Raw genomic sequence first — 121,668 nt, 5'->3', positions numbered from 1 at the left:
TTCATAAATTCTGTGGAATTGAAACTTAGTGTTTTTCCTACGTTCAGGCCCGCCTCCTCCCAGTGGTAGTCGTTGTACTGGTCTATCATACACTGGGTCTTCTCATTGAAGGCCGTTATGGACGAGTTGCTCCACCACTGGTCAAGGTTTCCATTTTTGTCATACTTACGTCCTGTCGAGAAAAGCATCACACAAACAAATTGAATAATCTAGCGGAGACTATATTGTAACTATCTGTACCACTGGGTACCATTTGGGTTGCCAAATTTTGGAATATAGTTATTGAATTGATGACGTCATTAAGTTGTCAGTTATGCATGTGGGTAAGTTATGAATAAAGGAGTCATTTGTTAATAAGCCACATCACTTAAATATAATTATAATTTCATAATTTGCTGAGTGAGTATCTTATATGGAATCAGCTGGAAGGAACGCCAGGCTGCAGCACATGAAAAATTGCCTCGGTTGACAATATTATGCATGAACTCAGATTTATTAAGGGCGATACTTATTAATCGAAGGTGCCTGAAAGCCTTTTGGGATCGTTTCAGGCCAAATTTTTATCCCTGATCACAGCTTATGAGTCCCTTATAAACTTTATCAGACAGTGACAAATGATCTCATATTATTAGGGGTGTTCTTCTGAGGTTGTGCGTGTTTACCGTTGTTGTCAAAGCCGTGTGTCAATTCGTGTCCGACTATCACCCCGATGGCGCCGTAACTTAAAGACCTGGAAACAGACGGGGATGAGGTTTAGTCAGGTGGCTCCTAGTCTGAGTGAAAATGAGTTTTAAAGATGCACAAAAAAGGTGTCACTTCCTGGTTGAGCGCAGCGATGAAGAGTTCATTCTCAATGACATCACAGCAGTAGCAACAACTTTGGTATTTGAACAGCGACATCATTATGAATTTCACAAATCGGAATACTCCAGATTCGAATCTGTCACGATAAAGTGAAATATTAAGGACAATATCATCTACAAACGTCAAATTTATACTAAACATTCCACAGAGCTCTGATCTAAAGTCCATGTCAAATGAAACTTATTGTGAAAGGAACCCATTCATAGTGTCCATATGTAATGTCACGACCTGTAAAATAACCCCCGCTCGTCCTCAGGCCTCGCACCACTTCAGTTCCTCTACGTAGCCCGGGCTCATGTCGGAGAAGGCCTGTAATTAATTCAGGGCTCCACACTGCTCCCGTGTAAAGCGTGAGGTGGCATTTCTTTGGTCGGTTAACGGCGCGTGTCACATTTCCTTAATCTCACCTCGGATACTCTCTCCCCCAGAAGAAGGGTTTCTGCAGCTCTCCGGCAGGGAATCCTAAATGAGAGGATCAGAATAGCTTTAGTTTGAGTGTGTGTCTACAGCTCTCTGTCCAGACGGGATTCATTCACTGCAGAAGGCCAGGTCACTTTACATAGGGGTTTTTTTTTTTCCCCCCTCCTTCCATTTCAGCCTGTGAGACGAAATAGTAGGTTATTAAAATGTGTCATTTTCCTGAGAGGGAGCAAAACTACTATAATGAATATATTCTGCCAGTTTTATTCTCAAAGTATATTCCCAGTTATTTGGGGAAGTGGAATATTTACTCATTGAAAGGACATTAAGGTGCAGCTTCCTTCTGTCTGGACTACGCTCCGGCATAATTAAATGGAAAACGATGCCAAGTGTTGGTGAGTCACTGATCAATCTTACTGATTTGATTGGTGGAGGAACTGTAGAAGGCGTTCACGGTTGTCGGGTTGGTAAACCACCTGAAACACAGAATAGGTACACACATTACGAGCACACGTTCAAATGGGTGAATGTGTATTTTGTCCTTCCGCGACTGTTGAGCGGAAAATACTGGAAGTTGGTTTCGCCGAGATCAAACAGCCGGCGGCAGGTCGCTGGAGACGAAGTCAAAAGCCTCGGATGGGGAAAAAACACATTTGGACATTTCTCTTTCTTTCATGTATTAATTAAGGGGGAGTTAATCTGTTTTCATCTATTTTTTTTGTCTCTGCAGCGGAAGCGTCAACATTCACATCACATAATTCATGTTTGTCACAGTCTGTTTCCATTGCAAGCTCTTTTTTTTTAGGTTTTTTTTGCCTTAATTGATAATTACTTTTTTTATTTCATTTTCTTATTGAACAGGAGGGTGAAGGGAAACCCCATGCACAGGCCAGTCCCGTACTCACTCCGTGCGCGGCACGCTCCTTCGAAGCCAGGCGACGTCCGACTGGGCAATGAACTTCAGCGTCTGCATCACATTGCCGTAGTAGTCCATCTTACTGAACTCGAGCTGGAACAAACACCACATGCGGCTGTAAACTGTTGGACCCCGCAATTGGCGGAGGAAAAAAAACCTAACCCCAGACATAAACTTGGCTGAGTAAATATTTAATCTGATGAAGACATTCTGATTCAGCAGCTTGCCCCTTCAGTTCCTCTTGACTGTCAAGATTTGAAAAAACCCCGCTTATTTTCTTCTCATAAACTGCTTCATCGCAGACAAAAAAATAAAGATTTGCGGGTGATAAGATGAGCTCAGGCTGCACGGTGGCGTAGCGGTCAGCGCTTTCGCCTCGCGGCAAGAAGGTTCTGGGTTCGAGTCCCGGTTCAAACCAACCGGGGCCTCTATGCGTGGAGTTTGCATGTTCTCCCCGTGTGTGCGTGGGTTCTCTCCGGGTTCTCCGGCTTCCTCCCACAGTCCAGAGACATGCAGAATGGGGTTAGGTTAATTGGAGACTCTAAATTGACCGTAGGTGATTGGTCCGTCTCTGTATGTGGCCCTGTGATTGGCTGGCGACCTCGCCCAATGTCAGCTGGGATTGGCTCTAGCCCCCCGCGACCCTCGAATGGATAAAGCGGTAGACGATGGATGGATGGATGATCACCGGATGCCATACTAACCTCCTTCAGATCTTCACTGAGGTAGGTGTCGTTCAGGATGAACTCGGGGTAGCCGACCTTCGCCAGGACGGCGTGAGCCTGGAGAGACGGCGACAGCAGACGGAGCGTTTACTGACACTTTACATAACGATAAATAAATCCGACAGTCGCTCATACAGAGCGACCGTCCGCGAGGCAAAAGACAGAGAGATTAAAATTCTATTGCGAGCCATAAAAAAATGGGGCTGTGAGGACAAAGGAGGGGAAAGAGTCCCACAGTCCTTGCAACGGCTTTTTATGGTATTAACCTGTTGAGCCAATCCTGACAATAAAACACACTGATGTAGGAGTTTTATATGGTCCTTGATGAGATGGGAGAGTCTAACACGCTTGTAATAGTCACAAGGAAATAACGACAAAGGGAGAAAGATGGCCTTGTTTTACTGTAACCTGAGACAAGAAGAAAGGGAAGGAACCAGAGAATCGTTTTGCTAAAAAAACACACTTAACTACAATTTATAGCCGGACAAAGTATTTGTATTCGTAATAAACCAAATGATTGATGTATCAACTGTCAGAGATGACGAGATGGGGCAGAATCCACAGACACGGGGACGATATTCAGGTTTAAAGCTGCATTAACCATAATTTCATATTAAAAAAAACTAAATAATGTGAAAAACGAGACCCGCGGAGATTCATTTGAACAAAACTCCGTGCAGCTCTTTGGCATCGTTCAGCTCACTGCTTTGGTTTTCATTTGTTTCCTCCAGCTTGATTTTCACCTCACAATCTCCCGCGAGGCACACGAGAGAAAAGTTGGTACAACTTCAATTACTACCGCTCCACAGATCGTTGTGCCCCCGCGCTTTGCCTCCCAGGCAACACACACGCAGCCTTCCCAGTCTTTTTTGCAGGGGTACACTTCCACCGTCTCGGCATTACTCTAGGAAAATTATGATTCAGTCTTATTTTTCATTTCCAGTTAATGTCGTTCTAAAAAAGATGCAAGGATTGAACATCAAACAGATATGCACAGCACAGTCTAATTGCTCTTTTTCCCTTTTTTTCTCATATGAAAAAGATCCAGGATATTTTCCTTGGTGGAAAACCAAAGCACAGCTGCCCCCAAGTGGTACAAAATACTTAATGCTCAGTTCACGGCTCTTTCTCTTGCCTTTTCCACTGCCCTCTTCTTCGTCGGCTGGTCCATCCAGTCGTTCTCCTTCTCCAGTATGTCGATGAACGCCCAGCGAACGGCCTCGATCAGCTCCTCCATCTGGGACGCGAGAAAACCAATCAATGCGCGGCACAAGAGACGAGAGAGGGTTCAAACAGAGAGGACGTCCGGGAAACGCACGTGAAAAGAAAACGGACACTCATGGGTCCACTTGTACTTGTACGCGTGTCTTTGTGAGGACGGATTTTGACTCGTCCACCTTGGGGGTGACGACCTTCTCGGACAGCGAGGACGTTTAGGTCGGAGCTCACTTTGGGGCAAGTCCTCACAAAGACGGAAGTACAAGTGTGTGTATTTATACACCATTGGACCGTTTACGAAACATAAAGTACTCCGTGTCATTGCCACACACACACACACACACACACACACACACACACACACACACACACACACACACACACACACACACACACACACACACACACACACACACACACACACACACACACACACACACACACTGACGCAGATGACACAACGTTAAGTAGCATCATCCACAACACACACATCTGTTAACACACTTAACATTTGAGACATGATGTCACGTCGGGAACACACACACACACACACACACACACACGCACGCGTAACAACATACACGCACCATGTGTTTCTTGTCTTCCTGGAAGTGTGTGTTGACGAAAAGGCGCCCGGTGGCATAAACAAGCGAGTTCTCCACGTAGTTCACACACTTATCCCAGCGCGGGCTGAGGGAGGTGGTTCCCGTGGTTACCTGGTGGGGGGTGGGGAGAGGGGGCGAGAGACGCGACGGTGAGGTGACATTACGACCACGTCGGACTTTTCGTTTTGTTCAAGCACAGCGTCTCAAAGGTCGTGTCGGCATCTGACGGTAGGTCACCTCAGGCGGGAGCAGATTCGTGTTTGACACATTTCAAACGAAAACCAAAGGTTGGGAACTGTAAAGTTCGTATTAAGGATTTATATAAAATTCACCCGGAGCTCCGTCTGTGGTCTCACAAAGAAACATAACTTTACCGGCTCTTTAATAACTGTCATGCCAATTTTGAGAGCTAAAAACAAGGTCTGATAAGAAATTTTGAGACTCAACACAAGATTCTCAGTTTTAAGGTTTTCCTCAATTAGAAATAGATTAGATTTAATTTGATATTGAATGCTCTTCCCAGTTAAACATATATGAACATAATTCCTACTGGCAAGGATCGCTGTTTAACTGAATTCTATTTCGAAGCAGGTTTCGTCCACTCTGGAAAACGTGACGGTATATGAATGAGGTCCCACTGAATATTTCATAGCCCATCTAAAAGCCTATTCATCATCTATACCTATTTAAGTCCCCTCTCCTATTCTTGAACAAAATAACTAATAACTAATTCAAAGGGTCCTTATCTTTCTTTTTTCCTTGAATCGTGGAGCCTTTTGTTTAACACTGTGAAATATGCTTCTGTAAATAAACATTGATTTATTAATTTGCGATAAGCACAAGGCAGCACAGAAGCAAAAAAGTGCTCCCTTCTCTGAAAGTATGTTTTTGACCGGACGCCAATAAAAACAGACATTATCTAAATTATTCTCATCATAATCTTCACTTCAGTGCTGTTTAAAAGCCCAGTAAGGAAAATCTGGTCGGAAAAATACTGAATCATTTAGCAATTTATGTATTTGTTTGCCAAAATATTATAAAACTGAAATATGTTAGGTCTTCTGAATATCATCCTGTACCAAACTCCCTCCGGTTGTTTAACACCAAATTCAATTGTGGCTACAGCTCTGAATACAAGTACATGGATTCCATATGTATACTATTAAGAAAAACAGCATGTGTATATGATTTTAAGTATGTCTGTGTACAGTAAGTGTATAATGTGGAATTGGAGCACAGCTTTAAAGTTACGCTCAGAATTACAGTTTGATCAAGCTCATAGGCAAGTCATACATTACAGTTACATTAAACAAGAAATGTACAGTCAGTATATCTTAACCCTGATCAGCCAGAGTTCTTTCTATTTGCAGTAACGCTGCATAGCATGAAAGTGTCTCACGGCCAAACATGTTCCAGACACGCAGCGTAAACAGCCGTAAACCGAGGATCCGCGAGATGTAAACTCGCCATGAAATAAGAAAAACAACACCGATACTGTGCTTGACGGGGTTTCCAACGCATAGCTGATCATATAATTCTGAGGCTTATGTAAAGGCTTTTCTTGTTATGTGCTCCGTGTACCCACCCGAGCGTAGTCGAGGTATCTGTAGAGGAAACGGCGGCTCAGGGTGGTGATCCTGGAGAAAACCGTCCTCCACTGTACATAGTTCGCCACGGTCCTGAGGCGAGAGAGGACAATTAATTAAAAGCCTACGCGAAAAAATCTCATTATGCGCCGTAATACACTTTTAATGAGAGGCGGGAGCCCCCCCCGAGCCCCAGAGTGTGTGTGTGTGTGTAAGTGTGTGTACCTGGGATCTGTGGCGTTAATGAGCTTGACTAGTTCCTTGAAGTACTGCGGCGCTCGGACGATGACGGTCTCCGACGGGGAGATGGACCGGGCCGGGTCGCTCTTGGACTCCACCACAGCTTTGACGAAACCCAGCCAGTTGAACTACGGACACGGGAAAAAACAAGGAGAGACAGGCGACGGGGGGTCAACGGCCGCTTACGCAACCCGATGGATTAAACGCTCAACAAAGGCAATTCAGCACAATTATTTTGCAATCTATCTGGACAGAACCTTCCTGTCTTTTGTTCATGGATATCACTCGATGAATATGATAGTCGAATCTTTTCATATCAGTTTATTATTCAAGGAGTGTCTTATTCTGTTTTGTTCCTCACGTTCAGACTTCACTTCTATAACAGTACAACTTTTTTTTTTTTTTATCCATGTTGGTTTTTTAGTCACCCGTTGTGAGCTGCCATTTTGAAACTAACTTCTTTTTGCAACCAGTGAGTCGCCCCCTGCTGGTGATTCCAGAGAACACAGTCTCCAGCTTTAGTTTATTCGGGCTCTGTGACTAGGTCAATTTTCAAATACAGTCCCCGGTCCAAGACCGAAGTAGACCAAAAGCTATCAGAGACATTCAAATTCCCCGGAAAATACTGTCTTCAGTTTAATTCTATTTTTGGTTTGTGTACTTCTGTTGTTGATGTTTTTTCCACCCACCTGTGGAATGGAGCGCTGCAGGCGAGACAGCGAGTATCGGTTGTACATGTTCTCACTGGTGCGGTTCTCGTAGGGAATCAGGATCTGTGGACGCGATAAGCAAAATGTTACCCTGACGTGACCGATGAGTCAACATTCACACATAATAATTCCCCTCCACTTCATCACGTTCGTGGCGCTGATGAATCACAACGGCACATTTCCGCGCTTGATACTATCGGGGCTTTCCTAATGAGCTCCAGGGCCTCGGAAGGGCCGACCGGACCATGCCCATGTACACTGAGTGAGACGTGTATTCATCTGACGTGGCGTCTTTACATGGGCCAGTTTGGTCTCGAAGGCGAGGGCCTCCTCCATCTGGGTCAGCGCCGCCGCCTCCGGAGCGCCCAGCATGACGGCGGTGTCCACCATCAAGCTGAGCAGGGCCGCGCGGTACTAAAGAGAGAGAGAGAGAGAGAAGAAGAAGAAAACGAGGCATTGAGATGTTTATTCTCTTATTCATTAATGTCATAAATTCATCACTGTCACTACCACGACTGAGCATCAGATGCCATCAGACGTCGAGGGCTCACATCTACACTCAGACTCTTCTGTACTCCTGTATCAGGAAGTGGAATTTTTTTATTAGTACTAATGTTTCTCATGAACACATTTTTAAGAGACAGGTACACAGCAGTAGAAAAGGACCAAAATCCACTAATGAATTGATCACAACTGCAGACTTGATGGACTGTGGAAACAACAACGTTTATGATCTATTAACAATTAACGTCGCTGGTAATCAACCTGTCTAATGGCAAATAGAAATTGGAAAAAAACTCAAGACCCTCTAAAAATGTCATACTCAGATTAATAAGTGTAAACCTGACAACTTATCAACATCGAAAAACTTGATGATGGTTTACCAACATTGGTAACTGATAAGTCTGTGGCAGAAACACGACCAAGGGAGAGTGATTATTCAAACAACGTATTAAAGAAAAGTATCACCTTCACGAATGATGCCTCGTCAGAAAGTCGTACCAATAAATCCCATTATGAAAACACATTCAAAATTTCCACAAAAAGAATGGAATGAAAAGGAAATAGAGATTACAAAGTATGATCCAAGCGTGATGAAAGTGTTTCTCCTTGAATTGTATTGTGTAATATTGATTAAATATTACTTTTCCCTCACATGATTATTACACTTCAGACACTGAAAACAATACAAAACATCACCATCGTAAAATGCGACAAAAAAAAAAAAAGTTGTATACAGATTTTTTTTTTTTAAAGCAAATTAAATAATAGAACTTGTTGATAGTCCTGTCTTCTGACGTTGTAGAACTTCTTCTCGTGACCTGATGTAGACTCTTGTTTACACAGTGTGGCACTGTATGTCCTGTACAGTAGAGACGGCAACACTGATAGGAACAGTGAACTAATGGCAAGATAGCGAGGGCCTTTTTTTCTTTCTTCTTCAGCTGGGTAAACTTAGTCAGGCCTGGTGAGACAGCCATTCAACACACTGCCTTTTATGAATGTCCAGCATTTGAAAATGTCGAGTCTGGAAAAAGAAGCTCTCGCTCTGGTAGAAGCGAAAGCCCATAATCAGCCACTCGTTATTTTCAATGGCTGAAATTCTCTTCTGCTGCAATTTCATCACAGCGAGGAATCAGCCGCCGCGGCCAGACGGACACGGGCGCCGGCGGTGAAGGGCGAAGCAGACAAACTCACCGTCTGCGCAGAGGAAGTGTTGGTGATGTAGTCCTCCCTGGAGGGCAGAGACAAGGACGCCTGGTCGAGCTGCGCGCAGACAGGGAGCACGGGGTTATTGTGACGTTACATTGATCCGGAACATGTTAGGGAGCAGGTGACGAAAGCTTAGAATCGAGTTTGCATCCAGTTGCAGCCCTAATCTTTGAAAAAAATAAAAAGAAATCTGAAATATAACGCATAAAGAATGATTAAAGAGTGAAGTGTGGCCATCCTCACCTTGAGGACGTACTGCGAGGAGTTCTTGTCGTCGGGGGAGACGTACAGGCGGATCAGGACGCTCTTGCTGTGCTGGTTCCTCATCTCCGCCACCGTCTTCAGGAGACTCCACTGAGCCGGCGACCACTCGTACTCGCCGCCGAGCCCGTCCCCGACCACGGGCCACCGGAACTCGGGCTGCCTCAGCGTCCTCAGCATCGGCTTGGTGTCGAGCTTCTCCAGCATGGCTTGGCAAAAAAAACAAAAAAAAAACAGAAGCAGGCATAAAGATTGGATCAGCATTTGTTTTTTTGAATTCTAAAGTACTTGACTGATTGATTACGGTACAGTCATCGGATGGAAATCAATGGAATGCCCCCCCCGGGTGTCAGACTCACTCTCATTCATACAGGAGCGGTAGAGGATCTTGGCTTTGGTCACGGCCTCCAGTTCATCAGGGCCTGACGGAGCTTCCAGCAACTCTGAGAGGAAACAACAGTTTGGGTCATAACGGACAGTTGCAGCCGTCGACGAAATCTGTAGGAGGAGTTCGTTAAGATCCAACGCGTGAAAATTGCACAAGAAACGTCACGTTCGATTCAAAATGCCCGAGATTCCGGTTGAAATTGGCTCATGACTCCGGTAGTCTTTTCTGTGCGTATGGACCTGATAAGGCCTTCCATCGAAGTTCATACTGAGCTCATCCATTGTCAGTTTCCCTTCGCGTGTATCCCGGTGGATCTCCTTTACGGCCCTGTGAGGGACTAGTGGGAGTCCATTGAGGCGAATCTACCGTAGGTGCTGAGACAACTCGGCGGTTGTTGGGGAGATTCACGGAAACGCATGTGCAGCAAACCTTTGAGCTGGACGTCGACATGCTGCCGGAGCCACGGGTAGATGCCGTACGAGGAGGAGTCCTCGGGGATGGGGTTCTCCTTCAGCCAACCTCCGCACGAGAAACTGTAGAAGTCCTCACAGGGGTTAACGGACCGATCCAGTTTACTTAAGATAGACCCGGCTACAGGAGGGGGAAGAGACGAATTACGAATAATGAAGGAAGCTCAGAGTTATATCTTTTTATTAAACGTACAGTAGGTTTACCTGCTTCAATACATTCTGGGGTCACACAGAACTCCTCCGGCCTGGACTTTTGAGAGACTGAGGGGGAGAAGTAAAAGAGTTTGAATTCAAATGTGAAGAGAGAGAAAGAGTTTCGCTTCGACTGTCACTCACGCACACTTCCACCAAAGCCAGACGGAATAAGCTTCCCATTGTTCATGCCGCATGTCGCATTAGTAATCACAGGTTCGCCCCCCCCCCCCACTCACTCCCGAAGGTGAACGAAGCCCTGCCGCTCGCTAACCTCTCGGCAGACACCAGCAGTTACTGTGAGTTGTGGCGAAGGGATTTAGGGGGAAAGAGGCAAATCCCCCAGCGTGAGCGAGTGAGTGGAGCGTTACGGAGCCCGACCTCCGAGGTCGACCGGTTTTAGGTTCTGTCTTGTTGGAGCTGCTTGCGGGCGGTTTTCTTCATGTTGTGCCCACTTGTAGTAAAAATGCACGCGCACACACACACACACTCACTCACGACTTCAACCCTGCACGACCAACTTGGCCTGGAACAATCTCAACGACCCCCCCCCCCTCCCCCTCTGACCTCTCCTTCAGATACACATGGCGAGCTGCGCCGCGACGTCTGACCTCCGAGGTCGACCGGTTTTAGGTTTTGTCTTGTTGGAGCTGCTTGCGGGCGGTTTGCCTCATGTCGTGCCCACTTGTAGTAAAAATGCACCTCCACACACACACACACACACACACACACACACACACACACACACACACACACACACACACACACACACACACACACACACACACACACACACACACACACACACACACACACACACACACACACACACACACACACACACACACACACACACGAGGCTCCAGTGTCACAGCTGATGCCTCGTGTTCATTACTGAGATACTGAGCAGGCCGCTGACACAAACACGTTCACAAACACACATCTGACAGAAATAAAATCAGAGCAAACCACTTGGCATTCCTGTGTGTGGTCATTCGCACGGTTGACTTGGAGGCTTTCCATTAAGGAGTGAGTGTGTGTGTGTGTGTGTGTGTGTGTGTGTGTGTGTGTGTGTGTGTGTGTGTGTGGTGCCACATTCATAGGGCACATAACATAATTACACTTCAATGCCGCCACAAGAATGTTAGTTTCCCTCAATAATGAAAAAACTCTCTCACACTCACACACACACACACACACACACACACACACACACACACACACACACACACACACACACACACACACACACACACACACACACACACACACACACACACACACACACACACACACACACACACACACACACAGTGTGTACGGTACCCCTCCCAGCCCACCACCATCCTCACAACCGCGCACGACGGAAGCGGCGGCACCGCTGAGCCTGTACGTTTAAATATGAAGCCGTGAGCCATAGAGATGGTTTTTCTCTGCCTCCCAGCGACTCCTCTACAGCTCATTAACAACACGTTATATTTATAGAACAGCTGGTTTGAACCACACACAGGCTTTTAAACTTTCGGACCGAGGCCGGCTGACGTTTTCCCCCCCAGTTTCCAGTCTTTGAGCGAAGAACTGTATATGTGACATATACAAACGGAGCCAGTTGACATTTTTAGCCACCTGCCCATTTGTTTTGGATCCAAATTTAACTTGAACTTTCAAAAGAAAGCTCAAAAAGTTACACTGACGTACCAGCCTCAGCTGTATCCCGCTCTTAAAAAACACCATCTTTGGTAAATGTGGTGTTTTAAGCGGTTGTGTTGTATATTTAAAATCCTGCTCTTCATTTCACGATCCAGTTCATTGACCTAAAAAGACCGAAAGGCAGAGAAGTTGTCAGAGCCAGCGTGGGCGGCAAAATCAAACCGCCGCAACTAAAAGAGCTTCTTCTCTTTTTTTTGACAGCACCAAATAATCCAGAAAGAAGAAAGTTTCATTAGAAGATCAATTCGATCGTATTCCTCCTCCGTTTCATATTGTGTGTCTTGTACAGCTTGTGTAAAGCCGTTGTTGACATGCGCTGCACAAATAACTTTCCGAAGTTCATCGGGTCAAAGTGTTGCAACACTTTATTTTAACAGAAACTCTTCTGTTTTAGTTTTTGTCACAGGACTACTGGTGCAAATTGCTGGCGATTCTCCCTGACAAATCTATATTCATATTCTCGAAAGTGCCAGTGTTCATTAAAGTGCACTGCCCCTTATAAGATGCGCGCACACACCCACCCACCCACCCACCCACCCACCCACCCACCCACACACACACCCACACACACACACACACACACACACACACACACACACACACACACACACACACACACACACACACACACACACACACACACACACACACACACACACACACACACACACACACACACACACACACACACACACACACACACACACACACACACACACCACGGCTCTGCCCCACAAAGTCCATGCTTATTAATTTCACATTCTGCAGGAAACAATGGCCACAAAGTGTCAACACACACATTCTTGTCCCTCGTTTCCCAGCGTCCACTCCAGACTCCCACGGTGCATTGTGGAGACTCTTGAGGTTCCGTGCATGTGCGCCGCGGGCGTACACGAAACCTTATATGAACCAAAAATAGTCTGACGCGAGTTGCCCGCGAAGCCCTCCACAGAGACCTTTGCTCCCGACCCAGCGTGCCCCCCGTTGTGTGTGACCTACAGCGAGCGCGCGTGTAGTGTACAATATACGTCTCCGCGGAATTCCTCGCAAATTATAATGCAGGGAGAAATGTTTGTGTGTGTGTGGGTGTGTGTGTGTGTGTGTGTGTGTGGACTTACCCAGTATGAGTGCAAGCAGCAGAATGGCACAGAGAAACACACACATGGCCAGTGCGATCTTGTACAGGCGAGTGTTGCCCCTCTCGGGTTTGACCCCACCGCCGCCTAAATGCTCCAGCTCCATGACTTACTATGTCAGACACACACACAAACACACAAACACACTGACACACACACACACACTTTAAAAAAAATGCTCTCTCAAGTGGAGAAGCAGTACAAAAAAAACAGAAAGCTACCAACGTAGAGAAATCTTAAATTAAAAAATAAATAGAACTACAGACAAAATTAAATCCAGAAAGTTTTCCACAACATATTCCTGAATTTAAAAAAGAAAATTCACTTTCCCAACATGTCTCTCTTTCTCTGTCTGCTGCTGTCCGTCTATATGCACTAGTGTAACTTCACCACAGCTTTTCAGACTGGTCCTCCCTCCCTCACCACTCCTCCTCGCCCCCAACACTCCTCCTCTCCTCCCTCCCTCCCTCCCTGTAGGGAACCGAGGCAGACCAGGCGTCCCAGTGGTGAACTGAAATCATTTATTAAAATCATTGGCTAAAACCAGAACATTATCTGTGTGTGTGTGTGTGTGTGTGTGTGTGTGGGGGGGGGGGGGGGGGGGGGGGGGGGGGGGGGGGGGGGGGGGGGGGGGCATTGGCGGCTGTCTGATCTGATAACCGTTTTGAGCAGAGCACCCTACTGCTTCAAACATGAGATTAGACACACACACACACACTTCACACCTACGTTCACGTCACTGACAAGGTTTCAGTGACGTGAACGTAGGTGTGAAGTGTGTGTGTGTCTAATCTCATGTATGAAGCAGTAGGGTGCTCTGCTCAAAACGGTTATCAGATCAGACAGTCAGTAGACCAGAAGGAAATTAGATTCTCTCACACACACACACACACACACACACACACACACACACACACACACACACACACACACACACACACACACACACACACACACACACACACACACACACACACACACACACACACACACACACACACACACACACACACACACACACACACTACAGTCGATTAATCCGATGAAGATGACGAAGTTGCCACCTGTAAAAACACATCAGTGTTTTAGTCACAGAGCGTCAATAGTTTCTCTGAGGAGACAGAGGTGCTGATGATGTTGACACCACAGCTCCTGATTGGTCCTCTGCCCCCCCCCCCCCCCATCCTCCAACTCCCTCTCTTCTCCACGTGCTCCCTGAGGGTTTTTGGGCGTCGGCGGCAAAAGTCCCTATATAGACTCGACTTCCTTAAACACACCCGTCCATCAAGCACAACACTTCGACCACGACGCTATTTGTTCCACCACTTTGGACTCACAGTCGTTTGTCTCCCGTTTTGTTTTGTCATTGTTTCAAATCTGGGGGGGAGCCTATGCTTGGGGATTTCATTGTCTCTGCTCCTCATTTAGCCTGTAACTTTTGAGTCCGATGGAGCGACACGGCAACAGCGAGCTGGATCGGGCCGCACCAGCTCATCATAAATTGATAATCAAAGTCTGAATGTACAGTTCTTAGTAACGACCGACTCATTTCATTTCACTTAATCGGGTTGGTAGGTACAACGACAAGACGAAGAAATGGTTTGGAGGCTCAAAATATGTAATTATAGTTATTTGTTTTGTTAAGGAGATTTAGTCTTATGAATACAGTTTAGAATTCGTAGAAATTATGCTGAAGTAATGTGTTCTTTATTGATGCTAGAGCCGATATGAGTCTTTCACAAACATATAGTATCAGTGTTTATGTCTGTTGTTATGAAGATATATTAAAACTTTTAATCCAGAGAAAATTTGTGAAACATTTTACCTTAAAATATTTTAATATGATAATTCAAGTTCTACATATTTGGTTGGTATTTGTGTTTTCTTTTCATAATAAAGTTTATGGTTAAACTGAAAAACCTAGCCTAAATTACAATTATAGGACTTAAGAGTTGAAAAAGAACTTGTATATATTTGCCGATATATTGATAGGTTTTAGTCCACAATATTGCCCCCTTAAAAATAAATGTTTCATAGTTTGAAGTACGTTGTCAAATTTAATTTGATATAAAATCCTAAAGATCCTTATTAAAAAACATCAATCCAATTTCACTTTTTGTATTTGTTGACTGGACTCCATATTATTCATGTCATCTTGAATTCGAACATTAGTTTATTTTTTTCTGGGGAGTTTAAACACAGGTCACATGGCTCAGTGTGAAGCAGATCATGCCTCCTGTCCTCCTCCTCCGCCTCACCACCATCATCATCATCATCATCATCATCATCATCCTCCCATGTCTGTTTACACAAACATCCCTCCAGGCCGTCATCATCAGCGCTAAGATAAGCAACAGAAGCGCACACGCGAGGCCACATTAGTAATCTTTTCACGCTGATTGGGGGGGTGGGGGGGTGGGGGGGACCAGCCTTATCTGAACACAGACATGTAAACACGAGACGGAGGCGAACTCCTGCGTGCAAAATGTTCCCCTCCTCCCACATAACTTCTCCAAACTATTCAACGATAACAGAAATAAAAAAGGAGGCTGCAATTCTGAACCTGCTGACAGAGGTGTCTCGCTAAACACACCTCTGTGGCTGGGCTGAAGGCCGGTTCAGTATTTATCTGTTTCTGGGGAAACACCCTTCCAAATTACAACGTGACGCCTCTGCCGCCAACACACTCGGGGGGGGGGGGGGGGGGGAGTCACTGCACGACTCCTCCGAAGGACTAAGGCAACACACGGCGGTCGGGAGCCGATGCTAAAAGTGTGGCCCTGTGGGCTTTCGTTACACGGTCTGAGGAAGGACAAAGAGCACAAGTGCTGGGAAATACAAAGAGTGGAAACTGGGCGGGACTCAGAATCAGCCCAAGACCCCAAACATAACCACACCGGAGATTTGAGGTCGACACAAATTGCCTTCACGTCCACTCCTGCATTCATGTGCGGTATAAAGAATTTTTTAAAAAGTGTAGAAACAACAGCTGGATTAGATTAGATACAAATTCAACACGGAAAAAACTAACAAAAGCTTTAAAAAGGACAAAAAAGAGAGCGCTTAAATAAAACCAGTCCTTTAATCCACATTTTAGACAATCAACGTTTACATCCAGATGAAAGACAGTGAAAGGCCAAGACAGGGTAAAAAATGTGAAACTTACACTTCGTCGGTCGTTGTCCCGCTGCAATGTCCGACGAGGAGAAAGACACTTTCATTTTCAAACCGCCGTTTCTGCCTTCAAACCTTTTTTGGATATTGAGAAAATGTTGCAGAAGTCGTCTTCGTCAACTCATGAACTAATCTCGTGAGAAGGCAGTTCATTTATTTTTTTCTCCAGCTGTGATATGTGGTAGTAAATACAAGGTATTGCAATGCATTCGCTGATAAACTTAAGGTCCGAAGGTTCAGCCTTAAACACTCAGCAGGGAAATATGGCATTTTGGAGTTAAAGCCCTTAAAAAAAACAAAAAAACAAAGATGTTTTTCTCTCTCAACCTTCAAACATGTATAGATAATTCAAATTTGGAAAGACTGTGCAGTATTCGTAAAGAGTCACACAGGACGGTGCTTTACTTATTCATCTGTTATATATGTGTGCTTTTGTGTATATGGCGGCAACATTGTGGAAGAGGAGAGAGAGTCGTTTATGGCCTGGTGGTCCAGAAAGAGCCCGGGGGCAGAGTAATGTAATGTTCTGCTCAGCAGTGCTGCTGGGTAATGCAGCCTGTTCCCTGCACGTCCACAGTTTAATGGTCTGCGCGTCCTGAGAGAGAGCATCTCTGCGTCCACACGGGGCCTTTCACCCATTACCCCGTCCTGCCACCGCTGTGGCTACCGCGCCGTGACCATCCACAGGCCCAGCGCCACGTTCGCCGCCAGCAGGGCGCTGCCCGCCAGCAGCAGGAAGAAACCGATGAGCTCGCGCTTCTGCCGGTCCGTCACCACGGCGGCCAGCGTGGCCTCCAGCAGCGCGTTCAGCATCCACTGGCCGTCGAGGGCGAAGCACGGCACGGAGTTGACGACGGCTAGCGCGCCAGAGAGGGACACCACGTATCTGAGGGGCAACAGCGCTAAGGACGACGAACGCAAACGACTCCCATTCACCCGCTCGTTGGTTTATCTGTTAACCAGTAAACATCCTCGTGCACACGTCACCAGTAAGTCTTTTAAAACACACGGAAGGATACTTGCAGAAAGTCTCCAGGAAGACGGGCAGATCCAGGTGGAGGAAACCAAAGCGGGGGACGAAGTTGGTCAGACTCACTAAAGGAAAGGACGAAAAAAGGCAGGAGGGTTTTTTATTTGCTACCTTTCGACATCAAACACGTTAAAATGCGTCTCTCGGCAGCAGGAGAGTGAGAAAACAAGCCTCTTCCTGCTACTGGAGAATCAGCTCGACACTGTAAACGGCAATTACAGGAATATTACAGACACGAGCTTCGGAGGTAAAACTTGAGAAGAAATGATCTTTTTCTATTGTTATTTACAAAAAGGAACAGGTGGTCACATTTGTCACACGTACCTGCGTACTGAAGGTGCGGCGGGTAGCCCACGAACAGCATGTGTGTGTTCGGGGGGTGCGTGACGCGGATGAAGCGGGTCTGGTTCTCCAGGGAGGGAGTGACGCAGACGCTGGCGACGTGCGCGGCGGCGCAGTCGCCGTCGGCGCGACACACTCGCGTGCCCGACACCATCTTGCGCACCGGCATGCAGGCGAACTGCAGCCACGGGATTCATTTCACAGGATATATGAGACAAATAATGAAAGAGGAGACGGAGGAAATAAACAGAGGAGTTTATGTTTTGATTTTTTATTGATCGTTAAAAAAACATAAAAGCTTTCCCTATTGTTGCCTTTTTTTGTCTTTCCATTTATCTTGTATGATCAGAGATAACATGTTTGACTTTTTCGTCGTTTTATGATTTTCTATTCTCATCTTTTAATATCACACTGCTGGGTTGTGCCTGAACTTCTTCCTCTGTGCAGCAAAGTCATGTAGTAGAAAATTACAAAAAACGGGAACAAAAGGAACAGAGTTGAATAAAGGAAGTTAAAGTGATGCAGGCTTGGCAGCAGAAAAAGGCTTTTGGAAACTTGTTCACAAGATGAACCAGTCATAAAAACTCCCCGCCTGTGTGAGTGTGTGAGTGTGTGAGTGTGTGTGTGTGTGTGCGTGCGTGCGTGTGTGCGTGTCACCTCCTTCTCCCTGCTGCGACCCTGGGGCTGAACGTAGGAGAAGCAGAGGTCTGTCAGGCTGTTGTTGCTGCAGCAGTCCATCGTTCCGTCCAAGCGCTTGAAAGCTTCAGAGACAGGAAAGCAACAACAACAACAACAACAACAAAAAAAAGATGGATGAATGGAGACTTGAGAGAGAAGCAGATTGATTCGACTTGTGATGAATGAACTGTCGTTAAATCTACTCAGATTACATGATGAGAAGACAAGAACAGAGAGTCACACACTGAACTCAGATCCTGATGGATCCTCAGAACCCGGCCGTGAACAAAGGACGGGACATGAGCCAAGGAAGAACCCATGACATGTTGGTGTGGATTCAGACAAAAGGGCCAGATCAAGGAATTATTATTATTTTAATCACTTTCTTTTAATATTATGAAATAGGTTGTTTTTTTTTACATTTTCACAAGGTACGCAGAGAAAAAAATCATTGGTCCTGATGAAAAAAAGAAAGAAATGAGGCATATTTAGCGGACTGATATCTATGAGTGTCCAAATAAAAATCTGGATCTAGTGGTTTCATAAAGGGACTGTTGGGCCTTGGCGGAGGTGTGCACTCTTCTGAGATAATATCATTTTTTATTTGAATTCAAGATTCTTTATTGTCACTGAACTGAACAACATGATGAAAGGAAAACATATAAAGAGAACTAGAAATATATAAATCTAAAAATTATGAACTGAATCAAACAGTGAAAATGCATCTAATTATTTCAGTAGAATTACAGTAGCTACTCAATTGCAAGTACAAAACAACTAATTTCACTATGACTTTGAATATGTTCCTTTCTTTTATTTTGCCGGTGCCCTCCCTGCACACCCACCTCGTCCGTGAGCCCAGCTGGGCTGCAGGCTGGTGACGGGGACACAGTATCCGGTCTGCGGGGAGTGAGAGAGGCGCGACAGGCAGCTGCTCCAGTCCTCCACCCCGCTGACGGGACAGTCCTCCAGCCCCGTCACGATGTCCCCGACCGACAGACCCCGAGGACCGTCGGCCGCTGAGCCCTGGTCTCCCCACACACACACACACACACACACACACACACACACACACACACACACACACACACACACACACACACACACACACACACACACACACACACACACACACACACACACACACACACACACACACACACACACACACACAAAGATGACTCTTTTTTTTATAATCACGAATTTATCTTAACTTTACAGGAGCATAAGTGTATTTAATTAATCCCCTTTAAAAATGGCTAACTGATAAAAGCTGTGGCGCTGACCTGTATGACCTCGATGACCAGTGCCCCGGCTCCGGTCGAGTACACGGGAAACAGAAAGATCGGCAGCAGGAAGAGGAAGGCCAACGCTGCCACACACAGAACAAAGTTGTGCCAGACTCCTGTAGAGGAAAAAAAACATAAAGGCAGAAAATATATTTAAAAAAATACATATTTTCTTTTTTAATTGGGGTTCCCCCCGTAGTAAATAGGAATCAAGAGGTAGGTGACGTGTTTAATCAGCCGATTGTTGCAGCTCTTTTCCGACGCCTTCAAAAATTTCCATTATAACTTAAAGGATAGTGAACGCGGTTTAATTACCGTTACAAGAGTCACACCAGGATTTGACTCTTTTGTTTTCTACCCTGTCTACACGTTCCAAGACTGTAAGATGTTGTTGTTGACAGCAACACTAAAAATAACCGTCCATATACCGTCCTAATTATGCAAGAAGACACAGAGGGTCGACCAAAAGAACCACATGGGGGGGGGGGGGGGGTGTCTCGCTGCCCGATGAGGTCAAGGCTCCGGTTTTTAGGGCAGAAACACACAAACAAGCAGGATGACGGCAGCGTCACGCAAACAGGCGGCGAGACAGAGTCTCAGGTCGAGGGGGGAAAATAAAAAGCTTAAGATAGTAAAGATATTTAGAGGAAATTCTTTCTTCCTGTTTTCTATGTCAGGCACTGATGATTGAGGATCTATTTCAGGCCTATAGGCTTAAAAAAAGAAGGTAGCACATGTACGTATATGTACAATTCTGATTACGTCTTTCCAGTGAAGAAGCGTTTAGAGTTGCGTCACATTTTTCTCTACGGGGGTAAATAATAAACATGTTATGTGAGTGAGTCCTCCTGCGAAACAGAGCAGATCTCCACTGGACAGAGAGCGAGACAGATAAATAAACCCAGCGTGTCATTATGCCACCGTCTCTGTTTGTCACCACCCAACTCCTTGTTCTTGTCACACTGAGCAAGGAAAAACGTCTGAAGGAAATTCTCTCCAATTAAAGACACAGGTGGGGTTTCTTTTTTACAGTAGCTCTCTGCTGCCCTCTAAAGGCTCCTAACTGCAAAAAAAGGAAATCCAATAAATTCATATTTTTAATTCTGACTTAAAGTCACTTTTTTGTTAGGGTTTTTATTAATACCTGCTGGTTTCTGTAATATATTGTATTTTGTATTATATAAGAACAGCAGCAACAGTTATTCGATTAATAATCGACTAGGAAATTAATCGCCAACTATTTGGATAATTGGTTAATCGGTTCAAGTATTTTTTATGGAAAAATCTCTGATTTCAGCTTATTAAATGTGAATATTTTCTGGTTTCTTTGCTCCTCTATGACAGTAAAACTAAATATCTTTGGGTAGAGGACAAGACAAAACACCATCTTGGAATTTGGGAAACACAATCAACATTTTTAACATTTTATGGACCAAACAACTAAACGATTAATCGAGAAAATAATCGACAGATTAATCGAGAATGAAACTAAGCGTTAGTTGCAGCCTTATTCATGTGCGTTATTTTTCCCCCCTGCTGCTTCCTGCCTTCCTGTCTGCTTTCTAACAAAAAAACAGACTGCACTGAAAATAATCCGTCATTAAACCGGCTCCCACCGACCCGATCACCTACGGTGGCCCGTTGGGGGCATTCACATGAGAATAACCAGCTCCGACAATCAGTTCATTAAAATATAATTTTCTTAATTGCAGAGTGACATTTTTTTTGACGTGGAGCTGCTGCGTCTGGTGCTCGGGGGGGGGGGGGGGGGGGGGGTACAAGACCTGAGGGGTGACCTTCAGTGGAACAAACTGACACCGAGTGTTTAACACGCAGCCTGTAATAATTGTGATTAACGGCTGCGAGACGGCAAAATTAATCTGGATCATCGTCTCTGCCTTGAAATAAATATCTATCTTACCAGCGCAGAAGATGCGGAGCTGCTGCGTGGGCGACACAAGGTTGAGGTGAGTGGTGAAGAGATCCACGAAGGCGCCGGGATACACCACGAACACGAACATGCCGAAGCCGTTCACTCGCACTTGCTCCCTGCAAAGAGACGGAAGTCAGAGAAGGACAGAACTCATCAGGTGATCAAAAGACGAAGGTTCAGTCAAATGCAGTCATATCTCTCTCTTTTATTTAAATAAACACTGATATCACTAATGTGGCGGACCACCAAACCCGATTGAAAAATATGTCAATTTAAATATAAAACACCTGGAGTGTGTGTGTGTCTATGTGTGTGTGTGCAGCCAATACGACTAAATTATGACAGAAGCGGTATTGCTACAGTGCCCACCGCACAGCACACGGTTGCCACGGTAACAGCTTGAAGCCACAGAAGAGGGGGCGTCCCATTACCTCAGCGCTGCCACGGCGTGACCCAGCTCGTGTATGACTCCGCTGAGCAGCAGGGCGGTGAAGAAGTAGGCCAGCTGATTCGTGGGCAGGTTTACACCAGGGACCTGGAAAAAGAGAAGATAGAGAGGAAACAATAAAACGTGAGCGACATTTATTCTTTTACTTTTGGCTTTTTTAACCTTTTTATTGTAGAAAATTTTATTGAAATTAGAATCATCCATCCACCCACATCCACACATAAACACTACACCTGCATCATTGAGATTTAACTCTCGCGTAAGATGCAGTTTAAATCATGTCACGTTTTTGCCGAAGCTGCGTTTTTCTGTGTGCTTTCTCTGCGTTTTTCCTCCTCCGCAGGCCGAATGCTACATCCCATAAATGGCCTGCTAATGGCTGCTCCCTGTGACTCACCTACAAAGGGTCCTCCGGGAACAGAGCTCACATTAATGCGCCGCTGTTCGACAGACTACAATGAATAAACAGTGAGCCGAGGAGGGAAAAATGCTAAATATTTTCCTGACCCTCGTCTGAATTAATTGAACCTTTGTAAAGGAACTTTCAAGGAGAATTTAGGCACCGAGCTCCAGTTAATCTCTGAAAAGTGGTACCAGTCAAATTTCAGCAAATATTTCATCCAAAATACATCTTTTCTGGATGTCACATGTCTTAAAGTTTCACAGCAGCTGTGTGAAACATACTTTAATGTTGTAAAGGAGACATGTTAATTAAACCTGCTGTGTGTGTGTGTGTGTGTGTGTGTGTGTGTGTGTGTGTACACGTACCACCACCTGCAGCGCCTGCTGACCTCCCATCCGAGGGTTGTCCGAGGTCATCTGAGCGAGCGTCTGCTGCAGCGTCTTTGTCAGCAGCACCACCGACCCCACCATGGCCACTACGCCAAACACCAGGCCGCTGTTGAACCTGGGAGAGATTTTTTTTTTAAATTGACACATAGAATAGTTCATGATCATGTTAATGTGCAGAATTTCTCAGGAACAATTAAAGCTTGCAGGGTCTTTGTGGGCCGAGTGATCAATTAGTCCTAACGCTGACCAAGTGGAGCATTTAAAGCGGCGATGAGGAAAGTGCACAAGTGACGAGGGGAAACAGCGGAGGATGGACACTCACCACACGTGGAGGGCTCGGGGGTTGATGCGGGCGCAGAAGGCGAACAGCCGGTTGAACATGGTGGTCTGCCAGCGCAGGTGGAAAGGGGACAACATCAGCCCCCGACTCGCCAGCCACGACTCATATCTGACTCGGTGCGATGCCGACGACTGCGGGACAAGAGTCAGAAGAGGAAATCATGATGTCACTGCTCTGTGATGGAGAAACTTTGCCCTGTGACCACTTTATTAGGTACACATGCACAATCTAGCGCCATTGTTAATATAGTTTAGTTTGACACTATCACAGATGTTTATTAAATCATATGCATGTTGCTGTTGGGAGGAGCTTGAGGTCATTGTTTTACAGGACTGAGTTATATTCACTGCAGCTGAAAACCCATTTATTCAAACGGGCCGTTTGTCTCATCTCACAGCATCAGTGTTTATTGTCTCTCTTTTGAAATCATTTATTGCTTATTACCACATTTATGGCGTGGTTTTGTTTATGTGAAGCATTTTGTACCAGTTAAACTTTACTCAGGGCAGACAGTGATTTGATTTTTATATATTTTTTTCCCTCCTCCGTTTCATGCACTGAAGTATTTGGAAATATTACTGGCATGAAAGAGTTGTGATAGATTTTGAGGAAAAGCAACAACAACCACATCAAAAATAATAATAATTAGCAGCAAGTTTTGGGGGCAACAGAAGGACACTTCCCAAACATCCCAAACTCAACATCCACCTTTCTTATCATATCTGACGCTTTATCTCCTTCCGGTTTGCCTATTTCCGGTTTGCTTCCATGGAGACTGCAGCTGAAATCATCACATCTATTTCTCATCATTATGTATTGCTAATTATAACACTAATAAAAAACAAGAACAGGAGCATATATATATATGTATGTATATTCACCCTCAGCAGTGTGTCGGCCAGGTACACGGCGCACCAGGCTGCCATCACACACACCAGCAGCGGCACGGGGATCATGGTGCGGCGGAGAGAGGATCAGCCGAGCGGCATCACTGCCTCTGCCCGCTGCTCGTCGCGCTGCTGCCCGCGGCCACACGCGTCCTCCTCCGCGTTGTGTACATGTCGGAGGTTTAATGTCGGAGAGTGAAGAAAGGGGGAAGGTTCTGTCTTCCAGAGAGAAGCAGTGCGGAGGAGAGAAGCCGTTAGCTCACAGGACCGTTCGACCGATAAAAAGTCTTCCGGGTTGGCTTCTTCTTCGTCTTCTCCTTAAAGGGGGGGAAACAGCAGCGAAGAAAAGGGGCATTACCGCCACCAAGTGTTCAACTGGAGGAATTACATATATTTCTTTCTTTGTATTTTTTTTCTTTTTTTCTTTGTTTGTTTGTTTCTTTCTCTTATACTATCTGTATATTTATTTTATGTTTTCTACCATATCTAAACTTCAGGTTGTGTCTGGAAGCAGAGATACCTTGAAATTTGCATTTATTTTAAAAAAAAACATTTTGATGTCAAATCAGTCTTGTTATAATCCCAGCAAGTTTGAACACACACGCCGCCTTGCAGGGTACTAAATGATTTAGACTCAGGTTGGCATTTTAATGTCTTTATTAGATGCAGTTTTGGACCATAAATTGAATGATATTAAACACAAATCAGATGAAGCTGGGACGGCGTAAGAGCCAAAGTGATTGGTTGTTTGATCACTCGGTAGATTGGCAGAAAATACTCTAACTAGAAAATACTCCAACTATTTGGATAAAAGATTAATCAGCACTCGTCCTCAAAATGGAGGCCAGGAGCGATCAATCAGAGTCTCTGCACATCTACTTTGCCCGAGCAGCAGCGATAAAAAAGAGCAACTGTGTGTCCACATATTGGATTTCGTCCGGCCACAAAGGTCAAGAGGGTAAAAGGACACCGATAAATGTGTATGGGCTGACGAGGCCACTCGCTCACAGTCTGACTCATTAAGCCACAAAGAGAACTGGGGAAACATAAACCCGCTCCGTGTGTTTTGACGAATGTCACATCAATACGGCCGCGGCTCGCAGTCCCACAGAGCCTCCGGCTTCTGAGTTTAATACCACGGACGTGATGTTCGTGAGGTCACTTTGTGCGAGATTAAAGGTTAATTCTGTTCAAAAACAGAGAGAGGGAGGACTCGAGGAATTCACTTGGCTGCATTCATTGACTATTCTCACTGCATGCCTCTCTTTTTTATGATCCAATTTAAATACTGATAGCAGTTAAATCTACTGCTCATCCACCACTTACTGAGCTGTCGCGCCCCCAAACCGCAGTTCTTGGAGAAGTTCAAGGAGACTCTCACTACTTCATAAGAAAAAAAATACACATACTGGAGGCAAACGCGAGAAATACAACAATGACTACAGGAAAATATGACCGATAGTTTGCATGATTCTGAATCTAATCATGAAAAGTGGAAAATGCTAAAATGGAGATGTTCAAAAATTCCCTCCAGCCATTTTAGTTTAAATATGAAAATTAAATTTCAAATTAAAAGCCAGCCAATCTGGTGAAGCTTTTGCAATTGGGGACAAAAGCTAATTTTGGGGTCAGTTTTTCAGTTTTGGCTTAATTTAAGTCTCCAGGAGATGAATGCAAGTCTATGTAAAGTCCCTGAGGTTGACCCATGACAAAATGTGTGTGTGCGTGAGGGTTGTATTTGCATAGCTTGAAATATATAACAAGCCTTCAGTTCCAGTCTCTTCATTTTACTAACCCGCCACACGACAGATTCATTTTCACGGGCCACGCTGAAGAGGATGACTTGTTGTCCGATGCAGTGAAAGTGGAGCGGTCCGCCTGAGGAACAGCCGAGGGGACACGTTGAGAGACGGGCAGGTGGAATCAGTGACTTTAGAATGTATTGGAGAAAAAAAACACACACACATGCGCAGACACGAGGCTGGAAACTCCTTCTGCTTTTCTGACGATGGGCCGGGTTCCAGTCGGGGAGGAGTTTCCTGTCTCTCCGAGCCAATCAGGCCGAGCGGAAACAGGTCAGGTAGCCGAAGAGGACCTCAGAGGGAGCGCAGGCAGGGGCAGAGCAACCACGCGCACCAGGAGGTAAGGGAGCACACACACACACACACACACACACACACACACACACACATACACACCTTTAACCCTGTGAGATCACAGCGTGGTTGTACATCAGTGTATAAGAGCAGATACACCAGCTGTTTCTGTGTGTGTGTGTGTGTGTGTGTGTGTGTGTGTGTGTGTGTGTGTGTGTGTGTGTGTGTTGAGTGAATGTCAGTGCAGAACAGAAATAGGGCAGAGCCATTTTAGTCACCAAGACGTAGGAGGAGTGTTTTCAGGACCCAAGTGTCAGGATTCGAAGAAGATGCTGTGAAAAACATCTTCCGAATATCGCACAAGCCGACGCGGTTGAGTGGGAACAGGGGTTGGGCTCAGGGAACAAACGGCTCATCTACCTTTGAGGAGACGCCAGAGTCATGGATCATATTCGATAAAAAAACATTCAGGAAAAAAAATTTAGGCGGACTGTGTCGTGTTCACGTGTGTCATGCTTGGAAGTTTTGAGTTTGGTCCTGCCATTAAATTATTCCCTCAAAAGATGTTCAAATCTTTTCATAACAGACATTTGTGAACATCACATAAGCAGACTGTTTTTTCAATGTTCCACCTTTTTTAATTAGGTTTGGTCCTGCAGTAATAAAACTTTTATCATTGTTCAAATACCTTAAAAAGACGCTTGATTCTGGGATCATAGTCGTGTCTCATGAAGTTCGTGAGGATCATGTAAGCAGGAAGTTTGTCTTTCAGCCTTAAATGGTCAAAGTTTTTCAATGAAGTTTGGTCCCGCGGTTAAATCAATTCCCACAATGGAACATTTTGTTGTAATGGTAGTTCAATAATCATAAATTCAAAATTCAAATCAGGGGGCCGAAATTGAAGATTTCCTGCTTCAATGCTCAAGTTTTGGGTAAAGTTATGACCTACAGTTAAATCTATTCCTTCACAGGGACATTTATTGCGTGCATATTCGAATAATGCTCAAATGTTCAATTTTTTGAATACCTCATTAGAAATATTAGAGGATTATTATTAAAGCTAAAAAACCTTAAAAAAGGTGTTTTACATAAATGAGATCCGGGTGCCCTGATCTACTGTTTGACTGTGTTTAGGTCTGTCTCTGTGTGTGTGTCCGTCTGTGCGTGTGTGTGTGTGTGTGTGTGTGTGTGCGTGTGTGTGTGTGTGTGTGTGGGGATAGAAAGCAGGTCCCTTCAGTGTATCACTCGTCTATTTATAGTGAGAACAAATCCCAGATATGAGAGGAATCCTTCTACCACTTACGAGGCAGCCGGAGAGAGAAAGAGAGAGAGAGAGAGAGCGATGGAGAGAGAGGGCGGAGAGAAGAAGAGAAGAGACAGACAAGAGAGAAATAGATGGAGGGCGGAGAGGAAACTATAAGGAAAGTATAAGTTAACCAGGGAGAGACGTCAAAGTTCGTAGAGGCGATTCAGTGTTGTGTCATCAACAGGTATGTTGCATCTGCTTCGTCGGTGTGTGTGTGTGTGTGTGTGTGTGTGGAGTTTATAACTGGCAAGTGGGACATACAGTAGTTTCATAGTTTTTAAAAGTAACAATGTTGAAGTCTCTGACAACCTGCAGGTCCTCTCAGGGTTTATTAATGAATACACAATTTGACAAAATCTTATTTGTGCAACAACATTTTTAAACTTATCAAAATGCTAATAATGAACGTTACTTTCCAACAATTTCGCTGCAGTCTGCTCCAACTTCCTGTTGAAGCGAAAAATACATATTCCCCGGTTGTAATCGTTAAATGTTCATTGAGCTCTTGTTATTCGCCTAATCACCAATATCATTGTAATTGCAGATCCGACTCCCATGCGTTTCCACTTCCTGTGAAACTTTGACAACTGCTCGATGACTCGCCATCATTATTATTGCTTCCAATAATAATCTAGATTTTTTTTCTTCTCCATTTCAGTCGAAACCGCCAGCCACTCACGAACTGGCAGCGTTCAAGCACTAATTGCGTTGTTAGCTTCTTAGCTAGCTGTATTAGCTTTTAGGCCGCGCAAGCGATTCACGTGGTTTATTGTTTGCGTGTGAAACCAAATACCGACAGACTGCGACACGTGAACTTATTGGTTTTAACAGTGTTACTGTTCCATTCTATTTTCACAATTTGCAACTATTTTGCCAAAGATTTGTTGACACTTCCGTAAGCTAAGCTAGGCTAATCCACGGCTGACTCTACCTTCGTATTCAGCCGCGAGGGCGGTATTAATCCTCTCATCTTAACAATAACAAAAAAAACTGGCTGTGATTGGCTCGACAAGAACACACAACCTGTTATATGGTTTATTCTTTTATTTTATTTTTTCAATTTCTGTCTTTGATACCATCAGATGTTATAAAAATAGCAGCGTTCAAGCTAGCTCCATAGCCTGAATTAGCTAAATTCACTTGTAGCTGTGTATTTAAATATACATATATGTATATATATGTATATATATATATATATATATATATATACATATATATGTGAACTAAGGTTATAAGATTTTATCTTTCACAAATTGTTTACATTCCACAAATAAAGTACCACTCACAACAACACAACATAAAATCACGCTCTCACACACACACACACACACACTTACATACACACACACACACACACACACACACACACACACACACACACACTCACACACTCACTCACACACACACACACACACACACACACACACACACACCTCAAAGAGTCTTTCTGTGAGGCGTTGAGACAGATGTAAAGGCTTTTAATGTTTGGAAGATTTGAATAATTTGAAGTATGAGGAGTAATCGCACCTGTGCTTATGTGTGTGTGTGTGTGTGTGTGTGTGTGTGTGTGTGAAAGTGAAAAGGGCTCGTCCGGCTTTGCAGAGCGGCGACAGAGGGCAGCTGCTGCTCAGGGCCAACATAAATATGACCCCGTTGTGTAAGCGTGAGTCCAGGCTTTTGCTCTCATGTCAAGGACAGCGAAGCTCTTTTTCCCCTGTGTGTTGCTGCACAAACATCACCCTGGCAACAGTGTCTGAGCGCCGCCATCGCTGACGCCGCCGCAGCAGCAGCCGGAGAGCCTTGGCCTTGCTCGGCTCCTCTCTTTCTCCTCTGAGCCACTTGGAGATAAGATAAATAGGCCATGGAAACTTTCTACGATTAGGGATCCACTTGGGGTCGGTGCTGATCCGTGAGGCAGCAAAAGGGGGAGGGAGGATGTGAGAAATAACCGAGGGGAGGCTGAGGCAATAACGCACAAGAGTCGTTTGAAAATGATATTATATATTCAAGTATTCATTTTTTTTTATAATTGCATCCTCAGTGACAAGTATGGACTTCCAAATGACAACATCAAGTTCCTTCCTTCCCAAACATGTTGTAAAAATGTAATAATTTCATGATGTGACAATGCTGTGTTTGAGATTTGGTCGGGTTTAGGAGAACGACCTGTAGGACAATTCTTTTTTCTTCCATAGGGGAACAGTCTTGAAAGTTACTGCAAATTATTAAAAATTCAATTTATTATATATATATATATATATATATATATGTGACCCATGTTAGGTATTTACGTTGTCATCGGGAAGGAAGGCCTTGAAGGCCACAGGAGGGAATATAAAATATGGAATGATGTGAACGTCATCCATCACCAACAATGCGAACACTTAATAATAACAGCAACTTGCATTAATAATAATCGCTACAACAATAATAGTACGTATGTCATTAGGTAAAACACGCTGCAAAACATTACCATCCCAGAGTAGGAGAGTTTATGTTTGGGTCTAAGCTGAGGTCATGAGTCTGTTTAGTATCTGACACTGCTGTTCCAAATGGCTGCATCCCACAGTACATCTCTGTACAGTATGCAAAGTTTCCCTGTCACAGCCGCGGTGCTCTCGCTGAACTTGAGGCCTCTTTCAATTCGACGTCCTGTCGCTGTCTCTCTCTGCCTCTCATGAATGATTCAGACAACAAGTCCTCTCTACCTGCTCCCGTCTGTAAGAGTCGCTAAGCAACTGAAATGCTATCCCGGGCCTTTGAAAAAACCCCACAGAAACAGAGTCCCAGTACCCCCAAGACACACACACACACACACACACACACACACACACACACACACACACACACACACGCATGCACAGCTGAATTTCTGTGATCTGTGCTTCCTCCAGGTCAGCGCACTCATCGGGGGGGATTATGTCCAAACCTTCGTCCAACGTCAAGGCCCTTCAGGTAAAAAAATATATATTTCCATCTATCTGCACAACATGTATGAGTCTGGATGTGTGTGTGTGTGTGTGTGTCTAAAAACCAAATACTTAAAAAATACTCCATTACAAGTAAAAGTACAAAAAAATCAAAGTCTTATTAGCCAAACTTAGTTAAAATAAAATGAGTGATGACACAGAAAAGGCCCTTTCTATTTGATCTCATATATGAAATATTGTTCACACTTTATATATTCTGTGTGCAACATGTAGGAAATTGTTATTTTCTATATTTCCTTGTGTTTGCATTTGTTTATTTACATATTACTTGATGTCAGATGACTGTTTGTACACACATGTTACTTTCATTCGCAACAGCGCTACCATATAAAAAAAAAACTGATTATGTGTCGTGAATGAAAACAGTAAAATATCGTATATTGTATAATATATTGTAATATAAATATATAGCACAAGTACACTTTCATTTACTTGAGTAAATGTACTCAGTTACTTCCTGATACTGATCCTGAATGTGTTCGTCCTCGACGGAACCATAACTTAAATCAGGTGAACACTTTGTTACCTCTGACAATAAACATAAAAAGTGCAGAAACAGCTCCAACCAATCGTCAGTGACTTCTCGCCCTGTGAGAAATGGAGGCTGCAGGCGACAGAAGTGTTTCCACATCAAAGTATTTATTGGTAAAGGCAAACACGGAGCTCTGACTGTGCACGTACAGGAGCCGGGCTCGGTTAGTGCAGAGTTGCGGCGAGGCGGAGCGATTGCAGAGTTCGTCTATGTTTCATCTTCTTCTTCTTCTCATTGTGCTCATTTTTCGTGTGTCTAACCATGGGATCAGGCGTCGGGACAGAGGGGGGTTTCAAATACCGGTAACAGTTCAAACATGAGGTTCTTAGTCCAGTCTCCGCCACCAGTTCAACAAAAGTCCCAAACAAGAACAGTAGAACAGCTTCACATTATGAATTATGAATTATTTTGCATGTTCTATATCATTAATTAAGAAATATTTTGTTCCCATTTTACCTTTCAAAACAATTTGCAAAAGCAATATATCGATCCGATATTACGTAATCAGTGCTTATGTTTGCCGATATGCAGCGAACAATGGGTGTTTTCTTATTTCAAGTTCTATATGTTTGCTTGCATTTGTGTTTTCCTTTCACTTAAAAGTTATGTATCGGAACGTTTATGGTTAAACTGTAAAATATCTTGTCTTTGACAAACGGGCTCTGCCGGATAATTGTCAGTGCCCTTGTAGATCAACTTCATACCAACTTCATACAATATAAAATCAAGAACAAACATCAAACAGTGTTGAGCCGCTGCCCTAATGTCTAATAGAATCTGCAAAAGTGCCGCACGTATATAAAATAAGTGATACAGTTCATTTGGCCAACGAATCTAAATCTCTCTCATCCGGTAGATTTTTTATTCAAGCTGGAAAAAACGAAAAGAACCAATAGCTTCTTTTTCTGGTCCAACTATGGCGATAAAGATTACGTGACTTCCTACAGCACACAACAGTCTGGGATTGACAGTGTGATTGACAGACTGGACACGTAGAAGCCAGAGCCCCAGACGAACGCAGCGGCCGCGAACAATGGAACCCTGCAGTTTGTGATGGTTTCTCCTTGTGTGCGTCTCTCTTCGTTGCCCTATTGCATCTCTTTGTGGGGACTTCCTCAGTCTCTGTGGTTGCTCTCTGTCTACTTTTTTGGGTGGTTTTTGAATCCCTGTATGGTTCTTTTGTGTCTCTTTGTAGTCGTGTGGAGTCTCCTTTAGTCCCTGTGAGGTCATTGAGTGTCTCTTTGAGGTCGTTGTGAGCATCTTTGAGGTCGTTTTGAGTCGTTTTGAGTCTCTTTTCAGTATCTTCAAGGTCGTTTTGAGTCGTTTTGAGTCTCTTTTCAGTATCTTCAAGGTCGTTTTGAGTCGTTTTGAGTCTCTTTTCAGTATCTTCAAGGTCGTTTTGCGTCCCCGTGAGGTTGTTTAGAGTCTCTTTGTGGTTGTATATTCACTTTGTAGTCGTCCTGGGTCTCGTTGTGGTTGTGTTGTCTTTTTGCAGTCGTTCTGAGTCTCTTTAAGCATCGTCGAGGTCGTTTTGAGTCCCCGCGAGGTCGTTGAGATTCTCTGTAAGGGCGTTTTCAATCTCTTTGAGGTCGTTTTGAGTCTCTTTCAGTCTCTTCAAGGTCGCCTTGTGTTTTATTTGTAGTCGTTTTGAGTCTCTTTGTGGTCGTTTGACCGACTTTCAAACTACGATATGTTAACAGTCACTTGACACAGACGCCCTGGCCCCGGGATCCCCTCGTGACCCCTTTGGGCCCAGTTGAGGCTGTTCAGAGATCCGCCCATGCTAAGCCGGAGCACGCTAAGCATAACAGACAGTGAACGATCCCAGCCCAAGCAACATTAACAGTGAACAGTACAGTATAAATCTTAGCAAACATGCTGTGGATGAGGCGACTTCCTTCGTACCTTCATACCATAGTCTCGGGGGGGGGGGACAAAAAATAAAACTCTTTCATAGAACAATATCCAGCATCCTCAGCGACACACAACACACACTCCCCCCCGTCTGTACAGCTGTACAATGTGAGCATATATACAATACATTACAGTACAGTACAATACAAAACACGTCAAATCCCAAAAAGTGACAGGATGTCGGGGCGCGCAGCAGCAGAACATCAAGTTAGCAGGCATGTCTCTGTGCTCTGTATGTGCGTGCGTGTGTGTGTGTGTGTGTGTGTGAATTTGAATAAAGACACAAGTCTATTTTAGGGACATGATGAAAACCAGGAAATATTGGTTATAATCGAAACCTGGGATTTTGAGGAAACAGCAGGTGAACACACACACACGAACACACACGCGAACACACACACACACACACACCCACACACCCACACACACACGTAGAGACGCAGAGACAGGAAACGCCATGTGTGTTTGTGTTGAAAGTGCCTCAACTGGCTCTTCTCCATGTCCGTCAGGCTAATTTGAACATCCCGATGGGAGCTCTGCGTCCAGGGGCGGGACATCCTGTCAAGAGGAGAGAGGAGACAGGAGACACAGAGGAGGTAAGACAGACACACACACACACACACACACACACAGGTACGCAGGTCAGTGAAAGACAACATGTACTTGCATGTAACTGTAGCTTGAAAAATAAACCAAACTTTCATATCTTTCATAACATTGTTTATATTTTGCATATATTTGGTTTGTTTGTGTTTTTGAAGTAACTGTCACAGTAATACATTTCTCAAGAAGTCAAAGAACTAAGTGGAACACTACAACACGGTAGTCAGCGTAAACAGAAAACATGGTGGTCGGAGGAACCATGCAGCTATTTTTCACAAAGTATTTTGTCGTGTCGTTGATTTCTCTTTCCCTCCTCAGGCTCCGTCTCCGGAGCAGCCCAGCGCCGCAGCCCAGACACCGGAGGAGAAGAAGGCGTTGCCGGGCGCGGTGAAACTGCCCGGGCCTGCTGTCAACCTGTCAGAGCTGCAGAACGTCAAGAGCGAACTGCGATGGGTCACCAAGGATTAACATGTACGTGTGTGGATCTGCTAATGTGCAATATTTTTAAAAAAATCCAGAGACCAGCCGCGTTTCCGTCTTGTCTGATCGCGGTAACAATCAGGGCTTATAGAATCAAAAGAAAAAGATGCAAATGGGAGCAACACCATCAAAGAGGCACAGAGATCATGACCTCACAAATGTGAACGATGCAAAGCCACTACAGCAAATAAACAGCTGATTGTGTTCGGACGAGTAAGGAATAGATATTCAAAAACACACCTGTCGCAATATATATATATATATATATATATATATATATATATATATATATATATATATATATATATATATGTATATACTAGAAGACAGACTGTTTACACATTTGTGCCACAAACCTTAATACATTTAAATTTCAAAAATTTTAAATTCATGATTTAATTGCCATTGCAATAGACGTTTTAGGAACCTGCCCCGATGAGTGCAACAGAAAAGACCAAAAAAAACATTTAACACAAATGAACTAGAAATAATAATATACACATATATTCATATTTATTTAAATACGAAAAGTACCATAAATATGGGGGGAAAAAGGTGTTTTAAAAAAAACTTTATTGGATTTATGTGTTTAAAAGTATGGTATGGTCCTAACACGCACACATATGCATATTAATTGACACGTGTCATTTGGTCTGGATTGTTGTTTTTAGAATGCGAAAAACAACTCTTTGACTTTTCATGGTAAAATAAATAAATGATGGTGAGACTTGTCTCCGCAGTATTTACATGCAGTGGTCGGAGTTCACCACAAGGTGGCGGCGTGGGCCTCTCTGCCCCTTCGTTTGGGTCAAGCAGTGTGCGCGTGTGTGTGTGTGTGCGTGCGTGCCTGTGTGTGTGCGTGCGTGTGTGTGTGTGTCGATGCCTGTTGTGTGTGGGCAGGAGGGTTTGAGTCAGGCTCTATATTTATACTTTATTGGAGTGTGTGTGTGTGTGTGTGTGTGTGTGTGTGACTGTGCTGTGACTTTCTCAGCGGGACACAGAAACCACAATATCCCAACACTGCGGCGGTCGGGCCCGGCCCAAACCACGTGGGTTGTGCTGCTGTGTAGGAGTCAAATGAGAGACAGAGACAGAGGGAGAGAGGGGAGAGGTGGAAACAAAGGAGCGGAGGCTGGTTCGAGTTTTTCTTGTCAACACATTTCTCTTTTTCGAAGACATATTACTACGGGGTCAGATTCTGCATTTCGGCGGAGAACGGGCCTCAGCTACTGCAGGAAACCCAGCGGTGGGACGTCAGCTCGTCCTGCAATGCAGCGCGCAGACAGAACCGGAGCGTCTCCAAGTGGCATAGGAAAAAATGTCTTATCCAAATATGAGAAAAAACCAATTTGCCTTCTTTTTGGAAGTCTAACGAACAGAGCTCGGCAAAAACAGACACGGAGAAAAAATAGTCCTCGACCAAGAGCGAAAACCACACAAGACCAAGAGAGTGTGGGTGTCCACATAGTTGTGGCCACGCAGTATAGGACTGTCCGTTTGTGTGGAATGAAAACAACCGTGTCGTAGGAGAATTTGCGGATTAACCTCCAAGATTACAAGTTTCGAAAGTCCTTCTCTGTATGAAGTCTGTGGCCTCGACCAGTTTCAAGTCGGAGTCCACCTTCGAGAAATATCTGCTGTTCCGTCACGGCGTCTCGCCGTCCCGGTTCACGGGGCCGCCGATCGGCCCCTACTCCCTCGCACACCACGTCTTAATCTGTCTTCTCTCTGGCAGGACCCCTGGAGCGAGCCCGGCGAAGGAGAGGACGGCGAATGGTCTTCAGACACACAGACTCGCCCCCCCCCCCCCCCCCCCTCGCTGCGGAAAGAGAAGGCGAACAAACTACGAGCTCATCCCCAAGGCACAAACGCCTTCCTGCGAAAAAGCCAATGTCCGCGGGAAGACCAACGTCCAGCGACTCACTTTCTGCTCCTGCGCGCACCGAGGGGCCGGCGTCCACGAACTCTCAGTCAACCCGCACGAGTGGCGGGTGGAAACGCTGCATCCTCAACAAGTCGGATGACGTTTTGTCACGAAATCCAAATTGAAATCGTATTTTATATATAAAAAAATAAAAAATAAAATATATATGTATATAAATATATATATTTATATATATATATATATATATATATTTATTGTAAAGCTTAAGACTCTTCTTTACTTTTAGAAGTTACTGACATGTTATTGCAATTCTACGCTGTTTTGCTTTTGTTTGTTTTTTCGTCCGGGGAATTTCGTGGCGATCGACCAGCGAGCGCGAAACAAGTGTCGCACCAAAAATTCCGGCATCTGCGCCTTTACGCCAACCGCTCGGCGGCTGGATTGCGAGAGCCAAAGAAGGAGGCGACCATGGCGACGGAGACGGTTGTGAGGGAAACGTTCCGACGGTCCAGATTAAAGCAGGAGGTTGGAGTTGAGAGGAAGGTTTACAGGCTATGACGGAAAATGATCTCCGGCGAGGACAAACAAGGATTACTGTACTAGTGGTGTGGCTTCTCCAGACTGTGTGGCTGCACTGTAGGTCTGAATTACTCTTTTCTGAATGTTGTTAAAATTTGTGCGATTTAAGATCTATTGTCGTACTTTTTGGTGAGATACTACAATGTTGTTCGTTGATAGATACGATGATGATGATGATGATGATGTCTTCAGGAAATAAACTGCAATAAATCAAGATGGTTCTAAAAAAAATAAAATCCAACGTTTGCAATTGATTACTGGCTCCCTCCATGAAATATCGAGTGTCTTTTATTGTTAAATACAATTTTCTTCTTGACTTATTAGAATTTTCCAATTCAATCCCAATCATTTTTTTTAAGACACTTGCTTTATGCTTTTAAGTAGAAAGCAGAATTTCACAAATTTCACTCGGGGGTATGGCAACGACGGTTGGTCGAGACTGAAATATCTTGAAGGAAACATATCGTCCTCAAATATCAGCTTCATGATTTAAATAGTTTTATTAGGTTTAATTTTGCTTTTAAAAGCACAACAATCATCTCTCCGGTGCAGTTGACAGCTGCAAAGTTTTCAAGGTGACGTGATTAAAAGGATTCTCATTTTCCTCGTAAGGACGATATGAATGCACTGATTAAAAAAGAACATATCAAATAACATGGAACAAAAAAAAAATTGAACTTCATGTTTACTGCGATGAAAAAGAACATTAGTACATTACATACAGAGCAAAAAAAACAAAGAGTGCTCATATCGCCAGCTGTTATATTCTTGTATTATGTGCACAAATAATGGGCATTACAGGGTATTAGGTCGGAGTCAGGCGCATTTATGTGCACGGAGTCGCCGTGATCCTGAACTAAACCTCCAAATCCATCTGTTTCAGAAGAGGAATGCGACATTAAAGCACACATGCCGTCACACACACACACACACACACACACATGCAGCCCAGATACGCCTCCACCACGTCTGTCCCCCTGTTACAGCGCATGCATATCCCATCGTCACGTCACATGTCCTTCACACACACGCACACACACACACACACACACACACGGAGCAGCTGTAGTAGCTATGTTTAGCCCCCCATCATCAGGTCACGGAGGAATACTCAGCCCAGAGAGAGAGAGAAACATTCGCCGGTGTTTCAACGAGCGCACGGGAGGATCTGACTCTGTGAGGGGAAAGATATTACAAAAACACAGTGCAGTTTCCAAAAAAAAAGGCGTGAGTCCGTTTCTCCTTGTGCTGGAATCTGATCTCGAGAGAGCCTTCAATAAAACAAACACCGACGTCCCCACACACACACACACACACACACACACACATAAAAGGCACACTCATCTGTGAGTGTGCGCCAGCGTCTATTCAGAGACGATGATCACCAACTCACCACAAACTGTACACGCGGAACAATCTGCGTCCCCCCCTCGCATAGAAATAATAGCATGATATCAATCTGGATAATTTCAAAGTCATAATTAAGGTCAAATGCCGTCTGAAAGGTCACGGGATTGCGCTACGTGCTACTTTCGACACTTCTAAAAATCTTTGTGCAGCATTGGCAAAACTTCCGCCGGGGGTTTTGATGCGTCCCTCTCGCCGCCAAATCCGCCCGGGCTGTGTCTGTGTTTTTCTATTTCTGTCTCCATGGCGACCGCGGGCGCAGATAGGTGCCGTGGCAACCGTGCCCCTGGAATCTTGGTCGCGGGCTCTAGCAGCTGTATTTACCGATGAGTTCACCCGCCGGGATAGACACTAAAACCCGCCAGGCTCCATCTTTCCTCGTTCCGTGTGTGTGTGTGTGTGTGTGTGTGTGTGTGTCAACCCGCTTGCTTGCTGGGTTGGCGTGTATGTTGGACGCATGTATTTGGGTGATACTCCCTCCCGGAGTCCGTGGAAAGGGCAGCGGACAAACACAATGCCAGCGGAACTGGCGCATCACACAGAAAGAGACGGAAGACTTTGGGACGGACCACGTCTGGAGGGGGCGTGTCACAGGACAACTGGCAGTTGTTCACCTTCCTATCGCCGTGTCACATGCTCGCCGCTGCAGACGGAGCAGGACAACAACACAGATGGAGCGAGCTCGACTACGGACGTGCACTTTTCTCTCTTCTCCACTTTTGTCTCCTTTCTTTACCCCTCATTACTTGCTTCTTGCTTTTAACATCTCATTACCCTGCTAATGATTCTCCTTTTTGTCAAGCAGCTTGGCGACTACGTCTTTTTCGACTACACTCATTTTCCAATGCTTTCTGCTTTTAATGTTTCACCCCGACATCCCCCTATTAAAGCTGCTTCCTTTCACCTTCCCGACTAAGATCCTTCCCTAACCCTTCCCCCTCCATCTAACCTATGCTCTTTCACCTCCTGTCTTCTGGATGGATAGCTACTCCGTCCTCTACAGTTCCTCCCACAGAACCGGACTTCTCTCCGGCTTCCAGCGGCTGCGCTCTGAGCGGAGGATGTGCGACGTCGTCCTGGAGGCCGGCGGCGTATCCTTCCCCTGTCACCGTGCCCTCTTGGCCAGCTCCAGCGAATATTTTTGGGCTCTGTTTGGAGAGACTACCGCAGAGAGATTAGCTGCTTCCATTAGCCTCCCGGCGCTAAAAGCACAGGGCTTAGACGCCATCCTGGACTTCCTGTACTCGGGCTGGCTCAGCATATCGCCCTCCACAATTTCTGCCGTCCTGGAGGCAGCCAGGTACCTGCAAGTGGAGACGGCTGTGGCGATATGCGAGCGCTTTATGATTGACAGTTTAAGCGGCGAAAACTGCTGTTGCTATGCCAACCTGGCCGAACGCCACGCACTGTCAAACGCACTTGAGGCTGCCAATCAAACTATTGCCATGGAGATGGGAGCATTGCTGCAGGCGAGGAAGAATGACCTCCTCGACCTGAACGTCCAGTCACTGATGGCGGTGCTCGACGCCGACGAGATACCTGGCGTCAAGGAGGTGCGGCTCATAGAGCTGGCTTTGGATTGGCTGGATGACAACGGACCCCTCCCACTGCTGAAATCAAATCTTCTGCTGAGTCGCCTGCGCTTCGGATTGGTCTGCGCTCCTGATCTCACCAAACTCGATCACAGGGCCATGTCCACACCTTTGATCAGGAGTCAGCTGACTCGAGCCGCCGAGTACCACAGGATGGGTTCGGCTCAGCCAATCAGACAGAACAGGCAGTCGACACTCAGAGCGTCGCCCAATCGGGTGCTGCTCGTGGGCGGAGGGTCCGGTGCCCATTGGCCAGAACAGCAGTTGTTGGCGTTTGATCCGGGCAGCAAGAAGTTTTCGTCGCTGAGCTCCTGCGTCCCGCTGCGACTGAGGAATCATTGCGTGTGCTCGGTCGGAGGTTTCCTCTTCGTGATCGGAGGAGAGGAAGTGAAAGAGGGAGATGCGGAGGGAAAAAAGTCCGTCACCACATCAACGTCCAACCAAGTGTGGAGGTACGATCCTCGCTTCGACCGCTGGGAGCGGGTGGAGTCCATGCTGGAGAGAAGGGCGCAGTTCAGCTGCTGCGTGGCGGAGGAGGTTATTTTTGCCATCGGGGGACGACACACACGACCGGACGCCGACACACACACCTCGGTAGCTTCTGTCGAATTTTATGACATGACCACGGGTGCGTGGAGGAAAGGAGCGACGATGCCTCGGCCCCTTTACGGCCACGCGTCGGCCGAGCTCGACAACGGTATCTATGTGTCAGGTGGTCTCCCGGGCAACCGGGGCACCATCCATGGCAGTAACCACGGTGATAACCATGATGAAAACAGGGAGAGCAGCAGAGAGGTGCTGTATTGGGACCTCAAAAGTAGAGTTTGGGAAAAGAGGGCGTCCATGTCCATCGCCAGGTTCAGTCACCGCTTGGCAACTGCCCACGGCTACATCTACGCCCTGTTGGGCATGTACGAGCCTTTCTGCGACATAGAACGATACGACTCGCGGTCGGACCACTGGACACGCCTCCGGCCGCTTCTCATCGGCTCCTTCAACTACGGGATGGTCACAACGCCGTGCGGGAACCTTCTGGTATTCGGTGGGCGCAGATGGAGCGACGGACAGGAGGTGATCGTGAGGAGTGTGTTGGAGTACGACACTAAGAAAGACCACTGGAGGGAAATCTGCCAGCTCCCCAGACCTCTCACTGGGACTGAGTGCACACTGCTTCCCCTGCCAGACTAAAGTGTTCAGAGTGTGAGGAAATATTTAACAGTGATATAGTCCAACTACTTCACCTAACATATGTGCAATAATCTCAAAATGCTGAGCACATATGACAAAATAACAACGTGATGAATCGTAATTTGGACTAATGGGTTTCAGACTTTGTATTGGGGAATGAATCTGGATCGATACTAAATGTTTACCACCACCTCAGCCTTTACTTGCTAAATCATTTTCATCCTATTTTTATCATACTATAAAAGTGAATTTAAAACATGCAAAGTTTCCGTCACCTGCTCTGTAGCCTACTACTACTGAATTATAAAGTTTGATCTTTTAATAAATGCGCTCAAATGCGCTTTCGTGCCAAGAAGATATCAACACCCCTCGTGACTCTACTGCAAACAGAAGCTAGAACCAAAAGACAGTTAGCTTAGCATAAAACACATATTCCTCTGTCAAAGAACAATTTTGTCATTTTTACTTCTGCTTTTGTTCAGATCAAACAAAATAAGATTGTGTTAATTAGATTAATCTTTTTCCCCACAACAGAGCTAAGTAAGCCATTTGTCCTTGTCTTTATGCTAAGCTAAACTGCTCCACTACTGTATCCTTATAGGAGTAGAGCAACGTATGGGGAAATACTCTTAGATATATGTGGGTTTAAATATGAAGCTAGAAGCAAGGGATGCTAGCTCCCTAAGGAAATTACAACTAACTGTTTTTACACTTTTGTTTTTATGAGTAACTTATGCAGGTTTTTAACCGCAGTACGTAGCCAGGCTAGCAGTCTTTAAGCTAGTCCTAGCTTACACAGAATGCAAGAGCGCAAGTAGCTCCCAGAATTTCAAGAAAATGTACTAAAAAGACAAAGATAGAGCGGATTGGCAGAGGGATCCTTGAAAAGATTTGTTTTCAGGAAGAGGCCGAGTCGACCGGCAGAGAAAGCTACAACACCGCCGGGGAAACAGAGACGACGTCAAAACAGGAGATGAGCTGATGAAGGATGATTTGAAATGAAAACCACAGCAAAGCTGCAAGCTGAATATTTCATAGACCTTTTAGATAACAGTGGCTATGCGTGTGTCATTCCTGTTTATTTGATGAATAATTCAAGTTGCCTATAAGATACAGAAATGGAAGCAAACCAAACATATTGAGTGACCTTCATATATTTCTAGCGACAACCAAATGGACAACATGGGTTAAAGCTGCAGGGCAGGAGAAGCATTTAGCCGCAAATCATGTGCATGATTTGCGGCTAATGGCGAACCTGCTGGAGTTTGTTATTCAGGGTCTTTTGTGCTTCGTCCATTTAATACCGAGCACATTCTGTGCTGTGGGCATAACACGTTTTATTATGTTTGAAGGTGGAATTGTGTTCAAAGTGACTCGGATGCTTCATAATACACTGTGGTAATTATTGTCAATAAAAAAAAGAGTGTGCATCTTTTTTTGCAGTGTACTGCTTCAAAACTTATTCATAAGAGGCAACTTACAAAGACTTTGTGGATCATTTTAGTTGTCTGCTATTTTCAAAAGTGTTGGAATACAACGCATTTTTAGCAGAGTTGTGGAATTAGACTTTCAAATTGGTAAACATCACGGAGCAATGAATATGAATTCGGATGGATCGAATAAAACCTTCAACTACAAAACCAGGTCATAAACCATGACTGAATATTTAAAAAAAAATGCATACATTCATTCAATTACTAATAAAACTAGAGTTTCACATGTTATGGTGTGTTTATGTAGTGAGTCATTTGGAAATAATGATGTTGATATAAACATTGAGACCACAATAGCGACAGACATTTTCTGGATAACTAGGGCTGCTTCCTCATGGCACTTTAACATAACATCAATATAATTATTAATCATTTTGGGTTCCACAGCTGCTTCCGAGTGAAGGTCAACCCCTCGTCTTCATTCGAGGCGTGTTTATCTTTGCTGCATAGCTTGGCAACGAGTCAGGTCAGCATTTCAAAGATGATGCTCCCCGTCACAAATTGGACAAAACTGTGAATTTAATAATGTCGGCTAAACTGTTGTGGATCAACTAAACCCCTCCGCTGTTGTCAGAATATTATACTGCTGCACTGTTGAGACTGCAGCTGTTACCGTAGCTCATCGTCCCCGTCAGCCCCTCTCCTCCTCAACGTCCTCCGATCGTTAGAGAGAATAAGGACAGAACCACAAAAACACATTCATCCAAATGACCAAACTTTATTGATCCACCCGCCTCTTCCCCGACAAGTAAACGCAGATTGATCACGTTTAAATAAATACTGCTTCTTCTTTTCCTTTTTAAACCGTAATTTCCAGCTTTAACATTAAACAATCTTTACTCAACGACGGTCTCTGGAAAAAAGACCCGATTAGAGTTAGAGAACATCACCCAAGACACTTAGTTTGCACTCTGCAAAGATAGAGAGATCTACTGTATCTAGAGAATTTCAAAACACAAAAAACAGGGGGAAAAAAGGAATATTGTGTTTTATCTACAACAAAGACATGCTACTACAACCAACCACGGGGCAGCAGCATTGAAAGAGCATTCAAACCGAGTGCCATGTGTTTTCTCTGTGCTTATTAGTCTGCATGATTGCTTTCATAGTTTTGTGCAGTTGCCTCTGAGTATTAAGCCATTTGGCAGCGGTGGACGAATAATAAACTAACATATATATATATATATATATATATATATTCATCAGATCCGTAAATTCAATTCCTATGCAAACATTCCCTCATGCTCTCTATGTTGCATGCAGGATACAGAGGAGCCAAATGAGGGAAAAGTCCACCCTTTGGAAACCTTTACACTGTTACATGAAGTATAATGATTGATCAGGAGCCATTTAGCGACAATCATTCTACTTTAAATATACGTTACGTTATTTATGTTGTATGTAAAAATATGTTTTATGATGTTTTCTCTGGTGACCAGACCAGCTAAGCCATTTTTTTTTTTTTTTTTTTGTCTCTTAGACTTGTAGTTGCCATGGTGACTGTATCTCAGGTGATGAAATGGCAAATTACAGCCGGAGAAAATGAAAGAAAATGGATCCAGAGGCAAATTGCAAGTATCCAGCCTCACTGCCGTACAGTAGAAACACCTTTTTGTTAAATGATACGATGTGGGGAATGAAATCAAATACATTAAATTGTGGTCATACCTTTGGACTCTACTGCTTTATACCGTTATGCGGTGTTAGAGGTCAGATTTATGGAGATGCATGAGTCTACACCTGGCATTAACATCTGTAACTGGATTTCCCATCTGGACGTTTACACGCGAACTGGTCGGGCTCGCGCTGCGATCGGATCTCCGCCTGGTGTAATTCGTGCAGCACGACCATGCATGTTCAGAGTCAGCGTCAAGAAACAGGTTTATTGCCAAGTAGATTTTTTTTCACACACAGCGAATTCACTCGCATGTCGAGATCCGATCACAGCGCAGGCACCATTGACATTTTACAAAAAGAGAACCCGTGGAGCAAATGTCAATTTCCAGATAGAGATCACATGTTTAATCCGAGGTGCAAATGGCCCTGTAATCTGCATAAAACAATAAAGATGATGAGATGAAGAAGATGTTTCCGCCTGAAGAATTAAGGAGTGATAAAATCAAGTGACTGGCATTGGAGGGGGAAAAAACAAGACTCTTCTTGGTCCACAAAAGCCCCAAGTTCACCGCATTAAAGATTTTTTTTTAAGGTGGATTGCTCCTTTAAATGGGTCCTATATCGAATGTGCATGCACCCAGGTCCAGGTCCAGCCCAGCACAGAACGAACTTCTCACAAAGCAGCACAAACAGAAGTCTCTAGAACTAGAAATCCAAAAGACATGTGCTCACTGTCCTCAGCCTGAAACACTCGCCGTACAGAAAATATCGTCATGGATATCGAGTATTAAAGCTGGGGGGGGGGGGCTTGGGGTTGGGGCTTGCAGCAATAGCTCCACGATAGCTCATAGAATCAGTTTCCTCACTTTAAGTCGAGCATTCCGGGTGTTACCAGTGTTGTGGTGCGTTTAGACCAAACACAGAGGGAATCGTCTCATTACGTTACTCAGACAACGCGTGTCCCCCAGAAAAAAAAGTGTCGTATTGCGCTTGGACTCCTCCCTCACGAAAACTGCGACTCTTTCCAGAACTGGGAGGCGAGAGGAGCGCAGGTCATCGTCATCGTGTGTGTGTGTGTGTGTGTGTGTGATCGTGTGTGTGTGCGTGCTTCACAGGTCAGACATGGGTCTCGATGTAGGAGTGTGTGTGAGAGAGCGAGGGGGTCAGTGGCGGGCCGGGGTCTGTCTCGGCGGCGGAGTTTGGCTCCTGAGAGAACAGCTCCTGATAGGCTCTCTTCCACTCCTGGAACTCAGCCGACGACAGCTGGGGATTGGCCAACAGCCTGTCAATCAGCGCTAGCTCCCCCTCCCTGTCCTATGGGGATGCAGAAACACAGGAAGGGGCGGGTCACTTTTTTTGCTTTGTTGATTCTATTTCTTTCTTTTTCTTTTAGCCACACGTTTGTCTTTTTTGAACGCAGACACACGAAAAGCGGGACACACACTTGCGGGCACACACCGAGTTTGGCGAGACTGGTCAACTCGTTTGTGAGGCGACGAGAACAGAGACACAAAGATCCTCAGTGTGCTTGGTTTTCCTTAAAACGTAACTGCAAACGTTAGTATGAGAGAGTACATTTGTAGCTGCTTTGACACCCAATTATTATTCATTATATTATACGTCTGGACAAAATTCTATTTATTAAACATTTACTGTTGCAAATGTGGTTATTTATAGAACCGTTTTTTATTAACTTACTTATTTACATGTAGGCCTCATTACAGAGTGCATCTTTTTAGATTTGTACAGCTATTTATCAATATGTTTATTTCCATCACATTTCCATCAGAATGAATTAATGAATCGACATTTAGGATGTGACATTAAGGTTCTGGAACAATAACGGTTTAGTGACATTCCTGTGGTCAAGTTTTTCCTACTTTGTAAAATTATCATTATCACTTAACAATTCCAGACCAGCTGACGGCGACATTTTGGAAAACTGTACATCCATATTGATATAAAAGTATTTATTTACGGAGTCAATATATTTAATCAGGACCATGAAAAAGATAACTTGAGAGGAGCCAGATTTTCTTTGCGGATGAAGTCGAAAGGTCGAGAATAAAAGTCAACTCCTGTGGTCCGTCACATCCAGTTAGACGAGCGACTGACAGCTGATCGTTGCTTCCTGGGAGTGTAAAGGTGAGTTTCTTGATTGACAGCTTATCAATAACGTAAAGGCTATTTTGCTTTTTTTATTCTTAACCTTGACATTTCCAACCTAGAAGAATTCTAAAACCCCCCCAGCAGCACTATTGTTTTTGACATTCGAAACGATACACGATAAAAAAAAATGCATGTCTTTGTTGTTTCCATAGCAACCAGTGCAGATACGTTATCGCTGCCTGGACACACGAACGCAGTGGTATCCCCTCGTAAACGGCGAATTAAGGGGGAGGGTTTTTTCCCCAGGGGATGACTTTGTCGTCTGTGGTCTCATTATTTTACAGAGAATTAACTTTTTTTTTTCTTCATCCAAAACTCGGTGCATTCCTTTAAGGAGACGCCAGACAGGGAACAGACACGCATACGCTCCTCTAACCCAACGAGCACCAGCAGACACGGGGGGGGGGGGGGGGGCAGCCAAGGCCACGGATCCTTCCCCCGAAAAAAACAGAGCGACTGTAGCTCCACCCACAAGCCCCTCCCCGCCCCGACGCCCCCTCGCCAAGCCGCCGCCCCGCCCTCGTGCACGGAGGTGGGCAACAGAGATACAGACTCCACGGCCAGAAAAAACAACAACAACAAAAAAAGAACAACAAAAACAAACAACGAGCCGTTGGCAGGCGCCCGGCCCGGGAACATGACCGCCGCCCGTGCGAAGCACCAAGCCGCAGATGGCCGGAAAAGAGACTCACGACAAAACCGAGGAGACAGACCAAGACAGATGACGCCACTGAAACTAACAAAACAGAGAGACTCTCCGGCGAGCGCGCGCGCGCGTGTGCGTGTGTGTGTGTGTGTGTGTGTGTGTGTGTGTGTGTGTGTGTGTGCATCGTGGTCAGAAATGAGCAGTGAATCAAGACCGAGCTCCATAAAGTGGGATGCATCACAATCTGCCAGCCTACAAATTAAACTCTTGAAAAACTGAAGGAGATTAAAGGACGAGAAATAGGAGGAGATGTTGCATTTGCATCTTAAAGTTATAATTCTTTAAGATTTCCGTGAAATCCGAGCTAAATTTCGACAGCGTAGCATTAGCTGTTGCTTTTGCGTCCACACAGCGAAGTGTTCAAATGAAAAAGAAAAAGGGAAAAAACAAAACAGGAAACACACATTCAAACACAAACGGTTCATCAATCAAAAAATACGTCTGCAAAACTAATTTGTTTCCCTGACAGAGGACAAGCTTTAAATATTGGACGGGGGGGGGAATGGTATGGCGAAAGATTTGCACAAACCAGATTGTGCTCGCAAATATTTTTGACCGGCCTCTTTGTCAAAACACTGTAAAAGAAATAAAAAAAAAAACCCAGTTGCTCTTCTTTGTTAATTCCAGACAAAGAAGTTCCTCCAGAGGCTTCCTCTTGCTTTAAGGAAATCTTAAGGATCATAACTTCAAGATAAAAACCCAAATCGTGTTTGTTTATCTTTCCTTCCGGAGTCGTTTGTGTCGTGGTGCGCGTCGTGGTGTGCGTGTATTCGCGTGGTAGCGGTGAGAGCGAGAGCACCCACCTTCAGCGTGGAGGTGAGGATGCGGAGGCGGTGCAGGCGGTCGTTGAGCTGAGGGTCGGCGGCCCGTCGGAGGAACGACTGCCTGAACTCGGCCTGGTCCTTGGCGTCCGACGCGCGGCCCAGGGGGCACACGCCGCCCTGCTCGCACGCCCGGAACAGGTCGCCCAGGGACGCACCTTCACTGCCCCCTTCGACGCGGAGAGAGAGCCACGCGTTAGAGCCAGGAAGTTGTAAGACTCAGAGCAGCCACTGGGGGGCGACAGCAGCAGCACACAGACTCGACAGAGAAATTACAAATGATGATACTGACGACTGTTCGGTCGGGGACGTCGCCCTCCCCCTTCCTCTCCTCGTCTCCTTCACACGGTTGTTATAAATCATGGTTCATATCTTTGTTGAACTTTTTATATTCCCCAACCCGGCTACATAACACTCTACCTTCCTGCACCTTCCTTCACCTTGGCAACCGCTAGCCTCATTAGACGAGCGTACGACTGCAGGAGTGTGTGTGTGTGTGTGTGTGTGTGTGTAACCCTACTTGATTGTGAAGATGGTTTGAATATAAATGTGTCTGCCTCTGAGCGTTTTTTTTTTATTTCTGGAACATTTACTGACGTCAACGAGTCTTCATATACCCTCTTTATTTTCCGTCTCTGGTGGCCGTCCGTCGTTCGGAGCGAGACACAGTTCTGCTCTCAGCTCTCACCTGACGTCCATCGGCCCACGCACCACACATCGCGAGCTGTATTATCTGCGTGCGCTCTCCCTTCTCTCTTGTTTTGTTTGCTCGCCACATGTACCGGACATGTTCCCGAGCCGACTCACCGTTGTGCGTTTGCTGCTCTTCCTTCGCGGAGGGCGTGAGGAGCGTGTGGAGGTTGCTGTCTCTGGGCAGCGTGAAGCTGCGGGGTTTCCCTCCCTGGGTTGCCATAGGAATCAGCCTCTGCATCGCCATGGGCAACGGGACATTCCTCTGCGCGGGAAGAGTGTAGACGGCTCCGGCCGTCATCGCCCCCCCGCCTCCCGGGCCGGGCTCAGCGAAGACGGCGTCCTCTGTGGCATAGAGAAAACACAAGACACCGAATGGATAAAAGAGATATCAGAGAATCACTTATACATAAAGTACATGTATGAAAAAAAGTACTGCACATATCCTGTATCCAACACATTCACATTAGACATGATGCCAGGGACAAGGAGTTTTATATTAAAATATAGAAACCAATCTATCAATCCAACGGTAAACTGATATATAAAATTGAATTTTTTTTCAAACTTTATTATTATACTATAAATATTTGATCACATTTTACGCCAATTAAATTCTTCAGTGAGTGACGGTCCCCAAAAATTGGAGAGAGAGCAACAATCCACATGGACGATAATAGCAGTGCAGCGAATATCCAACTTAACAATTCAGAGTTTGGGTTATTATTGAGTATATTTTTTTATAATAATCAGATATTTGGTATATTGTTTACCTAGTGGTCCAGTTTGTAAATAGTGCAGTCCGGCCTCGGTCAGCGGCGTCTCGATCAGGTCCTGCCAGGAACGTCGCTGGGACGACGAAGAGCGGCCGGGCGACCCCGTCTCACTGCTGCCCCCTGCGGGACTGGAACGGTACTGCGGGAAGAAATAACGGAGACTGGTAAATAAATATAAAATTCGATCAGAACAGTTGGTCTTTTTTACGAAAGTCAGGGGGATAGAGGAACCAATAAGTTTGTCTGAAATGGTCGAGCATTATTAAGAATATTTAATAAGTTATTAACCTCCACAGGATCACATCGGTACTGCACATCGCTGCTGTTGCTGCCGCCCGGCTTTCTGCCACTGTGCGTGGTGCCGCCCCCCAGCGGACCCGGGTGGTACTGCGGCTCGGCGGCCGCCGCCGGTGGCTCGCCGCACAGGAAGTCCTCCTGGGAGGAGCGGGAGCGGGACGTCTCCGTGGAGGACAGCCGAGTGGTGCGGCCCTCCAGGTAGGCACTCATCTGACGGAGAGAGCGAAGACGTCAATCAAATCGAAATGATACGATTCAAAGAAGGATGTAATCTGGTGCGAGCGATTGCTGGCGAGGAGGCAGGGTGATGATTGAGAGAACATGCGTCAGAAACACAAAGGAAAGAAACAAACACTCAAATTACCACAATCTTTTGAAAATCATTATCTTAAAATCTTTGTGTCTGGTGACCCCGATTCATAGAACTCAAGTGTTCGCTGTCATATCTGTTATTGTTTGAGCTTCTCATTTTTTTCCTGAAAAAAGGAAAAGAAGAGAGAAAAAGTCCCAAGATAAAGACACTCAATGTGGAACAACCAGTTCCGGCACCAATTATAGCGACACTTATACCGAATGTGGCCCTGACGACCCCCCGGGGACTTAAATGGCAATAACCTGAGCTGACGAAATGGACCGTGAAGGAGCACTGAGCAGGATTGTTTGCCTTCAAGTACAGTATACGTGCTGTATATGAGTAACGTGTAACACAGTCGTGTGTGTGTGTGTGTGTGTGTGTGTGTGTGTGTGTGACTCACCGATGGAGGCCGTGGGTAGGTATCGTATGGAGGCGGGGGACTGTCCTGTTTGGGGCTGGAGGTGGTGTCCTCCTCATGTTCGCTCTCACTCCAGTAATCTGCAGGGAAAAAAACAACAAAGAAAAAAAACCCCACACACACACACACACACACACACACACACACACACTGTCAGAGAAAAACACGATCTCCATCTACGTATCTAGAAATCCCTTCAGGAGTAGTATTCAAAGTGTCCTAAATAGATAAGTAGAGAATAAATAGGCCACACAGTGAATCCAGTAGAATTACAGTAAGGATATATGTTGGGAGGTTAAAGACGCCGAGTGAACCCTCACCCTGCTCCTGGCGCAGCCTCTCACGCTCGGCGTAGCCCACGGCGGCCATGTTGAGGCGACTCAGCCATCTAACAGGAGGACGGAGCAACGACAGATCAAACTCAGACCATACTAATGAATTCATAAATGACATGTGATATATTGAGTGAAACAGGATCTGTGAGTCAGTTATGATAAATCCCAGTTACGTCTAACTTTTTAAAGGAATAGTTCAACATTTGGGATAATAGTCATCCGTATACACTACAATCCTATGCTGCTTTATACCTCTGCTCCACTACATTTCATAGAAAGTATTGTATAGAAATACGATGGCTTATTAAAGCTGACACTAGCCAAGCAGAATCTGATGTAGTAAAGTAGCTCCACCTTGACCAACTACACCATGCAACTACTGCTTACATGTAAATAAATTCATAATAATCCACTAATACAACGCGGACAGAGACCATTCTGCAAAATATGTACTTTAATTTAAAGTACATTTTGTTGCCTTTAACATTGTGTATTTCATGCGAGCATGTATATGTATTTTATCTCGAATATAAAACGTTTTCTTTGTCTTAAAAATGTATTTCTTTCATTAACATGCAACTGATTTCAGGATTTTTTGGGGGATTTATGGATAAGATGGCAGATCAGCCTTAATGTATTTATTATTTTTCTATGAAATTTATTATAAGACGCAGATTCAATCAACTAAAATAGTCAATTTCACTTGTTTCTATTTAGAAACTAACACGTGAAGGTACATAGTGTATTGTACCCCCTGCGGAAGCGCATCTCGCAAATTATGTTTTGCGAAACTCAAATAAAAACAGGCCCTATTTTTTTCGTATCAAATAATACAAAATAAAAATAAAAAAACATGTTTATTATCGGATGTTTTGCAGAACGGTAAACAGGAAGGGAGTTTGCCCTCCCGCGCGACCCCCGACCCGCGTTCTCAGCGCAAGCTGCTTCACCTGTTCATGTCATCCACTCCATCTGCTGCGAAGTAGAAGCTCTTGACCTTGGGGTGACACGCTTTGAAGGCACTAGAGAAACACGAGGGAGAGCAGGGGGATGGGGGGGGGGAGTTATGGGGGTTTTTTTGCAGGAAAACACAAGCTGTGAACGCAGCATAAATATGCGGCCGTGTCTTTTTCCATCATGCACTTACTACTTCTTGCGACATTCATTGGCCCGGTCGATCTTGAACTCGGGGAGGCTGACGAAGCCCTCGGCCTTCTCGTCCTGAACGGAGCGAGAGCAGATTCACGTGAGGAAGCCAAAAGGGGGGGGGGGGGGGGGGAAGGGCGCCCGCGAGGAAAAAAGTGAGATCCAATCCCCCCGGAGGGGCCCCGAGACTCACCTCCTCGTTGATGTACCAGTACAGGCAGTTGTCCTTCAGCACGAACCAGTACTTCTTCCACTTCTGAGAGAAGTAGCCCTTTGCGTCTCTCTTCCTCCACAGCCAGCCCTCGCAGTCGCCCCGGCCCAGCGCCTTGCAGGAAACTCTCCGGCGACTCAGCGAGGCCAACGCTCGTCCTGGAGTGGCGGAGAAATATGAATCAGTCATATTCAATCGTGTAAATCGAAGAGGAAAAAAAAAGAAGAGAGGAGCGGCACAGAACCAGGGTTGCTATGGTAACTCCTCATTTTAAGGACTTTTGTCGTGGTGTGACTTCATAAAAGTTCCAGTAATTCTTGCCAGAGAGTCTGCGGACGTGACAGAACGCTGCAGCACTGCAGCAGGGTCGAGAGGTGTTGAATAAAAGCTGCATTTTCCTTCCGGCATGAAAGCCCCTGCAGCACTTTCCTTCCCTCAGCAGACTCCTCGTCAGCGAGGCGTCGCACCGAGGCGTCGTCGGCTTCCCGCCGAGGGGCCAGCGGGGAAACTTTTACTGTGCCGTGGCCCAGCTCTCGCCACCGCGTGGAGGGGGAAGGCGAAGAATCGAAAAGGCTCAAACACGCGGACTCTGGAGACGATTAATAACTCATATACTCAGATATAGACGTGTCTGCAAGTAGAGATAATTCTATGAACCGACATCCTCCCCATGTTGAGCTTGTCTCTCTCCTTGGGCTCGACTTGTTTTGGAAATTACAGTTGGTCCCAGTGGGGAGAAAAGGGAGAAACCAACACTTCATTAGCTGTTTGATTCGAGGCACGTCGATAAAACTCGGTTATCGGGCTCATTTGTTAAAAAAAAACGAGCTCGGTTCACTCGCGGCAAACAGACGCCGGCGTGCAGATGGAGCTGCAGAGTTTTCTCACGGTGGCAGATGGCGGAGCGAGCGGAAAAGGTCAAGGACAAATTAGCAAAAGTAGTCACAGGACTTTTAATGCTGCACAAAAAAAACAATTTGACCAGAACAAGTGTCATGTCTCTGCGACGACGTCCCATAGAAATGCTGAGTCACGGGATTCATCATCTGGACTGAACGTACAGTGCGCAGCGAGGTACACAGTCCAGTCTGGGAAATGAGCGGTGATGTGTTCAAAAATGCAAATTCATGTGAGGGGGAAAAAGAATGTTTTTGTCCTCGAGCTCGAAGCGGATAACGAATCGAAAAAAAAAAGCTGTGATCGCCGCAAACATTCTTTAAATGCACAACATGCACAGATTAGCACATTAATGTGTGACACTGATCGGTGACGAACTGGTAAGTCAATTAACCAATTAGCCTTTTGAAGCAGAACTTGTCCACTAAGATTTTGTGGTATTCAACAAGACAAATGACTCGGTGACATTTTACCGGTCAACCTTATCATTAATATTGACAATAAGCAAATATTCACTCTATTGCAGAATTCTGATGTAGTGAAAAAAAGCAGGTGGGTGTAAGAAAACATGTCGCTCGGAAAACAGAAAGTTTAGAAAAAATAGCGCGTTAACAACGCATTATTTTCCTGGTTTAATAATTTTTTCCTATAATTTCCTTGGAGAAAACATATGTAAGTTAAGAGGAAGGAATGTGATATTTGATTTTAAAATAATGGAGGAAAATTGTAAGAATTGGGTCAATATTTCCAGTTTGTTGTGAGAAGTTTACGGCCGGTTAACGAACATGCAAGCAGAGATTTCCACAAGTACTGTTTAAGATGAGCGAATATTATTTACTCAAATTGAAAATGTCTTGCATGGAAATCAACATCATCTGAAGTCAACATCTAGGAATGTTAAGGGCACTAAATGGGAAAAACTAAATCGGAGATTTTGAGAGTGAAGTCGTGATATTACGAGAAAAAAATATATAAACATTATAAATTCAAAGTTGTAATATTACAAGAAAAAAGTTGTAATATAACAATGCATTCAGATGAGGTATGTGAAGCATCTTGTCAAGTGGTACTCTGGTAGAGATTTCACAAATAACGAAATACGGAATATTGGAAGTTGCTTCATCGGGGAGGAGGAAATGGCTCATAACTTTCATTTTCTTTTTCTCACAATATTATGACTTTTTTTCCAATTAGATCACAACTTTATTCTCGTAATAATACGACTTTTGTTCGCATTAGTGGTTTCCAGGAAGCAGCTGCCGGCTCTCTATACTCTCACACGGCGTCCATTAGTTCCACTCCCCCGAGCGAGCGGAGCAGTGAATGACCACAGCTGGCGAGCATCTGGCGAGCGGCGGCGGCGGCGGCGGCAGGAATCCCTGCTCACGCTGAACCGATACACGTGGCTTCGCCCGCTCACCTTTATTCTTCTTCCTGTTCTTTGTCTGCAGCGAGGACGACTGCTGGTATGTCTGAGAGAGGATGGGAAGAAGAGGAAGAGGAGGAAGAAGAGGGAGAGGGAGAAGTTGTCAGGATGAATCAGTGGCCTTTTGTCTGCTGCAAAGGATCCTGGGATATAAGAGACGACAGATCTCAGGGCGCGAAGGCAGAAGAGACGCGGGCACAAAGGGGAAAAGTCTCTCTCTCTCTCTCTCTCTCTCTCGTTATCTCTCTCTCGTTATCTCTCGCGTGCCGACGAGGGGGTCGGGCGAGTCGACCTCGCGGAGGACTCCGTCCGCCCTCGCACCTCTGAACATAGAACCGAGCGGACAGGAAGGGAGAAGTGGCCCGACGCCGCGTCCAGGTGACGGACGAGAGGTGAGAAAAACAATATTACAGTTCACGGGATTGTGAAGAAAAACGTCCCTGGCGAAGGACAACCGCGAAACCCCCGACTGGACGCCAGCCCTTTCTATATTTGTTTACATTTCGGCAACATGAAACGTATGTCAGATTCTTTACTTGTAGCACATCCCGTCTCCGGAGTCACCACTGAAGTCCATGCAGTTATCACTGGCTCACTTTGTGATTCATAAAAACATAAAAACATGTTAATTCTAAGTGCCGATTTGGAAGCGTCTTGGTGAAAAGGCCGTATTGTCAAACTAGTTTCTTGGAAACCCTCCCTACTCATTTCTGAAGCATTACAGGGGATTTCATTGTGAAGTCCAAGCGGATACTTCCAGAACTGTGATTTAGTATTAATTATAATGGAGTACCTGCTTGTTACATAAGAGTTTTCAAGAGAGAGCCGATCAATTATTTGGTTGGTAAGTGAAAAGTAATCCACAAACTGGCATCGAGCACCATCAGAGTTCCCCAGGAAGTTTCATTCATTTGGATTCTTTAAGGATTTTGAGCTGTCGTACATTATAGATAAGTAAAATATTCATATAACTGACGTCTATGTTGACCTGTGTTTTTCAGCTGCAGTGGAAATTCCTCAGTTTCCTGTTTTCTGAACCGGGGATGATAGAGAAATTAAAAAAAACAAAAAACTCTACATCCTGTAAAACTGTAAAATAAATAAAAGAATAATGAACTCTTGTTGGTCTTTCTGAGAAACTCCGCAGGATGTTGACATCTTTTTTAATTTCCAAATTTTAATTTACTTACCACATCATTTCCCATGTATTTCTTTGAAACTGAAAAAGCAAACACTAAATGACGACATCATACCCAATTATGCGGAGACATCTGAGTAATTAACAGCTAAATCTTTTACCAAAAAATACGAGGAAGAGGAAAACGCGGGGGCCAGTGTGACACCATCAAGCCTTATCAGTCTATGATTTCTCAGCAGATTTATAGACATTTAATCGCAGTCGACGTCGGAGATCATCACACGCTCGGAAAGCACCGAGTATGAAGTCAAACTGAATCTACAGCCACGTGTCTGTGAGTTTAAATCGGACAGTTATGACTCTGAGAAGAAGGAAAACGTTCAGCATCTCTGCCTGACGTGACCTCTCCCGACGGGTCAGACGGGTCAACGGACACGAACTCTGATGTCACACTTGCTCAGCCATACAGAGATGACAGGGGCCCGCCCACACCCGCTGACACGCCATCTGCCATCGCAGCGGGCGCGCACACGGGGCAAACGCGCACTCGTGCACACGGCGTGACACGGCGGGCGGGCGCACACGCTCGCAAAACGCGTCTAATTCTCCAGAAGAGACGCTGTCGAGATGAATAAGGTCACCGGCGGCCACGGCGGCGAGCTCAGGCCGACAGGCCGGGGCGGACACGTGTCGTGGAAGCGACAGCGGGGGTAATAAGCAGTCTGCACCGGCTCGGTTCACACTTCACTACGGCTCTTATTCATCGGGGGGGGGGGGGGGGGGGGGGGCGATGACTCAAACACACCATCACATCTCCCGAGTCATGACCGCTTGATCCGGTCGGAAGAAGACGCTGATTTTTTTTATCATCACTAAGGCTCCAAATCGATTATGTTCCTTTTTGATTATTCTGCAGAATATTTTCGGGATTAACTGATTAATTGTTTAGTGCTTGAAATATATAAAATATGAAGAAAAAAATGCTTGGAAACCTAAAGATAGTCAGGGAAAATTCATCAAATACAATATGATGCAGTTGATCTGGTTAGCTTAGCTTAGCACAAAGACTGGAAACAGGGGGAAACAGCTAGCCTGGCAACTAAACCTTCGCTTCAACAGTAGACTGGAGAAAGAAACGGCTCCATAAAAAAAACGCATATAAAATTAATAATTCATTTTCTTTGTGTGCAAAATAAACAAATAAAAAAACAATATGTTTACTAGGTGGAGAGGTGGATTTTGTTTTTGTTATAAATTTACCGTAAAAACATAAGAGAGGCATCAATCTTCTCTAATACCTATTGAGAAAAAGATTGTTTCATAAAAAATCCATTTGGGAATAAATTTATAATCCAAATATGGAACTAGTCAAAACTTCAATTTTAAAATCTATGCACGTATAGTAAGACATTAGATTATTTGTGATATATCCATATACAAATATCAAACTTACGTGATAAATGGAGGCTGGGTCTCGGGGCGGGGAATCCCTCTGATTGGTCTGCAGGACGTAGTGGGAGGGGCTCTGGCTGTGGTGGCTCCGCCTCTTGGCGCGCTTGGTCGTGTCGTTGGTCCGCTTGCCCGGACGGGCCGTGTGGGAGGAGTAGTCGTCGGAGCCGATCCGCTCGTCGGCGCCGGGCAGGCCCACGTAACGCAGGAGCGACGCCTCTGTGAAACACACAAGATCACGTCAGAACCATATGTCAGATTATTATTATTTTAGTCTTTCATATGCCGTTTATCAATGCTGCCTATGATAAGGTTTTCAATCTCAGTGAGGTATTCCGGGTTAATTAATGAGACTCATTATTAAAATGTATTAAAAAAAATAATAGCGTCAAAATGTCATGATCACTCAAATATTCCTCAAAAATAATAAATCTGAATCAATGGTTTTGACCTTTAATCAAATCAGCATGATAACTGAGCCAATCAGTTATTAAATATAAAGAAAAGTGCAAACATCTGTAAAGATTTCAAATACCATTCAAATGTTTTACACTTTCATTTTAGCACATGCAAGAATCATCTAGTGTTATTGAACATGGGTGCAACAAGTCGGCTTGTTTTTATTGAATACATGTTTAAGTCTCCTCCATCTTTGTTATTTTCTTTTTTTTACCAACTTCTTTCCACTGGGGTGGAAACCCAGGTTTCTCTCTCTTTCTCTCTCTCTTTCTCTCTCTCTCTCTCTCCACAGTTCCCGCCCTCATGTCCTTCCCCCCGGTTGCTAGGCAGCGGCCAGAGGAGAGTGAGACACACGAGAAGAGCTGCTGTCAGCGTCGCCATGGCAACTGCGTGAGTGATTCAGGTGGAGGTCAGGGGGAACAGTTATTTATTTATTTTTCTTATTTCTGCCTCCATCTCTCCTCTCCTCCCTCCTTCTCTTCCTCACTCACTCAGTCTCTTCTTTTCTTTCCGTCGCTTTCATTCTTCCACCCTTTCATTTTTTTTCTGCCTTTGTGCCAACGGTCTACCTGTTTTTCTCCTCCTCTCCTCATCCCCTCTTATTTCGTTTCTCTGTGATGCTAATCACATAGACGAATTAGAGAAAGGGAGGCGCATTGATCTACACTCACTCACACACACACACACACACACACACACACACACACACACACACACACACACACACACACACACTCCACACGCCGACACTCACCTCTGCGACTTTCTCTGTTGAGCTTGGCTGGGTCTTCATAGTCGCCCACCCAGTTACACTCCACAGGCATGGAGATGGGCCTCAGCCTGCCTACACACACACACACAAACACACACACACACACACACACACAATTACAAAACGTAATATGTAAACGATATTTAGGTGATTTATGATTCTTGCAAAGTTTTTTTTTTTATTCTTTTCATGATTATAATTTTTTCTCTAACTCTCTCGGGCTCTGGCAGATTGCTTCCTACCCTCATTATGTTTATATACATATTATATAACCTCAGTCATCACGACACTGTACCATATGTGGGCGTGGTGCAGTACACGGGCTCCTCCTCTTCTCGCCGGAGAGACTCTTGATCCAGGAAGGAGTTGGGCGACTCGGAGCGCTTGGCCAGGCTGACTCCACCGTGGTTGCGAGACGCCTCGTCTACAGACAGGGCTCCCGTCTCGTCTCTATGGCAACAGCAGAGGAAAGATTTAACCAGGGAAAAAACTAAATGTGCATCAAAGTCAGAGATTATCTGCGCTGTCGCGAGTTCCACTTCTTCTTCTTTGACACACGGATACAGTTACCTGGGTGTGTAAGGCTCAGCGGGCGGAGGGGGGATGTAAAGGTCCTGCAGCGCCGAGCTCTTGGTGGGCGTGTCCAAGGGCGTGCCTGAACCGCTGCCTGGGCTTCTGGTTGGCTGCGGAGAGCAAAGTGGACAATCCATTTTAAGTTTTATTTCGACTTTCAGGGCTCTGGTGGAATCCTGTGTACTCTGTTAAGTTACACATGTTTGAATGGGTTACACTTTACATGAGGTCCTTCCTATTTTGCATTTTGCAAGCAGCAGACTAAAGCATATTTATCTGATATTTAAAAGTAAAAGAGAAGTAAACACAACCCCTGCAGCAGCCCAAATGTAATATGTTAACTTGCTGTTCCTTCCTTTCTTCTTCTAAATAAATTGGGTAAAGTCCAAAATTTCCGGCATCCTACTTCAGCGAGTACCCTCCCTAACTACACACCATAAGATTTGCATAAAGCTGCAGATTTAGTTGAAGTTTTTTGCTGATTCATGTTTTTCCCTTGTTACTCTTAATATATTGTACATCGGTGAGTTTTGGTCCAATTGACGCATCAGGCTGAAAGAAGGAAACGGAGTAGATCACATCAGCCGAACAACTTGGAAAGAAACTGAAAGTCTAAATCACAACTCCAAGACCCTTTTTTATAAATATCTAAGTCATACATATCATATATGAACATATACATTAATACCAAATGAATACGTAATCCAGGTAGCTGTCGTCCGTGAAGATTACTTGTTTATACACGGAGCAGCCATCTTGGATTTCGAAATCGGGGTGTTGGCGAGCTGACTCGGACGTCGGAGGTCTGAAGGAACGCGCCATAAATCTGAATTATCTTTGACGGGTTTGTGGTTAATGTGGTCACAAAGCAGTTATTCCTTTGCGTTAACCGGCGTCAATGAGGGAGCTACGTTTCCTAATTCACGGGGATCATGGGGAATGTGGGGGGGGGCGCGTGTCGTCAACGTTTCCCTTCCCATTCATCCCGGGGTGTGTGTCGGGCGGCGCCGAGCCACAGCACCCTGACCCAATTACACACTTTGGCTGCCGTCACACGAAACGCTGTGGGGAATTACAGCATGTGGGCCAGTCCGGGGCGCTTTAGTAAAAGTCTATATGAGAGGTAGCGCCGGTCCCACCTGCAGAGCCAGGGGTTTCCAGCGCATGTTCTTCAGCAGCGCGGGGGCGGAGCTGAGCGTGCTCTGCGGACGCTTCTTCAGGGTCAGGGACACCACGCCCTTGTCGGCCCTCAGCGAGCCCACCAGGTTGCGCAGCTGCCAGCCCACCTGTGGAACGGGAGGGGACAGTGGCAAACACACCCACGGTCTGGATAAGTGAACAACACAAAGCACCACCTGAGGTACACGAGCAGCGCTCGGGCGCATTCAGGTTGGAAGTCTGTCCACGTCGTGATTGGATCTGGACTCGTTGAGATCTCCGTGCGAGGCAAGTGGGTGTGGAGGTGGCGGTGAAGTCTATCTATAGCGCCTCCGTGTGATGTAACCTGCCCTCGATTTGAAAACAAATGCTTCTTAATCGTATATTCTACTTCAGTCTTTAGAGCAAAGAACCGGGCCGACGCTCCTGTGAGCAGGAGATTTGCGAAGAAAGACAAACTGTAAACCAGAATGAAAATAAGTAGTTTGTTGTTAGAAGCTCTTTCTCTGTGGGCCGATAGCTTTCTCATGAAGACCAACAAACTCTTTAACTCGCACAATCCGTCATACCGGTGTGACATTGAACCTGCAATGCATCGGACTCATTTTTGAAACAGAACCACGACATTGAAGTTTAAAGGAAAACCCAAAACTATTTCATCCTCATTAAGAGTGACACCTCTTAAATCACATATTGTCATTTGATTCACTGTTGCACCGAAATATTGATCATAGCAGCTTCATAAATGTGTTTATATCTACAAATTCTATAAAAAAAAAAGAATATATTTTAATAGCTATCAATTTGAGAAATATACAAAAAGTTGAAGTTATTTAATTGTGGATATCAAAAAAGTGTAGTAAGAAGGAGAGGTCATTTAATTAACCTTACATGAATTAACAGGCCTTTTGTCCTATTAAAGATTTTTTGATTCATCAGATACAAACATAACTACTAACACACACGGGAGTATTCAGATGCTTTACTTATGTCAAAATATCAAAACAACAATGTAGAAATACTCAGTTGCGAGTGAAAGTACTGCATTCAAAGTTTCCCCGAAGTGAAAGTGAGAATAAGCCGAAAAATGCAGATCAAGTTTCCAAACCACTCGGTCAGCAGAAAAAAACTAATCGATACAAAAATATATATTTAGAACATGAAGAAGAAGAAAAACCACACAGACACAATAAGACACTCACCACCGTTTGGTGATTGACTTGAATGACTTCATCTCCCGCGTGGATCTTCTTACAGCGGTCAGCTGGAGACTACAGAGCCACAGAGAGAGAAAGAACCACGAATTGATCCTGAGCATATTGATCCCTGCATACAAGAGCGCGGCACTTTCACAACAAACGGTGCTTAAATCAGACATAGTACAACGGGGGGGGACTCCCTCGCAGGGTCGTCACCACAGGGGTCTGATGAGCCGTTGGGGATTTTAAATGTCAGTTTCTGCAGATATTCTGAGACGGATTGGGCGACGCTCAGTGCTTCGCTGTGACTTCATATGTGGACTTAATAATGAATAATGGGATTTTTGAGGCGTCTCACCGCCTCGGTAGTTCCTGTGATCACATGGAGGCCGTCGTACGTCGACTTGATGTACATGCCCTGATGGACAGAAAGGACAGAAAAGGTGATTGAGGAGGTTTCAAGGCTGCATCTCGTATGTGAGCATGGAACAAGCCCGAGGTGGGTTTTTTAATCCAAATGTAGCACAAATGTTAACTTAACTTTGGGAGATTAACAACAAATCTCCCATTCATACAAAAGCTAGCCATGGAGTTCCACAAGGTTCCGTGCTGGGACCGATACTTTTTACTTCATATGTGCTTCCTTTGGGAAGTCCTCCAACTCTGTGGAGGCCAAAGTTGTCATTATATGTGTGGTTTCTAACGTATCATATAGATTTCTAATTATTTATTTGATTGAATGGACCTCAAAGACACACACAGGCCGTCAGTGGCTTCATCCAAATGTTTGAACAAAAAGCAAAAAAATTGACACGTCGAACTCCATTAGAAAAAAAGTTTGTTTTCAGTTACACATAAATAAAAACCTACAACAACCGCACACGGTTCACATGTACCAGTTAAAGTGAAGAGCGGAGTCATTACCAGGCCTTCAGAGGTCTTGATGTTGGTGAGGTGGACCAGCTCGAGGTGGGCCGACTGGGAGACCAGCGGGTCGGAGGACACGCACACTATGTGCTCACACACCTCCGACAGAGTCTTACACTGCAGAGACACAGAGGGTTTAATGAAAACAGGTTCACCGGTGGTGCTTTATTGAAAAGAAAACAGACGAGAACAAGAAAACGATTAACAATGACTTTGCTCACTGCTCTCGTTTCTCTCTTTTTTTTAATTTTTCAATTTCCTTCCAAAACCAACCAACCGCCAATAAAATGGACGCCACCATCACAGCTCGGGTGTTTGCATCTTAAAGGGTCGGTTCACCCACATTAAAAAAAGAGGACGTATTGGTATCTAGTCACGCAGATAGTTTTAATTCTATTGGTCAATTGTTTTCTGGGCTTCGGCCTCCACACTAAGGGCACGGTCACACAAACGTCTCCGGTTGAGGTTGACTCAAATAGAGATCCACGCAAAAAGCCAGAAAGATTTTTTTATTTCATTCTATTTCTTTCATTTTTGTTTCTATTATTTTTACCAGTAGGTCCCAAACTTTTTCAAAAGATTTCCATTGCAGTAATTGGTGATGATATCAGTTAAACCCAGATGAGTCAAAACGTCTGCTGTGAAGAAGGTCAATTTAGTATCAGCGTCGCCTCAGTTCACAAACCACTGACCCCGAGCGACTGGGACATATTTTTTCTCTCTTTGGAAAGGATATGTCAATGTTGAATGTTTAAAATGTCATTTAATTCCACTCATTTTCATTCAATTGGAACAGAACAAATGAAACCAAGGGTATCTGCACGACTTTCTCTCATTTTAAATATCCTGAACGATATCTAGGATCAACTCGGACTCAATCCGTTCTCGTGAGTCTCCGAGTTGAATATCCGAGAACAAAACACGGGCAAAATCCCTGGTACTTTAAAGATGTCACACACAGTTTGCTAATTCAGGCTTTTTTAAATCATATGACTATGACGCTAGCAATGAATTAACACCAGTTTTGGAATGAATGGAGGTTTTCCTGTTCTTGCGCTGTTAGCCTAGCTTAGCATAAAGATTGAAAACGGGGGGAAACAACTATCCTGGCTCTTTATAGCTTTATTGCTCCCTGGGGGGAAATTGGGTATCTTATTCCACAGAATTGTACATATCATATCATATCATATCATATCATATCATATCATATCATATCATATCACGGGAGGGGGGCCTTAAAGAGATCGGATCTTAAAACCGAGGAGCTGCAGGAATGGACACTCTGAGGAAACTGATGCGTTTACTGAACATTAGAGCATCAAATTATGAACATGAATATGAGCATCATATGTCTCCTTTAAAAAAAAAAGCAGGTTGACACACGTCCACACATCTGGCTGGCGGAGCAGGACTCACCACGTGAAGGATTTTGTTCTCCGTCTCAAACACCGTACAGTCCTGGGGGACAAGCAGAATTGAATGTAGCGGGATGCAGAACATCATGTCTCGCAAAAAAACACGCTCACACACACACACACACACACACACACACACACACACACACACAGTCCCATCCCGCTCACACTTCTGTGCACCGTCTATAGGCCTCGCACCTCCGAACCGCACAGCTGCACACTCCACACACCCCTCGCAGATAAAAATCAGGCCCACGCAAACAAATAAACAAACACATTTATCTTTTTATACGTTAACGTACACGCGCATGCACACTCAAACTCACACACACACACACACATCAGCTGTACGAAAAGACAGGAAGCGAGGACTTAAATAGCAAAGTCTCATTCAAGGATGCAGAGTCTGAGGCTGCTGCATCACACACACGCGCACACACACACAGACACACACACACACACACTGTTCTTAAGGGGATATGACAACCCAATGCAGCCTCCTTCGCCTCGCACTTGAAGTGGAGGAGAATAAGAGCTATCAGCCTTACACACACACACACACACACACACACACTGACACACGCACACACACACACACTGACACACACACTGACACACACTGACACACACTGACACACACACACACACACACACACACACACACTGACACACGCACACACACACACACACTGACATACACACTGACACACACTGACACACACTGACACACGCACACACACACACACACTGACACACACACACACACTGACAGAGCCGGACAATTGCACACACCTGCTGTACAATGGTGGTGAGCTCCAGGCAGAGCTGAATGACATTATTTCGGGTTACCGAGTAGTCCGCCACTGCAGCAAACGGAGACCTGGGAGGAAAAGATAACACGCCGGTGTGTGTTGTAATGATTCTGCTGCATTAGATAATGTGCAGAGGAGACGGACAGCAGCCTTGTTAGAGAGAAGATAAGAAAAATAATAACAGCCACAAACAGTGTGTATACACACACACACACACACACACACACACACTTGGGGACAGGAGTCGGTTCAGTCGGCGGATGCGGTGAATGTGGTGGAAATTGTCTGTGACTCATCCGGGAGTGAATCTGTTGCAATTTGCACGAGCGTTAAAAAAAAAAAATCGGACGCGTTGTACGAGCAAGATCAGAAAACAGTCATCAGTCAATTGATTTACAACTCTGTTTAAAAATGAATAGTTTCATCCATTTTTTAAAAGCAACACCGTCAAACCATTTGACAACTAATGACTCACGCAATCCGACAGCATCCCTTCTTGCGCCTCAAAACATCAGCGAGTTCATTTTGATTTTGCCAGAAATAAACTGTCAAACATTTGCTTGCTCCTTCCTGCAAGTGCGAGTCTTCTTCTCGAAGCTTATGAAATGGCGTACTGTGACATAACCCGGACTAAACGGGTTCCGAACGTGAGAAATGCGCCGCAGCTAATGACTGCAGACACAAAGGGACGTCGCAACCGATGCACAATAAAATATTACTGGATCCATAAATCTCTGCTGTAAAGTCTCATTATCATAACACCACACAAAGCTTCCCGCTCAATGACAAACATGCACATCACGGTTACAGGAACAACAGGTTGTTGTGGTGGTGATGAACGCCATCCTTACTTTGCCTCATTGCTCTACAGACCCAGATTAGAAAATTCGGCCAGAGCCTCCAGTGTATGATTTATCTGTGGTGTGTGTGTGTGTGTGTGTGTGTGTGATTTGGGTCATCAGTATTGAGGCTGAGTGCTATATATACGCAGGACCTAAGGCTACACAGACTGTCTTCGCTCACGATCGGGGCCTCCGACCCGTACGACAACGCTCGGAACAAAAAAGCACTTGTTCTCCCGATGGGGGCCGGGTCGGACGTTGTCTGCCGCCGGAGAAACACCGGAGTCCGACTGCATCTTGGCGAAATGCAGTGAGGGTCATCTAAGACCCCGAATACTTAGCGGCCGATTTGCGTCAAATTGAGCGGAATATTTCAGTCCGATCCGACGGTCGTGCGTCCGACGCCGGTGCGTGGTCAATTTAGGCGGGAAGCATTTTCTGTTTCTTCGGACCAAATTGCAAATGAAATATTTTGCGCCCTCCTCTCCACCGGGTGCTACCGCGGCCCTTTTCTTCTTTTCCTTCTTCTGCGACATCTCGCTGCCTCAACTTCCTGCGATCGATCCAAAAGGCCCAACCGCCCCCCTCCAAAAAAATGATTTTCCCACCGCCAACGACACCCAACCACGGGTTCGGTTTGATCGGGGCGAGACCACCTCTCTTGGTCGGAACGAGGTTCGGTCCCTTGGGATGCCATGAGGAGCAACGTGACGGTGTGCATGTGCAAGCGGGCGAACCGGTGAGCGACCTCATTCTCATCGTGTCGTCGGCCTCAGTCGGACCTCAAACCAGACAAACACAGGAGGGAGCAAAAAAAAGAAAAGACACACAAGGTGAGCAAATTTCAAAGTAAAACAGGAAATAACCGAAAAAGTCTAAACCATACCCAGAAATCTCAAAATGTCATGATAAAACCAAAATTAAGAGTTTCCAATGGGTCCAACAAGAATTTCTATAGTCCTTCTCAGGGGTAGATCTTAACATCTGGCTATGATATATAATATTATATATAGTGTGGCAAATTACCGACTAAAACAACTATTTGAAGACATAATTCCTGTTTCCTGTGGTAAACAACAAGTGGCCCCGACGGCGTTCTCCTCCTCCACATCATCTGATGGTTTTAAATATAAAAAGAAATTAGGACAAAAGTGAGTTCATGACATACACACAAGACAAAAGAGCGGGTTGACAACTGATGACTCGCGCAAATTTTGACACCGAATTTTTTTGCAAATCCGAAAAAATATCGGCGCATTAATTTTGATTTTTGCTCTTCGCCGGGGGGTTCGATCGATTCAGTGGACACGCACTCGGCATGAAAAAGGATCTAAAACCGCATTTTGAAGCTATCAGCAAAACACACCACACACATGAACTCCCGGTCTCTTTGGGCATGTTATTAATTCATGGGCAGATGCTTTCAAATGTGCACATAAAGAGGAAATGAGGAGTTCAAAGATGCTGAGACACGACTTCCAATTTCTGTCATCACGATCTGACAGTTATTTTTAAAAAAGAGGAAGGGGTTGCGAATGTGATGTCTGCGCGGAGACGAGAGCGGCGTCTGTCGAGAAACGTATGGACTGTATATGAATATGGAGGACTGTGGGGGATGAAGAGACGTCGGGGAATCAGAGGCAGGAAGGAAGAAAAGAACATGACGGAGGCTCATTTTCATGCTTTGTGCTAATTTGCCTCTGTTGTAAGCCTATTAGAGAAGAGACGTCGTACAGTTATCAACACAAGACAGAGTCGGGCCCTAACACGCGTGGAAACCATAACCTTTTCCACATCGTTAGTGTCTATTAAGGAATTCAGGCAGGTTTCATTTCGACAAGATATTCAGCTCCTTTTGACTCGCTCGTTTGTTTCTTCGGCAGATGATGTTTCACTGAGAAATAAAAAAAAAATGCTGGAAAATGCTCCTCTCTCCATGTTTGGCGCGAATGATCCGCGGGATGAAAACATTTCGTACGTGAACGGAGGAGCGGCTGAGTCTGTCTGCCTCTCACTGTCGCTTTGCCATTTACAGCTGCATCACTCTGCGTGGGCGACCCCGTGTGCACTCGCATTGGGTGTGTGTGTGTGTGTGTGTGTGTGTGTGTCACTGCTTCTGGGTCCGGGAGTGTGGCTGCGAGTGTGTGTGTGTGTGTGTGTGTGTGTGTGTTCATACGAGTGTGTTGGAGTGGGTGTGCTTGTGTGTGTGTGTGTGTGTGTGTGTGTGTGTGTGTGTGTGTGTGTGTCGAGCTGGCCTGAGGACAGATGTGGGTGTCTGGCATTTTCAAGAACCAATGTCAAAGACCTTTAGTTCAGTATCTGATGTTTGTGTGTGTGTGTGTGTGTGTGTGTGTCGTGTGCAGGAGATCGTGTCGAGTCATGAATAAATGAAGTGACAGAGCGAGAGAAGGAAGAAGCGAGGGAGAGACGGAGAAACGTGATGAGATAAAGGTCTGACATTATCGCTTTGAGAAAAAAAAACTAAAAACATGAGGGTTTTTATAATAAACAATAAAGTGCTGGATCAACAAATTCATCAGAGTGAAGACGTCTTACATTATTTTGGTTAAGTGAAAAACAAATTCATCAAGTAATCAACTTTTTTCGCCTTTAAAATGTCATCAAATACCAAAAAATGTCACTATAATTCCATAAAGTCCAACTTCTTTGGATATCTTTAATTGTCTTATTTTCTCTGACCCAAACCCCCTAACCCAAAGATATTACAATCATCGAAGACTAACAGAACCTGAAAATATTAACATTTATACAATCAATTTAGCAAATTTGATATGAGCTTCTTATCATTTGAATAATTAAAACACCGGTGTGGGTGTGCGGTCTCACAGCAGGAAAACCACAAGGCCAATGAAATGAAATCCATGAAATCTTCTCGAATTCAATTTGCGAGAGGATTTTCACAAAATATTCTTACAGATTTGGCCTTAATTCATATTTTGTATCCACATACAGTACGTGCAATGCAAACAAAGAGTAACAGGGAGCCCGTGAACGTATTACCTGTCCAGCCAGGCGAGCAGACTCTTGGCGGCGGTGATGAGGTCGACCACAGAGGTCAGCAGATCGTTGGGCAGCCGCCGCGAGGTTCTGCTCTCCGATTGGCTGCTCCGGCGGCGGCCGGAAATGAAGTTCTGCAGGTTCTTGGCCGAGGCGCCGAGCTTGTGAGCCAGAGTCCTGACGCTCTCCGTCTCCAGACCTGAGTTCTGAGCCCACACACACACACACACACACACACAGAGATTAGCTGAGACTTCAAACAGGGAACCACCATGAATACAAATTAGATTCTTATTTGTCAACATGTTTACCAGAGTTTCTTAGGAAGTCTGGTGCATATTAATGACTTAATATTCTGTATTTATTAGAGAGGAAGTATGACACTGTACTTATGATAAGGTACAATTTTAAGGTACTGCAATACATTTCAGAGGGAAATATTGTACATTTTTGCTTTCATTATTCATTAAACAGCTATGGTTAGTATTTATTTAGCAAATTCAGTTTTTTTTTACTTTATATATGTGGTATATGATACATGTATCATTCCGGGACCTTGATGAGGGTCTAAGGCCAATAAATTGAGTAAGGGTAATGGACAATTCTCTATTTTCCTTCCTTGTTTGACTTGATGTGTGATTATATATTATATTATATATTATATACTTAAGAAATATACAAATTCAGCAAGTTTTTTGTTCAGTTTCTTGACCATCTAACAATTTCCCATGTAGCCAGTTAGTTGTTTTCCCAGGACGTCTCTAGTTTGAAAGGGATTTACGGAGGCAAACTCTGAAAATGGGACCGTTTGTCTCAGATTGTTAAAGTGACAATTGGGAGATTCACAGATTTGATGCAGGACACTGTCGATTTACTTCCTGCATTCTATTACATTCACAACGAAACGGACAAACTCACCAGAGCGCAGAGCAGGTCGACGGCCTCCAGGATGAGCTCCTGGTGTCCGATGCGAGAGACTCCCAGCTCCTCCAGCTCGGCGTGGCTGATCCTCAGCAGCCTCTCCCCACACACACCGCCGCGCTCAAACACACACACGTACTGCTGCAAGCAGTCGTCCAGACCTGGAGCACACGACACACATGTTGTCAAGGTTACCCGCAATAAGGAAAACTCCGATTTGTCACCAAGTGACATCCGGACCACAAAGGGAGCGTAAAATAAAACCAGATTAAGTATCAGAAAATGTTTTATTTTACTTAGCTCCAGTATAAATAAACTGAAAACTTCCTGCATTACGTACCCGCCAACTTTTATAACTGTTTTTAAAAAAATATTACGTCCTAATCTGACTTTTCCTCTTAATTTGTCCACTACTTCAGTTTGCTTGTGTTTAGCTATTAGCCTACTTAGCATCAGCATGTTAGCATAGTTGTTGTGAGCATGTTAACATGCTGACATTAGCATTTTTAATTTGTGCTCAAGTTCAGTTACTTGTGTTTAGTGCTAATCAGCAAAACCTTTGCATGCTTAACTACAATGGTAAAAGCGATAGTACGCGGTAGAACTACCTATGGCTCGTTCCACTATAGCTCAGAATCGGGAAGTCGAGAGTTTCCGAGATTGAACGATAACCCCGATTTCCGAGCCCCGAGGTATAATGGAACCCATTGTTAGCATCAGCACATTAGCATTGTCATTGTCAGTATGTTAAGCATGCATGCAGAAAGATAATTGATGGTAAAAAATAATTGTTAGTTGCAGCCTTGGAGCTCAGAGAGTATAATACATTTTTTTATGATTATGTTTTTAAAGTGGTTAGAGCTTTTTTTCACTGCCACTTTTACGAACCCTTTCCCCTTACTGAATTTTACAGTGTAGAACATGTACATTGTCATCACTTTATATCCTAATAACCACTTGCGCATCTTGACCTGCGACGGCGTTGACAGGCCCATTATACGAGCTCTCACTATAATTCTAAAGGCAAAGTGGTGTCCGATCAGCGCGATTTACTGCTGCGAAGGACCCAAAACAAACTTGTACCTGCAACGAGAGTCAGGAGACTGGAACAGCGGGGTAATGGATGTTCAATCGGGCGGTCGCCCAGGTAAGACTTTACGCTCTGTTTGATTGTGTAACGTTTGCGTTGTGAGCATGTGTGGGGCGATCTCTCTAGAACTGCAGATGTGGGTGTGCGGATCGTTGGTGTATGTGTGTGTGTGTGTGTGTGTGTGTGTGTGTGTGTGAGAGAGTGTGTGTCCGTTTGAGTGTGTGTTTGTCTGGCTGGAGCAAGTTTGCTGAGTCAAAGGAAAGCAGATCAAGATAGAGCAGCTCAGCTGCAGCCCCCTGGCTCCCAAAACAATGAATGTATCCAGCTCCTAACCTCTTAACAAACAGCCAACTGGCAAGCACACACACTTCAGACTCACACACACACCTCTGAGGAATGGGCATTGATTTCCCCCGCTCCGAGTCCCTGCTTTATAATACACTCATCTATCATAACCACACTATCAAATATGGGTTGCAGGAAGGGAAGCAGGCGCAAGGAAGCGAACAAGGTAAAAAACGAAAAAAGGCAAAGAGGGGGGCAAAAAAAACCCTCATAAGCCAGCTGCTTAATTGCACGCACACACACACACACACACACACATGCATTCCATCTCTCATCAGCGACAAGCAAACAGCATTTGTCAGCTTCTGCACCCTCCAAATGCTTCCTCCCATCCCCCATCTGAAGTCTCTAAATGAAGAATGTTGGTCCAAAATGCCACATATCGAGCTAGGAAAGAAATGGAATCACTCGACATCATTTCAACTTTTAAAACATAAATAATGAAAACTTTTGACGGTCTTAAAATGAAACAGAAGCAATCAGTTTTAGAGATTGGGCTTCGTCTGTTCACCATTATCTTGCTTCGCGAGGAAATGCGACAAATTGATTCCATTATCTGAACCCGCAGAACACTTGAAGTCGATGCGCTATCTCTGCTCAAAGCTTCCACTGACAAGCATAAAGGGACTTGATAAGATTTTTAAAGAAGAAATAAGCCCCTCTGTTGTGATTTATTTTGTGTGGTTTCTGGCTCAAACGTGAGGTAAAGGTCGTTCACTCGAGGTTTGGAGGAGGAGGAGAAAAGGAAAGCGCTGCCATGACTTTCAAAAGTTGATGGATGCTCTGAAACTTCTTTAGTCCGGCCAGGAGTCAAATGCATCCTTTTATAATAGAAACACCACAAGCAAGATTACTAAGCTGACTGACTAATGAATGACAAAATATACATTTTATATAAACACACCATAGGACTGTTTAAAAACACCCATGCATTTTTAGGGTTAAAGCTCACTAATTAACATGTGTATATATACGCAAACAACATTATATTTCGAGAAATTTGAAATATTAATTAGTCAGCCTTTGAGGTGCTGCTCGGCTTTTTCCTTCACTTTGGATAAACCCAAGCTACCGCTGTTTCCTCCCCCTTCCGATCTTCAGGCTCTAGTTTTACACTTAATGCACAATCTTTAATCTTCTCATCTGACTCTCAGCACGAAGTCCAATTACACTTTTAAAAACTACCCGACAGAATCAAAGCGGCAAAAGTATGAAAATGTAGCTTCATGAATATTAATGATAATGCAATCATATATCACTCTAAAAAGGGGGCTATTCTGCATAGTGTATACTTTGCCGCTCATACCACAAAACTTCCAAAAGTCCGACTCTGAATGCAGGACTAGTACTTGTATTAAAGTAGGCCTACAACATGTTGTGTGCTTCCAACTTTGTTGCAACACTCTGGGAATAAAACAATGCCTTTGTGTGCAAGGCAAGGGAAGACCCACCCAACAACTTTGGAAGGAATTGGAACACCAAGTGCGAACCAGATCGTACCTGTGTCCTAAGTCAGGAGCTGCATTTAATTGGTCTACAAAGGCCAAATCCCTTCATATACGTAGTAGCTAGACCACGAAGGACGAACCAAAGTGAGACCTACGGAGGATATTCTACAGCATAAACAGCTGGTCCCGCCCTTACCGTTGCATCGTTAGCTACTTTGAGCCGCTACACTTACTGCTAGCTCAGTAAATACTGGAACAGGTTGGTTTCGAGAAGGATCCACCCACTGGACCCTTCGTTGCTTCGGTACGGAAGGACACAATTTCTCGGCCTCATTTGAAGGTGCCCTTTGAAATGGGGAAAAGCTTAGTCGCGGCGCTGCGATGCCATTTCAAAATGCAGCCTCCGAAGGATGTGATACACCGAAATTGGGAAACAGATCTTATCGCTTTCACACCAGTGCCGGGGGTCACGAGGTCACCAGGCCCCAAACTCTTGCGGAAGGCCTTCCCAGAGGAGTGGAGGGAGTTAGCAGTAGATTTATGTGCATGATTAACACTCATAATAAACAGTATGTGTGTGTGTGTAATGTTCATTTTTGGCTATGTAGAAAGGCTTTCGAGCACTCCTTCCTCTAACAGCGAGGGTGCTTTAATGAGTGCTAATAGCAGCTGATTCCCTAATAGACGTGAAGCTGATTAAAACAATGCCGGCTCTCACAGGCAAAGTGTTACTACTGCGGAGAGAGGCCGGGAGAGGCAGGAGGAGGGGCGGGGAGACACACTCTCGGTAGCAAAAGTTCACTGATTATCAGCGGCGCTTATCACGGGCAGCGAGCGAGAGCGCGAATGCCCTGAATACCGAGGAGTCAAATTGTTAGCGACGTGCACACGACTGCACACACGCCCACGCAGAGCGAGACAGACACAGTGCGAGACAGTTCATTTATACGGAGTGGCGGCTGTACAGGATTCATTCTGCCACTGCAGCGGTTCCCCAGACTTTTCTTGTTACATATATCCTCACGGCCCTGTTCTAAACTAAAACTAGGGGCATGGAACTCATTTCAGCCGTTCCTCCATTACTTTTGGCTATTTCAAAATGTGCTTTTAGCTAACTGTTAGCTTAAATGTAATCATCCCAATTTTAATTAATCATTAATCCCTTACTATTATCATTTGATCTTGTTCCTCTTAGAGCCTATTATTGACGACTTAATCCATTACTACTTTAGCTAACAATTTCAACCATTTATCGACTACTTTAAGCTAACAGTTAAAAACATGTATGAATTTTCTACTTTTAGCCATCAATTTGAACCATTTTAGATAACAGTTAGCAAACAGTTCCAGCCATTTACTGATTATTTAGATAAAGTTTTAACCATTTATAGCTAAATGTATCAATCATTATCAATATACAAATTTAAGCTTAACATCTTAATAATTTAGTAAAATTTAGTTGACATTTTATCCAGTTTCCTACCCCAATTGTTTCAATAATTTTTATCCAGGTTTGCAATTTTTTTTAATTCTCTCACTTATGTTGTCAAAACTTGCTGAGTTGTAACTCAATGTGTTTTTGGGCTGTTGTTGCTTTAATAAAAATGTTGTTGTTGTTTTACCACCCTGAACATTCAGTGACTGCAGGGATGCCACAGGTGGGAACAAGTACCCCTGGTTATAAAATCTGTTATCCAGTAAAAAGAAATGCTAAAATGTACTAAATGTATGTAAATGTATAAAATCCTTTGCTCTTAAAATCACCAGCACAGTGTGACTGTCTGTGTGGGTTGGTCGTATAATGGTGCCTGTAATCTGTATAATCGTGCACTATTTCCGTATGTACAGTATACGCGCACATTGATGTATGCGTCCGCGAGAGCGTTCACGTGTGCATGTGTTTGACTGGTACAGAAAAAATGGTGATTCACAGCTGACTCACACATTTGACTCCCACAGAGGCAAACTTTTCACAACAGCAGGCGAGCCAAACTCCCACAAACACCCTCATTCTCTCTGTCACACAGACACACACAAACACACACACACACACACACACACACACACACACACAAACACAAATGTCGAACAAAACTAGATTTTGCGGTGACTTCTGGGATGTTCAAGAGTCCTATAAAAGATCTGGCCGTCCCTGTTGGGTTATGTGTCATCTGTTCCAAGCACTGCAAAGCCTCGGCAACAATAAAAGTTAGATGAGCGCTCACGCTGTGTCCCTGGGATTTGCAGAATGTCGAAAGCCCAAAAGCTGCAGAAGCGAGTTTGTGACCCGGCGGCTGCCAGCTTCAATCCAACTGTCATCTAGGAAGATTTTTTGCATTAAGGAAAACTGGGTTTTTAGTGTGTTTCCTGTGTATTTCTTGGCGTTAAAGGAAACTATGGTTTAACATTTTTCTCTCCCTATCACATCAGTCTTGGGCCAATATAATTAAGCAAGCTAGAACCCCCCCCCCCCCCCCCCCCAAAAATAAAAGCCCAAGCTCCATGCATGAAAAGTCAGTACAAGGAGGCAAAGTCCGTGAGTTAATGGAAAAGGCTCCTTTTAATGTTTCGGAACAGGTCCCTCGGGGAAGTACGGTGCCAGATGATGATTGATGGAGGAGACATAGAAATAAAGAAGCAGCATTGTTCCTTCTACCACCAAATGTAAGAGTTGTCTATTAGCTGCGGAATGCATGTAACAAACTGCTGAAATGCCAACTGTACAACTGCATAGATCCGTCTCCATTAAAAAAGGCTTTCTAAACTACAGTGAATTCAGTTCTTGTCGCGCTTGCTACAGTATGTAAATCCGGGGCTGTGTCATGCTGCCGTGACTCTCGGAGGGGCCCCGCCCGTGACTCTTTGGCGTCCGAGTGACTGGCGCCCTTCAGACCCCTGATTTCCCCCGAGCGCCGCGCGTTTGCCCGGCGCACACAGATGAACCGACAAGCGCGGGGCCCTGCTCGTCGAGTGCAAACTGACTGAGGTTTCAAGTCCTCGCGAGTCTCGTCATGTCTTGCGAATCAAATTCGTGCAAAAGAAATTAGGAAACACCTTCGCCTGGCTTCCAGTGTGAGCGGGGGAGCGTAGGGGGGGAAAAATCCCGCCATTATCAGCGATGTACAGTAAGTTCTCATTGTTGCTATTGAAGTGTGCCTCTTCGATATTGTTTTGGCCGCAGTTATGCCAATGCAACTCTGTCGCCAAGTCAACAATGCCCAGACCTTTTGGCCCCAAACATCTGCGGTAAATGTGATCTGTTAAATGTTATGGCGCTCGTGCACACACGCACACACACACACACACACACACACACACACACAGTATCAAAATACAGTATATCATGTTTCCCTCCCACCCCAGAGACCCAGAGTGAACTGAATACCGCACTAAGGCATGCTACGTGTGTTGTGTATACGTGTGTATACGGTAAGTGTGTCTGTGTGTGTGTGTGTGTGTGTGCGCGCTCAAATATCCAAGGGACCCGGGTGCGGCCTTCTGTTCAGAGCGGGTGTGTGTGCCTGTCAGCTGTTCTGCACAGACGGTCTGAGACGAAAAACTCACCATCCACCCACAAACACACACTTACGGTATACACACGTATGCACAACACACAAAGGGGCGCTCATGAACACATGCCACATGCACAGGACCAACCGATAACCCGGCCAATGAGGAGGCCCCTGAGAAAATGACACGGGACATCATGTAAATACGCGTTTGTCACAGTTTGCATGTGCATTGTACTGAAAGCGTGTGAGTCAGTGTCAGTGCCCTGACCTGCTTTTTATGCATGACAGAGACATGATGAACAGCAATCATTGCTAATATTAGTTAATATTAGTCATTTTTCTCTAGTTTCTGTGGAGGACGGGGCTGTGATTGATAGATCAAGAACGAATAGTAGAGCTATGATATATGTTGGCGCTTCGTTCCTGCACGTGACAAAAAGGTCCTGATTGTGCTGTGAAAGGTCAAAAAGTCAAACCTTAAGGTCAACAATTTTATTGCTCAGATTTTTTTTAACAACTTCTGTTGGATGATGTACTCTGGTGGACTTTTAACGGTGTTTACAGCATTACGCTAACTGGCCTGGTGGGGGTGCTGTCATTTCACAGTAAACTTTTCCTGCCAAAGTAACTTGATTTGATTAGAACTCGTGAAACCAGTTAAAATATATTTCCTATAGGACAATAATTATCACATTTTCGAAATTTAAAAAAAATAAGTTTTTCACATTTAGAAAACAAATGGGATCCTTGTAAATTACAGGCCTAGAATTTACTGCTAATTTCAACGGTAATTTGCTCAAAACTTCAAAACAACAATAGTGAAACAGCAGGAATTTTTATGACGTTCCACAGGATTCCATAAAGTCGACAGTGATACAATTTATAACATGATAAAAATAACTATGTTTTTCATTAGAAACTTGTGACTTTGTGGTCCTGGTTGCTGTTGTTGTTGTCCTGACTCAGTAAAGCGGCCTTGGGTTCCTTTAAATGCTGCTATATGAATTCAACTTAGCATTATTAATATTAGAAGACTGTAATAGCAAAGAAGGGCCCTCAACAATCATATTTTATCATCTCAGGCAAAAGCATCCAAGAGGAGAGCTGCCAGTAAATTTCCGGCCCGGGCATCGCGTGGAGACGGCAGCAGCTGATGTGAGAGATGAACAACCGGACAAATCAAAGTTTTAGTATTAAACATCAATTCTGCATCAATATAAGAACACTTTCTTTGATTATTTGACAACCGTCTGCCAGTTTATGAGAAAACTGCCTTCCAAGTTCAAGACTCATCTCTGCCTGTTGATTATGAGTTTGGAAGAATGTGCCATTGTGAATTGAGTCTGTTTCACCTGCTCGCTCGCTCCTCCTGCTGTGACGAGTCCAAAGATGTGCAGCTTTAAAAAAGCTCGACCGGAGTCTATTACAGCGGCTGTGAATCCAGGATGACCACAGCCTCCATTTTCCAAGAACGACTTACTTTTTAAACAACCACTTTTCAGGCTCGGAGAGAATGAGTGTGATACTATAAAACACCGATTTTGGGTCGGGCGTCACTTTAAACCACAAATATTGTTGTTGGCGCCTAATCACGCCCAAAGATCCCATAAATTGCACCTCCAGCTCATTTGACATGGCATTATTCGCTGCTATCAAAAGCAAGAATTATCAGCCTCTCTATGAGCCCAAATTGCTTTTACGAACTGGACGGACTCTTCTCGACGACCTTCACATCGCCGCTATTCCTGCCAAAAGATGACATATATTATATATATATTCATGGGGGGGGGGGGTTATTAGCCCTACGTGACGAGCCAACACGGGGAGTGTTATAACTGCGCTGGCGACGAGTCAGACTGAGTGTGTTTTTATGATTGATCGGTGTGTCGTAACGTCTACGCCGGGCCATTATCCGCGAGAAGAAAAAGAGGAAAAAAAATGCATTGTCAACCAGCTCAATGTTTTATGCAGCCATTTCCTTTTAAATGTGTAAAATGCTCGATCTGCGCAGCAAAGTATCACAAGCACTCTTCTGGTTGAAAACAAACGTCAATCGCACTTTTGAATAAAGCCTATTTAAGACGTTTTTAATGGATTCATGTTTCTTTTAAAGACCCTGTGCAAAGAGAGTCTTTCGCTCATTTATGCTACGAAACCTGCGAAATACCTGCGTTTCACACGATGTACCGTAACCGTCACTGCCCACACACCGCCATGCATCCTTTACGTTGGCATGGTTGTCAAGCAAAGGAAAATCCACCACAGTCGAGACTCGAGAGTGTTCTAACAACAAACATGGCGATTATGGAAGAGGTTCCAAATAAAAATGTATATCTTAAGGCGGCTGCATTTTGAGTCTTTCCTCAAAAAGTTCTCGCTTGAGCTATTAGCTACACTGCCCCCCCATGGTTTCCGGTGGTACTGCTCAGTTTCGCCCTGCTCGTACGCTTTGGGAGGACGTGCACGAATACGGAAGAAATGAACGCACAGTGTCTCCGTCTCCGTGTACGAATCTAACGTCGAGCATCAATAAGCCCTTTGCATTGTCTTTACATTTTATGTATTACACCAAATAAGTAGGCTCCTACAGCCTAGCTGTTACTGGTCTATATGTTGTTGCTGCCTAGAACCGGGGCTTCATACCTTGACACATTTTTACTCGTTCCCAAAATGTGCCCCCCCCCCCCCCCCCTTGAAAAGTTTCTACACCCGCCCCTGCGCTCAGCAGTGAAGTTTGGCTGTTTCTCCTCCTGTCACTCACGCATTACATCATCACCCACCGATCATCAGGTGCCTGGATGAGGCACACACACACACGCACGCACACACACACACACATAGACACACACTAACACCCACCCACCCACACACAAACACACACACACCTCAGATGCAACATGACATCTTCCCAGCCTCTATCTCCTCTCCCCTCTTATTAACGTCGTGATCAATCAGTGCGCGCGCGCGCGTGTGTGTGTGTGTGTGTGTGTGTGCTTGCGTGTGCGCGTAGCCTACCTTTCATCCAGTCCACCACCTGGCTCGTGCTCCATTTGCTCACCGGCTCCATCACCAGCGCCATCGAGGAAACTTTGCGCCGACTCTCCGTTGCGCGCAAGCGGTGTCGTTCACCCCCAAAACAAAGCTCTGTCAGTCGGGCACACCTCAGCCCCCCTCCCCTCCCGACCCTCCCGCACTCCTTCCTCTCCTCCCCTGCTTCCTCCCCTGCAGCCAGGTGACTCCTTTTTTCTTTTTCTTTTTTTACACTATCCCGGTCCGGTCCCCCTGCCGCTCCTGGCTCATCCCGGCGTCGTGTCCCGTTAACGCAGCGCAGCCCTCAGGTGCGGGGCCAGTGCGCGCGCGTGCGTGCGTGTGTGTGTGTTTGCAGCGGAATCCGGTACATTCCCCTGCTCGCTCCTCTCTGACATGTGTCGCTTGTCTCTGCCTCCCTCACTCCCTCTCCACTCCCTTCTCTTTAGTGCGCCAGCCCGATCCTGGCTTCCCGGTGTGCGTGTATGTGTGTGCGTGCATGTGTTTGCATGAGATTTAGAGAGGAGTGTGTGTTTTGTGTGTGTGTGTGTGTGTGTGTTTGCATGAGATTTAGAGAGGAGTGTGTGTAGGTGTGCGCGCAGCAGCCGCTCCGTTACCCACAGCAGCAGTGTAGGACACAGTAGATAAGTCACACCGGACTCGACATCCGACTGCATCTCTCTCTCTCTCTGTCTCTCTCTCTCTCCATCTCTCCATCTCTCTCTCTCTCTCTCTCTCTGTCTCTCTCTCTCTCCATCTCTCTCCAGATATGATTAGACCGTGCACGCGCCCAGTGGGTGGCTCCGCGCGCACTGTGCACATCAGTGCATCTCCCTCTGGAGCAGATACAACCATGAAGATATGAGGGGATATACGTGGGAGTGATGCTCTCAGAGGATGTTTGATAAGGACACGTGTTTGTGTGACATGAAGAGAGGTATTATGTGTGTGTGTGTGTCACAGAGAGAGAAAATATGTTTTGTATGTTTTAATGATGCCTTTGAAATATTGTTGTATTCATCTTTGAGGGATACACACTTTCTGCCGTGTGAGGAAACTTAATAATTCCTGGACCGACTCTCTCCACCTGCACCCCAGAGATAAATTTCTCTCTACACTTGTAGGATGTTTTGCCCTTTGTGCTCATTGAATTCAAGCCTCAGCTCTTAAAGGTGACATATTATGCAAAAATAACTTTTTCAGTGTCTGTTCACATAAAGTTTGGTATCTGTGGAGCCTGCCGGCCCACAAACTGTGAAAAAAAACCCACCCTGTTGGGTTCTTTTGTGGCTGTTACAGCCTGAAGCTCTGAACAACTGGTTCAGACTCCTCTCCCACTGTGATGTCACAGTTGGACTCCTTTGGGGGTAACCCCGCCTACAATCGGAGAATCTCCACTTCTCTGGGGAAGGGGCGTGACATTTCGTACACGTTTTGAAAGCAGTTGACCAATCACAACAGACTGGGGCCAGCTGGCCAATCAGAGCAGCCTGGGGGTTTATCGGAAGGGGCGGGGCTTGATAAATCCAACTGTTTTAGACAGAGGGTGAAAAGAGGAGCTGCAGGAATGGGCAGTGTGAGAACACTGATGCCTTTTCTGAACATTAGAGCATGTAAACCTTTTCAAGTGGTCACACAAATTAAAAATATGAACCTGAACATGAGCACAATATGTCACCTTTAAGAAAACACTGTGCCCAAATTCCAATGTTACCAAATGTTCCTTGGCTCAGAGTTGATTTAGAAACTCGAGGTGGGAGAATCACAGGTCATCCACAAGTCTTGTGGGTGAAAGAAAATCATTTGCGTGGTGAAGAAAAGAAAAAAACAACCTTTGTTGCTGCACGGCAAGTCAAGCGTGCTCTTCGGGGTGTGGGCGTAAATGTTTGCTCATCAATTATCAGAAGAAGCCTTCGTGACCACAACCTACTCAGATTAAAGCTGAGACCTGGCACTTTGTTGTAGGTTGGATTATTTTTTTATTTCAAACTGAACAGGGCTCGACAAAATAAAATTAAAAATACAAACAAATAAATAGAAAATTAACCAAATACACTTTGGACTGCGAGTAAAACAAAATAGTGGTACTTTTGCTTATTGTGTGTTTATTCTTGGACGCTGGAAGTCCCTCGGAGTTTGCGGTGCTGAGAGGAAGTCTCTATAAGGAAGTCTCTATATTGACGTCATATTAAAGGCAAACATTTTGTATTAAAGCTACAGTGTGTATTATTAAGTACGCATTCACCGAAATTGAATATATTGTCGATAACTATGTGTTCATATATGTATAATCACCTGCAACAAAGAACCAATGTTTTTTTCGTCAACTCTGAATGAGTTACATATAGTTCCATGAGGTGGACCCGACCTCCGTGTGAGTCGCCATGTTTGCTACGTCGTGTTGAATACGTTTGTTGCACGAACCGGTTCCAGAATACGTCGCATTCACGGTGAATTTTCAGACGCTGCCGGACACCGGAAATTGAATGAGCGGTGCGTCAGCATAAAGTGTCCCCTGTGGGTCGCTCAGTTGGTTGCGGTTTGCAACTTTACCACCAGATGGCGCCACAAAAGTACAAAAAAATACACACTCGGGCTTATGGGTGTGTGTGTGTTTGTGTGGATGTGTGTGTGTGTGAGTGTGTGTGTGTGTGTGTGGATGTGTGTGTGTGTGTGTGTGTGTGTGTTTGTGTTAAAGGGCTCACCTTTCATGCATTTCACCCACATCCACACAGGCCTAGATGGGGGCAGGCAAGTTCACTGCTGCAGCACACACAGTTGAGCTGCATCAAAAGGAAGAGACAAGAAGTAGTGGAGATAAAATATAAAATCACATCTGGTTTCTTCTGATTTGATTCACCGCTGCGTCATCTCCTCTTTAGTTGAACGCACACACACAAGCACACACACACACACACACACACACACACACACTGTTCCAGTGAACAGAGCCCTGATTCTCAGAGTTTCCTTTCCAAACTGAGACCTCTGCTGGCGACAAGAGACGGTGACGATCTTTATTCTGAAGAGTGAAACAAAGCAGTGCCACTTCAAGCTCTCTTCTAATATGGTGTGATGTGTTCAGGGTTTTCATCTTTGTTGGAGCTTAAGCTTCAGTTGCCTGCCAATTTTTTTAATTTGGGAGGGCTGAGAAAAAAAATTTAAAGTAGTGAGGGTGCCTGAAAATAAAATATATATTTCAAAAATAATTCTGCATCTGAGATATACATTTGATAATGATATTAGATTTCCAATACATATAGATATTAATGATGGATACGTGTCCAGCTACTGTTTACCTTAGCTAGGCTTACAGGAGAAACTGAAGAATGATTCACGAACCAAAAGCAGAAGTCCAAATTTCATATCACATACCAACATGTTTCCACACTTATCTCTACGGAACTTGTGAAATGAATGGGGAAATGAGGTAATGCAATTACTTTAATAACATAGTTTAAATATTCATATTAGAAAACTTACTTTAAGCATGTTAACTTTGAAGCAGTGTCCATGAATTAATGTTTTGCCAGAATCAATTTATTTGTGGGTCGCCTGTTTTGTTACGGTCATAGTTCATAATGAAATGTAAAGCTACAATATACAGATACAATGACACACAAATCACTAACTAAGAACTCACGATTAATAATACGTAAATAGGGAAGTGAAAAGAGGATTTTAACTACTGCTTTCACGATGATTAATGTAAAACAGGGAATTTTTTATTTCAGAACCAAGGTTAAGTCACTGATGTGTGATGTAAATCTGTACAGAGAAAGGGAAATTTCCCCCAGTGGCGTCATATTATTTCAATATACTGTATATTTTTGTAATATTCATAATAGATTAAGCTGAACCCATTGTAGCGCATGGGTTTTTTTAAAATAGAAAAATGCAATTTATTAGCAATAGATAAATAAAAACTTTCTTTATGAGGTCCGCCAGTGCTCATATAGGACACCTCAAATTCATAAGGTCAGTCTCTTTTTATTATGACTTATTATAACTTTCTTTTTTTGCTCGAAATGTACGTTTGTTTTCATTTCATGGAGTCTACAGCTGTCGTCAGACATGAATGACATGAGTAAATGGTAAATTTCAAAGTTAGGACACCCTGCCATGGAAACGACTTTCACTTCCTCAGTGATACATGAGATTAAAAAAAAGAGCGAGAGAGATGACAGATAAAGGAAAGGTTTTGAGCCACATAGCAAGACAAACCTTTTTGTCATGCTCGCCGGATATCAAATGGACATAAATATTATTTTTCACTCTTTTAAATAGGTCATTACATTTAGGATAATCAACCTGCCAGACAATAGATTCAAGATCAGTGATTAATCAGCACTTTTTTGTGGCACAGTAAGTATCAGAATTATTCCTCGTGTTTCTGTTACCACAAGGATTCATTGCACTGAAATATGGAAGTCATTTATTATAGTATTATAATGAGTATTTGTTTCATATTACTGCTTCTGATGGCCATTTTTGTCCGTTTTATTGGATTTGAAGGTTTACATTCTGCAGTTCCATTCACCAACTGGAATGAACACGGACAAATTGCAATTCACTTGTTTTGTAACAGAAGTTTAGAAATGGGTCCTGGAGTGAAAGACGACAAAACAAGAGAAACAGGAGGAAGGAACAGTTTTCCACTCATCCTTTTTTTCTGCTTGCTGAATATCAGCGGCTTGCTTGTCCCAGTCACGGGATTTGCGCTGAAGACTTGCCGAGTCAGTTACAATATTGCCATATGTGTCAAGATGAAACTCATAGCTGTTCCTCAAGATATTCCCTCAACAGTGAAAGGTTTTGATTTGTCTGCAAACATAATTGCAAGAGTACAAGTGACAGATTTCCAAAATTTTAAGATTTTGACGCAATTAGAGCTCAATCGCAATAGGATTTCGGGGATAGACAACGGTGCCTTTGCCAATCTGATTTCCCTCGAGAAATTAAATTTGAATAACAACAAACTTGTTGGACTTGGAGAGGATCTTTTTCATGGTCTGAGCAACCTCACAGAGCTCAGAATTAATGGTAATCGCATCCAAGATGTGGCCTCCTCCTCTTTTAGGGACATGAAAAGCTTAACATTTTTGGACATTTCTCACAACAAACTGCACCAGATCACAAAAGTTCATTCAATATTACAGCATCTGCCACATCTGCGTGAACTGAATATTAAAAACAACGGTTTAACCACTTTTTGCTCATGGGAACTGACAAACAGCTCAGTAGAACTTAAATATCTTGACTTGGCCCAGAATCCAATCGCAAATTTTAGTATCACTGCAGATGTTTTTCCAAACCTCACCTGGTTTAACATTGGTGGCTCTCCTGGAAAGCAACAGATGATATGGGATGTGCATAACAAGACTTTCTTCAATCGAGTTTCTACTCTTGATATTAGTGGGCTTCAAATGGCTTTTGACGACATGAAAACATTACTTGAGATTGTAAACTCCTCACTAACATCTCTAAGGATGAATGCTATGAAACGTGGCCTCACTGCGCTTATCAACATTTCATGCACCATCCCAACTATGTCCAGACTGCAGGTCCGCCGGAACAAACTCAGTTATGTCAGTTCAGATTTGTTTAAGTTGTGCTTTGACGTAACTGAGATGGATTTAGCAGAAAATAAGATAAAAAACATCCCCGATAACGCCTTCAGATCTCTCCAAAGTCTAAGAATCTTGAGTCTGAGTCGCAATAGGCTTTCATCTGTTCCAGCTGCCACAAGGAAGCTACCAAGTCTTACAGAGTTGGATCTGAGTTTCAATAACATTACCAAACTTGGATGTGACGATTTTGCCAATCAGACAAAGCTGAGACGACTAAACCTTTATGGGAATTCAATCTCAGCTCTACAGGAATGTCTTTTCAAGGATTTGATACAATTGCAAGTTTTAAAGCTACAAAACAACCGTATATCAAACTTAAATAGTGCTTTCCAGAATTATTTGCCAAATCTGAGACAACTGCTTTTAAATGGAAATGAACTCACTGAAATTATACATGGGGAATTTAGCGGCTTAAAGTCCCTCCAAAACTTGTCATTACTTGGAAATAAAATAAAAACACTTGAAGAAGGATGTTTCATTGGGCTGACGAATCTTACGGATATTCTGCTCCAGAATAATCATATTACAGAAATTGAAATAAACAAAAGTTGCTTCAATGATCTGATAAATTTAAGAAGATTGGATTTAAGGGAAAATCATATTAAATATGAAAATAGTTCATCTTTGCCTCATGCACCATTCTCTCAGCTGTCCCGTCTGGAGTCATTGGCCATTCCTTCACAACACGGCAAGGGGAAGTCACAATTGCCTCGTAACTTCCTGCAAGGTTTGACAAATCTGTTGTTTTTCAATTCCAGGAACATCCAACTATTAGCCTTGCACAAAGACATGTTTAATGACACACCTCAGCTCCAAACACTTGACATTAGCTCAAATGAACTTATGGATCTCTCTCCAGATTTGTTTTCCCCGATTCAAAACCTTAAAAGCCTTTACATTTCCAGAACAAGTCTTCGGTCTCTAGATTATCTTACAGGTTCCAACCTCACCAAGTTGGAGTTCTTGCAAGCGAGAAAGAATGAATACTCAGTCATCAGTGAAGAAATAATAAAGTCCGTACCAGGTCTTGTTTATGCAGATTTTCAAGGGAACAGCTTCACCTGTGACTGTGATAACGCCTGGTTCATCAAGTGGGTCAAAAACAACAATGAAACGCAGGTATTTGATGCCTATAACTTTGAGTGCAACTATCCCGTGAACCTTAAAGGAATGAAACTCTTGGAACTCGACATCCGGTCCTGCTCAGTAGATGTCGAATTCATCTTCTTTATCTCCAGCACATGTTCAATCCTCTTTTTTATGGTGGTGTCCTTTACCTACCATTTCCTGAGGTGGCAGCTGACCTATGCCTACTACCTCTTTTTGGCTTTACTCTTTGACACAAAGCATAAAAACAAGCGAGCTCCTAATCAGTATGATGCCTTCATCTCCTACAACACTCATGACGAAGCCTGGGTCATCAGAGAGCTGCTGCCCAAACTGGAGGGAGAACAGGGCTGGAGATTGTGTCTGCACCACAGAGACTTCGAGCCAGGTGAAAAGCTCTTTACACCATTGTTTAAATAAATGACCATCTTTGTTTTTAGATTTTGAAGACATGCTTGCGGATCCAACTATCTTAGAGGTGACATATTGTGCAAAAAAATCACATTTTCAAGAAGGTGGGTAGACTACCATTTGTATTGGACTATAAGATGAGCTCATGAAGAGAAAGATGATTATGGTTTTGTATTAACGTTACGCCTTTTCCACATTTATTTATTTTCTTTAATCGTCAGGTAAACCCATCATAGAAAACATCACAGATGCCATTTATGGAAGCAGGAAGACCATCTGTGTGATCAGTCGCAGATACCTTGAGAGTGAGTGGTGCTCCAGAGAGATGCAGGTGGCCAGGTAATTCATCAGCCCACAGTCTGTATGAAGCAATCCGGTGTGATATATATTGCGAGACCCTGTGGGTGGACTGGTACAATGTCAGAATATGTCAAGGTAGGTGGGTTCTTAGGAAGAGATTAAAAAGGCACAGAACCACGATAAGGAAAAAAAAAAGCAAAATCAGGATGCAAGATGCAATTAAGTCTACCGTGAACACGAGGAACTTGATGGTGTAAGAATGGACATGAACTGCACTTCATGGAAATTTCTAGAGAACATCAAGATCCTGGGGAAGTAAGGATGTGCGTGAAAGACAAAGGCAAAATGAGCAAAATGGACAGGCTTTCTCAACAAGGCTTGTGGCTTGAGAAGGATGGTCGTTTTTTTGAGGATTTAGGATTTCAGTTTTTTTAACAAACATATGAGGCCTACACATTTGTGGGTTTAAATATGTCTGTATTAACAGCGGGACAGAGAGGGGAAAGAATTAGGTAGGCCTAATCATGATCAGACATTTTAATTCAGAGATAACAAGGGGAAAATCAATACCGAAACTTGGCTTTCGTTTTAGCTAATGCTATCTGCAGCCATCTTTCAAGCTAGCTTTCACTTGCTGTAGCCTCCGCTGTGTAGTTAACTGTCTCTCTATTCACCATATTCACACGGAGGCCATTTTCCTCTATATCAAGCTCAGGGTGAGAAGCTCATTATCAACAGAATAATATCGTACTGCTGTGATCCAGGTTGCACAAACAAAGGGAATCTGACTACGGTACCATTTCACTGCCTCCCTGCTCAAGTGACCTCGAACCATATGTTACATAATTTGATAGCTCATTGGCTACGTACCACTAGTCAACAGCTAATGTTAGCATTGAAGTAAAATGGCCGCCCTCTGTATTAAGTGAATAACAGAGAGTGCAGTTAGTTGAGTGATAGGTCCTGCATCAGATTACATCGTCAACATACCCGAACAACATTTTTGATTTGAGTATTGTTTTGTACTGCGATTTTCAATCCTGTCTTCCTTAAAACTACCCAATCTTCTTGTAGGCCTATAGTTTTTCATATGGTAAAGCTGATGATATGTACTGCGCCTTTGCCCTCTTCAAGTTCTCCTCCACCGTGTTTTTCTCCCGCGTTAGCTTCCGTCTGTTCGACGAGCAGAAGGACGTGCTGATCCTGGTCTTTCTGGAGGAGATCCCCACCTCCGAGCTGTTCCCTCACTACCGCATGAGGAAACTGCTGAACAAGCGGACCTACCTGAGCTGGCCTCGAGCCGGTGAGCACACCGAGCTGTTCTGGGAGAAACTGCGACAGGCTCTGCAGACCAGGGACGATCGTGCTGAGGACTGCTTCCTCCTCACTGTGCTGGACGGTCGGCAGTAATCGTGGGGTTTACAACCAGTACAATTGACTGTTTTGAGTTATTTTGGCCTGGTTCTTTTTTACAATAAAAGTGTCATAAATCTATCGAAACAAGGCTACCATTACATTTAATTTCCAAATATTGCATTGATCACCATGCTTGATCAATGCAAAACTATCCACCACTTCATTGAAATTTATTTATTACATAAAACAACTCCCCATGTTGTTTTCGGCAACTTGTTTTCTACCCTCTCTGGGGGATTAATGAGTTTGACCGTCTGCATTTTTTCTGGCTGAAGCTACTGTATCTACAAGGCAGCAGAGGAGAGAGAGTGTCAGTACTGGACGACAGTCTCGTGTCTTGATTTGCACTCATCATTGGATTATGAAGAGGAAGTGAACAAAGTAACAACTTCCTATATGACACAGAAAGAGGCCTTGATAGAAGGGGTCTACAGGCCTACATAGTGAATTAATTTCCAGTGCATTTGACCTCAAGTATTTCAAGAAATGCATTAAGGTATGTAAACAAAACAGCATTCTGTAACATGAATCAACAAAATTATGAAAGAGGGGACTTCAGCATCATGAAAATGCTAAACAAGATGGCTATTGTTAAAAGAAACAAAACAAAGTCACAACATTTGAAACAAGAAACAGCCCCCTCTGCAAGCTGCGACCATTATCACTTCCCCCATGAAAAAGAGGAAAAGTGTTGAGACACACAGCAAGTCAAACATTTTCTCTTGGACAAGGGATATTAAATGGACAAATGATATTTTACCTCTTTTGAACAACGGATGATACTTAACCTGCAAGACTGTGAATTTTAACATCAGTGATTGATCAACTCTTCTTTGTGTGACACAGTGAGTATCAGAAACCTTAATGACTCTTTATAAGTGTTTTATTTTTGGTGAAAATATATAAATGATACAGCCCATAATTTACTAGTTAATTTAGTTTTCATTTTATCCTTCTACCTGTAATAAAATACTGACCACTTCCACCTGGAACATACAGACATTAATTTTTTGCGTTTTTAATTAGGTTAAATAATCTGTCTGTGCTCGTATGTTAATTTTTTTCATCTGTTTGCATAATGACATATTACATTAAAATATGGCTGTCATATATTATAGTGTTACAATATGGGTATTTTATTGCATGTTACTGCTACTGATGGCTTTTATTTCTCCATTTTATTGCATTTTCAGCGTCACTCTGCAGTTTTAATCACCAACTGGACAAAACACTGGGAAATTGCAATTCGTTATTGGTTGGACGTCTCTTGTTGTTTCATAACAGAGATTTCAAAAATGGGTCCTGGAGTGAAAGACGACAAAACAAGAGAAACAGGAGGAAGGAACAGTTTTCCACTCATCCTTTTTTTCTGCTTGCTGAATATCAGCGGCTTGCTTGTCCCAGTCACAGGATTTGCGCTGAAGACTTGCCGAGTTAGTTACAATATTGCCAAATGTGTCAAAATGAAACTCATAGCTGTTCCTCGAGATATTCCCTCAACAGTTAAACGTTTTGATTTGTCTGCAAACATAATTTCAAGAGTACAAGTGACAGATTTCCAAAATTTTAAGATTTTGACGCAGTTAGAGCTGAATTGCAATATGATTTCAGGAATAGACAACGGTGCATTTGCCAATCTGATTTCCCTCAAGAAATTAAATTTGAATAACAACAAACTTGTTGGACTTGGAGAGGATCTTTTTCATGGTCTGAGCAACCTCACAGAGCTCAGAATTAATGGTAATCTCATCCAAGATGTGGCCTCCTCCTCTTTTAGGGACATGAAAAGCTTAACATTTTTGGACATTTCTCACAACAAACTGCACCAGATCACAAAAGTTCATTCAATATTACAGCATCTGCCACATCTGCGTGATGTGAAAATTAAAAACAACGGTTTAACCACTTTTTGCTCATGGGAACTGACAAACAGCTCAGTAGAACTCAAACATCTTGACTTGTCTCAGAATCCAATCGCAAATTTTAGTATCACTGCAGATGTTTTTCCAAACCTCACCTGGTTTAACATTGGTGGCTCTCCTGGAAAGCAACAGATGATATGGGATGTGCGTAACAAGACTTTCTTCAATCAAGTTTCTACTCTTGATATTAGTGGGCTTCAAATGGCTTTTGACGACATGAAAACATTACTTGAGATTGTAAACTCCTCACTAACATCTCTAAGTATGAATGCTATGAAATGTGGCCTCACTGCGCTTATCAACATTTCATGCACCATCCCAACTATGTCCAGACTGGAGCTCCGCCAGAACAAACTCAGTAATGTCAGTTTAGATTTGTTTAAGTTGTGCTTTAATGTAACTGAGATGGATTTAACAAGGAATAAGATAAAAAACATCCACGAGAACGCCTTCAGATCTCTCCAAAGTCTAAGAATCTTGAGTCTGAGTCGCAATAGGCTTTCATCTGTTCCAGCTGCCACAAGGAAGCTACCAAGTCTTACAGAGTTGGATCTGAGTTTCAATATCATTACCGAACTTGGATGTGACGATTTTGCCAATCAGACAGAGCTGAGACATTTACAGCTCGATGGGAATTTAATCTCAGCTCTACAAAAATGTCTTTTCAAGGATTTGATAAGATTGCAAGTTTTAAAACTACAAAACAACCGTATATCAAACTTAAATAGTGCTTTCAAGAATTATTTGCCAAATCTGACAAAACTGTTTTTGAATGAAAATGAACTCACTGAAATTAAACATGAGGAATTTAGCGGCTTAAAGTCCCTCCAAAACTTGTCATTAGTTGAAAATAAAATAAAAACACTTGAAGAAGGATGTTTCATTGGGCTGAGGAATCTTATGGATATTCTGCTCCAGAAAAATAATTTAAAGGAAATTGAAATAAACAAAGGTTGCTTCAATGATCTGATAAATTTAAGAAGATTGGATTTAAGGGAAAATCATATTAAATATGAAAATAGTTCATCTTTGCCTCATGCACCATTCTCTCAGCTGTCCCGTCTGGAGACATTGGCCATTCCTTCACAACACCGCAGGCTAAAGTCTTACTTGCCTCGTAACTTCCTGCAAGGTTTGACAAATCTGTTGTTTTTCAATTCCAGGAACATCCAACTATTAGCCTTGCACAAAGACATGTTTAATGACACACCTCAGCTCCAAACACTTGACATTAGCTCAAATGAACTTATGGATCTCTCTCCAGATTTGTTTTCCCCGATTCAAAACCTTAAAAGCCTTTACATTTCCAGAACAAGTCTCCAGTCTCTTGATTTTCTTGTAAATGCCAACCTCACCAAGCTGAAGTTCTTGCAAGCGAGAAAGAATGAATACTCGGTCATCAGTGAAGAAATAATAAAGTCCGTACCAGGTCTCATTTATGCAGATTTTCAAGGGAACAGCTTCACCTGTGACTGTGATAACGCCTGGTTCATCAAGTGGGTCAAAAACAACAATGAAACGCAGGTATTTGATGCCTATAACTTTGAGTGCAACTATCCCGTGAACCTTAAAGGAATGAAGCTCTTGGAAATCAACATCCGGTCCTGCTCAGTAGATGTCGAATTCATCTTCTTTATCTCCAGCACATGTTCAATCCTCTTTTTTATGGTGGTGTCCTTTACCTACCATTTCCTGAGGTGGCAGCTGACCTATGCCTACTACCTCTTTTTGGCTTTGCTCTTTGACACAAAGCATAAAAACAAGCGAGCTCCTAATCAGTATGATGCCTTCATCTCCTACAACACTCATGACGAAGCCTGGGTCATCAGAGAGCTGCTGCCCAAACTGGAGGGAGAACAGGGCTGGAGATTGTGTCTGCACCACAGAGACTTCGAGCCAGGTGAGAAGCTCTTTACAGCTGCTTTTGAATCTCTAGACTATTAAATTGTCTACAACTATGAAATTGATGTCATGAAATGTAGTACCTTCTTGGTGCCCTGACGAGGATCCTATTGATGTGGATTTCTTTCCCACACTTTTCATCTAGCACCATCATCAGGTCAAAATGTTAATTTGTCCAGTGCTCTTGTTCATAATCTTATACTTGCAAACCATTTCACATCAGTGTCAGCTGCACTTTGTTTAGGGCAAATGTTAGACTGCCTTTCTTCACTGTGAGCAGTGGAAGCAACTAAGTGCATTTAGTCCAGTGCTGTACCCAGGTACAAATTTAACAAATTTAGATATTTATATTGCAGATATTTACTAATTCAAGTAATTTTATTGCAAAAGTTTAAAAGGTTTCAGCTTCTCAAATGTGATGATTTGCTGCTTTTCATTCCCTTAACTTACAATAAACTGAATGCATTTGAGGTTTGGACAGTTAGTTGAAAAACACTTTGAGCTTTTGGGTAATTGTAATGGTATTCATTACTATCTTATATTTTCTTTTTCGTCTTTGATTAATGGATTCATTAAGAAAATAACAATTTGCCTCATAAAATACCTAGGTCCACCTAAACCATATATGATGAATGCTATAATAATTGATATTACTATTAATAGTATATTAGTATATCACTCACAGTGGACATTTCTGTGCGTAGTGCTTTTACTTTTGATACATTACAGGAAGTGGCTGCTCAGCCACTAGAGGTTGCTGCTTGTGCACGTACAGAACTACTAATTTAAGAAAGCTGTGATAGAGAAACGTGTACAGTACATATAAATGAGATAAATATTGGATTAAATTGTCAGACAAAAAATTAAACGATGAATCCGGAGTAAAAATCAGTGAAATCTGTGATAGTAGATTCATTTTTCACTTTCTTTTAGTCTGTTCTTTTGAATTCCAGGAGACCTAATTGTTTGTGTGTGTGTGTGTGTGTGTGTGTGTGATAAGGCCAACTTGAACAATCTTACATGTCATTCCTCCTGCCTTGTACTGCAATTAGTGGTTTCATCTCCACATAGCTTAGATTTGATGCCTCTGTCAACCTTGTAAGTAAAAGTGAGAGTTATATCTCCAACTTGAGTTGGAAATAGTTTGAGTCCAATGGCGGTAAAGTCAACAAAATTTTCCCCGAAGAAAGCAAAAAACACCCCATGTACACTGAACATGCAAAGCTTTAATTCTGTACTCCAACATCAGAGAAACTGAAAAAGGGGAAAAGGGATTATTGGTTGTTATTAATGCCTCCTTTATTTTTTTCCTCAGGTAAACCCATCATGGAAAACATTACAGATGCTATTTATGGAAGCAGGAAGTGCATCTGTGTGATCACTCGCAGATACCTTGAGAGCGAGTGGTGCTCCAGAGAGATGCAGGTGGCCAGGTAACGTGTCAGCTGAGCGTTTGACTCCAAGTCTATATGAAGTAGGTCTGTGAGATATATAAGGCTGAGCTTAATTGTTGACTGGCAAGGCTCATATATCAATTAGTACTTATATAATTTAGTTTGCACAGTTTAAATCCAAATTCATGTGTGTTTCCATCTACTACCACTATGTCATGTATTTGGAGTTATACCTCATCCGTCGTTGTTTCTCCCGCGATAGCTTCCGTCTGTTCGACGAGCACAAGGACGTGCTGATCCTGGTCTTTCTGGAGGAGATCCCCGCCTTCGAGCTGTCCCCTCACTACCGCATGAGGAAACTGCTGAGAAGGAGGACCTACCTGAGCTGGCCTCGAGCCGGTGAGCAAACCGAGCTGTTCTGGGAGAAACTGCGACAGGCTCTGCAGACCAGGGACGATGGTGCGGAGGACTGCTTCCTCCTCCCTGTGGAGGACAGACCATGATGAAAAGAAATACAGTCCTCTTTGTATGAGGTTTACAGCCTCAATAGTACAATGTTGTGACTCATTTGATATTCTGTTCAGCATAAAATCCGCTAAACGAGGATTCATTACCGTTTTAAATGACCAAATATTGAACATTCTGTTTAGACACATTCATAAGATCAGCGGCACTTGCTAATCAACTAAAATGGAAAATTGGCAGACACAAGTTGAAAAGTTTCCATACAACGAAACCCAAAAATCAAGTTATGACTGAAAACCAGTTAAACAAATGTTTCCCTGTTGAAAGACTATTGACACTTGTGATTGGATTGTGACAGCAAAAGCTCACGATAAAAGAATCCCAACGTGATTGGTTGTACAGCAGATTTGTATTTCCGTTTCCCCTGACAGTGGCAGATATTAAAAAATGGCAGGAAAGAAGAGAAGTAGTATTTGTTTTTAAAACCAATATATCCTTCATTTTGAAGGGCAATGACAACAAACCCTAACCCTACTGAAGTTTAACACAGCATTAATAGAATAGCATTCATATTCTCATGTAAATCTCTTGTAAATATTAAATTGAAGCCATGCTAGTGGTGTAGGAAAGGCAGTGTCCGTCTAAAATATCTCCACTTTTGAATGGATTGCCAATACATTTTTCTGGCAATTCGTTCACGCTTCCCAACTGCCATTGCAAAACTTGGATTTATGACCAAACACCTTTGTTATATCTGATATACATCACATTTTTAGTCTCTGTTAAGGCAGAAATGTTAAGTTTAAATGTTTTGATAAATTAAAATTGACGCTTGTACTCTTTTGTTCTCAGTAATTATATTGTTGTAAATTTTAAAGTGCTTACCTTGGCATCTTGGATTTTTTGGATTTTTCCATTTAGTGTAATTACGTTTCTTAGACAAACTTATGTAATGAGATGATATGGTGTGTGACCTTTTTTGTGACCAAAGAAATTGATTTTCTTTTAAACTTAAGTTTTGTTACTTGTTCTATATAGATGAAATTAAAATCACCCATGTGAAGTTTTTTTTGAATGTCATGACTCAAAAGGTTGCAACCATGGTATGAACAGACAGACACAAGATTCATTAAACATCTGTTTGAATAAATTTATATATTTAATATTCATATGTACGATAAAAATGGCCCACATTCTGTAATGATGGGCTGTAGCTTCAGCTACTACTCTTCCCTGTTTATGAAACAGAACACAAATAAGAAAATGTAACACACAAAACCGTATCATATTCCTTGTTACATTAATTCATTTAAATTTAAAGTAAAAAAAGAACAAGAGCATCAATATATTTTCTAGTATTAAATTATGTTAGATATGAGTGTTATATTCAGCAGATGTCAACTGTTTTGATGAGTTTTTTATGCTGAGCCACGAATTCTTTTCTCAGCGATCTGAGCCATCTTCCTCCTTTCACTGCAAAAAAACCCAACAATGAATTCGGATCAGTATGTTGTTTTAATGCTACATGAATATACTGTACAGAATTTTTTTTTATTATTATTTATTTTTTTATTTTTTAACATATTAGAGGCAAATGTTTATACTCACTCCACATATTTCATCCCTCTCTGGGTCCATTTCATTAAAGGGTCGGCACACACAAACTTGCCTGGAATGTGGAAGCTATGGGAGACAGTGGGGGAAAAAAAGAGGACGACACGTGAGACACAAGAATCAGTCACACCCGAGACACTGTTTCACTTCCTGCTTGTGTATAGATTACAGTTTATGTATTAACCCGAGAGAGTCTCAAGTACACACACAACACACTCAACAGGTTGTTTTGTTTGGTCACACATTAGCTCATGGGAAAACACAGGCGGGGAGCAGTTGCAGTTTTTTCTGCCATGAATATTTTAGGAATAGTTATGTTGTAAGTACCCTGGCGCAATATTACTCCATTAACAGTGTTGATTCTTTTAATATATTTTATCACACTACAATAACTTAAGTGTAAGTAACTATTCACTGATGAATGGATTCATATTTGATTGCTAATATTGAATCTCACATTTTTACAATTTGGGATCTGGACAAAAAACAGACATTTAATGATAACATGATGGACATTTCTCACTATCACCATGATGAAAAAATACATTTTGAATGAAAATCATTTTTGTCATTGCAGCCCTATTTCTGAGCAACGCACATTTAATATTAATGCACAAAATTGTCCATTCAGTAGGATATTTATCTTACTGACAAATCTGACTGTTTCTACCTGGAGCTCACCCCCTTCTCACTCGTGTACCTGTGCTGCGGTTGTGTCATAATTTCTCCGCTAATTCTCAGCATTGTACCGTGACGGGAGACTGGACCATTAACTCACACAATGGCATTGATGTCACAGGAATTGTTGATGGTCTGGATGGTGTAACCCAGCAGCCGGCGGTGTGATAGCGGACGCCTGGTGTACCTCAGGCAGCAGCTCACTACAAATACACACACACAAAAATATTTGTAAACAAAACAAAACAAAAATGCATGAGCAACTTTGTCATTCTCAAGCGGGAACGCAAGATTTTAATTTCATGCTTTCTAAGCCTCATGAAAATATTAAATATGAATGAGTTATTTGAGCTTGCCGATACTGCATATATTACGATAACACAAAGAGAAAAATGATATAAAACTTTTGCACTTTCTTGGCCTTTTTCCTAAATTCATTAAAACCCTTGGCAGGGATGACAAAAAGCCTTCACTATTATAGAGACCCAGGGTGTTGTATGTTTTACAAACATAAGATGAAGGACTCACCTGACTCAGTGCTGCGGATAAAGCTGGTGAAGATGACGAGGCTGAGGATGAAACACACATTTCTGTTTGCCATGACTCCACAGTTGGTTTGCTCGCTCTGCCGGTCTGCGGTAGTGTGAGGCTGCGGTAGTGTAAGTATAGTGTAAAGTGCTCAAAGGCATTTAGTCAAGCATGTGGCAGAGAAAGAATAGTGCTCGGACCTTAAGTAGGACGTCGCTGGGATTTCCCCCCCCGAGTCTGTTTGTGTTATTGTGTAATTCCAAGTGCGATTGCCTAGACATTGGAGGCGAGCCAGGAACCAGACAAAGGCACAACTGCCGCCTGCCAACTTTAATCTTCAGGTGGGAGGAAATGAAATACCTCATGATAGAGCTGTATAAAACTACTGAGTCTGTGTTTTGTATATTGAAAAATCAAGTGGCTATAATCTATATTTTTATAGATTATACAGATTGACTGGACTCCAGTTTTGACAATTCCAGCGATATTTGTTAACTTCATAAGTTTTCTCATAGCTACACACTTCGTTCAATAATGCGTCCTTTGATTGAAAATACTTAATCCCAGCAATGTGGGGGAAAAGCACTTGTTGAAAGAGAAAAATCTCAACTTTTAATGGTCGCCAATGTGAGACAGAAAAAACTGCGTCCACCTACACGTGGTAGTTGCACTCATTGGACGATAGCTGTCAATCACACAGTGTCCACAACATCATGTTTGAGATTGAAACATAAATTCCTCAGGAAAGTATGTTAAAAAATCCAGTGAGAATTAGAGTAATTTTTCTTATGGACTTCTATAGAAACTGATGTCTTTTTGCAACCAGTGGAGTCGCCCTCTGCTGGTCATTCCAGAGAACACAGGTTTCAGGCACCACCACATTGGCTTCACTTTCCGGACAATGAAACTTTGTCCATTTTTTAATTTTTTTTTAAATAATGGTGTTTTATTGACTGTATGCGCACAGGCATAAAAAAACCAAAACGGAGACCCTTCCAGCCCCTCCCCCATTACCTCATCTTACAAGCTATTCACTAACCCCCTACCTGGCAGCAACACCAAATTCCATTTCCCCAAGTTAATCATTTCACATAAAAGAGACCTGAGGATCTAAAGGCCAAATAACCTCATCACTGCTACAGTGACCTGTGATGACTCATTTGTAATATGTGGGTGAGTGTTGGAAAAATACTACTCCACATGAGAATGGTGTTGGACTTCTCTCAGGAGCGCAGAGTTGAGATAGCGATGTCTGAGTAGAGGCCGAAAAAATAAACAGAGGCCTTTGTTGAGCAGAAAGTCCCTCAGTTTGCGTCAGAAGCTGTATTCGCTGACTAATCTATTTAATTTGGTTCGCTGCCACGTAAAGTGGCTTTCTACTTTGGGTGTATGAGTGGAGTAAAGTGGCATCATTCGTTGTCAACTATGTTTGTGACGACACAATTCTTAGTGGTATGGATGTCACTTCTCGTCTACGTATACACCTCATACGGCGCCACAACTGTCACTGACCTGACTTGATCTTGGAATTTCCTGTTCCCACCAATTAGAAATTGAAGCCCAACCACATTGGTCGAGTAAGGTGTACTTTAAATGTAAAGTATGTTCCAACTACATGTACAACTAGGGATTGAAGCAAAACGCCATTGAAAAAAAACCAATGTAACTATTCAACCAAATTTAGACCAAATTTGACTTTTACCCAGCAAACCGTCACATAAGTGGTCACCAAGGTTGGTTTTGAGTCTTTATTATTTCAGTATACTGTTTATTGTGCTTGTATGGTGGATTTTAATTAACAGAATTAATTTGTGCTTAAACAAATTATGAAAAATGAATTACTAAAAACACGTTTGATCTGGTCCCTGGTGTTTCTGATGACGTCTGTATAAATGTTCCAAGAACAAATAAAATCTCTGTCATTGAGTTAGTTATGATAATTATTTCATTACAGGGGCGGGTTCATTTACCTCATAAGAGCTATGACGTGCTAGCTGTGATTTCTGCCTCCAGAATGCATCCATCTCAAGACTGTGTCAACCACATAGAATGTGTGATATTGTCAAAGATAATTCTAGTTAAAAGGTGCGGCCAGATTCTTCTCAAATGCTTTGACACAATGTGTGCACGATGAATAAGTAATACAAAAAGACATGAGCAGCAAAAGCACATTTACCTCTGAGCAACACACCTTTTTTTATGAATCACTAACTGCTCTGTCAGTAATTTGTATAGCCATGTTGTGAAAAAAAACACGTAGCAGAGAGGGAGGTACGCTGGTGATTTGAATATATATACTGTATATATATATATATATATTCAAGGCAAACTTGCGATAACCAGTACTAATAACCTGATGTCATCCATGGCTCTCAACATTTTTATTTCTTTTCCTTTTTTTTGGCTCTGGCACTGAATGTCTCGGAACAGTCGTTGAATCAATAAGCCTCCCCTAACCGGAAAACTGGTACAAACTCCAGAGAACGTAGTGGCCTCATCCTTTTACCTGGACCTTGGATGACCATGACCACGCACATGAAGTCACATTACACCTCAGCCTCGAGGAGCTAAAAATAGCCAACGAGCTCGAAATAGTAACAGACGATAAAAAGTGGGAATGTCCAGGCATGTGACCTTGTTTACAGTGGGGGGGGCGGCGGCTGCCATTTTCTTTTGCAGGTGTGAGAGGTGCCCCGGACCACGGTCAATACCAATAGACAAAGAATTTGGTCCGACCAAAAGAGGTGGTCAAACTGAAACAAGTTTCTTTTTGGACGGTTTGGACTTTTGGATCAATCACGGGAAGTCGAGGCCCCTAGCTGTCATAGAAGAAGAAGAAAAAGAACGGAAACAGATGGATGGCAATCTTGGAACGTCGGTCTAACACTTTGGGCCTAGGCTGCTATATCTCAACAATAACTTGACGATTTACCGTGTACATTCATGGTCTCCAGAAGACCCGGGTTGATCCCTTAACTCGCCTGTACTTTGTGTTGACTGCATGTCAGCAATTATTGGCTAAAAGGTAAAAAAAAAAAATTTGTGAGGCCTAAATTCAGCCTCACAAAGCTGAATTATTGTCTTTGGGTTTGACATATTCTATATAATGGGGTTATTTGGGTGAAGCAAGTCTTCAGAAAGTAAAACGTATACTAGCTCACTCTCCCTCCAAAGAGCCTGATCGCAATCCTGGAATGCTGAGGAGAATGTCAAGGCTATCTGCCACAGATAGCAGCACGCTTGACTCAACAGGTAGTTTACTTAGATCTAATCTAAAAAACTGGTGGGAAGCCAGATAAGGTGATGAAATCTGCAGAGCTGTGGGAGGAAGTGAAAGTATAGTGGGCAGTGATGATGCACAAGGGTTGGGCAAACAGGTTCGGGGGGGAAAGCTTAAAGGGCCAGATAATAATGAATGAATTGTTGATTCAGCTCAACCTTCAGGTGTTTTTGGACAATCTGGCAAAGAACAGCGGAAAGGTTAGGTTGGTGTAAACCGCCCGCTCGAGTATGAGGACACCATCTCTTCACAGAAGGTGAGAGACCATATGAAAGCGTCCGAGTTGTACACGAGACTGTAGTCTCAACTTGGCCAATAAAAGAATACCAAAAGATTTTCCAATAGCTGCCCGCATAAATACCTCATTGACAGGTGACAACAGCTCCATTATTTCCAGGTTTATTGCAGCCAGGTTTAAGCGACTGTGGAAACACACAAGCACATACATACATCTAACAGTTGAACACAGGTACAGACAGAGGAGACATATGACCGCCAATTCATCGAGAATATCAAGGAACTCTAATGTATTACATTCTCACAGATATAAAGGCAGTGGTGGTGTGTGCATGTTTCAGTCAATCATCTCAGCGCGGCTACTTTTACTTCTCAAAAACTTAAGGCATTGGGCTTTGGCTGACAGAGGCCTGAGCAGTCGACAGCGTGTGCGTTAGTGGTCTCTGGAGGTCACAGAGTTCGGCGGTTTGGCAGGTTTTGGGGAAATGTAATATCCGCATTGACGGTTTGCAGTTCGTTTTTTTGACGTAGGTTGAGGTACTGATACCATGTGAGACACGTTTTAAGGACAGAGAAACTTTTTCACTTCTGCAACATAATCAGCGAGTTAAGTGATTAAGCCTTGAGTCTGGTATTTTGACATCTTGGTTTTTTCGAGGGGAACCAGAAGTGACCATATAGGGAGCAGTGGGGGGGGGTGGGCGTGCCAGAGAGCTGGTCCGCTGTGAGCCCACCTACACCTGCAACCCCCTGCATCTATTGGTCGGGACTAGCTGACAGTCACACCGTAGCCGCGCCCCGACGCGTACCAGGCTCCGTCGTCTGTTTTTGCCCTAAGTGAGACCAATCGTCGACAATCGTGCTGTATTGCAGATTTGAAACCATCAACGTTACAAATCGAGTGAGAAGCGGAGTCTCTTTCTCTCAACGTTCTATAGGAGCAACCAGCGGAGTCGCCCTCTGCTGGTGATTCAAGAGAACACAGGCTTCAGGCACTTTGGCTTCACTTTCCGGACCCGGTGACTTTGTCCATTCTCATAAACAGTGTTTGGTAAGGACCGCCATGTTATCCCAAAATAAATGTAATCACAATTTACAAGCATTTTCTCGTGACACACATACATGGAAGTGCATTCGTGTTACAGGTGAGTGTCTATACGTTTTCAATGGACTTTTTTTTAAAGAGTTTAGGCCACAAAACTGGAAACGCTAACATTTCAAGTACACCGCTGGTATCGCATAAAACGGAAGAAAGAATTCCTTGTTTGCTACGGTGCTTTTTTTTTTTTTTCTTCTCATAAGATCCTCAAGTACAATTAAATAGAAATATTAAATACACAATCGAATGCACAAAAAGAGTAGCGCTGGCACTGAAGCGCCTTTGGTCTGGTCAAGTCGGACTCTGTGCGGAGACGCACGGGCGAGCAGCCACTCAGTCGGTTCCCTGTGTGAACGATTGCAGAGACGACGCCGTGAAGAGGCGAGGCGCAGGAAGAGACGAGAGAGAGAGAGAGAGAGAGAGAGAGGAGGCCGTGCGGAGTGGATGGCGGCGAGCGGATGTGCATGTTTCCGCAAAACAAAGAGTCTGTCGTCGTCCCCCTGCGTCCCATCACGCGTCGTCCTCCGACTGTCCGTCGCTCGTCAGCCTCTCTCGCTCTCGGTGCCGCTGGATGGCTCGCCAGATGCGGCAGAGGACTCCGCCCCTGAGGGGAGAGGGGCGGGGGTTAGTGGTGGCTGCTTGGGGCGGGACGCTATCAAAGAGGAAGATAAAATCAACTGTCTGCCACCTCACCTTAGAGGACAAATAACTTCATTGGCTTTTATTTATTTATTTTTTATATCAGGCTTTGAATCTGACGCTGAAACTATAAAAATGGCAAACGCCGATTTGGGTCGCGTCGCCGGCGTCCTCAAACGGGAGCGCGAGACGGCGGCGGCACATTGCCTCGGATAGAAAAGACGTGGACACACGTATCTAATGTGGAAACAGCCCCGACGAAACTCAAACCGCAAAAACCTGCCCGGTGTCTCGCGGAAAAGAAACCTGCAAGGTGTCATAACGCGGATCCCTTAGGCAACAGCTGATTCCGCAGTCAGATAGCCTGCAACCATGTCGACCGGGGAAAGCTACACTTCAAAATCCACGAGAGCATTCAACCTTTTTTTTCCAAAATGGCTATTCAATAGTTTATGGAGGCCTAGAGAAGCTGGGGCGACCAGCAAACCCATCGAGGGGGCGTCTTTAATCCCGCGAACCCCTTTTAAAATAAGACAGGAAACACAGAGTTGATGGAGCAGATACCGTAGACGTAGACAGCGGAGGTCGTCTTTGGTAACGTCGTTGAGAATGTCAGCCAGCGTGTATTCCTCCAGCACAAACTGGGAGAGAAAAAACACAAGAGGGACCAACTGTAGTTCACAGCCACTAACACACACACACACACACACACACACTTTTCTATACGTCTACGAAGCTGCGGGCGGATGTGAACAACGGCCGGAGCAGATTCGTCAACCTTGTCTATGGTGTCTGCGTCCGCGCCCTGCTCCTTCAGCCAGTCCATGAGCTGCTTGTCGGGCTCGTGATCCGCCGGGATCTGGAAGATGGACGGAGGTGAGACGTCTATGAGGAAGGGAGAAAACAAAAAAACGGATTCAGTGAGCAGCACGAGACGACGGATCGATGAGTCGGCCGACCGGTGCGTTTACCCGGGGGCCTGAGTCGCACCCGGACCAGGTCCAGTTCGTGCGCCCTCTGCTGCAGCGTGGTCTTCAGCACCTGCTGGTACTCCCTCTCCTTCTGCAGCAGCTCCTCCAGCAGCCTGCAGGGGGCCACGGCAGCAACAGTGACATCAGTTGCAATAAGCTCCATACTCCGCAGACACACAAACAATTAGCTGCGTGTGTCATCATCCTGTGGGTTTTTTGCCGCCCATGACGCCCATTGATCGCCTGAAGCCCTTGTGAGTGTTTTGTTTTTGTGTGTGTGTGTGTGTGTGTGTGTGTGTGCTGCGTGCGCTTGTAGGGTCACATTCCCTCCATCTCTTCCACCTCAGTCACGTATTTAAGCAGAATTTCATCACCGTGACTGTTCACACGATGTGCAATGATCCGTGTGTGTGTGTGTGTGTGTGTGTAAGTGAGTGTGTAAGAAAGTATGCGATTGCATCTTTCAATGGCTCACCTGAATTTGACCTCAGCGGGGGGATCCATTTGATGTGAATCATTAAAAGTGTATTTAGCGTACGAACGCTTGAGTAAAGGCGCAAAAAACATGTGACGTGAGGCAACAGTGACCTTTGACCACCAAAATCACATCAAGTCGTCCTCAGGTCCGGGCGAATGTTTGTGCCAAATTTGAAAGAATAAGATCAACTTTAGCGACCCCACGCCAGAGCAATGTACTTGTGACTGCAGCAAATAAAGTCAAAAGACTAGGCAACAAATTGAATATAAAAAATACAGGGTTATGTTCATACTACACACAAATAAATAAACTTAAATTCCTGAGATATTGCGTTCCAAGGACGGGCGGACAATCAGACGGAAAATGTCACGCCTCCGGCTATGACTGTCGCCGACACGTAGGCGTACAGCTGCTGCTGAAAGTGTTGGGGTTTTTTTTTTACGAGTGTGTGTTTACCGGTTGGTCTCATGTTTGAGCCGTCCCAGCTGCGCTCCCAGCTGCTGATGCGAGCGCTGGTGCTCGTGGGAGTGGGCGGAGGAGGTCAGCGCGCTGACCGCCGAGTGGGCGGGGTCGGCCGGCGGGCCCGAGTCGTCGGCGGCGGCGGCGGCGTGAGGGGCCAAAACGGGCCCGAACTCCGCCTCCTCCTCGTCCACCTCGTCCTCCTTCTCGGCTCCCTCGCACTCCGACGCCGGGCCGAAGTGGGTCTGCAGCTCTGTCGGTTGGAAATAGGGAATTATCTTGAAACTATTATGTAGAAAATACCCCGGAATTTTAAACATGAATATATCATAATGCGGCCTTACATTCAAGGGTTAAGGCCATTACAAATTATTGCACATTTATTGTACATTTACAATAAATGTACAATACATGGTTACATTTCTGGTGACATTGTACAAATATTTAAAGTTCTGCACGTGTCCACTAGGTGGAGGCAAAGGTTCAGGCAGGGCGGCGGCTGAGCGGGCGCCCACCTGGGATGAGGATGGTGATGGCCGCCTGCACGGCGCGGCGGATGATGTTGTCCATGGCGAACATCCAGTGGGGCTTGATGTGATGATTCCTCAGGACCTTGTTCACCTGAGAGCGTCACACGCACGCACGCACGCACGCACGCACGCACACACACACACACACACGAGAAGAGATTAACTACAGGCCTGAAATGACACGACAAGTTAATTTGACTAAATCAGCTCTTCTGCTATGAAGGACAAAAAATGAAGTGAAATTACCTTTTTCCTCGCAAATTGTATTTATTTATTTGTGTATATGATTTTTAATTTCTGCATTTATTTATTAATATTGATGTTATAATATGTCATTTCATAATCTGCGTGTTGTCATATGCAACTCATGATTCAGAGAAATCTGGGACATTTTTGTTCATAACACATTGAGTTATCACAGTTGACTTTCAATATTTTCTACAACTTAGTCCTTGTGGTGTATTTTCCATCAAAATTCAAAATTCATATCAAGGGGAAACAATAAAACTTTGTAAAAAATGTTTTGGTGAAATTGTGAAATGGAAAAGATAGATAAAGATAGGAAAAGATATTCAAATCATTTTTGGCAAAACCTGAGGAGAGTGAGTGGAGTTGGTTGTAATATAAAACCTCACCACTAGATGCCGCCAAATACATTCACACTGTAGTGTCTCATTCATAATCCACAGCACATTTATTTCTACTCCAAAGTCATCATTCATTTTATAGAAATCTTGCCTTGCTATAGTACATAGAGATGATGTGATATTTGAACAGGTATTATCTTTAACTACATTTGCTCACATCAGCTATTTTGATATATGAGCCAGTGTGTGTTTGTGTGTGTGTGTGTGTGTGTGTGTGTGTGTGTGTGTGTGTGTGTGTGTGTGTGTGTGTGTGTGTGTGTGTGTGTGTGTGTGTGTGTGTGTGTGTGTGTGTGTGTGTGTGTGCGTGTGCGTGTGCGTGTGTGTTCGGTTCTGACCGAGTCCTGGAAGCCGAACAGCACCAGTTGGATCTGGTTGATGTAGGTGGAGTCGAAGTCCAGGTCCAGCTTGAGCTTGGAGATGGTGGCCGCCATGACGCGTCGCTCCGGGGAGTGGATGAAGTCTCGCAGGATGCAGATGATCTGCTTGATGTGCTCGACAGACAGCTGGAGCTCCTCGCTGCCCTGTACGCACATATACACACAAATATGCAAACACACACGTACACATTTACACTCAGAAATCATTTGAATTTCATCAAGGCCATGATTTATGTTTACTGAGCCCGTAAGTCCAACGATCCTAATATAAACTCTATTAGTGATATGGTTTAATGACAGATTCATGTACAGTAGTTGAATTTCAAAGTTACTTTATAGTGTATGTCAGAAAGCAAACTGCAAATTTATACATCGAACGTAAAGATAAACTCGTAGGTAACTAATAACTGATACTAATTTAGAGTCTCTGGTTGTGACCTTGTTATTTTTGGAACCAGACGTAGAATTGGGGGTGTGGCCTGACTTAGAGCTCGTCCACCTACACCTGCAACCATGCACCGATTGGACAGTACCAGCTGTCAATCACACCGTATCCACACCACGGTGCTTTATCGCCTATTTTACACTAAAGTGACCATAATTTACTAAATGAACATCATGCTGTACTGAAGAAGACTCGGAACTAGAGATTGAATAAGAAACTCCTCAGGAAAAAGTTCACTTCAGTTCACTCATAGACTTCTACAGACACAACCAGTGGAGTCGCCCCCTGCTGGTCAATCCAGAGAACACAGTCTTCAGACACGACGGGGTGATGGTATATGGTTTTTATATACAGTTTATGGTTTCAACTCTCAAAAGAGCCTTTGAAAGTGTGTCACAATGTGAGGAGCCGGCAAAAATGTCCGCACTTTCCCAAAATGTCCTCGCTGCGGAGGTCACATGACTTGATTCGGTCCACGAAAAGCACACGAACTGGCACACACACACACACACACACACACACACACCTGGATGTAGTTCTCCTTGAGGTTGGAGATGACCTTGTCCTGGTCGTCGTTGAGGACTTTGTACAGGATGGAGCGTCGCTCACTGTCCTTCTTCAGCAGGAACAGGCCGCTGTCCCGGTCCTCGGGGGACGGGGGGGCACTGCGGTCCTCCGACACCGAACCCTCGTCTGGCACACTGCAACATACACGCACACACACACACACACACACACACACACGGTGATGTCACGGCGATATAAATCGCGAGACAACGAGCACACAATGGATTTACGACGGGGCATTATTTACAGATACAAGCCTCTCCTGGCGACTGTGTGTGCCCAGGAAAGTGCAGCGGCGGCATGAGTCAGCGGCGCACGCCGTGTGCACGCCATGTGCGCGGGCACGCCGTGTGCACGTGTGTGTGTGCTCAGCCCGCCAGCTGAAGCTCATAAAGTGATCAGACCTCATTATGTCAGTGTTGTAAAAGGCGGCGGAGCACACGGTGAGCACAATGAGGCCACCTGCCAGCACACACACACACACACTCACATTCACACACACACACACACACACACACACATTCACACTCACATTCACACACACACACACATCTGCAAACACATGCACATTCATTCACATCTTCCCACACAAACTGTTCCGTGCCGGCAGGATTTCGTCAGCAGAAACACACATTGTTAATGCTCTAAGAGAAAGAGTTCCTCCGGTGATTTGTTTTTTTTCTCATTCATAAACATTTCTGTCACGAGAGGGGTTTTTTATGAGGTCATCAAAGTGAATATGCCAAGTTGACGTGAGTTTTTGTGCAAATTCTGAGACGGAGGAGATCTGAGAATCGGACCTCTTCTTTAAACTTGACCCAGCTCATCTGAATGAACTCCCACAAAGTGTGATGAAACACACACACACACACACACACACACACACACACACACACACACACACACACACACACACACCTCAGGTAGTTGGAGTTGGGCGGTTTGAGCAGGTTGTCGGACCCGGAGCTCTTCTTCTTCTCGAAGAAGACGTCGTGTTTGGAGTCGCAGTCGGGGCTCACGGAGCCGTGCTCGCTGCTGCTGCTCCCGGTGGCCTCGCATTGCAACTGCACCGGCAGGGACACGTTGTGGATGTAGTCTGCCGGGGGGAAAAAACACACACACACACACACACACACACACCATGAACAGCTGTAGACTGTAGACTAATTCTACTACACAAATGAGGACAGATGGCGGATCTGATTTGTTGTGGATGACACTGTACGTTGCCCTCTTTCCCAGAATCGCATCACGCCGTATTTTCTGCGCATTTCGTTTGTCAACCTGATGGCTTGAAGGCGATCTTGCTCTTCTTGCCCTTGGCGTTGTGCCTGACGAACGTGTCCTTGAGCAGGTCCGAGGCGATGGCTCTCTTGTGGGGGTCGGGCTCGAAGCAGCGCAGGATGAACGACTTGGCCTCCAGCGACAGAGACTCGGGGATCTCCGGGTGGATCTTGAACATGCCCACCTGGAGCGCAAAGTTAGGAAATCAAAGCCGTGTACAGAAAGACTTCGAGATAGATATAGTTATACGCCGAGTCACCGTTTGACCGACCTTAAACATGGCTGCCTGCGGCTCCCCCAGCTCATGGAAGGGCGGCTTCCCGGTGGCCATTTCTATGATGGTGCACCCGAGGGACCAGATGTCAGCCGGGGCCCCGTACCCCCGAGGGCCCTTGTCGATGATTTCCGGCGCCATGTACTGCAGCGTACCTGCACACAGACAGCGTGATAGTAAACCTGGGGATATCGATTTTCCCTATCAGATTAGCAGCAGCTACTGTAAAAAAAAAACAGAAACGTTAGAAGACCTTTTCTGGACAGGTGGCAAAAGTTTGCATGTCATAATTAAAAGATGATTTCCATCCTCACTGGGAATGAACTCTGACTGTAACTTGCATCCAGCAAATTAATTCGAAACTTTCAGACTCATGAGATTGGAGTTGCTTCAGTCCTGAACGTTGCTATGGGAATAATATGTTATATATTCTGATTATCGTTTGGTCATTGTCTTATTTTTTTTATCTGTGAGTATTTTGTCCGTCATTCTGAGCAGATTTGGCATTTGTGCTCTCAATGCAGATGTAAACAGAGAGAGAGAGAACAAACACACACACACACACACACACACACACACACACACACCTGCTAATGAAAGGTAAACACCCTTCTGCCTCCGCCTGATTAGCTGATCTAATTGCACACCTCGCCGGCCCGCCGGCTGCCAGATGGCCCAGAGAGCGCGCACGTGCGTACGCGTGCACGCGCACCGAGTGTTTCCATAGAGGCCGACGGTGACTCTTGATATTTTGAGGGGTCATTTGATATTTGCACTTAGTCTGGAACTCGGGACTGCAGCATTTCTTTTTCTACGACTCCACTTACGCCTGCCCGGACTGCATTAGCACTTTGTGGAGCTGGTTTCATCCTGCGCGAGTCATTACTGTTCAGCCTCACGTGGCTCTATTCACAGTTATTCTGGTGATACGATATAGCACGGAAAGATCTCGTCATTCTGATGTTGATAATGTTGCCGTGAAACCACCGATTCACACCTCAAAGTTCCCCAAGTACAAAACGTCTTCGTTTCCATCCGTCACCAGGAGCAATGGAAACGGACCGAGTGAATAAATCATGAGAAATGCGAGTCGCCGGATGAAATGTACGTACGGCGGAAAACTATGGCCGGACGAAAACATCCGCTTGGAGCTGTGGGGAAACTAATTAGTCCCACAAATAAATGCATGAAGCCACATTTCCATCATGTTTTCTACTTCCTCTTGCTCCTTTACATCGTTACATCATCTTCTCATGTGTCTGTTGTGTGTCATATTGCTATTTTTTATATTCCCTTATGTTTTTATTGGATGTTATACTGATGTTTGACTTATTTTCACCATCCACTGATCTGCTGTAATAGAGATTATTCTATTTTATCTTATCTTTTTTAAAGCTTATTGTATCTTACTTCTACTGCAATAGTTTAATGGCAACTGAATGGAAAATATGCAGTTAACCTCAACAAACCGACTATTAATAATATTTGCATAACTGGAAGTAAAGTTGATTTAAAGCGACGGCTCCGTTTGGATGGAAACCTGCTGTTCTTATATTGCCTATACGTTGGAGCGCCTGGGAATATCTGTAATCTGGGGGATTTTTTGGGCACTTCAGCTACAAATAAATTGCATGTTTTCATGTGTTTTTTGTGTGTGCGTGTGCAAAATATAGGCAATTTATTGCAAGAAGTATTGGCGTGGTTAAGTTACCGGTGAATGTTTCCGTACAGGGGTTGACTCCCGCCAAACGCTTGGAGGTGCCGAAGTCGGAGATCTTCAAGACGCCACTGTAGGTGTTCACCAAGACGTTATCACCCTGATGGACAGACAGGCAGACAAATTAAAATATTACTATAATTGTATATATATTTCACAATGAGGAAACTTTAAACATTATCTGCAATAATAACAAAATTATGCCGATACATGTGCAGTGATTTAAAAAAAACGAAGGTGTAACTCTGTTAATGGCGGTTCTGTTCCAGCAAGTCGGTATTAATAACGTTAACGGTGGCTGCGACTTTTATTCAGTGGTTCTATTTACAGGGCCCTGCAATAAATTATACTCGCTCCCTGGCGTAACGCGGTAGATCGGCTGAATGAAAAGAAACAAAAGAGCCATCAGCAGTGTTGGATTACTTCCACCTGAAATGTGAAAATGTCTGCGGTGAAAAAAAATGGTAAGGGGAGTCAATCTTTCTCAGCTTGTTGCCTCTCACAGCGTTTTCAGTTTCAGTTTTCAGTTTCATCAAAGAGAATATGCCAAGTTGACGTGAGTTTTTGTGCAAATTCAGCAAAGCAGCTGAGACGGATGAGATCTGAGAATCCAACCTCTTCTTTAAACTCAACCCAGCTCATCTGAATGAACTCCCACAAAGTGTGATTAAACACACACACACACACACACACACACACACACACACACACACACACACACACACACCTCAGGTAGTTGGAGTTGGGCGGTTTGAGCAGGTTGTCGGAGCCGGAGCAAGATAAAACTTGCAAAGACCAAACGCCGTATGGTCTTTGCAAGTACTGAGGCTTAAGTTGAGCACATGTACCAGATCTTTACAAAACGTCTGTGTTATAGAAGTCTTGTCAGAAGGTTTGGGGGGTAAAGACGTGAAGGATCCAGAGTCGCAGTGAAACTTGTGCGGCGGCGCTGCGCTGTACCTTGATATCTCTGTGGACGATCTGGTTCTCGTGCAGGTATCTGAGGCCCTCCAGGATCTGCCGGGTGTAGAAGATGATCGTGGCCTCCTTCAGCGGGCCCCACTTGGACCGCAGCAACGCCGACAGGCTCCCTGGGGAAAGGAGAGAAGCAGTGTCCAACACCTGTCATGAAACGGGAGGACGACCAGGCGGTTAGAGAGACCGCCCAGTGGCCGAGGGGGGCGAGCAAGCACCGATCTCTAAAGAAACAGACAGTTTGTCCCCAATGAGTTTCTTCCACAAGAATATCTGCCCGCCTGCCCAGGTACGGTATGGCATACTCCACCGTATCTTTCTGTCCCGTACAAACGCACCTCCCGGCACTTGTTCCATGAAGATCTTGATGTATCCGTTCTCGGAGACGGAGCCCAGGTACTGAACGATGTTCCTGTGCTTCAGGTACTTGTGAAGGGCGATCTCTTCGTGGAGGGGCTGCGAGTACCTGGTTCCCACAGCAAAGACAATTTATCCCTCATTTCATTATTCAGGTAATTCCAAATCTAAAGAATTAGAAAAATCCACCCGACACCTACCTGCTGTCTCTCTCTGGGATCTCTTTGATGGCGATCCGGACCTGGTTGCTGAGGTCTCGCCCGGCGTACACCACTCCGTAGGTTCCCCGCCCCAACACAACCCTGTCCTCCGTCTCATCGGTGTCATACTCGTACTGTCAACACACACACACACACACACACACACACACACATATGTACTCTTTATTAACGATCATCAACCGGAGCTATAAACATAGATATTTCATGTAAAAAGCGATGTTCTGACCTCCAGGGTGTCTCCATCTCCCTCCCCTTCCAGCTCCACAGCATTTCCTGTCCCGTCAGATATCATCTCTTTCACCATGGAGCAGAATCTGAACCACACACACACACACACACACACACACACACACACACACACACACACACACACACACACACACACACACACACACACACACACACACACACACACACACACACACACACACACACACACACACACACACGAACACACACACACACACACACACACACACAAAAGCATTATAATTATCTCCAATTCATGGCTAGGCCATGCTGTGATACAAACACACACACACCTACACAGACACGTCTAGAGGTGTGTGTCCTCACCGACCGCACTGCTCCTCAGTGGAGAAGTAGATCTGGAAGTCGTCGGAGTTGTCGTGGACGTAGAGGAAGCAGCAGCGCTCGTCAAACTTGCTGATGCTGCCAACGGGATATTCAGATTGGACCGAGTATTATATCAAAATGTTGTTGTTTTTTCTTTCTTTTCTGTCTGTGATTTTCTCACTTCCATGTAATGTGATCTCAAACTTTCCATTGGAAGTTTTTACTGTGCATGTAAAGACCAATTCACAAGGGCATTGGACAAATGTTGGTCAAGTGGTCATTCAGTTCAAAATGCAGCTATTAATATATTATAGAATATTATCTGGTATCATGTATGATATCTGAATGACCTTATGATATTTAAAATGTCACGTGTGACTTTCAATCCAAAATTAAAGTGAAAGTGAAAATGCAAAAAATAACTTTGCAACTTGTGAAAATTTATCATAAAAATATTGGCTGAACAATATTCAACATGCATCTTAGCAAAATTTCCTCCAACTGTTCAGCCATACAGTACCTAATGCCTTTTATGGACGTTGCGGTGAAGTTCCACTCGTGGATCCCTTTCTGCAATGAAAATTTTTTTTTTAATTTGCACACAATTTGTTCACTTGTACTCTTGAAGCTCAGATATCCAACCAGGACAAAAGCATTAGAGGCTAACTAAGAATTTAATTCTTAAAAATATGCAAATCAATGTGACGCAAATATTAAAATTATTATTCCAATTAATCTTACTTTCATCTGTCAAGTCACTTGCTTCCTGCGGATTATGTTTTATTCACTGTATGTTTCCATTGCACTTTGTTGGATTCAGTTTTTTTTTAATTAAAACACCTTTAGTTTTTGCAATGCTTCAAATTTTATACAAATTTTCAGCGTTTTCGAAGTAAAAATTGAAAACACACTTCAAGTGATATTCTTACTGTTTCGGCAGGAGAAACGTGCCAAATGGAGACGTTCTTCTCTTCCGCCTCGTTGTTGATGGACACGTAGGAGGGCTGGTAAACCTTTGTGGGCTCCAGGATCAACACCTGCGACGGACAGACAACAAGAGAGATGAAAAGACAAGTTTGCATGTCTCTGAAACACTGTACCTGAGGGCCGGGTGCGTATTAATATCTCCAGCGTGTCTGTGTGTGTTTGTACAGGAAACCGCAGGCGATTGGTGGTGCGCTGCGTGGCCTCCACGATGATGTCCATCCAGAAGTTGAGTCTCTCGCGCAGGGGCGAGTGCTCCACCGTCTGCTTCTTGAACCTCTGGATCAGCTGCAGGTTCTGCACCACCGACCGCAAATACCTGGGAGAAAGAGTTAAAAACCCTAAATCACAAGGGGATCTGCAGATTTATCCCAAATTCCAAAATGGCCGAAATGAGGATTACCTATTGAGCTGTCAGACTGAAACTTTAAGGGTGCAACTTTCTAATAACGCCTTCGTCAATACGTTATTAGTGGCTAATAAAAGATGACTGATATTTTACAAAATCAATCATTTCATTAGCTTTAGCTAAATTCGTAGATGGCGAGGACACTGTGGATTTCGTTAGGGTCCTTTTACACCTCCAAATGCATATATAATACTAGCTATATTGATTACCTCTTGAAATACAAGTGAGCACCCCATTTTCAGACTGTCACCCAGGCTTTGTTAAAGAGAACGTGTGTTCACCAGAGCGGCGGCTTCAGTTTGAAGAGCTTCTCGGCCGCCTGCGTGGCCTTGGGGATGTCGTTGGCCAGCATGCTGACGGTGAAGAACTGCCCCACGTCCCAGTAGTTGTTCATTTTTTCCAGGGAACCCTTGCGCCCCAGCAGACTGTTCAACCTCACGCCTGTAGGATCGTAAACGGGTTTTTGTAAAAACAAATCGCGAGGCAAAGATGGCACCGCCAATTAGAGCACGTGAACTAAACAGCATTGGCCTTTGAAAGTAACCGGCGCGTGTGAAAAAATGCGTGAATCCGATTCGTTCCGGCTGCTCCGAGTTTCCGAACTCGCGGTTCCTCTCACCTATCTTCCTCAGTTCGATGGAGCTCTCGAACTGCTGACCGGCCACGATGAGCAGGACGGCCAGGTTGATGCCAGAGTAGAGAGTCGGCTGCAGCTCGAAACCCTTCCTGTACCTGAAGGGGTGGAGCAGGGCGGCACATGCATGAAGACGCGGGGGCGAATGAATAGACTCACGCCGCGTTCCCGTTGTACCTCGGGACTCGGAGGGCTCCGAGGTACAACGGGAACGCGGCGTCGGGCCACGGCGAAATGCAGCCCTCACCACTGTATGGCATTGTCTCGGTTCTTCATGTCCTTGCAGTCCGAGTCCAGGAAGATGTCCTTGTATATGCGTCCGCAGAGGCAGAACATGTCCGGCGCCGGGTGCTCACACGACTGCAGCACCTGCAGCATCACCGTCAGGGCCTGCTCCCGGTCACCGGGGCTGTTCCTCCTGCACTCATGCAGACACGGGGTGGGGAAATTATGGGCCGTGACTGCGAGCGTATGAGAGTAAAAGAGTCTGAATGCGGCTGCTGCGTGGGCCCTACCGATTGAGGGCAAAGGCGTAGTGGAACTGGATCATGGGCTGCGTTGCCAGATCGCAGGTCGGCAACATCTCCAGGGTTTGCACCAGCTTCACCATGGCATCGTAGTCCTGGTTTTAAAAAAAAAAATAGGAGCGGATGACGCTCGGCGTTTCATTATCGCAAAAGATATTTGTTGGTTTTTTTTACCGCCCGAGTGGCGCCACGCCGTACCTGTATGTCTCTGTAGGAGAACAGCAGGTTCATGACGATGTCCTGCGTGAGGACCTCGGTGTTGTCGATCCGGAGTTTGATGCGGGACAGCTCCTTGGCCAGCTCCTCGCCCTGGTACTTCTCCCGGGCCTTGCGGATGTCGTTCAGCAGGGTGTCCTTGTAGGAGGCGCTGCGCGAAACGACGGCACGGCGACAGGAGAGACGGATCAGGTGAGGCGGGAAAAGACAAAGCAAGCGCTGCACATTGGTAGCAGAGACGGGTGTGAAGGGAGACACTGGAATGAGGAAAAGTGGGCGAAAAAATCTTATTGGTGTCCCGCCTTAAATATAGTATTCTTTGACCCCTTGCGACTTTTAAACACTGCCACAAAAGAGCAGCTGCAAATGAGGCTCATGGTTTTTTTGCAGGTTTTCCCCACAAGGTACCCACATTTTCCACTTTCCATCTCATTCCATTCTCATCTTTAATCCCATTCTCATTCCGTCCCCTGACATTCGCACACAGTTTAATAATGTCCTGTTGAAAAGAACTATCATCATTTTCCTGTTATCTACAAGATACAGGATGGTTCCGCACGCAAACCAATGATGCATGCTATGGGGCAAGATTTCCTCCGACACTGGGCATTTTTAAACTCAATTCCAGCAGCGGCGACCGACCGCTCTGGATTTCCTCGTGTGTGTGTGTGTGTGTGTGTGTGTGTGTGTGTGTGTGTGTGCGAGTCTCTCACCAGGACGTGACGTGGATGTCCTTCAGCAGGCTGGTGAAGCGGTCCGTCAGGGGGACGCAGAGCGGCCCCAGCAGGTTGTCCCAGCTGGGCTGCATGTACTCACTGGCCCTGCGCTGGGCGTCGCTCTCGCAGCACATGTACTCGTGGCTGGGCGTCACTATGTAGGGGATGAAGTAGTAGTTACCACTGGAGGCCTGGACGGAGAAAGTGAAGGCAAACAAAGACAAGCCCTGTGTCAGATGCTGAAGATGATGCGAGGCTCTAAAAGGATCTCAGGCGGGGAGGAGACAGCAGAGGAGACAAGCGGAGTAGAGAGTGACTATCGAAGGGAGAATCAGTTCACAACTGAGATCGTCTGGCGACAGCAAAGGTTAACACAAGCGGTGACACTCCCTTTTCCTACGGTGGCCCCGAAGTGCCAATCACCACGGCAAATCACACAAAAACTCCGTCTGTTTGACCTCTGGTGTTTTCCCATTTGTCGTTGTGATTTGATACCTCAGGGCCACCGTACTTTCCTGTCAACACCCACAAACAACACAAAACCAAGCCACACAAGCAAACTCCAACATCTTATTGCCTCTCGCTCGTCCAATCTGTGGCGTATTAATGACGATCACGTTTCCTCTTTATATATATTTTTTGTTCCTCTTTTTTATTTGCCCTTTCTGCCTCGTCGTCAGGAAACCGGGCGGAGCTACGCCGGGAACCAGCCCGGGCCTTTAAGCAGATCTTTATTATTCTTCAGGTGCACTTATTGTTCACCACACTGGATAAGATCAGTAGCGAAATAACTCAAAATGAGCACTGCACATGACAAAATTCAATCTGCTTATTTCATACAGTGTATTTATGAAGATACCATCATGATCCAGACACAAGATGAAGCGTGTTCATCAACTCTAACTCTATCCCTCTTTGGCTTCAGGCGCTGCACATTGTTATGGGATTTAATTTGTCATTCACGCAACATCTCCTGGGAGGGGGGTCAGTGGTTTTAGTCCCGTTCTTTTCAAATTTTGCTGTTATTGAAATTATTATTAGTCTTTGACAGAATCTCCCAGCATGCTCTGGTGCAGCACGGAACCTACTTTATTGCGCAGTCCAGAGCCTCTGTACTCCGGAGGCAACTGAACCCAGGGAAAACCTAATGCTGGAGCACGAGAGGCCTTCTCCACGCACACGCACGCACACGCACACGCACACACACACACACACACACACAAAATCAGTTGCTATAAATAATAGCCACTTATAATGGAATGGTACGTTAAAGGAGCCTGCCACACATGACTTAGCGTGTGTGAATGTGTGTGCATGTGTGTGTGTCTGTGTGTGTGTGTGTGTGTGTGTGCGTGTGACAGCAAGAGAAAGCATGTACAAACAGCAGTCACGCATATTATTCCACAAATAGCACGAGACAGTCTGTGCACAAAAATCGCACTGAAACACACTGAAACACACTGAAACACACTGAAACACACACACACACACACACACACACACACACACACAGACACTTGCCGTGTTTTTCTGCGCCACCATGTCCTGTGAGGAGATACAACAAAAAAAAGCCTGTCATAATAGATTTGGGCAACAGAACTACAGTGTGTGTGTGTGTGTGTGTGTGTGTGTGTGTGTGTGTGTGTTTGTGCTCTTGAGTTACACTGCCACATAACTACTTGAAGCAGCTGTTTCCCCCTGGCAGCACAGTGTGCGCACATACACAAACACACACACACACACACACACACACACACTCGCACTCGCACTCGTCTGTAAATAACTTGGGTGGATGACTTTGTTCTAAGGAGGCGCGAAAGGTATGGCGTCCATGAACTCTGATCACACCAACAGGAAATTCAAAGCAGGTGTGTGTGTGTGTGTGTGTGTGTGTGTGTGTGTGTGTGTCGTGTACCTTCAGCGACTGGGCAGTGTCGGGGTCGGTGTCGTGGTACAGGATGACGTTGTTGGCCATGTCGAAGCTCTCCCTCACGCCCAGGTGGTAGAACAAGGAGGGCTGCCGACACACATCGCTCATATCCACAATCGCGATGTCTGGATGGAGGACGGTCAACAAGAGGGGGATGAAAGATAACAACGCCAGGCCTCTCAGAGCACATTTTGACATTTAATATGATGCATTTCTTTGTACAAATGAGAAGGCAGAGTTTAATCAAAGCCTCCTAAAATGTAAATGTGCATCAGGACAAAAGGAGCTCGTCATGTCTCCCTGCAGCAGTTTGTTCCTCTGCTGCATTATGAGCGGATAAGGACAAATGTGGCACGTAATCCTTTCCTGGAGCTGGTAGTTTGTTTTAGAGTTTTTTTTATGAATTGCAAATTCCAAGAAACATTGGCCTCCGAGGATAGCGACAGGTATGGATCTGTTGAAGGATAATACAAATATTTGGGCTTGTCTGCTGACAGGAAGAACCTGTCCTTCTGAGGTGTAGTCCTGGTTTAGAGCCTGTAATTATGGATTCACAAGTACTGAATGTACAGGGTGCATGGATTAAAGATCTCTAATAGCTCTGCCAATCACATGGTAAAGAAGATCCCTCATGAATCAAAGGAGGCACCGACACAAAGTCCTCCAAGTAAACGTGGAGCTGCTGGACATGAAAACGTGCTTGGCTCATTCATCCATTCACTCGAGGCTTATTACAATAAATCATTCATATGTTTCAATGTTCTGTTGTCAGTCCAACATTGAACCCCCAGTGAGCTCAGTTATAATTCACTTATGCAGCCTTGCAGGAACAGTTTTTGGAGTCTATAATATGGTCACTGCTTAGCCGTGCACGCATGCATGCGCACGCAACAATAACACCGTGGCCCCGCAGCTCTGCAGCGTGCGTGTTGCGCGGTGGCACGATCCGTTGGTTCAGCATTGAGGTGCGCGTCTAACCGTTGCTCCACGCGCCGTGGACGCAACTTTTGGACCAACTATCGGGCGACTTTTTCCAAACAAGTTGAGTCACACACACACTCACGCACGCACGCACGCACCTGCATCGTAGAAGCTGTCCAGCACCGACGTCTCGCCGAAGTCCAGGCGGCCGAAGGTGACGGTGGTGAGCAGCGCGCTCTCCGCGTCGCAGGCGCGCTGCAGACACTGGAGCGCGCCGGACTCCGGGCTGCTCGCCATCACCGACTTCAGCCCGTCGTTCAGCACGTACACGACCCGCAGGGAGCGCTGCTTGAACGGCAGACTGGGGCTGGACACGTCGCCCCGGTCCCGTTCCACCGCGCTCGGCCCGGCGGAGTGCTCTCCTCCCATGTCGGCGACCTGCGCGCTTTGCCCCGTCTCCATAGCGAGAACCTGGGGGGAGAGTCCTGTGCTTTTCTCTCCTTCCTTCTCCGGTTACCTTCCACCTCTCTGCTTTAATCTGTCTCCCCCCCCCCCACCCCCCTGCCCCCCCACCTTGTCCCTCCTTGTCGCTTCACTTGTTGCGCACCTGGCGTCGCCGGAGCGGAGCGCGTCGGAGTGTGTGCCCCCGCATCTCCACCTCATTAACCAACATCATCCGCCGATTATCTCGCACCAGGAAGCCCCGCTTCCCCCCCTAGACTGGATCCGACTAGATCCCCGGGAGAGAGGAGGAGGAGGAGGAGATGAGGACAGAGGGAGGAGAGAGAGAGGGGGGGACAACATCCACAACATCCAATTTATTCTCTTTATAATTTGGCTCTCTATCCCTTTTTTTTTTTTGCATTTGAAGCAACTCCCCACAGGGACACGGTGGTTTGTTTCCCAGGACACAACCATCAGGTCCCCGGCCACGGTCTGAAATGTTATCTCTGGATGTCTAAATATAAAATCCGTGTCCTTTACGCGCCGGACGCAGCAGCGGCCAAGTTATTCCAAGTCGTCCTCTTAGCAGCCAATAAAAATCATCAGCGGGATTAAAGCCTATTAATTCATTTTATATCCTCATCGGTTTGTTTATTGTGCAGAATCAAGTCTTGCCTTCTTAAGTTATGAACGTTCCAAATTTATTTTTGTTCTCCTTGCATTTTTTTTTAATTTTTTAAATCCAGGCCTATTTCTGTATATGAATTTTCTAATTCATAAAATGTACGCACTGTTCCTGCATTGGGTTGAAGCCACACAGCCTCGGTGGACCGGACTGCCAGAGGTCATCCCCCACTCTGTGACAGAGCAGGGGACACGTGCGTTGCCACAGTGGGGTCAGTGCCTGAATATCCATGGCAGCACTGATAGGATTTGTAATATTTCCTAATAAGAAGCAAATTACCACAGGAGTAATCATTTCATTCCTTTTTTCAAGTTAAGTAAATGTATCTAGCATAGGGGGAAATAGATATTAAATACTCACTTATGGACAACACATATATCTCATTTGCATGGCTTTTATTGTCTATGGTTCAAATGCAAATATAGGGAGAATCATTATTAAAGTATAGGATGAATTAAACGATGCTTTCGAGACGTGCTGCAACTTTTTCTTGAGGATCTCCAATATTTGGCCGCTGTGCAACTGTTAATTCAGGATTTATAATTTAATATTTCCTTAAACCTGCAGTAACTGACTTTTTCGGCCACCTGGGGGCAGTATAAACAACTTGTGAGCGCAATATTAACAACTGTCGCCTATTTGCACAAGCAGCAGTTATGGAGCAACATTATTATTGCTCTGGACTCAGGCTCCTGTCTTTTTTAATCCGCCGACTCCAGGGGAAGATAAAGCTGGTTCTTCAGCGTTCAAAATTCTTGTGAGATGCTTATTCTCTGAAAACAAACTATGTGAGACGAGAGGGGGAAACATAACTGAACATTTACAGCCACTACAAAATGAGGTAATTCTCCATGAGCCGAAGATTCAGCTGGTAAATGTCGTGTTCATCGCTGTGAGCGACACCTTTCGCGTTTTCCCACATTATCATCATGATGATGATAATAATATTGTTATTTGAAACGTTGATTCTATAAAAATGTTGATTACAGCTGCGTAAAAATATGTTTTGGTAAGAAAGTTCGAGTTTACACATTGAATTGCTCAACTTCAACCTGTGAAAACAAAGAAACTACAAGAAACACGTATTATATCATTAAACTGATAATGATTATTAACATATCGCATAAATTACAAATCTGAGGAGCATTTGCAATATGGGAATTGTAGGGTCCGATGTTTTTGGAGATTGAGAAATCATAAGGACTAAAAAAAGAGACGTTTGCTGGAAAGTATGACTGAATCTGGACTTTCACTTCTCCCTTTGTTCACTATGAACCTCAGTGACGTGAGAACACGTCTGGTTTCCATCTGTCGCACACAAAAGATTTTTTTTACCAGGAGACAATTTAAAGTTTGTCATTTAAAAAATATATATTAAAAAAAAAAATGCACATACCAGTACATAATAGCATCTTTATTACACTGAAATATAAAAGTATATATATTTATCACTATCTTGGAGAAACAGGACCGAGGCAAGAAAACAACTTGTAGCCTCAGTTGTCGCCGTTTCCTTGTTGTCGTGTGACAGAAAGAAAGAACGAAAGAAAGAGAGAAAGAAAGATTTGGAGTCAAGCAGGAAGGCCACAGTGACGGGTTGCCATAGACTCTGTGCACATACGTGTATGAAAGGGAGGCGAACATACGTGTAACCACACATGCACACGCGTGGTTTCATCTTCCTTCACCTTGTGAGGACTTTTTCGACCCCGTCCTGAACTTTGACCTTCACCCGCTTCGCGCGCCTCGGCGTGGTGGATGAGATGCGATCGGCACAGCTGTTTTTATGAGTCACAATACAAAAGTGCAAAAGCAACAGCAAAAAAAATGTCAAAATGATGTGTTTTGGTCCAAGGTTATACACTCGACATATCATAGATATGAACGTTCACGCAGTGACGTGTACTTAAATGAATCCCGGCTCTGTCCGGAAACGAGCTATATCTCTTTTCGTTTTATCCGTATATTAAAAAAAACAAAACACGTAGGTGTAAAAGTGACAGTTTGAGGATTTGCAAGGGGAAGAAGCACAAGGCTATTTTCTTGTACGTGAGCAGGGGGGAAAAAAAACTGTCAAATTGATATTTTCATCCTCGGTCAAACAAATCGATTCGCGAGCCACGTTCGGACAGAACCGTCTTGTGCCGTCTTGTGCCGTCTTGTGCCGTCTTGTGCCGTCTTGTGCCGTCTTGCACACAGACATGATGCCGCGTCCAATTTAAAAAAAAAAAAGCGAATCGAATTTTCCCACGGCGCGTTGCTCGCGCAAGTTTGGCCGCCGGATCATTTGTCTTCACTTGCGCGGGTGAACACAACCTGAGAGTATCCGCCCTGTGAACTCGCCGTTGGCCGAGGATCTCGACGCTGATTGGCCTTCGCATCGCGCGAGGTAATGACGCAAATTTGGGGTCTCGCCCCGAGAAGATCCGCCCCTTTTCTCTGTCGGGCGAGGACGTGGCGGCGGCGAATATTTCGCTCGAGTTCAAATACTTCAGCTCGAATGGGCGAAGCCGATGACGCAAAAAGTGTCGTGTTTCTTCCTGAGAATATCCGCCCTTTCTCCGTAGGGTTCGGACGTCGGCGACATCCGGGGGATCTCAGCGCTAATTGGCTTTTTCGCGATTTTGCGTCACGCGAACATTCCACTCGAGTTGAAATATTGGAACTCGAACGAGTGATGCGAATGACGCAAATTTCATGTCGGACATTGTACGTGATCTCATCGCGGGGGGGGGGGCTCACAGCGCGTTCGGTGTGTGTGTGTGTGTGTGTGTGTGTGTGTGTGAACGCACCATCGAGAGTGATATCGTTTTTTCTTGTCTCACGCTCCTGTAAATAGCACCTGCAGTATTTGTACTTGTCATGTCGGTCGGATGTGCTTGAACAAGTGGAACACTGGGAAGGGAAGGAGGTGAGTGATAGGCTGATGTGGTTTAATGGCTGACGCTTCGAAATGACCTGCCTGCAGTGAACCACAGAAGCATCAAACACATTGTGTCCAGAACATCTAACACTCTCCTGCTGATGATGATGATGATGGGCCTCAAAAGTGACCTCAGGTCCACGACCGCAGTCCTCACACGGGTGGAAAACGAAACACACACACACACTCACACACACACACATACACACACACACACCCGGATCAAAGGCCAAGGCCACAGAACAAGCACAGAGGTCGTCTGAGCCAACCGGGCGGGCGGCCGAGGGTCGAGTCCCAACTTGTCAACACGCGCTCACAAACCAAAAATGAAGTACCAGTGAGGTCGGCCGCCGCGGTTCCATTTCTGTCACCGTAGGTCAGTCAGTACCGGCGGCGCGGCGAGCTGCGACGAGGTCGCGGCGAAACTGAGCAGAGAGGCCTCTTTTTTAAAAAGTAAAAAATAAAGACGTAAACACAGGATAAGGCGGCGTGGAGGAGGAGGAGGAGGAGGGGGAGGAGGAGGAGGAGGGGGAGGATGGGGAGGAGGAGGGGGAGGAGGAGGAGGAGGAGGATGGGGGATGATGAGGAGGAGGGGGAGGAGGAGGAGGAGGATGGGGAGGAGGAGGAGGATGGGGAGGAGGAGGGGGATGATGAGGAGGAGGGGGAGGAGGAGGAGGG

At 44.5% G+C, this 121,668-nt stretch overlaps 9 protein-coding genes across 18 annotated transcripts in view; 4 read left to right on the top strand and 5 right to left on the bottom strand.

Annotated features, from left to right (window-relative positions):
• The window catches only part of phex (phosphate regulating endopeptidase homolog, X-linked), a 14,993-nt gene extending 1,432 nt beyond the window's left edge, over positions 1-13,561 (bottom strand). The window contains exons 1-19 of one of the 2 annotated variants that reach the window (XM_035619649.2): positions 13,480-13,561; positions 13,137-13,300; positions 10,321-10,377; positions 10,076-10,237; positions 9,618-9,701; positions 9,241-9,467; positions 8,983-9,051; positions 7,582-7,698; positions 7,264-7,347; positions 6,560-6,702; positions 6,334-6,427; positions 4,731-4,859; positions 4,061-4,162; positions 2,905-2,982; positions 2,190-2,293; positions 1,702-1,760; positions 1,272-1,326; positions 663-730; positions 42-172 (exon numbers count right to left, since the gene is read on the bottom strand). In XM_035619649.2, the coding sequence (XP_035475542.2) occupies positions 42-172; positions 663-730; positions 1,272-1,326; positions 1,702-1,760; positions 2,190-2,293; positions 2,905-2,982; positions 4,061-4,162; positions 4,731-4,859; positions 6,334-6,427; positions 6,560-6,702; positions 7,264-7,347; positions 7,582-7,698; positions 8,983-9,051; positions 9,241-9,467; positions 9,618-9,701; positions 10,076-10,237; positions 10,321-10,377; positions 13,137-13,260 (1,887 nt within the window). In that variant the 5' untranslated portion in view covers positions 13,261-13,300; positions 13,480-13,561. Of the gene's footprint in view, positions 1-41; positions 173-662; positions 731-1,271; positions 1,327-1,701; positions 1,761-2,189; positions 2,294-2,904; positions 2,983-4,060; positions 4,163-4,730; positions 4,860-6,333; positions 6,428-6,559; positions 6,703-7,263; positions 7,348-7,581; positions 7,699-8,982; positions 9,052-9,240; positions 9,468-9,617; positions 9,702-10,075; positions 10,238-10,320; positions 10,378-13,136 lie in introns of both variants that reach the window. The other variant, XM_047329958.1, reaches the window with a different exon arrangement.
• A 2,656-nt stretch (positions 13,562-16,217) lies between these two features.
• Positions 16,218-24,378, bottom strand: mbtps2 (membrane-bound transcription factor peptidase, site 2). Its single transcript, XM_035619596.2, has 11 exons — positions 24,062-24,378; positions 23,163-23,311; positions 22,817-22,955; positions 22,032-22,135; positions 21,589-21,716; positions 19,665-19,783; positions 19,224-19,404; positions 18,358-18,461; positions 17,683-17,878; positions 17,348-17,423; positions 16,218-17,214 (listed from the first exon to the last, which is right to left on the bottom strand). The coding sequence occupies exons 1-11, from the start codon at positions 24,134-24,136 to the stop codon at positions 16,992-16,994; spliced, it is 1,494 nt and encodes a 497-aa protein (XP_035475489.1). The 5' UTR covers positions 24,137-24,378; the 3' UTR covers positions 16,218-16,991.
• Positions 24,379-26,060: 1,682 nt separating this feature from the next.
• Positions 26,061-43,801, top strand: smpx (small muscle protein X-linked). 3 transcript variants are annotated; one of them, XM_035619558.2, is made up of 5 exons: positions 26,061-26,209; positions 30,364-30,424; positions 33,415-33,501; positions 33,827-33,979; positions 43,613-43,801. In XM_035619558.2, the coding sequence occupies exons 1-4, from the start codon at positions 26,076-26,078 to the stop codon at positions 33,974-33,976; spliced, it is 432 nt and encodes a 143-aa protein (XP_035475451.1). In that variant the 5' UTR covers positions 26,061-26,075; the 3' UTR covers positions 33,977-33,979; positions 43,613-43,801. The 3 variants fall into 3 exon arrangements, with proteins under 3 accessions (XP_035475451.1, XP_035475450.1, XP_035475452.1); XM_035619557.2 differs by lacking the exon at positions 43,613-43,801 and adding an exon at positions 35,724-36,706; XM_035619559.2 differs by lacking the exon at positions 43,613-43,801 and adding an exon at positions 34,980-35,807.
• On the top strand, positions 37,735-42,122 carry LOC118291336 (kelch-like protein 34). Its single transcript, XM_035619556.2, has one exon. The coding sequence runs from the start codon at positions 38,837-38,839 to the stop codon at positions 40,637-40,639; it is 1,803 nt and encodes a 600-aa protein (XP_035475449.1). The 5' UTR covers positions 37,735-38,836; the 3' UTR covers positions 40,640-42,122.
• Positions 42,831-78,254, bottom strand: cnksr2a (connector enhancer of kinase suppressor of Ras 2a). Of its 2 annotated transcripts, XM_035619555.2 has the most exons (24): positions 78,090-78,254; positions 68,677-68,840; positions 67,762-67,964; positions 63,879-63,966; positions 63,088-63,129; positions 61,669-61,788; positions 61,103-61,162; positions 60,748-60,816; positions 59,527-59,673; positions 58,385-58,497; positions 58,110-58,264; positions 57,797-57,886; positions 56,588-56,802; positions 53,991-54,042; positions 51,656-51,831; positions 51,464-51,537; positions 51,267-51,338; positions 50,302-50,369; positions 49,964-50,061; positions 49,200-49,418; positions 48,909-49,050; positions 48,253-48,480; positions 47,428-47,615; positions 42,831-45,063 (listed from the first exon to the last, which is right to left on the bottom strand). In XM_035619555.2, the coding sequence occupies exons 1-24, from the start codon at positions 78,151-78,153 to the stop codon at positions 44,866-44,868; spliced, it is 3,045 nt and encodes a 1,014-aa protein (XP_035475448.2). In that variant the 5' UTR covers positions 78,154-78,254; the 3' UTR covers positions 42,831-44,865. The 2 variants fall into 2 exon arrangements, with proteins under 2 accessions (XP_035475448.2, XP_047185868.1); XM_047329912.1 differs by lacking the exon at positions 59,527-59,673.
• Positions 78,255-82,216: 3,962 nt separating this feature from the next.
• LOC118291035 (toll-like receptor 13) lies at positions 82,217-87,049 on the top strand. 3 transcript variants are annotated; one of them, XM_035618894.2, is made up of 4 exons: positions 82,217-82,466; positions 85,279-85,353; positions 85,471-85,588; positions 86,716-87,049. In XM_035618894.2, exons 2-4 carry the CDS (start codon positions 85,290-85,292, stop codon positions 86,957-86,959), a joined length of 426 nt encoding a protein of 141 aa, XP_035474787.1. In that variant the 5' UTR covers positions 82,217-82,466; positions 85,279-85,289; the 3' UTR covers positions 86,960-87,049. The 3 variants fall into 3 exon arrangements, with proteins under 3 accessions (XP_035474787.1, XP_035474786.2, XP_035474788.1); XM_035618893.2 differs by lacking the exon at positions 85,279-85,353 and adding an exon at positions 82,617-85,226 and having other exon boundaries at positions 82,219-82,466; XM_035618895.2 differs by lacking the exon at positions 85,279-85,353 and adding an exon at positions 85,143-85,226 and having other exon boundaries at positions 82,234-82,466.
• A 141-nt stretch (positions 87,050-87,190) lies between these two features.
• Positions 87,191-93,715, top strand: LOC118291034 (toll-like receptor 13). The gene is made up of 4 exons (XM_035618892.2): positions 87,191-87,810; positions 88,159-90,787; positions 92,105-92,222; positions 92,446-93,715. Exons 2-4 carry the CDS (start codon positions 88,261-88,263, stop codon positions 92,684-92,686), a joined length of 2,886 nt encoding a protein of 961 aa, XP_035474785.2. The 5' UTR covers positions 87,191-87,810; positions 88,159-88,260; the 3' UTR covers positions 92,687-93,715.
• Positions 93,716-93,784: 69 nt separating this feature from the next.
• On the bottom strand, positions 93,785-95,677 carry ccl20b (chemokine (C-C motif) ligand 20b). The gene is made up of 4 exons (XM_035618897.2): positions 95,469-95,677; positions 95,041-95,143; positions 94,257-94,331; positions 93,785-94,121 (listed from the first exon to the last, which is right to left on the bottom strand). Exons 1-4 carry the CDS (start codon positions 95,539-95,541, stop codon positions 94,067-94,069), a joined length of 306 nt encoding a protein of 101 aa, XP_035474790.1. The 5' UTR covers positions 95,542-95,677; the 3' UTR covers positions 93,785-94,066.
• A 3,454-nt stretch (positions 95,678-99,131) lies between these two features.
• map3k15 (mitogen-activated protein kinase kinase kinase 15) lies at positions 99,132-117,471 on the bottom strand. 4 transcript variants are annotated; one of them, XM_035618891.2, is made up of 29 exons: positions 117,097-117,471; positions 116,003-116,142; positions 115,609-115,632; positions 114,085-114,278; positions 113,354-113,522; positions 113,144-113,250; positions 112,876-113,046; positions 112,614-112,726; positions 112,276-112,435; positions 111,754-111,904; positions 111,531-111,638; positions 111,122-111,171; positions 110,602-110,697; positions 110,252-110,339; positions 110,005-110,138; positions 109,786-109,913; positions 109,433-109,563; positions 108,467-108,572; positions 106,753-106,910; positions 106,482-106,665; positions 106,116-106,293; positions 105,157-105,331; positions 104,144-104,329; positions 103,147-103,252; positions 102,629-102,884; positions 101,695-101,807; positions 101,502-101,608; positions 101,288-101,364; positions 99,132-100,688 (listed from the first exon to the last, which is right to left on the bottom strand). In XM_035618891.2, the coding sequence occupies exons 1-29, from the start codon at positions 117,398-117,400 to the stop codon at positions 100,595-100,597; spliced, it is 4,008 nt and encodes a 1,335-aa protein (XP_035474784.2). In that variant the 5' UTR covers positions 117,401-117,471; the 3' UTR covers positions 99,132-100,594. The 4 variants fall into 4 exon arrangements, with proteins under 4 accessions (XP_035474784.2, XP_047185780.1, XP_047185782.1 ...); XM_047329824.1 differs by having other exon boundaries at positions 108,485-108,572; XM_047329826.1 differs by lacking the exon at positions 101,695-101,807.
• Positions 117,472-121,668: the final 4,197 nt, after the last annotated feature.

This window comes from Scophthalmus maximus, chromosome 21 (assembly GCF_022379125.1).
Source record: "Scophthalmus maximus strain ysfricsl-2021 chromosome 21, ASM2237912v1, whole genome shotgun sequence".
Taxonomy (NCBI): Eukaryota; Metazoa; Chordata; class Actinopteri; order Pleuronectiformes; family Scophthalmidae; genus Scophthalmus; species Scophthalmus maximus.
Note: the sequence above shows the minus strand (reverse complement) of the source record. Positions and strands in the feature narration are given on the sequence as shown.

What these genes read in the sequence shown, in the direction of transcription:
- mbtps2 (XM_035619596.2), bottom strand. Translation starts at nt 24,136, where the DNA reads ATGATCCCCGTGCCGCTGCTGGTGTGTGTGATGGCAGCCTGGTGCGCC. An exon ending in AGCAGGCGCTGCAGGTGGTG is followed by an intron (nt 22,136 to 22,816) that starts GTACGTGTACAC and finishes CTCTTTTTCCAG; the next exon opens with GTCCCTGGTGTAAACCTGCC. An exon ending in CACGCCGTGGCAGCGCTGAG is followed by an intron (nt 21,717 to 22,031) that starts GTAATGGGACGC and finishes GTCTCTTTGCAG; the next exon opens with GGAGCAAGTGCGAGTGAACG.
- smpx (XM_035619558.2), top strand. Translation starts at nt 26,076, where the DNA reads ATGGGCCGGGTTCCAGTCGGGGAGGAGTTTCCTGTCTCTCCGAGCCAA. An exon ending in GCAACCACGCGCACCAGGAG is followed by an intron (nt 26,210 to 30,363) that starts GTAAGGGAGCAC and finishes TGCTTCCTCCAG; the next exon opens with GTCAGCGCACTCATCGGGGG. An exon ending in AGACAGGAGACACAGAGGAG is followed by an intron (nt 33,502 to 33,826) that starts GTAAGACAGACA and finishes TTCCCTCCTCAG; the next exon opens with GCTCCGTCTCCGGAGCAGCC.
- LOC118291336 (XM_035619556.2), top strand. Translation starts at nt 38,837, where the DNA reads ATGGATAGCTACTCCGTCCTCTACAGTTCCTCCCACAGAACCGGACTT.
- cnksr2a (XM_035619555.2), bottom strand. Translation starts at nt 78,153, where the DNA reads ATGGCGCTGGTGATGGAGCCGGTGAGCAAATGGAGCACGAGCCAGGTG. An exon ending in GGAAACCCCTGGCTCTGCAG is followed by an intron (nt 58,498 to 59,526) that starts GTGGGACCGGCG and finishes TGCTCTCCGCAG; the next exon opens with CCAACCAGAAGCCCAGGCAG. An exon ending in CAACAGAGAAAGTCGCAGAG is followed by an intron (nt 56,803 to 57,796) that starts GTGAGTGTCGGC and finishes TGTGTTTCACAG; the next exon opens with AGGCGTCGCTCCTGCGTTAC.
- LOC118291035 (XM_035618893.2), top strand. Translation starts at nt 82,700, where the DNA reads ATGGGTCCTGGAGTGAAAGACGACAAAACAAGAGAAACAGGAGGAAGG. An exon ending in CCACAGAGACTTCGAGCCAG is followed by an intron (nt 85,227 to 85,470) that starts GTGAAAAGCTCT and finishes TTTAATCGTCAG; the next exon opens with GTAAACCCATCATAGAAAAC. An exon ending in AGAGAGATGCAGGTGGCCAG is followed by an intron (nt 85,589 to 86,715) that starts GTAATTCATCAG and finishes CTCCCGCGTTAG; the next exon opens with CTTCCGTCTGTTCGACGAGC.
- LOC118291034 (XM_035618892.2), top strand. Translation starts at nt 88,261, where the DNA reads ATGGGTCCTGGAGTGAAAGACGACAAAACAAGAGAAACAGGAGGAAGG. An exon ending in CCACAGAGACTTCGAGCCAG is followed by an intron (nt 90,788 to 92,104) that starts GTGAGAAGCTCT and finishes TTTTTTCCTCAG; the next exon opens with GTAAACCCATCATGGAAAAC. An exon ending in AGAGAGATGCAGGTGGCCAG is followed by an intron (nt 92,223 to 92,445) that starts GTAACGTGTCAG and finishes CTCCCGCGATAG; the next exon opens with CTTCCGTCTGTTCGACGAGC.
- ccl20b (XM_035618897.2), bottom strand. Translation starts at nt 95,541, where the DNA reads ATGGCAAACAGAAATGTGTGTTTCATCCTCAGCCTCGTCATCTTCACC. An exon ending in TATCCGCAGCACTGAGTCAG is followed by an intron (nt 95,144 to 95,468) that starts GTGAGTCCTTCA and finishes GTGTATTTGTAG; the next exon opens with TGAGCTGCTGCCTGAGGTAC. An exon ending in AGAGGGATGAAATATGTGGA is followed by an intron (nt 94,122 to 94,256) that starts GTGAGTATAAAC and finishes GTTTTTTTGCAG; the next exon opens with TGAAAGGAGGAAGATGGCTC.
- map3k15 (XM_035618891.2), bottom strand. Translation starts at nt 117,400, where the DNA reads ATGGAGACGGGGCAAAGCGCGCAGGTCGCCGACATGGGAGGAGAGCAC. An exon ending in ACGTTTCTCCTGCCGAAACA is followed by an intron (nt 111,172 to 111,530) that starts GTAAGAATATCA and finishes TTTTCATTGCAG; the next exon opens with AAAGGGATCCACGAGTGGAA. An exon ending in CGCAGGCAGCCATGTTTAAG is followed by an intron (nt 106,666 to 106,752) that starts GTCGGTCAAACG and finishes TTTGCGCTCCAG; the next exon opens with GTGGGCATGTTCAAGATCCA.